Below are 144,179 nucleotides of genomic sequence, written 5' to 3' on the forward strand. Positions count from 1 at the left end.
AAAGTGCTTTGCATTGCAGTCCGAATCACGGAATGAGATTTATCACGGGATTCTTGATGCAGGGGCAATGATAGTAGGTCCACAAGGAATCTGCCCAGACGCTCAAAGAAATCAGTGCCTTCAATGAGCCTTGGGTGTTCATTTGGGGCTGGCAGCAGAAAGGGATGTGTATGAGGGGACTTGTGTTGACCTGCTGTAGTAGTAGATCGACTAATTTGGCGGGGGGTGGCTGCGACTGAGCAGTAAGTTTGGGTGTTAGTCAAAGGAATGTCCGCGTCCATATCCTGGCTGTTCATTCTATGGTGGACGGTTGCATGAGTAGTATGCTTAACAAGGCCAGTGCCTGGCTGGTCTCCTTGACCTCTCCACCTGCCTGTGTTTTCTTTGGCATAGTTTTGGGGGGGGGGGGTTGGCGCATTGATCTCTTCTGTTTTTGCTCCGCTCAATAGGTGGGTAGTTATTGGAATCTGCTATTCTGTGTTTCTGGGTGCTTGGAGGAACCTCCACATTTGGTGGAGCCACAGGTGCTGTTCTGCGTGGGCGTATAGGGCACTCCGAAAAGTTAGCTTTGTGAGGGCCTCCACAGTTGGCACAGGTGTGCACTCTGCTGCTGCAGCCTCGGTAACTGCGTGGTCCTGCATACAATAGGCATCACTCCCTGCTGGTACAACCTTCGGCAGCATGTCTATATCTCTGACATTTGTAGCACTGGAGTGGGGGAAACTCATATGGGCAGGATATAAAGCCATTTTTGTAGGATATAAAGCCAATTTTTATCCTCTTTGGGAGAATATCTGACTCAATGATGAGTCTCAATGAGGTTGATGGCACCTGCCTGGTACCTTCATGGTGCTTCAGGCGTTCAATATTTATAACTTTAAAGTTGCATTCATTCCTTAGTTGTCTTTGAATTTATTCTATTTCTACATCTGGGTCAATTGTGGAAACTACACCATATTGATATTTGCCTTGTGATGGTAATGCGCAGGTCACATTCCATGTTCTTATTTTTTCAAGTTGAGGAAGAAATTTATTTGGTCTTTATTAGTTCTTTCAAGTTCAATAGCAAGGAGTTGTCGTCGCATATTCACCCGTACATCAGATATGCCTATCTTATTGTAGGGTGAAGTTTCGAGTATCTTACAGAGTTTTGCAGGCGATGTCAGGATCTTGCGGTCTTCTACAGAGACTGGGCAGACCAATATCACACGGCTGTCAGGGTTCTGATGTGTAACAGTATGAAGTTCAGAAACTGGAAGAGGATCAGGCATGGCTAGAGATGGGAGCTGGGTTTCTTGTTCACATTGGCCTAAGTTCCATTGCGGTGCATTCTTCTTACTTCTAACAGGTTGTTGCTCCTCCAAAAAAGACCCCCTCCTCTTCTGGCCTACCGAAACACTTGCATATTCCATAGCTTCATGGGAGTTTCCAGGCATGTCATTTTCCATTGTAACACTAGTAAGACTAGGTTTTGTTTCCAGGAAATGCTGTAGCTGTGATGTAGTGAGATTTTCTATTGTTGAGTCAGCTCCGGGATCAATCAAGTCTGCGGCACTCGCGGTGCCTTCTTTTATTATATCCACTTTCCTACCACACACACAAGGTTAGATAAATGAGATTTTAAAGTGAGATGATTGCACAATCTAATTTGAATATCAATCTTGATTTATTTAAATGCCGGTTTCAAAGCAGGAGCTTTTATGATCAGCCACTCACTATCACAGTTCAAACGAGACTCCTGCTGAAGGTTAACGTTAACACAGTAAGAGCGGCTAGAACCTGCTGAAGCCGAATGCCCGAATACAAGAAGCAAGAGAGCGATGAGTCGGATGAGAGTTGGGAACTTGGGACTAGGGAGAAGCGGATGCTACTTCTTTCAGGGAACTAAGGCAAGGAATATAGAAGTTACGGTAGAAACCGACAACTTGCAGTACTTGTTACAGGTAGATGATACGTTTATTGTAATAACAGCCAGGAAGAGGAGCTCAAAGGAAACTTAACTCATTAGAAAAGCAAAAGTCCTCATCGTAGAAACAGCATCGCTTGTGAGAGAGCAGTAAAAGCAATAAGGTTGATATACTCAAGGTTAATTAGCGACACAATGAAACTATTTCATTGAAAACAAAACTGTTATTCGAGACTGAACCGACACTTATCCGCACCCGCCTGCGGACTCAACTACACGCTCAACTTAACCACTCGTAAGTCTTCCTCTACTGAGGGCGGGGCCCAAATGGGGGGCCCAAATGAGGGCGGATGAATGATAAACAGAGGCGGCGATCCATCGTGGCCTGGGACTGCTATGTCCCAAACAAATACTAAGGATACTGAACGGATTTGCCTGAAATTTGGAATGTGAGTAATTATTGATAATGTGCTACGGTAGAATTATTACAGATTTTTACATTAAATAGTTTTCAGTTATAACGATTAAACGCATTTTTTTAGCATTCTAACCACTCATAACTCGTTAAATACTCAACGGATTTCCTCAAATTTCAAAATATGTATATTTATCATGGATACGCTGCGGTGGCAATTATTACAGATTTTTACATCAATAAGTTTTCAATTAAAACGAATAAATGCATTTTTTAAGTAGCCTAACTACTCATAAGTCCTTCAATACTCAACGGATTCGCTCGAATTTTTAAATATGAGTAGTTATCATCAATATCCTGCGCTGAGAAATATTACAAATTTTTAAATTGATTAGTTTTTATTAATACGAAAAAACTTAATGGATATAACGTACCCAATGTGCTAACATCATGTGCTTCTTCGAAATTATTGCGTCCATGTTGAATTTTTCTCACTTAATTGAAAATTTTGCATATATGTTTAATTTTGACTGTTGCAGAACTAGCGCATTTACAGCAAAACTTATGATCCATATTGCAAGCAGATCCATTTAGTATTGAAGGAGATATGTCTGGGTGGGTTGCTTTAAAAATGCGTTAATACGTTTTAATTGAAAACGAACAAATGTGAATATCTGTAGTTATATTTTACCGAAAGGTATTGATAATTACTAATTATATTCCAAAAGTCAAGCAAATCCGTTGAGTATTGAAGAAGCTATGAGTGGTTAGGTTGCTTCAAAAATGCGTTTATTCGTTTTAATTGAAAACTTATCAATGTAAAAATTTTAGTAATTCCTACCGCAGTGTATTGATAGTAACTAATTACATTTTAAAATTCGAGCAAATCCGACCGGTATTGAAGAACTTATGAGTGGTTAAATTGAGCGGCGTGTAGTTAGGTTTTACGTTTGAGTCCGCAGGCGGGTCCGGAGAAGTGTCGATTAGGTTTATTCGAGGGAGACATCAGAAACCGATGGAGTTTGAACTTATCTGAAAGGTGCACAAGCTTAAATTTCCAAATCGCTAATTACAGTAAAGAGTAGAGATAGGATATGTGAGAAAATTAAACATAAATCATGGCAAATTTACGATGCAAGTCGCGAACGTAATTTAAATTGAAAAAGGCTGACACCTATATTAAGTGAAACCTGCTAAGAAACAAGAGATCACTCTTCAATTCAAGACACTTAGAAGATGAAAGAACGGCACTACCAAGTTTGTACCGTTACCGTAAATCCGTAATCTTACCTGCAGGCTACAGCAATAACTTTAAGAATACCTATCAGGGCTAACTTGCTGTGATCATTGGTTTCTCGTCGCATGAGATAAGACCTGCCGACGGGAGAAATAAGCTCGCCTTCAAAAACACGAAGCAAAGTATATTGAAGATGCAATTTCACGTGATTGCCACTCTAATGAGAGTGGCAATCACGTGATCAGACTTCTGCAGATGGAATCATAATGACATTGTTGAACAGTTCAACCATGCATGGAGTTCCGACTTCCGAGCAGAGTGGCAGTCAGGATTGCCAACATTCCTGAGTCCTGAGACTGACTACAACAATGTGAGGCTTTGAGCTGCATAAAAAAAACACAAAAATTGGACTATTTCGGTCACGGTTACGACTTAGTCCGCCGTATTCAGTTTTTTTTCATATGAAAGTAATCGACAAATGACTTATGAAATTATGAACCCAGATTGTTGTAAAATAAACCCAACTAATTGTTTATATTAGTAGGTCATTATATTACATTTAATCACCATCTTTTTTGTTCATACGCAGAGGAAGAAGGCATAACCAGGCAGGGCATAACCGCACGTCAAAAGACCTCTTGAGGTGTAGAGATTTTCAAGATACGTTAATTGTTGCACTTACGATCACCCTTATAAATGATTAATACCAGTGAAAGTCCCCCAAAACAGCCCCAGTATAAGTCCCAAGACAATTATTGTCCAAGTACCATAGTTGTCCCGCAAGTACCAGACTCAAGTCAACTGCACTGAAAAGTTGACCTGAGTTGACCAGGCCTAAGTACAATATTTACAGCCCTTCACAAAAATCGATGTCGCTACATCCTGGACGCACGGTGCCAGGGCTCTCATCGTAGGCACGAGCAATACTTTGTCTATCGATACATACTTAGCTCTTGAGTTGGTCATCCTGACTTAGTTTGCCCAGCAGATTGGCTTAACAGTGTAAAAAAGGTCAGGAATTGGACAATAAAACCAATTAATTTTCCTGAGTGATTGTGTTCCGTGAACTACATCGAACTACTACTATTCGGAAGGAAAATAGAAACTCCGGGACATAAAACATTTTCGATATATTGCAAAGCTCCAATAAATCTAAGACTCCAAATCACGCAAGTTCTTGCCAAATCCTTACCATGCAAGAATCCTTATTATCGCACGCACATTTCAGGAAACCTTAACTGCAATAAAACTTTAGATAGTCCGAAAATACGTAAAAAAGCTTAAATATGCATCTGTGCATCACCTCCTGAAATGATTTTTCTTTCAGTCAATAAACTACGAAGGGCGAATGACTTTTCGAGGACGACGTCCACACCACCAAAGCTTCACCGTATTCATCAATAACCAATTCATCATCACAAGCCAATTTATCACCACAAGAACATCACCAACATCAGTAAACCATGACCCTATCACAAACGCTTTAAACCCTCCATCCTTTACAGATGTCATAGCACCATAAACGTTTTACCATTTCTATCATTGAAGGATGTCATATCACCACAAACGTTTTACCATTTCCATCACTAAACAATGTCCTTTATACCATCGCAAGTCTGCGGCTCAGCTCAATGCGCCACGGACAACAAAACAAAGCCTGCGTCGGGTTACGCGTGCCTGCACCAAAGGACAATCAAACACGATACAAAAAGGAAATGAATAAAAATGAAACAGGAATTCCACTTGAACGAAAAAACAAAAAATCTTCATTAAGAAAAGTTCGGCTTCAACGTCGTGCGCAAACGAGTTCTAAACCAAACAGAGCTACTAACAACGCTACTAGATAAGAAGAGTAACTAAAACTAAATGGACGTGCTTCAAACAACGGTATTCCGATCATTAACTAAAGTTTAAAGGTTCAATTGAGATGAGACATTTCTCCATTCACACCTGTTCTTCGGATAAGATAGGATATAAAGAAATTAGATGACATATACCGCGACTCACGCCAATGCAATATTAATTTCAACTAACTTCATTATCTCTAGCGAGAACACTGAGACGTGCTAGTAATATTGGACAATCTAACTAAAACATATATGTTATCATGATGAGTGATGAATTATAGAAGATATAAAATTCGCGCTTATGTTCGTACTTTCATTTGAAGGTAAACAACTTTCTGAAGCCAATGTAGACATCTTCGATTGCATCTCCCTCTGCTCTCTAGTTGAAAAAGGTAACTAAGTAATTGGGTGAATCATCACCTCATCAAATGCAAGCTTCTCTGCATCACGTTTTAATGCGTAGGATTTGGCAATGCAAGCTCAAGGAAAAATACAGGAAATTTTCGCCATAAATAAACACGATTTATATTATCATAGGGTAACATGGGGCAACGGGACCACTGCGGGTCATGGGCCCATAGCGGGTTTCCCGCTAAGCATGCCAGATATTGGTCCGTGCGCTCTACAGCCGGTCGACAGTTTCACTGGGCTGTAGTGTGCGGTTCTCCGTTTTGCTAGGAATTTGCGTTGATAAGTTACTCTCAAAAACTGCTTTAGCCCAGATAAAAGTTTTTTGCTGCTAAATAAAACTGTTTTCGATTACTGTATAAGAAGCTTTTGAAATTACTGTTAATTATATTTTGAAAGTATTATTCAAAGGGATAATTTTGAGTTCAAGTTTAGACTATTAGCTTTTAAACTAAAATGTTGACACGATACAAATTGAAATGATACCTAGTGGGACAACGGGCCCACGCGTGTCACGTGGCAGAGCGCCTATGGTGGGCTCAATACCTCTCTGTGAAGTCTTCACAGAGGGGTTTTCTTCACAAATTACACCTCATATTGTATGCTTTTTTCATTTGCCGCCATTAGGCAGTAGGTTCTGGTTCCTAGTTATACGTATTTATGACCCCGTATCGAGTTATTGACTCATGCCTTGCCACAAGTTGATTTCAGTCAACACCAATGCGCCAAAAGTTGAAGAGTTTTCATAATGTTGGCTGAAATCACGATTAAGTACAAATTTCCTGCACATAATATCTATAATCTGGATTATGGATGAAACTTGAACTATGTTTTTTCTGATCAAGTAAATATAATTTTTCTAGTCAAGAATACATTTTTTCATGTCAAGGATGAATTTTTTATGGCAAGGATATATTTTTCAAGCCAAGAATATATTTTTGTCAAGTAATGGATATGAATTTTTAAGTTGTTAATAAATGAATGAATGCAATATTTTCTTATTAAATTTTTCTTATTTTTAAGTGTAAAGTTTTGTTTATCATTTAAAAAAAAATATGCGATTGTGGTAAAAGGACCAGGGGTGGGTTCCTTGCCCCATGCTCATGGGCCCATTGCCCAGATGTGGGCAATATAGGGAAACTGCAACTCATATGAGTTGCAGTTCCAGTCAGTTAAGCGCAAATCTTGAATTTCGAATGAATTTGCTGCTCTGAAGTTATTCAGAAATCATTGTCGTCAGCTTCCGTCCGTCTTGAGAGACGATGGGTAGCTATCGGTCCCACCTGCATCGCCGAGAGTGGCTGTACAGACCGATCCTGGAGTGACAATCCAATCCACAACCATCACAGGTGAAGGCAGATGGCTGTTGCAGTTACGTCGACCGTTGTTTCGCCGTCTGAACCTCATCTGAGAGTCGCCATCGCGGCGCTCGACCTCAGCGCAGGACACGGCCTGCCTACAGCAAGTCTCCAGCCCTGTCGTTCAGCTGTTTGGGTCTCCCACGAGGATGGATCGAGGCGGCTCCGTTTCAAATCCCTCATGCAGATGTCCTTGAGGCGTAGTTTTGGGCGTCCCGTTTTCCGTCGGCCAAAAGACCTCCCGTATCAGGTCTTTGGGTATGCGGCCCGCTACCACCCTCCTGACATGCCCCAGCTACTTGAGACGTCTCTCGCTGAGAACTGAGTGCCGACTTATCATATTTGATCGCTCTTGTACCACAGAACTGGGGACTCTGTCCTGCAACTAGATCTGCAGTATGCGCCGGAGACACCTCATGTGGAAGCCGTCGAGTTTCCTTTCGTGCCTCGCGTAAGTGGTCCATGTCTCGCAACCATACAGAAGAGTGCCTGGGACGCAAGCCTTGTAGACGCACAGCTTAGTCTTTACGGTGAGGCTCGAGTTGTTCCAAACACGCTGGGTTCTTTTGGCCAGGACTGTGACGGCCCTGGCCATTCTGCTGTTAATTTCGGAGTCGAGTGACAGTGAACTGGAGATACTGGACCAGAGATAGGTGAAGTTCTCGATGAACTTCAGGGTGTAACCATCCAGAATAATGCTCGGTGGGAGCCACAACGCTCTATGACAATACATTAGTCTTTACCAGGCTGATGGTCAGGCCAAACTCCTTGCAGGAATAAGGAAAGGGGGTGATAAGCTGCTGGAGTCCTCCCTCGGTATGCGATTCCAAGGCTGCTTCGTCGGCGAAGCGCATCCTCGCGGATTAGGACCCTGGTGACCTTGGTTTTTGCTCGAAGACGGGCTATATTGAAGAGCTTGCCATCGTGTCTAGTGTGTATGAAAACGCCCTCGTTACATTCCGCGAAGGCGTACCGAAGAAGCATAAAGGAGGATATACCAAAAAGCGTGGGCGCGAGCACGCAGCCCTGCTTCACTCCGCTGCTGACTGGAAAGGCTTCTGAGGTCACACCGTTGAAGCAAACCATGCCGTGCATGTTTTCGTGGAAGGACTTGACCATGGCGAGTAAGCGCGGTGGTCAGCCGATCTTCTGAAACAAGCGGAAAAGTCTGTCACGACTAACCAGGTCGAAAGCTTTCGTTAGGTCAGTAAAGGCGACGTGGAGAGGCATCTGCTGCGCACGGCACTTCTCCTGAGGCTGACGCAGGGAGAAAATCATGTCCATCGCCGATCAACTGGCCCTGAATCCACGTTGGTATTCTGGATAGACGCTAGCAGCGAGGAGGTGCAAGCGCGAGAGAGCGACCCGGACGAACACCTTGCCAACAAAGCTGAGGAGAGAGATTTCCCGGTAGTTGTTACAGTCACTTCTGTCTCTCTTATTCTTGTACAGAGTGACGATCTCCTCATCTCGCGTGTCCTGAGGGATGTAACCCTGCTCCCAACAGAGGCGAAGAAGATCGCGGAGTGGTTGGAGCAGAACTGGTTTGCCGCTTTTCATGATTTCCGGAGGAATTCTGTCGCTCCCAGGTGCTTTGCCGCAGGCGAGGCAGTCCAAGGCTTTATTGAGCTCTTTCACTGCAGGAAAGGTATAGCAAGCTTTCATTGCGTTGACACGGCAATTTTTAAGATTATCTGAATCAGTATCGAATCTCGTAACACAAGAGTTAGAATAGCAAAAATGGCTAGCCCAACTGTAGATGCCGCTGGTATTGCAAAAACGTCCTCCAGTCACTTGAGCACTATTAGCTTGCCACCATTTACCCCATCATCAGCAGCTCAATGGATAAAGCTGTGTAGTTACGCGTTCAACGCGTACTCCATAACTGATGTAGACCAGGGGCCATACTTTCAAAACTCGCTAAGTGAACGTAAGTACTTACGCTCTATTTTATTGTCTATGATTGGTGGAATTTGCTTGAAAGGCCGTCCATGATTGGCTGATGAACTTACGATCTCTTAACTTTTTTGAAAGTATGGGCTCAGAAATGTTATTTACTAATTTCAGCGCTCCCCCCTAACTCACAAGCAGAGCTGGGCAGCGCTACTTTGAAATGTAGCGGCCGCTACCGCTACATGCTCTAAATGTAGCAGGCGCTACCGCTACCGCTACACCCACTAGATTGTAGCGCGCGCTACCGCTACCGCTACAGTAAAATGTAGCGCCTCTACATTAGCCGCTACAATGGCCAAAATTATTTGAAATCTCTAAATATTTATTGTTCTGCTATTGGGATTTACTCATAAACATTTAGTGATAAAACATTTTCAAAACATATCACTGCACCTTTATTGCAATTAATCTAACCGAAATAGTACGGGTTCGATACAGTAAATAAAAGATATTTTTATGTTTTACCTTCCCTTCATGGATGTCTACTTTAATCTACCAATCTCAAAAATTATCCACATATACATATAAAAAATTAATCTTTTATTTGTATACATATATGGATAATTTTCGAAATTGGTAGATTAAAGTAGACATCCATGTAGGGAAGATGAAACATAAAAATAACTCTGTAAAAATAACTGTAAGCAAACTGAAGTTAGGTGGCTGATGTCCGTGATGTGGTCGTGGACATGTGGTGGCAGCTGGCACGGAACAAGAAGAAGTGGTAACTGGGAACAACTTAACAAGTAACAACTAACATGTTGACACTAGTAACAGGCTGAGGTTGACAACATTATACCGAAATTTTTCGTACAGTTTTATTCTGTAATTTATATTATGTATGTATCATGCTGGTTTTTAAATAATATTTAATACTATTAAGTAAAATCTAGAGGCTTTATCTATAAATGTAGCGGTAGCGCTGTAGCGGTAAAACCTCGTATCGCTACTTAAATATGTAGCGGGCGCTACCGCTACCGCTACAATTGCTTAAATGTAACGCCGCTACCGCTACCGCTTCTGAAAATGCAGCGGCCGCTTACATGTAGCGCGCTACTGCCCACCTCTGCCTACAAGCCGACCTACCTAACTTGATGGTAGATGAGCCTAACGTAGAAGGTAAATTTGAGATATTGCGAGACAATTTGATTAAATTAACGAATGTGCCGGAGAGCACGCGGATCAAGTCACTATTAAACCACACTCCGATGGCCGATAGAACTCCCTCCGAATATCTGCGTCATCTCCGCAATGTTGCAGGCACGTCGCAAGACAAAGATTCTCCCTTGCCTAGGTCAATATTCCTAGAGCGTTTACCAATATTCACCAGCTTGCTATTCAATTTGGCATAAATTGAATAGCAAGCTTTCAGGGCGTCAGCGCTGTCTTACGCATCCTAGCGTTGCTAAGCAGGGCAGAGGCGAGGCTATTCTAGATTATACAGGGTGTCCCAAAAAACGGTACTCAACTTTGAATGACTGTAACTCAAAAAGTAATAGAGTTATAAAAATTTGGAAGGTCAGGATTTGTTCCCTATGTTTTTTTGCATCTCTCCGCCAAAAAATCAGACAGATCGATGTAGCCATAAGCGTTTGATAGAACTTTCAGTGGCATGCGCTAAAATCATGCTTGCGCAAAGTTTTAGTAAGATCATTTTGCATAATCATTACGTTGTCTTGACATGTTTTCTTTTCGCTGTTTTTTTTTAATCTTTGGTGAGACAAAAAAGCAATCTTTGGTGAGAGGCAATCATGACAATCTTTGCTGAGAGACAATCATGGCAATCTTTGGTGAGACACAATGTACCGTTAGAAACCACTCTGACAATCATGGCAATCTTTGGTGAGAGACAATCATGGCAATCTTTGGTGAGAGACAATCATGGCAATCTTTGGTGAGAGACAATCATGGCAATCATTGGTGAGACACAATCATGGCAATCTTTGGTGAGAGACAATCATGGCAATCTTTGGTGAGAGACAATCATGGCAATCTTTGGTGAGAGACAATCATGACAATCATTGGTGAGACGGAATTTCAAAACCAGAGATTGCCTCTCACCAAAGGTTGTCATGATTGTGTCTCAACAAAGATTGCCATGATTGTGTCTCACCAAAGATTGTCATGATTGCCTCTCACCAAAGATTGTCATGATTGTGTCTCACCAAAGATTGCCATGATTGTGTCTCACCAAAGATTGTCATGATTGCCTCTCACCAAAGATTGTCATGATTGTGTCTCACCAAAGATTGTCATGCTTGTGTCTCACCAAAGATTGTTATGATTGCCTCTCACCAAAGATTGTCATGATTGTCTCACCAAAGATTGCCATGATTGGGTCTCACCAAAGATTGTCATGATTGTGTCTCACCAAAGATTGCCATGATTGCCTCTCACCAAAGATTGCCATGATTGTCTCTCACCAAAGATTGTCATGATTGCTTCTCACCAAAGAATGCCATGGTTGCTTCTCACCAAAGATTGCCATGATTGTGTCTCACCAAAGATTGTCATGATTGTCTCTCACCAAAGATTGTCATAATTGCCTCTCACCAAAGATTGCCATGTTTTTGTCTCACCAAAGATAAAAAAACAGCGAAAAGAAAACATGTCAAGACAACGTAATGATTATGCAAAATGATCTTACTAAAACTTTGCGCAAGCACGATTTTAGCGCATGTCACTGAAAGTTCTATCAAACGCTTATGGCTACATCGATCTGTCTGATTTTTGGCGGAGAGATGGAGAAAAACATAGGGAACAAATCTTGACCTTTCAAAATTTTTTAACTCTATTACTTTTCGAGTTACAGCCATTCAAAGTTGAGTATCGTTTTTTTGGGACACCATGTATACACAGCACCATTATAGCAGGCTCCTGCGTATCTACATTACTCCGAGAAAATCCATTTATTTACGGCGAATTATCAACTTGAAACAAAACTACTGAGTGGTGTGTTCACCTACTGATCATTATGAATTATTGTATCGCATACTAAATTATTCCTATCATTTGCAGTCACGAAATTACAACACAGTTGAATATCATGACATATATGCAAAGTAATTATTTACCGAACAAAATTAAAAAAAAAAACATTGTTTTCACCAGTAATTGAAGAATATTTCACATATATTTATTAAAATTTGTATCCCTAAAATGACACCATGAAAATGTGTTGCGAAGATGGCCACTAGTGTTGCACTAAATAAATAGAATTTATAGGTCATTGAATTATCATAGATAGAAATAACAACTCATGCAATTTTCAGTAATCTGAAATAGATTACTGGAGTGTGGACCATGTAATTAGTCTCCGTCTCTTTTTAGAGTTTTTTATATGAGTGAATAGTTTAGTTTATGCTGAAATATGATTCGATATACAAATTTTGACTGGAAAACTCAGCAGCATGTATACATTTTTAATCCAACATAACGAATATAGGATAATAAAAATTATCGTTCAAAAAATAACACGTTATTCGGAAGTTACATTGCTGGTTTGGTACTTGCAATTTAGTCGGGGCATTATCTGGGTCGAAAATCACCATAGAAAACACAGATCTGGCAGCAAGTAAATGCGGCAACTTTCGAACCTAGCAACAAGTGAAGGCGGCATTGCGTTCGAAGGTATTAATTTCTTACAAAATTATCTCTTAGGTTGTCTATTAAAATTACCGCATTGCCGCCTGGTGACAAAAGATTTTAAGGTAGGTGCGAGGCTGTGCCCTGTAACTATGTATACTGGAATAGTGAATCAGAATTTTTTGTTCATTTAAGTTATAACTAAATTTATAATTAAAACTATCTTTAATTATAAATTTACATATCCTAATTTATCTTATATGCCTTTAGTTACAATGATTCGCCCTCTGCTGATCACATCGCTTTCGCAAAGATGAAGTTATAAAGAATTTTGTCTCTACAGAATAACGGGGACTCTGGCACAGTCTGGTACACTATATACAGTTATATAGGCTGGCTTAATTTCGTCTAGAATTGTAGGGCAGAAATTGATGTGAGAACAAATATTCATGCAAGACCGCGCGTCATGAGGCATTGGCCGTTGCTGCCGCGCACATCGCACCTGCGCGATCGCTGAACTGCAGCTTGTCGGCTGCGGCCTGGTCACTTGCTCGCGGAATAATAATGGAATTATTCTATACGTTTTATTTGAAATTTTGACAGAGAAAAATTCTTTACTTCGAAACGAAAATGCTTGAGTATTGAAACTTTCTTCATGACTGAAAGCTAATATCCGATGATGGCGACTCGTAAATCAAATCTATTACTTGGAAGCTTAGCCGTTGCACCTTGTCGAAAATTTATCAACAATGAGCTCATATCGACTACTAGTCTCCTTGTAACTCTTTATGCGGATAAGCTGAATGGGTTCAACCACTTCCAACCATATAACTTCAACCTTGCTACGTAATTACGATTGCATTAACTTCCTACTCATTACTACTGAACAATCTCGTGAGATGACTAGTCCTAGCAGATAATTGTAGCCCAATCTGATTTATTTTATTCTCACCTCGACAGATTAATTACGTACCATGACATAGAATGAACGATTAGCAGGTCATTTGTACACGTACTAAGCAACTACACACTTTGAAATGGTAATAAAAAGTTATCAGTAAAAAGCCAACTCCAACATATAAGGTCTTCGAACCGCACGAATGCATTGTGGTTTGAGTGTATTGATTAATCTGTAGAAAGCTGAAAGCGAAGGAAAATAACTTCCAAATAAAATATTCCTTACCTACAATAAGTCCAGTCGCTGTTGAATTATCATGTTTTCGCAGCCTGAAACTGCTTTATTCCAGGCTGTGAACTACAACGCAATCGATAGTAAAGTTTGCAGCTTGCAAAAGATTCTTCCATCATGCGATATAAATTAAAATTGTTATAGAATTTGCGATTTAAGAAGACTAATGGTAATTGAACTTCGCCAAGGAAGGAAAACGCGAAGTAAATTCACCATATCATAATTGAAAGCTTTTCAAAGACAAGCTACATTTTCAGTTAAAAAAAAGTAGAGAAAGCGCCATATCGCGACAATCATAAAAAGTGGACGGTTAATGATTCGACTCGTGGAATTTTCCTTGCGATACGCTCGCCAACGTTCAACTTGAAACTTTGAAGATAAGGAACTTAATCGTGTATTACTTTCTTTAGTAGCTACAATTAAATTAATATCCCCATGTCTCATTTGTTAAGTATTCCACCTGCCAACAATCGGAAAACTCATCATGATATCAATCCATTTCATTCTCGCTTTTATTTAAAATAACGGTCAATTGTTTTAATTAAATTAATTAGTCTTGTCATTGTATCACGTCATTTTATACGGTTCCTACCTCACGTAAGTTTATTTAACTTGTATTCACTTGAATTTTATGTCTAAGTGTCGGAACTCCCACGCCAATACGAATTAATATAGGAACATAAAATAAAAAATGATTTTCATTTAAGACTGTACAAATAATTATCAAGAATTTTAGTTTCCGAAAATTTTGGGAACAGAATCGTGTTTTCGTGGCCTTCGATTCTCTTTTCTAGGAGATATTGGCGAGATAACAACTGCAGGCATTGATAATGATCGGAATATGATAATATGATGAGTTGTTTCTTCTTGTATCCAAGCAGCGATCTCAGCTTATCATCAATATCAGACCATTGACTCGACTGTAACTCCGATGCTTCAGTCGTGCATGAGGCGCAGGTAATGTCACCGCGCTTGTTTCATAAATATTTACGTGAAATAAACAGGCAATTTATATTGTGGTCTCGAACGTGGCTGATGACACCTTTGAGTATATAAATAATCTCGTAGATGATAACCGTGTTTGCAATTTGCTGTGTTAATATTCAATCACGAAACTCTGAAAAACCATAATATATTGTTTGAAAAACTTTAGATATATATGCGTTAGAATACTTATAATTAGAAAGTTGGTGACGAATTTTGGCTGAGTACAATCAAACCCGTTTTTGATGTTTGCCCGATCGTAGTCGATTCAGCGAATATCTCCACGTGAGCAAATTTTTCAGTGCAAAACATATCGAACTTCTTATGATTGAATGCTATAAATAATTTGTATTCATTGTGCGCAACTCTTTCGGGGAAGACTTGCCTTTCCCATATTTTAAACTCATGCTACATTTCACGCGGAAAATGTTTCGAAGGCCCGAACTGTCACAAAAAAATACTGAAGAAAAGCCGTCCGTATATCGAAGATTCACACTTAAAAATGTAACGTTCTCAATTCCACGAAGTTTCAGGATTATTAAGTGAAGAAAATATTTTGAAGTAAGATGAATTTATCGCATTACGAAGATTAATTCTTGCACGCTATTGAAATTGATCATTCAAAGTAACAAGACGTTATTTGAAAAAATATAACACTGTAATCAAATCATGCAAGCTGTGAAGTAAATAACTTACCCTCTTTGAATAACACACAGCTATCTAACATTTATCAAGTTTAAGAGTGCATTGTGAGCTTGAGTTGGCTACGAAGGTAAGAAGAGGTGTCCTCATAGTATCGATTCTTGTCGTCGTCAGATGTGGTTTTTCAGCTTATTGCTCTCCTTACCAACACAGTTTTTTAGTATTAATAAACAGTATCGGCGAACAACTGAAACGCCATTAAAAATCATTTTTATTATTACTAGGGAGTTTCCCGATTTAAATATCGAGATATTCTGCAATCAGCACAAATGTCAACTTCATTTCTTTGATCTCACGTACAACACATATTGCAAGGACGATGCGGCCATGAGTCGCGATAGTTTCCGTCACTTAATTGACTACCAAGGGTGCTGGAGGGAGGGGTCACTCTACCAAGGGTTACGTTCACTACCAAGGGTATATTAGAAATTTTGTTTAGTTTGTTCCATTTATTGGAAATTATGTTCCGTTTTACTGTAACGGAGACCTTAAAGATTAAGTTAGTTTAAGTATTGATTTCAATAGACATAAAGAAGCATCAAGGGCTCAACTTTGACTGGCTTATGTGATACGGAGGTGACTCAAATGGTGTTCTAGGCTACTGTATTGATCGCAGTGACCAGAGTGTGAATTGCATGCCACGTTACTATTTTGGTCTGACCCAACCCTTTCAGACGTCTCTGACGCATTAATTAAACTTGGCAGTATTGCCGGCTTTCGAGCCTTTAACTTTACGCCCTGTGGCGCTTTAACCCTTACTAATTTAGCGAAGTTGGGTCGGCCATTTCACTAATTTACTAATCATTGCACTGTCAAACACCTCTGAACCTCTAAACGGCTTTCTAGCCACTTCTAAATTGACCCCAGTGGTAATAAATTAGAAGGTTAGTCTCGAAATATTTAATCTTAATTTTGCATAAATTGATCAATATATCATGATCCTCATAATGATTAATAGCATATGATACAATAGCACTTGTTCCATCAATCTAATCTTGGTTCGTAACTGTTAATTTTACAGTATAACCTCCGGTATATTCTCGTACGTCGCATCTCTTATGTGAATGTTCTGCGATGTTAAGAATCGGCGACAGGCCTACGGCCTAATAACGCTGAAACCGCTATAATTATTATTATTATTATTATATCCTTGAGAAAGCGTTTCGGAGACAAGCTCCATCCTCAGTTAGAAAATTTAGAGAAAACGCCATACGCGACAATCATAAAAAAGTGGACGGTGAATTTTTCGACTCGTGGAATTTTCCTTGCGATACGCTCGCCAACGTTCAACTTAAGACTTTGAAGATAAGGAACTTAATCGTGTATTACTTTCTTTAGTAGCTACAATTAAATTAATATCCCCATGTCTCATTTGTTAAGTATTCCACCTGCCAACAATCGGAAAACTCATCATGATATCAATCCATTTCATTCTCGCTTTTATTTAAAATAACGGTCAATTGTTTTAATTAAATTAATTAGTCTTGTCATTGTATCACGTCATTTTATACGGTTCCTACCTCACGTAAGTTTATTTAACTTGTATTCACTTGAATTTTATGTCTAAGTGTCGGAACTCCCACGCCAATACGAATTAATATAGGAACATAAAATAATAAATGATTTTCATTTAGGGCTGTACAGATAATTATCAAGAGTTTTAGTTTCCGAAACTTTTGGGAACAGAATCGTGTTTCCGTGGCCTTCGGTTTTCTTTTACAGTAGATATTGGCAAGATAACAACTGCAGGCATTGATAATGATCGGAATATGATAATATGATTAGTTATATCTGCTTAGTATCCAACCAGCGTTCTCAACTTAACTTCAATATCAGACTATCGCCTTGACTGTAACTCCGATGCTTCAGTCGTGTATGAGACGTAGTTATAATGTCACCGCGCTTCTTTCCTAAATAATTGCCTGGAAGAAACAGGCAATTGATATTGTGGCTTCGAACGTGGCTGATGACACCTTTTTGTATATAAATCATCTCGTAGTTGATAATTGTGTTTGCAATTTGCATGCTGTGTTTAGACAATCACGAAAGTCTGAAGAACCATAAGATATTGTTTGAAAAATCTTTAGAAATATGTTACAAAACTTATAATTATTAGAAATTTTTTGACGAATTTTGACTGCGAACAATCGAGCCCGTTTTGTATGTTTTCCCGATCGTAGTCGATTAAGCGATTATCTCCATGTTAGCAAATTTCCAATGCAAACGTGACAAATTACTTATGATTAAATGCTATAAATGATTTGTATGCATTCTGTGTAACTCTTTCGAGGAATACTTGCCTTTTCAATATTTTAAAGTCGTTATGCTACATTTCACGCGAAAAAAATTTCACCGGTCCGAACTGTCACGAAAAAGAATACTGAAGATAAGCCGTCCGTATCGAAGATTCACACTTAAAAGCGTAACGTTCTCAATTCCAAGAAGTTTCAGGGTAATGGAGAGAAGAAAATAATTCGAAAGAAGATGAATTTCTCGCCTTATGATGATTACACACTATAATTGAAATAAATCATTCAAAGAAAAAAGACGATATTCGAAAAATATAATCTTTATTCATGTTCGAAAGACACACGCAGATCAAATGAACAACTCAAACAAAACAACCTCATTAAATAACATAGCTACGAAACATTATCAAGTTGCAGTAGTGTATTGTGAGCTAGAGTTGGCTACGAAGGTAAGAGGAGGTGTCCACATAGGGTCGAATCTTGTCGTCGTCAGAGGTGGTTTTCTGCTTTTTGCTCTCCCTATCAATACAGTTTTTAGTATTAATAAACAGTATCGACGAACCGCTGAAATACCATAAAAAATTATTTCTGTTATCACTAGGGAGTGTACCGATTTAAATATGGAGTCCGCAATCAGCACAATTATCAACTTTTTGTCTATGATCTCACGTACAACACATATTGCAAGGGCAATGCTGCAATGAGTCATGATAGTTTCCGTCACTCTATTCACAACCAAGGGTGTTGGAGGGAGAAGTCATTCTACCAAGGGTTACGTTCACTATCAAGGGTTACGTTCACTAGTACCAAGGGTGCTGGAGAGAGGGGTCACTCTACCAAGGGTTACGTTCACTAGTACCAAGGGTGCTGGAGAGAGGGGTCACTCTACCAAGGGTTACGTTCACTACCAAGGGTGCTGGAGGGAGGGGTCACTCTACCAAGGGTGCTGGAGATGTTTGATGGGTGCCTGTTTTTTGTTGATAGGGACCGCTGGCCATTTCGTTGAAATTGCGCTTCTTTTGTACCATGAAAATAAATCCAGTCACAAAGCGCTTGTGTACCGTACTGCAATTCACGTTTATATTTCGCACCGATTTATTGATCAAAAGTTATTCTAATCCATCCATAAATTGAGAACCAAGCTCAACTTATGAGTATTTGTTATGAATTCTATAAGGAATTAGAATATTTTATAACCATTTCATAATTATCATGCATGAAATAGGGCTGTGGGTTACAATTAACAGACTTTACATTGAATCGTTGCGAGTTGATCTGATGACGTCAGCTGGTGCGGGCGTCGGTATAAAATACGCTGTCATATTGTGACACGAGGTGTGGGTTGTGGTGAATTGTCTCAGAATTGAAGAATAATGATGAGCCAGGGGTGATGATGAATCAATAGTAATGACGAGTTAGTAGTTGATGATTTGCTAATGATAGTGATGAGTTCGTGATATAAAATGTTGTGTGCTCATCGAATTTTGCCATAATCTACACTCAGGGATCGCACAATTCTTGTTAGCAAGACGCGTGTCGTGTCACAATTCTTGTTAGCAAGACGCGTGTCGTGTATACACTCAGGAATTGCACAATTCTTGTTAGCAAGACGCGTGTCGTGTATACACTCAGGAACTGCACAATTCTTGTTAGCAAGACGCGTGTCGTGTCACAATTCTTGTTAGCAAGACGCGTGTCGTGTATACACTCAGGAATTGCACAATTCTTGTTAGCAAGACGCGTGTCGTGTATACACTCAGGAACTGCACAATTCTTGTTAGCAAGACGCGTGTCGTGTCACAATTCTTGTTAGCAAGACGCGTGTCGTGTATACACTCAGGAATTGCACAATTCTTGTTAGCAAGACGCGTGTCGTGTATACACTCAGGAACTGCACAATTCTTGTTAGCAAGACGCGTGTCGTGTCACAATTCTTGTTAGCAAGACGCGTGTCGTGTATACACTCAGGAATTGCACAATTCTTGTTAGCAAGACGCGTGTCGTGTATACACTCAGGAACTGCACAATTCTTGTTAGCAAGACGCGTGTCGTGTCACAATTCTTGTTAGCAAGACGCGTGTCGTGTATACACTCAGGAATTGCACAATTCTTGTTAGCAAGACGCGTGTCGTGTATACACTCAGGAACTGCACAATTCTTGTTAGCAAGACGCGTGTCGTGTCACAATTCTTGTTAGCAAGACGCGNCATCGGCCACCAGCTGGCGCTGCACCTGCACGGCGGCGTGAGTTACCCACGTGTTACCCAGACAGTCTAAACCCAATTCTCGGTACTGCAAGCCATTCTATTACATATCTTGCATCAATACTGCATTTAATTTAGACATTTTGTCCTCCCCGTAAACCCAATCACATTCTCGGTACTGCAAGCCATTCTATTACGTATCTTGCATCAATACTGCATTTAATTTAGACATTTCTGTCTTCCCCGGCTTATATTTATTTAACCATTAATGACCAAAATTAGCCTGAATTTATTCGTGCCCCGGGCAGGGCCTGCGGGTGTTTGCTCTCTGCCTGCGTGAGGGGGAGGGGGAGCCTCTATTTCCTTAAGGGTTTTGTTAAAATTTTCCGACGGGCAAGCAGGCGGCCTATAGACTATGGCTACGCAGAGGTCAAGTTTTTTTATGTGAAGTAGTACGTGTTTAACAAATCCGTCAGAGTTTCCAGATTCCGATCTCAATTCCACCGTGCTTCTTGCGAGGGAGTTCCTGGGTTGCTGCGTCTGCTGCCTCCTGGTGGTGAGAACTTGACATCCCGGGGGCTGGGGTGAGGTGATGGGGGCTGGGGTGCTGCGTCTGCTGCACCCTGGTGGTGAGACCTTGACATCCCGGGGGCTGGGGTGAGGTGGTGGGGGGCTGGGGTGCTGCGTCTGCTGCCCCCTGGTGGTGAGACCTTGACATCCCGGGGGCTGGGGTGAGGTGGTGGGGGCTGGGGTGAGGTGGTGGGGTATCATGGGGTAAAGTACCGGTGCCCGGGGGTTATGGTGACATGCTGGGCAAGCTGTAAATTTATGTTATATATAGATTCTGTGGGAGGCCAGATTTGGACCAATTAACGCCAATACCACCATTATTGACAAATATTAGTTATAAATTAAATATTATTGGCAAATATTAATTGCAAATTACATGTTATTTACAAATTATACTTGATTATCACTAATATTAGATTATGTTACTGAACTTTGAGCCAACGTCATTGTCGTGCCGTCACATCGACGTCAAAGAATATTCAATTATTGTTTCTTGCACTACGTTATTTTGCTCGTTTAGGACCTTGATATCAAATCGCGACGTCACGTTGAGAAAAGATATTGAAAAATACATGGATATTTTGGTAGTTTGTGCACTGCCACCGACACGTTCCAGTTTTATGGTTCCATTAATCATACGCTATTAACACTGGATTAAAGCAATTTACGAAGCTGTACAAGTATACATCTTCTTTCGAAACCAAGCGTACAATTGAATTGAAATTTTAACTTGAAGAACAAAGTTTCATCGTCATTCAATGGTGGAGTAATGATGTACGTTCAAAAATTAAATGGTTTTCAAATCCTAAAATTGGCATTTAGATCGAATGTAAATGTTGAATGGCTGGTGACTAATTGATCAAACTTGTATTAATCGACAACTGAAGTTATTTCAAAGTCGTTATAGCGATTTTGTTATCCTCGCAGAGATTGTCTAATCAATTTTGGTTAGTTAAAACTGCAATCTGAAGTCATATAGTAATTTGTTGTTTCATGTGATGCTGTTTCACTGTCAGATGACTGCTGGATATAACTATGATCGTGTCGAAGTAATTGAAGTAAAATAAGCAAACAAAAATATCTATGAAGTTTAGACACAAATCATAAACCAGACTTCCATGGCAGAGCCCGCTGGCAACAACGAGCAATGATAAGTGATGTATTATGCATAATTAATAATAATAACAATATCTCGTAATAGGCGACAAAAATTAATACGTAACCCAGAGGTGCTGTGGGGGTGGTTAATAACGCAACAACATACAATGATAAATGATGTATGATAACGTAACCAGTGGTGCTGTGGGGGGTGGTTAATAACGCAAGAACGTACAATGATAAATGATGTGTGATAACGTAACCAGAGGTGCTGTGGGGGGTGGTTAATAACGCAACAACGTACAATGATAAATGATGTATAATGCATAGTGAATAATAATAATAATATCTCGTAAAGGCGACAAATGATAACGTAACCCAGAGGTGCTGTGGGGGGTGGTTAATAACGCGGGCCTGGCGACGTTCGGTGACCTGGAGTGGCTCTCCCTGGACGACTACCGCCGCCTTTACGAGGTCAACGTCCTGGGCATCGTCGCAACCTCGCAGACGTTCCTGCCCCTCGTCAGGAAGGCTAGAGGTAGTCGTCATCAATTGGAATGTAGGAATATTTGTAGGTATGTTCGCAGGAATATTTGTAGGAATATTTATAGGGAAATTTGGAGTAATATTTGTAGGAATATTTGTAAGAATAAGTAGGAAGTCACGACAGCCCAGGTTCCTCGCTTCCACTTGCCATGTATACTCGATGTGGTCATAAGAACGATACGTAGATGACATCCGTCGGTGCAAGCGTGACAAATTAAACGTGCGCATTGGTTATGAAATGCACTGTTCCAGCTTTCGAATTAAATTGTGTCCACTTAATGTAATGCTTCTACATTAATAATGTTTTTTGTTTAATTATATGTTATTATATGTTAATTTTTTTCTAAAAAAGCATTTTTAAATTTGTGAATTCTGAAATTTGCACTTTGTATGTGGTTTGCATTTTCCAGTAGCAGAATTCACAGAAATTTAGTTCAAGTCTGTCAATATTTTGAAAATAGGGAATAATGTATAGAAAGTTTTGCACTCTCAATAATCAGCGTAATCCAATAACACATAATTACTACATATAGGCCATTCTTTATAATAAGAGATATCAAATCTGCGTAATCAATTACAGTATCATTACTTCAAGCAGGCTGGTCATATCACGAACAGAGTTATATAATCAGCGCATTTCATTACATAACGTAACTTCAGGCAGACTGGTCATATCATGGACAGAGTTATATTATCAGCGTATTCCATTACCATAACATTCCTTCCAGCAGGCTGGTCATATCACGGACAGAGTTATATTATCAGGGCATTCCATTACCATAACATTGCTTCATGCAGGCTGGTCATATCATGGACATAGTTATATTATCAGCGTATTCCATTACCATTGCATTACTTCATGCAGGCTGGTCATATCATGAACATAGTTATATTATCAGCTTAATAAATTACCATAACATCACTTCAAGCATGCCGGTCTTTCCATGAGAAGAGATGACCACAACTTGTCACCGGCCGGGCAGGTCGCGTTGTGAACATCTCAAGTCTGCTGGCCCGCTTCGCGGTGCCCATGCGGTCGCCCTACGTCGCCTCTAAGTATGCTGTCGAGGGCCTCAGCGACTGCATGAGGTTTGCAGTGAGCATTGATTTTAATTTAGGGAAATTGTTTATGCAGCTTGGTTCATTATTACATTCTAGGCAAGAGACTCTGCCTGAAGTAGGCCATTAATGTGGCATTACCTTAAATTTGGTTATCCAATTATTACAGCGTGGCCGTTAGAAGTGCAATACCATCCCAAATAAAAATTAAGGGTGGCGCATCGAAAATTATTGGCGGCGACGGTAGATTACAGGTGGCGGAACGGTGGGTCTTCCAAAAATTGACAATAAAAACCAATAAATCGAGAGGGTGGCGAGTATAGGTGGTAGTCATCGATGAATCATCGATAATTTATAGGATCTGAATCATCGATGAAGCATGGCAGGTAAATCTCTTGTAAGCCACCTCTAACTGTTTGCCCAAACTGCGCAGTGCACGAAGGAATTTGTCACTGTGATTTATTCAACGTAGAAAAGAGTTATTGGGTTGCGGTTTATTCGAGATCCAGACAAAACCATGAATTCGTTCCGCTTGCTTGGCTTGTAAAATTTTGATTCAAGTAAATTTAGCGAAAATATAGCGTGAGTTCGGTAGGTGCGAGTAAAACTGACAGACAGTTGAAGGGTATTCACATATTTTTCATGCCAAAGTGAAGCAACTGGGCATGCATCAGACTGCTTCTGATATAAATTGTCCGATGAAGAGTGGAAAATTTTGTTGCGATAATAAAATTTTCCAAAAGATGATGGTGAATCCAACTTTTCATGTTCACCTAATATATTGCGTAAATTTATTGCGAATTTTGAGTATGCGCCAACTTTATGTGCTTGAAATATTGCGAACAATTGAGACTAATTAATTGTATCATTAAGTATAAATAATATGGTTCAATTATGTGTGTTTCATAATACTTATATTACTCTCAAGTTGGCGCATTTATCTAAAGCCACGTTGACGTAGTCGACAGCGGCTCGGCATCTTAAAGCGCAGCGAGCAGGTATACGTGTACACCTTCATATCTGTTGGGTTGGAGCGCGTTGGCGTTGAGCTTCTTCCTCATTAAATCGTTTACACGTCCTACTTGAAATATGTGCTTTCCGAGCAATTTGCATGCCAAAGTAGTATCCTCTTTGCGCAGAGGGATACGAGTAAGAATTCGATTTTCTATCGCTGACTTCGAAAGTGAAATTTCCTTACTTTGGGGAAATTTTATTAAACAGTCAGATGATTATTTTTAGTTTACGTCCACATTTCTAATAAGTGGTGTCGGTGTCTTTCCTACGAAAATTATTAAACATTAGGCCAGAGAAAAATAGTGACACGACGTGACGAAAGTATTTCACGCCTAACATTTCAAAATCATTGAGTGATGATTCGCTAAAACACGCAAGAATATTTCTGGCGAAAATATTTCGAATCGACCCGCAGTTAAAATTAGTGTAATGAATTATGCAACTTCGATGCTTATCAAGCATTTTCCCGTAGCCCTTACTCTGAGCTGAAGCATCGTTCGTTTTGGATAAACGAAGTATCTTTCAGGGGCTGTTTTCTCGAGTCTATCAGCATGTTCATATGCAATGGCTAATGGAACCATCTAATCATCATGGTGGTAGCATTAACTTCTACCATTTGATGAAATTATATTTGCAATACTTATATTAAATATTTTAAAATTACTCAACTGTCATGTCCTGTCCGATGGCTCAACGGTAGAGGCTTGGCTTTGCGTGAAAGAGATCGGAGTTCGAATCCTGCAGGCAGGGACTCTTCCTCAAGTCGATTTCTCACGAGGTATTTGTATGGGACTCTGAAAATTTGTTCCTGCTTCATGTCTGACATTGCTACTAGTTCTGCCAGGGTGGATTTTCTTACGTAGTACTCAGAAAATGATCGTTTGAAGCAACATCGTAAATGCAAATGCATCGGATGTGTGATAACCATGCCTCTCGCTCTAGCTAAAGGAAAAATTGTTCGACTTCATTTTAAAGATGGCCATCGGTGGCTCATCGATGTGTCACCGGTGCCAATGGGCAGTTTTTGGCGGAAAAAGAGTTTTCCGGGTGGGGTGGCCATAGGCAGGTTATAGGTGGACACGCCATCGAGTCCGCGTTGGTGCGCCATCGGTGCTCTCCCTATAATTTCCACCTATAGTCACCAATAATCGTCGTCGTCGATGCTCCACCAATAATTTTTATCTGGGATACACCTCTCAGAATTAATCATTGAACATTTTACTACATCAACTAAAATGTTGATTCCAACAAATAACATACTGACAATTGAGTAATAAGTATGTCACTGTACCGAAGGTGAAAAAAACTCTGGATAAACATATAGAAGAAAATAGTCTAGGTACAACCGTCAACAAATGAATTCATGATTACTGTTCTTCTGATTAATCGCAGCTACCATGAATTAATATAGAAATACTAAAATATTCCACCTAGTCAAATATGTGTTGGATTGAGTCTGAGCGAATCGTCTAAACGACAGGTACGAGCTCCGGGACTGGGGGGTCAACGTGAGCATCATCGAGCCCGGCAACTACATTGCAGGTGCTCCAAATTTCCTTGTTAAATATTATAAGGACTTAAAATAAATTGTACCTGAAATAGGTGTGCTTATTCACAAGGAATATATGAGAGTTATTCCGCAAGATTTGTTCATCTGTACAACGGTGTACACCGAAGGTTTCTTCCAGGCTTGTGAGCTGTTGTTCAATAACCACGTTCCGTCACAGCACCCATTACCACGTTCCGTTACAGTGCCCATTATAGAATATGAATTAGTGTTCATCCCACATATAGCACCATGAACCATGCCATCATTTCTCATTCCCCAAACGGCAGAACGCTGCTTCATATTGCGCTGCTGACAACAGCAGAACGCTGCTTCATATTGCGCTGCTGACAACTACAGAACCCTGCTTCATGTTGCGGCCTGATGCTAGTAATACTCCCCTGCCCCCTCCACGCGCCGCAGGTACTAACATCTTCACGGCGGCGGGGGTGGACGCGACGGCAACGCGGCTGTGGGAGACGATGGGCGAGGAAGTGCGGGCGCTGTACGGCGAGTCTCTCTTCTGGCGCCGCGTGGCCGTCATGAAGAAATACGCCGACGCTGGGGTAAGAGCCCGCCACCCCAACCCAACTTAGGGTGTTGCCAGGTGGCTGATACACCATGAGTGTAGCGTCTTGTATAGGGGCATGGTTGCTAAGTGTATGGACCGAGGTATGGTTGCCGGAGAATGGTTGCCAAGTGTATGGTGGCCGACGTATTGTTGCTGTGGTATGCTTGTTAGACCTGCCTCAACACAGGAACGTTAATATGAAGCTTGGATTCTGGTGGTGGGAACTTGTGCCTGTTTGTTGTTTAATATTGAATCATTCGCTCAATAACTCTTAAATCGTTTAAGGCAATAACTTTTTTCTACCATAGACAATTTCGTACAAAATTCGGCGTTTCCAAGATATTGCGGCCAGCAGCGGTCGTGGCTGTACGGCTTGTTGTCGCACGAATTATATTGGCCCGGCTCATGTCCTACATATCAACTCTTGACGTCTTTTCCCACTCTCAACTCAACTCCATTTAATATTTTTAAATCATTTTCTCCTTTTCATTTGACCGTCTGTACACTCCTTCAGTCCAAAAGCACTTTATGTTCGATAGTCCTTTAGTTCAACTGTTCTTACTTTCCTCTTGCCTTTCTCGCTCTAGCTCTACCCCCTGCCACCATTCTTGTCCATCAGTTCCCCCTGCCCAAATGTCCCAGTCCTGTCCACCAGTTCCCATGTCTACCAGTCCCTCAGTTTGCCAGTCCTCCTTTTAAAAATATACACCGGCTCTCCCGTTCAGTATACACCGGCTCAACCGTTCAGTCATCAAGCCCTTTTGACATACATGTCCTTCATATATTTGTCATCCCTTTCCCAATCCTACTGTTTATTAGTCATCGCAGTCCCCAAGATTAGTTCTTAATTTCGACCAATCTACCCAGTCACGTCTGTCCACCAGTTAACTCTTCACAATTGCACTCCACGTGTCCGTCCGAAAACTTCTGTCCAACTACACTCATTACGTGTCAGCATTCTGCCCAACTGCACTTCATGCGCCCGTTCATTCTACTTTATCCAATCATTTCATCGGTGTTAATTCGTCATTCTCTGTCAACTGCCTCTATTTATCAACCCCCGTTTCCTGTATCTAACTGTACATGTACACTCTTCCTCCCTCAGAGCACGGACCTGACACCCGTCCTTCAAGCCTTCGCATCCGCTCTGCTGGATCGCTGGCCTCAGCCACGCTACCAACCCGCCGACCTCTACTTCAAGACGCGTTGTCTTGTGGCCACACACGGGCCAGAGTGGTTGTACGATGCCCTCTACATCAGCACTCCTAAGTAGCATGGCTCTATGGCGCCTCTATATCACTACTGTCAAATAGTATGGTTCGACGACATTCTACATCACATCACCATTGCCGAGTAGCATGGCTCTATGGCGCCCTCTACATTACCACTGTCAAATAGTATGGTTCTACGACATTCTACATCACATCGCACTGCCAAGTAGTATGACTCTAGGACACTTTCTACTCCACTAGTTCAATGTATTGCGGCTCTACAGCGCTCTCTGCACCATCTCTCTTAAGTTTGTGGCTTCACAACGCCCTCATCACCATTTTTTAAACCACTATGCAGCAACTAAACTGGGTTTTGAGTCCCCGACAGAGTTAAAAGTATGGATTTATACATTTCGTACGTACTGTGTCTAATCTTATTATTTGCTTGGCTCAGTAATTAAAATTTAAATATGTCAATAAAGTTTCATGTAATCTACGATATATTAGGTAGTCCCGACATTAGTAACGTATGAATTAAAATGCCCCATCATTAATTTCTCTCCCTAATTTAATTTTCTGAATTAACCTGCAATATCTGCGGCCATGAAATTCAGCGTAGCTTCAGTCAATTCCATGGTGCTGCTAGTGCTCAATCGGAGCGCAAATATACAAGATGTGTCTAAGGATACCAATTTTTTGAAGCTTCTTAACCGTCTACCGCCGTATGTTATTCTCCGGGAACATACCTTTCAACTTAAATGATTCGTGAACTATTGACTGTAGCAACCTGAAGACGTTTGTACTCAACAGAGAACATTTTAAAGTTATCGTACTTGGCAGTAAATCAGTGCAAATCATTTTGCTCTCACTAGCAACGTATCCTTTTTGGGAAGTAGGCTTGTGATAATATTGCTCCGGTTACTCATGTCAGACGGTAGAGGGTTAATTTAGAACCGGCTTGGGAAGCATTCGAACCTGTCTGTAGTAGCTTCTGTGGTATAACACACGAGTCCCAAATTACTAAGCCTGTTTTGAGTTGATAAAGTCTTAAGTAGATAAGAAGTACAAAATGTTACTCAAGATTCATTTATCGTTCCCACCTCAATTCCTTTTCCATAAACCTCGAGGTTGTGAGTGACAAGCATGGAAAATAAATCCACACATCTTTACGAAAATGGAGAGATATTATCATGGCAAATGAAACGTCAGTTTGACCGAAGACATCCGCTGGATTCTCTCAAGTGGCTGGCATCCAGGAGACAAATGCACCAGTCTTTTCTCTCTGCCTGTCTGTGTTACCATTAGTTACGTAAAGATGTCGTCTAAGTAAATTCATTTCATCAGGTTCTCTCTCATGTTTTACCTGTTATAAGCTGCTGTATGACCATGAATATGCGGAATTATTCCCTGTTCACACTAAAGAGAAACCATTTAAGAGACATGCAGACTACAGAACAAACTATTGAATACTTTGAAATCAGTTCATCAAAATTAGGAAAATCCACCTGCTCACAATGTTGCCTCGCACCAAAAAATAATGTTTAATCCAGTGAAAATCAGACGAACAGTTTTTAAACATTAGGTACCGGATAATATATAACTCCTGATGAGTAACCTTTTGGGGAAGTCTAACTGGAACCTTGACATAATTACTAAAATTAGTAGTTTCCAAGTTTGTACATATATTTTTGCGTAAAATTAAATGAAACGGATAAATAGAAATTTTAATGGCGATGAAATGTGTTTGTCCGATTTGATGAGACTCAATCATCATGCCAACTTCCGCTTTATTTTTGAATTGAACGTTTCCAAGTTGGAATTGACTTTCAAGTTGGACTTCAACGATTAAAAAACTGACGATTAATTTATATTCTGAACAGATTTCATAAGCTATTTGTTACAAAAGGTCTAATGGATACAATATGATTCTTAGTCAATAGACCTAGAAGGTAAGCAGATGGTTACCCTTTTAGCGGGCTCACATTTCGGGATAAGATAGTGTACACTGTACTTGGACTACACGGACAAAATATGCTCCTCGAAGCCAGAGATCTCTGCATTTTTACCATCGTTGCTTTGTTAATTCTACTTTTTTGTAACAACGACAACGAGGACCGTTTATCTCCTCAATTACTCATGGCGGTTCTACTGACAGGTGACGCTGACGAAACTATCGCAATGCATCCTATTTTCATCGGCTCAGCGTCCAAGATGATCAGGGTACAGCAGCAGGTCACAGAACTCGTCCAAAGACAACGCAATAGTTTAAGTACGCAGAAATATTCGAAGATTTGAATCATTCAATATCAACAGTATGACATGACCGTTTCGGTACGGAAGATCATAGTATTAACTGAAAATAAAATATTTATATATATGAGGTTCGGAACGTCGGTAACGTATCTCCTTTAGATCCAGCCGGCCTTCAAGGAAGACCCAGGTTTGCAGGCTGAAGGTTTAGCATCAGACTCGACTTTCTGTTTATCTTCGATCTTCTTTTCGGTGGCATCAATACCTTTTTCTTTAGCTTTCTTCTCACTCTTTACCGATTTACGTTCAATTAAGCCAATCACCAATGGGTCTTGATCGGGTTCCATTTCAACGCCATCGACGTTTGAGTGAATTTTCTTCGCAGACTTTGCTTCACTGCTTCGTGGGTGTGACTTGTTCCCTCGCGCAACTCTATCCCGAGATGGAGTGCTTTTTTCTACATGAAGGACAGATTGAGTCTGATTTTCGGTTACGAACTTCTCGGCACATCCATCATCAGGCTCGAACGCTGCGTTAGTTTGACCTCCTGTTGCACTTTCTTTGTCAGGATGGGAAGAAAGCGGAGGCTTACTCGTTTCATGTGCAGACGACATCGTTTTATCATTTCCTTCAAGAATGATGTTCGACTCTTCTGGCGACCGACTGGCCTCTAGGGCGTTAGTTTGACGATCATAAAAGCCTTGGGTCACTTTTCCGAGGTCAGCTAGACGCTGCAGCTTCCTCCAGCCTATAGCTTGACTGCGCAACTGGAAATGAATCGAAACGGCGAAAATAAGTGATATTGTGAGAAGCGAGGGATTGAAATAGAATGACAGAAGAAAACAAATGTTATCGTAAAAGTTACTTTGGGTCAGACAACCGTAAACGCACATCAAAGTTACCTTGCTTCATTTATATGGCATTTTCTCCATAGACCTACCGAAATCCTTTTTGCCAAGTTTAAACAATAGTAAATTCTATAATTAACTGGGACGAAGGTAGCACAAATTCTATTCTCACCTCGGGCTTCATCCTGGTTTTCGCTTCACACAAAACTGACGGATTGATCTCTCCCCCGAAGAAGACACCGCGTCGCTGGTAGAACTGGACCTGCGAGTCGGAAAAAAGTGAATAAACCTGATAGATCTGAGTAAGTTCAATTTACCTCTTTTAAACTTAACACAGAAAAGGAATGAACTATTTATATGCAACTAGAATGAGTACAATCAATTCCTAAGCACCTATCTTCTTCCCACTTCTTCCACAAGTCACCATCAAGAAGATGTCATACATTTTCACTCCTCATTTTTGCTCAACTCATTCTTCCTCATGGGTGAATGGTCCCTCTTCAATTTACTCTGACCATTGAGATGCATTTAAATTTCTTCAGGACTAATGACATAAACATTCAAGGCTTAACTCACAATGCTCCATGAGTGGGTGTCCCACTTACCCTGCTCCCCTACCGGCATAACTCACCCTGCTCCACGGAGTGTGCCGCCTCCTGTTCACCCTGAGGCTAAGGCGCCGTAGATGAGCAGAGCTGCTGCCGATGTGGTCGCGAGGCTGGCGACCCACTGCGGCGTTCCAGTCAATAGGAGTGTCTTTGTGAAGTGCCTGTTAACAAAGGCAAAATGAACGTTTCTACGCCTCGCATATTATACAGGGAAAAAATATTGTCTTCTCATAATGTCTGTTGACACAGGCAAAAGGTACGTAAATAAGCAGCAACTGTTGGTATGGACCGTGTTTAAAAAGTTCCCATCAGTAAGCAGAACCGGAGGTTCGTATGCAACATCTATTGGCTTCAGGAACAGGGGTCTTCCGGCTACTGGAAAACGCTTTCCACCCTCATTGTCAGCTGAATAAATGTCTTACAGTAATCGTAAAATGGCATACATAATTGAAGAAGTTTCTCAAAATGATAATAATAAGATTATCTAACCTTCAGGAAGATAATGGCCAGTCGCTGGATGGGGTCTTCCTCTGCCTTTTTGGCCACACTTAGACCGCCGTCCAGACCCTCCACGAGGCCGATGTTGAAGCCCTTCAGCAGCCGCCGCTCCCGCGCCTGCTGCTTACGACCGACGGCCGCTACCAGCCGAAAGCTTGTATTATAATAATGATAATAATTGACCTACTATCATGTGCAGACTCGCAGCCATCACTTTGATGCGATATTAATATTAATGGTGTCAACTAATTCATGAGTGAGTATCATGTACTAGAGATCTGCTCCGAGTGGGCTTTATTTCACGAATAATTATGAGGGCTCACAATCACCTCTATGACACGGTTATACAGTATACATGATGCTAACCATTACCACAACGATGCGCAAATGTTGGTAAAGGAATCCTGACAGTAAGCTCTCTAGGACGCCCACATTTTAAGCCCACTTTTAAGCATGAGATCCGTTCAAGACAAATGCATCTATTACCGCGCTTTTTAGCGCTACCAACTTCTTATATAAGCGCTACCTAGCATGGTAACATAGCCGATATTTGCAGAAATACTGAGGCTAAAACCCGCGGCTCGCTGCTCCAGTCTCGGTGACTTCGCTCCTTGGACCAAATCAAGTATAAACTCACTATCGTCCTTGTGGTGCGCAGTGCCGGTTTGCATGCCGTTGATTTTAAGGATGTTGAGTAGCTCGTACTTGAAGCTGTTGATGTCTTGCTTGATTTCGTTGACGTCGTCCTCCGTTATTTCGGATTCCTCGACTTTGCGTTGCTCGGTCGTCACGTAGCGTCTGACGAGGTTGCGCATCGTACGCTGTGTTTGGGGTGGTATGACGATGATTGTCGACATTCAAGGTTTTCGAGTTAAAAACTATTTTTCCGTAAACAATATTAAACTTATGGCTAAATATTCTTTATTCTTTCATTATATAAACTTGCAGTAAAAAGAACAGATGTCGTGTTCATCATTTCACATTGAATAGTTAAATTTATATTATGTTGGCGCTTATTCAGTAGCTGTTGAGATCGAGAGGAAGATTCAAATGTATATGCTTGCCCCATTGATGTGTATCGTATACCTTTATTTTCTGAGCTCGAACCAATTTTCAGTTGACCATATGAACAGACAGGAGAGTTTAAGTATGTTCGAATATCAAATTATTAATTACTGAAAAACAGAAAAATGTCTGAAAAACGATGATAACTTACTATTTAGTAATAATGATTATCAGGGCGAAAATCCACACAACATAAATCTAATCTAAATATTCAGACTTGCACTTCAGAAACATAATATGGCTAAAGTATACCAGAAGCGCAGGAAGACAAATGGGTCGAAATATAAATAATGAAGGCAATCTTATTCGCTCCGATAATATTTTATTTTGTACATTCTGTGTAAAAATGCGAATAAAAAGGGAAACTGTCTCAACGTCCTAAGTGGAGAATTTTTATTGGTGATGTAGATATTTGTTGCCTACCACTTGCTCCGAAGTATATTTGATGTCTGATATTCGTATTTAAATGCCATAAAAATTTGCTATGCTATGTAAAATGTTATGTAAATATTCCTTGAAAGATGTTTACTAGCGAATTTGTCTCTACTCATGGATTACTAATCTAAATAGAGAATAGGCGACATAAAAAGTGCTAGACACATTAAAGTTTTAGCTTACTTATGAAGCATGTGTAAATAAATCAATATAAATAGAACATGTTCATTTAAGTTGAGAATCACAAGATCTCATCATAACTCGTGTCAGTCGTCGACTAAAATGCAACCGAAAAACTGCTAAGTTTTGAGTGCTCAGTTTTTATGTTTATTTTGCTCAGGGCAAAAAAACGGTAAATTAGTATAGATAAATTACTGTGAACGATGCCCTGATATTCAGATATTAGTTGATAATGTCATTTTATATCTGGTACAGTCAGTAAATGGACGTGGGCGAAGGACTAACATGCACAATTGTCCATGCAGCTCCAAGTACATTCCCTCTCTCTCATTAGTCAAGCACGCACTAAAGCACTAAAACAGCGCACTACCACGTACCTGGTACTGGGAATCTTCATCTTCATCCTGACGTCGCTTGAAGCTCCTGCTGTGTGTGTGTGGGTGGGCCTTGCAAGAGATAAAGCACTAAAGCAGCGCACTACCACGTACCTGGTACTGGGAATCTTTATCTTCATCCTGACGGCGCTTGAAGCTCCTGCTGTGGGTGTGTGGGTGGACCTTGCAAGGGATAAAGCACTAATGCAGCGCACTACCACGTACCTGGTACTGGGAATCTTTATCTTCATCCTGATGGCGCTTGAAGCTCCTGCTGTGTGTGTGTGGGTGGACCTTACAAGAGAGGTGGCCCAGGCGAGGGATCAGGCAGAACGGAGACGGCAGCTCGTCGCCGTCCTCGAAGTATTCCATCCACAGCTTCGAGCGCGCGAACTTCCACTCCGTGTCGGAGCGTTCCTTTAGTTCAAATTTATTTATTTAATGAACATAATCAGATGCAGTAATGTTTTCCTTTTGATGACTTATATTATTTAAGTGTTGTGAGATTAAACAATAACATGCAGAGCGTGCTGGGATTATGCGAAGAAAGGCATCCGCTGCTTGGAGCCAGTACAGCCACTTAGCCAATTCAAGTTTGTAAGTAGTTAAACATATTGTTTTGAGGCATTCAGCATTATTATTTCACTAATATATCTATGGGCGTAGATTGGCAGTACTTTATTCGCTATTTTCTAATTTTTTAATTGATTCTGAAGGCGCGCATTAAGTAAATTAACTAAGAGATCTCAAGTTTTGAACGCTGCCGAGGTTAAACCACCAAATTTTTAATTCTACGCATATTCCTGATTTTAGAATTGCGGCTCTCGAATGGCATCGGACGCTGGATGCACCGCCATTAATTATACAAATCTTTCACCTGAAGCCTCAATTGCGGCATAGAAGTATACATACCGATCCGATAAATTACATGAAAAAATCATACTCGTCCTCACAGTTATACTCGAGTAGGAGTTGGACATCATGGCGATGAGGAGGTTAAGCAGGACGATGATGTTGATGGCACTGTAGGAGCCGAACATCAGGAGCGACCAGAACCTCGTGAAGGATTTGGTGCCCGTCAACTCAAAGTTGTAGAGGTCAACGAGTCCAAACGATGCCCAGAAGAGTGACTGAGACGTCTCAAATAAACTAGAATGAAATTAAAGATAATGTCAAGTTTGGAAAAATAATAGCTAGCATTAATTGGAATTGGAAATAAGAACAAGTTAATGTTCATGGAGCTTACTGAGTGAGATGAACAAAGATATTCATGGCCTGAGCATTTTATCCTGTGTTTACATGATCGCAAGCCTATATAGCTCGGCAGAACCTACTTTGTGCATGTGTGTGAGTGGCCAGAATGGGGATAAATACAATAAAATGAAAGTAGGAGACGAAAAAGCACAAATAACAACTATCATTTCAATAAATTTAGGATTCATCATATATTTATTATATTGATAATGATTTTCATGGGCCAGCTTTGGATTTAAAATTTCTTTGGATGCCTTCATGACTTTTAAGACTCTTTTAGTTATTAAAGTTTTCTGCATCTAACTTTTATTTTAATTTAAGGTTGTCCAAGAAAAAAAGATGCATACACGTTATGCCGCAATAAGAACCAATAAGATTATGAGTGAAAATCCCCCACTATTGAACAATGAAAATAAGTGTGGCTGTGAAGCGCTCATCATAGTCGTTAGCAGGGTGCCTTATTGTTTCTGGTCTCGCATCACCCGAAAAATTTTGCTAGTGATCGTGCACGCCCAATATATTTTACCCTGAAAGCTTGAGCACAGAACTGAAGATGTAGGTGACATTGCCTATAGCCCATTTCATCCTCATGTTCGTCGTCCGTTTCCTTAAATGATCGACAAAACGCCCTGAGTTCGTGACCGGATGGACCGTATTAAATGTCATATTGTCTAACGTCTCCTCTGTAATATTAACTCGAGTTATAGAACTCGTGCATAAATCATTCACGGATGATACCTGAAAATACTTAGAGTTCCTGCGCACACATTCTTTTCCTGTCGTGACCTCTGATATATATATAAGTTACTATACCCAATACAATAACTTACTTGGAAAACCTGCGCCACACCGAGCAAGACATGTCACTGTCGGGGTTCATAAGACCCCCTGGCAGTGAGTAGCATCTCTGCTTATCAAGATCAGCGTAGTACCACAGCAGGTTATTGAGTCCTGTAGATATGAAAAACTTATTTGTTGGGTTTGTGTGCACTTTAATGCACGCAGTACATTTAAATCATTGCTCATATAATCACGTAATACTGTCCAATATATTGTTTGTTTTAGCAGATACTGATCTTAATAAGAGTGAACAACGACATATCGTGCACTCTCAAGTCCTTCGTAACGAATAGTTTCAACAATATGATTAGGACTAACATCTTGACTATAAAAAATTAACACAATAGAGAAGGCTTGATTGCCGGTAATGAGTACGTTTATCATTCAAACAATTATAAAGCAAAAGAAAAAACTGGCGTGGAAACAAATTTTGCCTTACCGCATCCGTAAGCAAAAAGGACGAGCGTGTAGATGAAGAAAAATTTGATGATGTCGAAAACCATGCGACCCAGTGATATTTGCAACGGTCCAAGGTGGGGGTTAACGCTGAACGTGTGCACGAGTTTCAGAAAACTTGAAACAAAATTGTGAGAAAGATTACCGTTTTATATTACGTGAATCAAAATGATTTAGTTTTTCAGAATGCGAATACTTTCCTTGCACACTAGGAAACAAATTTCGGAAATAATTTAGTAATTTAGTCCGATATCACGGTGTGGAAAAATGTGAAGATTCATAAAAATTGTAATATTCCGACTTTCGCTATTCAGACTTTCACGGCTCCTACAAACCGAAAAGCAAAGAAATTTTTTTCTATCTAAATTTGTTCATTAAAATTCATTAAAACTTGTTCATATAACAATGATAGTGTACATATATAATATTTTTTATATGGTCGATTTCGAGCCACCATCCTGATTACGACCAGAATTTTCACAACAAGTTGTATGTTTCAAAACCCGCCGCTACTTCAATTTTAGAGATCTTGTGCACTCGGCCATCCCGAGCACTCGTCATCGGCTCTGTATTGAACAACAAATGAAACCACCCAAATCTTTCCATCCTGACCTCAGAAGTCGCGGATTCATGTTCATCAAATTGAACGGGCCAATCCCTGCAAACACATGATTTACACCCAAGTGACCCAGCAACTTGATGGATGATCATTAGAAATTAATTTATCTAATCTGATCAAAAATACAAGGTAAGGGATACAAGGTAAGACAAGGTAAGAAGAGGTTAAATCCATGTGCGCTAACCGTTGTCACTTCTATTTCAATCTAAAGGCCCTGAAGTGTTATGTCGGCAAACAAAGGTTAACTTTTTCTAAGATAGAAGAATATGATGAATTAGATTAAAAAAATCACGAGGGATTAGTTTCATTGCATGTATCTAAGCGAATAACAAAGAACAATGTTAACAAATGATGAGTCACCTGAAGACATTAGCCGCCCCAAACATGCCCTCTGATAGAAGTAGAGGGTCGAAGGGATGCCACAGCTCCCTCGGGTAGTAAGGGTTCAAACCAACGGCTAGCTCTTTCTGGGTCAGCAGCCAGGCTGTCATTCTGTTACATTTATTATTTGTAAGAAAATTTTATTAATATTCAACTATGAGGATAAATAAAAAATACATCTGGGGTGGATCAGGGATGAAGCGATGCATCAAAATAGTTCCGAACCAGAGGTCTCCACGATGGGCTTCCCGCAATTTTGTCAATAAAAATAAGCCATCTGTCGGGGGTTTATGACGAACTGCACTTGTTTAGACTGACATGCATGGAATTATGCAAAATCACTTAAATATTTTGTGTCACTTGGAGACTTGTCATTGTTTGCCCCGGACCTAGAATTTTTTTTATTGTGAAAACTTTTGCTGGATTGACACTTAAATCTGTGGCTGATAAGTTCTCTAGTAAAGTGTAATGCATAATTTATAATTAATATAGAAAATAAACTAACAATACGAAAATAAATCTAAAAATGCATAATTGATAACACATAAGTGGAAATCTACTACATGTTCCTAATCAGAGGATAATGGAGCAAATTTATTAATTAGGTTTGGGGATATTATTGGAGAAACAATGTTGCATCAATAACCAATTCATCTGTACCTCAAAAGGATCCAATTTACGAAGAAGAAGTTGGTGATGTAATCAATAATATTCCAGAGATCCTTGAGGTAGTCCACGATTCCTGCCTGCCACAAGGACTTTATTTCGGCCCAAATGAACCCAACGATGTAGACGAAGAGCAGCAACTCAACGTAGGACGGTAAGGCTCCTCTGGCTTCTTTTTGTTGACGCTTCAGACGCTCGATCATGCCAGGAGTTCCCAACATCTCGATGACCAGAGCCTCGACTTGCAGGGAGACAACCACCAGCAGAACTGACGACAATAAAATTATAATGATGAGTATACAAATGTCACCCTATATGTACATAGGTGACTAGAGCTTCTACATAGTTGCAGCGAGATCACTGCCATCAGCACTGAAGATGCAATAAATATCTAATGTCGAGGGTAACATTTAGCATCGTTGACGCTCCGAGTATAGAGCTTCAAAAACAGACTAAATGAAGCTATGCAGGAGCATATGTTCAGTCTTAAAATGCCTAACAAATTACGGACCAGGCAATAAGTGCAGCAGCTTTCTCAATCAACCGTCAGTTATGGAAAGATCGGGTTCCAAAGGCCGGATCCCTTGTGAATCAAGTCACGAAAAGTTCAAGAATCGGCAACAGGCCATGGACCTATTTCTTCAATACCGACACATCTATTCCATTCTATATGTTACCCTCGTCATAATATATAGTTATTGCGGGCGGTATCATACAACTGTTACCCTATATGTCCATGGGTGACCCGAGCATCTATGGTTACGGAGAGTTAATGATGCTTTACTTTCTTTAGAATTCCACGTTTGATTTATACTAAAGAAGTGGTTCTCAATTTGGTTAGCTTGTCCTGGTCCTGCGATTTAGATGGATGTCGTATTGTTGGAGTTATTGCAGAATGCACAATGGAGTTATTGTGAAGAGGTTTTAGTTTGTTGTAACACCCACTACAAAATAACGTTATGATTCTTCAGTAACAAAATAATAAATTCATTATATTTATAGCACATATAACTAAGGCCTGTAGATGTTATTAGTCACACTAGTCATGCGAGGTGAATGGCGAAGCGCCACATAGAGGATCCCGAGACGGAAATTTTATCAAGCTAAGTATGAAAAGTTTAAACTTACGCAAGAAGAAACAATAAGAAGAGGAGTGCACGATGAACTTGATGATGGGTTGTTTCATTGCCTTGCCATGCTTAGAATTTGGTAGGAACAGAAAGCAGAAGCAGTAGAGTGGGAACATCGACGCCACCTGCAAGACGTCGACCATCTGCCGAAAGTTGCTACGTCGTTTGAAGTTGGGCAGCCCGTCGTACCAGACAGACGCCAGCAGCTGCTGAACGTTGGCGTGTGCCACGAACTGTGCCACAGCGAAACAATCTTAGAACCAATTTAATTACAATGTTAGAACTAATTTAATTCCAGTGTTAGAACCAATTTAATTTCAATGCTAGAACAAATTTTATTTGTGTTATTTAATTCGGCATAATAGGAAAATATTTCGTGGGAACGATAACTATAACAGGTTTAATTTATCCTGCCAAAACCAGGCAAAATTTAATAGTTTAAGGAAGACGGAAACGTTCATGAGAAGCAGATAAGCGTTTTAGTAATTTTACGTATTAGAGGAATAAATAGAAAAGGAATGTGTAAAACCGATATATTAAATGTAGCTTAGTATAGAGGTTTAAATCATTGGTTCAAAAAAAAAAATCAGAAACATCCAATGTTTTTCATCTACATTAGTAATTTTTTAATAAGGAGAAGCATGATATGCTTATACATGGAAGCATACATTAAAATAAAACAAATAAAAAAACTTTTAAAAACCACGTTTTCTCAACGGACAAAAAAGAAAAACATTTACTCTTACATAACATTACATAACATTTTACTTAACTTTAATTTTATGTAAGAGTAAATGTTTTTCATTTTTGTCCGTTGAGAAAACGGGATTTGTACGTTGAGAAAACAAATAAAAGTTTTTTTATTTGTTTTATTTCATTATTTTTAGTTTTGTAAAAACCAGAGAAACGTGTTTTTTTAATATTTTTTATATTTATTTATTTTCTACTCTTTAGTTAGCAATTTTAGCAATACAAATCAATTTACGGGTTGGCAAGTATGGATGTTCGAGAAAAAACTCAATTCCAAACCGTGAATTTTTAGTGTTTTTTTAATTTTTAAAAATTAAAAAAAAAATTTAAATATTATTTCTGATGATCAAATCTTGAATTGTTAGGCAACATAAGCATGCATGCCAAATTTCAACCTACTAGGATGTTTAGCAGTGCTTTAAATTAAAGTTTGCATTTTTGATGACAGACGGACACGAAACGAAGTCAAGAAAAACGTGGTAACATACCATCTTAATGTATCACACAAACTATATTACACATGGCCTAACCATCTTCTGGTTCCTAGCCACTGCCTCCCTGAGGCACGTGAGGTGCATGTGCTGGCCCTGCTCGTAGGCGTCGCCCTCAGGGTCGTAGTTAAGCACGAGCTCCAGCTCGAGCGACGTGCGCGTGTTGTCCACCAGCGCCGTCGCGAATGTCTGCACCTGTTCGTCCAGACTCTGTCGGGGGAACACTTCTTAGGAACAAAGGAAATATTACTTAATATTGTTCAGGTTTGCAACAAAACTAGGGTGTGTTGTCCACCAGCGCCGTGGCGAATGTCTGCACCTGTTCGTCGAGACTCTGTCGGGGCGACAAAAATGGAATAAATATATTTGAGACTCTTCATTCAATTTTGAAAAGGAATGAACAGAAGTGAGCGTTAAACGTACCAGACAAAACTTGAATTTTCAGAATAGTAGAGTTGTCATGGCTGTACAATACTTTATAGTCACTAATTTATTTGTAAAATAAAAGATAAAAACTGACCAGGTACTCCTGGGAGAATTCATTCTCCATGTAGGCGAGTTTGTTGAGTTCCTCGGACAGCGCAAAGGAAGTCGCCAGAGGATCTTTACTCGACAGGCAAATGAGCGATGGCGAGCTGAGGGCGCGGTAGGCGTTGATGCGGGACAGAGAATGCCTGTACAAATAATTCAGGATTTATTTTTCCTGCTTTTACTTATTGTCATCATATCTCTTATTTTCTTACAAATGGCTTTTTGCAAGTATAAATGCAATAAACACAGCAGACTGTTCTACTGTAAGCAAAGTCAATCTTTAATTAATTAATTTAATTAATCTGCAGTTGCAGATAAAATTAATGATGCGATAAACACAGCAGATTGTTCTGCAGAGTTATTATTGGGTGAAAATTATTATTCTATTAGAAACCGACCATTGATATCATAACAATTTTCATAACATTGGAAGCGAGGCAGAAAAAGCAAATTCGTATTAGGTGCTGACAGGAGCACTCGACACCTATCACCTGAGTGAGTCGTCGGCGATGGACATTAGGCTCCCGCGACACACATCACCTGAGCGAGTCGTCGGCGCTGGACATTGGGCTCCCGCAACACACACATCACCTGAGCGAGTCGTCGGCGCTGGACATTAGGCTCCCGCAACACACATCACCTGAGCGAGTCGTCGGCGCTGGACATTAGGCTCCCGCAACACACATCACCTGAGCGAGTCGTCTGCGCTGGACATAAGGCTCCCGCAACACACTCATCACCAGAGCGAGTCATCTGCGCTGGACATTATGCTCCCGCAACACATCACCTGAGCAAGTCGTCTGCGCTGGACATTAGGCTCCCGCAACACACATCACCTGAGCGAGTCGTCTGCGGTGGACATAAGGCTCCCGCATCACACTCATCACCTGAGCGAGTCGTCTGCGCTGGACATTAGGCTCCCGCAACACACACATCACCTAAGCGAGTCGTCGACGCTGGACATTGGGCTCCCGCAACACACACATCACCTGAGCGAGTCGTCGGCGCTGGACATTAGGCTCCCGCAACACACTTCACCTGAGCGAGTCGTCGGCGCTGGACATTAGGCTCTCGCAACACACATCACATGAGCGAGTCGTAGACACAAGACATTCGTCACAGGCACACTTGACATCGTGGGGCGTGGGTAAGGCGGCCCCGCGATCTAGGAGCAGGCGCAGGATCTCGTAATTATCCTTGTGCGCGGCCAGGATTAGAGGCGTGATGTCGGACGTGAAGGCCGCCTTCACGCCAGCCGTCTTCTGCCATGACTTTGGGAATTGGAAAGCACAAACAATAATTATATCCATTAAATCAGTGATCAATTGCCTATTGAAGAAACCCGGCATCAATAAATGATAAATTAAATAATACTCAAGCTAATTTTGATAGCAAATTTTTGTTTTTTTCAACTAAACCTAGTAACACATCCTATTATTCCGAATGAAGTACTGACGAATAGTAAACATAAATGCAAACCGCAGTTTCATTTCACGTAAATCTTTTAAACCTTGTTTATTACAGAGTTATTATAGTTACATAAGTTAGCCAAAGAAAGTGATCGCAGTTTCCGACGAGTTGGAGTCTCCCATGGTAAGGTAATGCACTCACGTAAAGTTCATCAGGCTTGTGGATGGACTCCTCGTGCTGCAACAACACCTCCACGCCCTCCACGTACTCCTCTGCGATGGCGTGCAGCAGAGAGTCCTGTGTACGGGATTCCACAGAAAAAAATTACGAAAATTCATCATATATTTTTTTAAACTTTTTGGTGTCTAGTTCAATCATCAGTTCGAAAATTCGGTGAAACGTGGTAAAGGTAACGGTAAAAAGACTCCGAAACGTGTATTATAGCGATATAATAAATTATCGAGGAAGTTTACTCTCTTTTAAGTTTTTGGCGAATTAGCGGTTCCAGCAATTAAGTGACATTGATGCTTAAAAAATTACCAAAAAATTTGCAAGTAGAAAACGATTAATGTAATAACATTTCAATAGTTATATTAGAAAAGAGAATAAAGGTAAGCAGAATAGTTGATAGGTAAAGGTTACTGAGTGCAAGCAGTATGAGGTGGAATGTGACCATAGAAACGACACAAAAATTGGAAATAAAGCTGCACATAAAGTAAGCTGTCTTCGTAATTTTTTAAGCGTTGATGTTAATGCAATCACTGCCATATGTTTAGGCAGTGCATGAATTTAACGTTAAGTTAATTAGAAGGCGATCGATCATTTCAAGAGACATTCAATCCAACATGTCGTGAGATAAATGTTATATCGTGTTTAGAAGTGGAGTGATTAGCAAGTAACAAAGTGTATTGCGATCACTTTCTTACAAGGATGTTTATTGTCGAGAAAAAGTGAATCTTTTCTGTTCAGAAGAGTTGATGGAGTCATGAAATGCGAACCCTCGAGTCAGACGCCCATGCAGTCATGTCTGTTCTCTTGGCTTACGATCGCATTAAATGCTCTGAGTAAGTCGTAAACTTTGATTCGGTGGGTATGTTTGTGGCTAAGATAATTTTGCACTCGGCATGCCAATCGCAAACCCTGCAGACGGTTCGAAAAATCGCCGTAAAACAGTTTTAATGGCATTTCAATGGCCGCCCGGCAACTGAAAAAATATTATGTTGCAATTTTTTCAATTCAACACTAGAAACGCTTACCAAATTATAAGAAAACGGCGAAAGTGTTTATTTTTACCAAGCGGCTGGCCAATAGAATGCCGTTGAGACCGTTTTTCACGGTTATTTCGAACAGTTCATACGTACCGTGGGCTCGATTTTCTCTGCCAGGAGAGTGTTGATCATGTCGAGGTTCTCGTTCTCCACGGCGATGACGAGAGCCGTGCGGCCGAGAGGGTCAACGCAGTTCATGTTGAAGCTCTTCTCTTTGCGTTGGTTCTCCTTGTGGCCCTTCTTCAGGATGCTGCGCGTATACAGTATTTCCTTCATAAAATAATTATCCCTCGGTTCTTCATGCTATGAATTAACGTATGGAGGTCTCAATGTTACTTCAAACAGCAAACGCCTCCCTAAGGATGCAACGAATGTTGAGAAATTGTTAATCCAAGTGACCGAAAACTAAGGCATATAGTGGTTTCTGAGCACAAAATTGTAGATTATTCAAACTTTCATATATATTGAATGCACGTTTAAAATTACATTATGCTACCGGCTAGACAAGTCCTTAAAAATAAAATTATCTAGTATTGTATTTATCAGTATTCGGGCAAGATGCGATTGCGGTTATTGAAGTTGTGAGATAACTATTGCTTTAGCCCGCCGCGTTACTAGGATAATTATGTACCTTTTATTATAGACATATTGACTTATTGAGTTGGAAAGGCTCAATGACAGCGGACAAATTTACCCTCGGAAGGGCTCAGAGATCTTGTCTAGTTCATTCGGTCTTTTCATAAAATCGATGTTTAATAGTTGATTCTTTATCTCGGGTTAGGAATCCTACATTATGTAGCAACATCTAGTTGAAAAATCTTATAACACAAGTTGACCCATCACTGGGCTCATCGCTGGACTGCAATTACATCCCGTTCTTCACAAATCTCTTCTCCTGTTATTTAACACTGTTTAACAGAACAGAAGAGTTTAACAGAAGCCACGTCGCCACGCTCAACATAAAGCATGTAACGCTTCTCCTCTGGGCTTTTCTCCTGTTATTTAACTCACTGTTTAACAGAAGCCACGTCACCACGCTCAACATAAAGCATATAACGCTTCTCCGCTGGGCTTTTCTCCTGTTATTTAACTCACTGTTTAACAGAAGCCACGTCACCACGCTCAACATAAAGCATGTAACGCTTCTCCTCGGGGGTGAGGATGGTCTCCAGCTCCGCGTCGTTGAGCTCGTCCAAGTCTTTCTTGATGCGCGACACTTCTGCTGCATCTTCACCGATGGATTCCTCGGCGGCCATGTTGGCGCTCTACTTCCACCTTGGTAACTGACGTGAGTAAATATGCTAGCTATTCGTCCTGAGTTTCTCTACTTGCCTTCATCGGTTTTGTATTTTATCCATAGAATATAACAGTTCTTCTGAAAGAAAAAGCGGGGTGATGGACTATGGTAAACGATCAGCAGGCAATACTGACATGTAATATTGACATTCGACAATGATTCCCTAAAAATTATTGGGCGATAATTTAGGAGGAAAATAAACTACTGAAAAAAGTGAAAGTTCTGAAAATTGTTTGAATGAATTATGAGCAAAAAATGTTACTTCAGGAAGATCAATTAAATGGAGTGAGTTGTTTATTAAGGAAACAATGGTGGAAGGTCTAATAATTTAACTGATATAGAATGAAAAACAAAAAAGATGAAAAATCAAGAAAAATGTTAAGAAAAATGTTAAGAAAAATGCCTCTGAAGTTGATTATGACTGATCGAAAGACAGCTCGTTGTATTGTTTTATTTTTTCTATATTAATTAATCGAGACTTGGTCATTCATTTATTGAAATTCAGGTTTTCTAATTACCAGATCTTTTTCGGAGAAAGGACATAAAATTGTTACGTACCGGCTATCAGTTTAAAAGCTATAACGTGGAAATAAGTTCAATTACCTTCAAGTCCATTACTATTAACTATTACTAGTCTATTATTTAACTATTACCATTGAATCTACCATGATGTCGATGAGTCGACAACTGTGTTCTAAAGAAGTCCTAATAGTCTATGCATTCAGTGGTTGGGTTTATTTATAATAAGCGGTCATTTTCCGTCACTTGCAACTTTCGTATTATTCAGGTTGTATTTATGCTTAATATCGCTTCAGAATGTTTTCGAATGGCCTTGCACAGATAATTGCATCAATAAGAAGCCACTAACCCCACCCTACTAGTCACTATTGACCCTAACACTAGTGCGTTGGCAACGCTAAACTACAACCCCTTCCTCTCGTCGGCCGCAGCAGCAGTTGTAGGTCTTCCCTTCAAGCCGCAGACGTTCATATATAGACGTGTTAAGCCTTTAGCGGCATGCTGGAGAATATGTATTATTTCCTTTAGCATCAATGACTTATGGATACATATAACTGGAATAAATGGAAAGTTTGTATTATTGGTGCAAATACTTTCATAATTATTCTGCTTAAATCGCTAGTTCATAAAGAATTTAAAATAAAAAAAGTGGGCTGAGAGCGGGTAAGAATTTAAGCCTTGCTTTGCGTCGCTGTCATATACGAGTCGGCCTTGCGATTTATACTGCGAATGAAGCATCACTTCATCACTTATTAAATGAATGATGAAGCGGTGAAAGCATCACAGAAAATCAGTAATAGAAAAGGTGAATATTATATCTAAATTAATTAACACACATAAGCTTAGCAAGGTTGGCTTCGAGTGTGCTAACGCACTTGTGAGACAAGACAAAATCCTTCTATATATGAAATCTGTATAGTACGTTAATAGTATGTCGGGATTAAAGGAGGTCGGGTAGGAGATTGATGCATTTAAATAAAACCGAATTAGTATGGAAAGATAGGGCAAAAACGCTAACAATATAGAGCTTTTATTTCTTCAGCAGAATCTTTGAATACGTGATAAACTGAGGTCTTTAGTTAATAAACAAACGAAGCCTTGTAATGCAAGAGGGCGATCATATGAAGGAGACGCTTGTACTCCTACATGAGAGCAGTCATGTTATGCAGGCCAGCAGTCATGTTATGCAGGCCAGCAGTCATGTTATGCAGGCCAGCAGTCATGTTATGCAGGCCAGCAGTCATGTTATGCAGGAGGGCAGTCATGCACAGGCGAGGCTCTGTCGTCGTGTAGACATGATGCATACATGGCATGGCTAAAAATATGCAAGCGTTATGAAAGAACTTCTGTAAGTCGTAATATTCAGTGCTTCACGCGCACCCATAGCTGAAGGTCTAGGGGGATTTAACTGTATAATGGAAATTTGAGCTAATACATAGACTTTATTTTATGCAGTCGAGGGATTGGTGATTTACCAGCTCAGTACTTCAAACTGAATTTGTATGGCGCAGCAAGTGATGAGTGTATTGTGTATCAAAAGCAAACAGGTTTACCGAGTAAAAGAGATATACAGTAAAATATAAAGAACTAAATTGTAAAGATTAATGCCTTTTATTGCATCGTTATTATCGTGAGACCTTCAAATCAGTAATATAATTATCCTGGTAACTCAGGAATGTGATTTTCACAATTAATTTTAATTGCTACGCGTGCGTTCATTTGTTCACTGCTCTTGGGAACTGATGAGTTTTGTGCGAGGTGTTCCGTTCGTCCTTTGTACATACAGTATACGTAGGGATTTAGAACCACTTTAATATATTTCCTAATGGATTTCAAAATAGAACATGATATCTCATTTAAAAAGTGGTGCAATTGATGCCCTTTAAAAAATAATGGTTTAAAATGCAACAAAATAAATGAGTCTGTTAAGGCCAGTCGTTCTGTGCCGCGCGGTTTGCTGATGAAACAGACTAATTAATAGATCTCCTGATAAAACAGTTGTTTAATGATGGCACGTAATCTCTAATTAACACATCACGTATAGAACAAACAACGTATCGTCATGCGCGTATTGTCGTATAATTAATATAATAATAATAATAATAATGATAATAATAATAATAATAATAATAATAATAATAATAATAATAATAATATTGTTGTAAGCTTATAATATTGTAAGCTACAGGCGCAGCTTATTGTCCGTGAGATGACGCTCGCATTTACGATATCGTAGCTTTGGTTTGAAGTAAATAAAAATAAATAATACAGCACTGAAATTGGCCAACATTTGGCGAATGGTTTCGTACGAAATTGTTCGTATGATTTTTTTACGATCATCAATTTATTTTAGAATGAAACAGCTATTTTCACGGAGTTACTTCAACAATACTTATACTTAATGCCCATTCGTTGTTGTAAGCAATATCAGCTGGAATAGCCCGTGTACATTTCCAGTATCAGATTTCGAATAAAAACACGAATAAACTATGACAAATTTGTAACAGGATAGCAAGTTTGTCCGATGTGGCTTGGGTCCGCTAATCCCAGCAATTTTAGAATACCTTCATTTAAAATTCCGGCATCTTGATTCCTGTTAATAATAATCAATTTAATGTATACTATGAAAGATAGACTCGTTCAAAACAACATCTTACATCGAATTCCCATTTTACTCTCGTTTAGAAATTGCATAAAAAATGCGTTTAAAAAAGCTGCGATCCAACTTTAAAAATTTAAATTTCAATTTTATAACCCATTCCTCCCAGTTTCGCAATAAATTACTAATCTCTCGCTAAAAATTAATTTCCAGAATGTGGTAATAGTATAACTATAACACGATGAGTACCGTGGATTCGCGTTCGTATGGCCTCTATGTATTTTCAGTACTAGGATTCAAAAACACAAATTTCAAAAAAAAAAAATTATAATAGACCAGAAGTATAGTCTGACGATGCCCGGGCTTGAATATTCCTGCAATTTTAGAATCCTCTAATGTCAAATCCCGTCATTAAAGTAATATTCCTAGAAACCACTCCAATCCCACAGTTTGAATAGTTAATTAGAACTCCTTTTAACTCTCTTTTCAAGCCTATCGAAAAAGCCATTTTGCGTCTTTTAAATTAAATTAAAATTTACCCACTGCAAACTCAAATTTTACTTCTTTGATGCGATTCTTTCTTCCCTTACCTCCATTCATTTCCTGTTCTTTCATTTAAGAATGAAGTTCCATTTTCTGGTCATCTACCGGCATTATAAGTATCGTGGACATGCACCCGAACAGCCCCCATACATTTGTGGTGCGGTCTTCAAACACGTATACAAACCCACCCACAAAGTTCGACATGAATATGCGATTACAGATAATTATATTTATCATGCTAACCTATTGACGATTCTCCACTGCAGTTCATGAAAGTCTTTAAGGGAACGTTCCGACAAACTGTTCTTAAACATGAAACATACAACTGAAAACCTGGCAGCTCTAGGCTTCCTGCTCATGTTCACGTCAGGAGCATTGGGTAAGTATACATAGAACAATGCATGTTCTTTCCCTCCAAGACATTGGGCACTAATTCATGCTTAACTGTAACTGGTAAAATAAGGCTTTTTATGCGCAATCTCATTAATTATGATAATAATTTACAATTTTCCGGTAAGCAATATGATCGGAAATTATATATTTGGAAAAATGTTGACGAAAGATGGGATGTTGTTCATCTCCGGACTCGATCTTAAGGATTTTTTCAATTTCTCAGTAGTGACTTATGAACATTCCTAATCGGCCGCTCGGCGTTGACCGGAACAATTTTTTGTCGCCTGCGATGCATTTTTTCCAACTGAGCACCAACCAGTGATGCTGTATAACATTAAATGCACAAAAATTAACCAAATGACTCTTTACAAAACATCACAACACAGGCGTGCGGACATTGGCAGTTTGTTCCGTCGAGTCATGCGTGCCGCTGACCGAGTGTCTGCCGCTGTGGTGCTTGCTGCGCTCCAACGCCCCCCACAGGCGAGCCAACGTCACACGCGCGATCTGCGGTTTCTCCGGCCCCCGAGCTAAGGTATGTACGTTCTTACCATCTTATGTTCATACTTCAACTAGTTTTTTAACTCGAAGTGATATGCAAGCACATAGGTAAATCTATAGTCTCTGTTATCTCAATCACGGGCTCTGGATTGTGCATGCATACAACTTTTTAATGTTCTCGTTAAAGTTGGTGAGCTATCGGCCGCTACTATTAAATTCCTTCACCCAACGCCAGGTTTGCTGCCCGGCAAACCCAGACGCAGAAGTGTCATCTCGTCTGAACACGACGAAGGAAAGGACGAGACTCCGGCGTGAGATGTGCGAGCAACGTAGTAGTTCTCAGTCATCCCTTCTACCTGATTCGTGTGGACAACCTTCGTCAAACGAACGTATTGTGCGCGGCACGAGCGCGGGGTTGGGGCAATACCCCTGGATGGTGGCTATACATTATAAGCGTGAGTCGCTGATATGTAGCGAAGCACTAATAAGGGGAAATGAGTCAACTAATAATAATTAGAGTCAGTATATACGTTAATATACGAGTTGTCCTTGTAGATAACTCTTGATGTTGGTCACTTATTATTCGTGAGTACAGAACATAATAATTAACGGTGTAAGTGATAGACAGTGTGCGCCTGACAGAGCGACTTGGGTATACCAGACTAGACGACTGACAGAGGTAGTAGGCATACTAGACGGAATTTTATTATAACTTCAGAACACAGAAGATTGGGATTTCTGCAATCGAATCCTGTGCTTTTTGGTGAAGTCTTGAGCTATTGTGGCTACTAATCGCGACATATGATTACCAACGGCTACGAATCACCGGCGGTAATCTAACTTGAGAGCGAAACAGTAATCTAACACTTGAAGGGGATTCAGTCAAAAGTTCTAGATCAAAGAATCTCGTGAATGATGCCACCCAAACCTAGATGCTTCCTTACAGATATTGGAAGAAAATCGACTAAAATATAACAAATGGGCAAAAAATAGACATGTCTAAGTAATTAATTGTTCTTGCTTGCAGATCAAATCAAGGGAGTCAGGAAGTTTCTATGCGGTGGGTCCCTCATCAGCCGGCGCTACATTTTGACTGCTGCACACTGCGTCGTGCAAAGTCATCTACGCGACTGGGAAATGTGAGTACTGTGATCTAGGCACTGTGATGGACAGTGTACTCCTTGTGTGCTACGCGGTACTTCATGCCTGATTTTCTCGCACTACACGAGCTAACATGCACACACTAGGCACAGTCAGCTATCACTCCACCACAACTGTGCACAAAAAGTACGCAAGACTGTCACAAGAATTTGTTAACGTTAACTAACGAATTTTCTCCGTGTTTCACCCACTAAGGACGCACGTAGTTTTGGGGGACTGGAGGCTGAGTACAGACCCTGACTGCATCGATAACATATGCGTTGATGAACGCCTTACTCTTTTGGCTGAAGAAATCGTCGTGCATCCGAGGTTTGGGAATAACTCTGTCCTAGATCACGACATCGCGCTCATCAGACTGCAGCGAGACGTAAATTTTACAAGTAAGTTTCATCTATATTATTAATATATTAATACGTTTACAATACCACGATTATAGCAGCAGTGAAAGATCCAAGTTGAAAACGAGTCGAGGAGCACAAAATAGATGCCCAACTTCTAGACTTAACTGAATAAAGTTAATTAAATTTCATATACCTCTTAAATTTATAATTTGTTTATTTATCTAGCGATCAATGATAGATATATGTGTTACTTTCTTGTGAGTTTGTGTGCGTGCAGTTATCGGAGACCTGGCGCCGTGTATGTTAAGGAGATATTCGGATGCTTAATTAGCCACCTGTCGTGACGAAAATTACAGAAGCCCCACATTTTAATATTGAGGCGGCCCCACATTTTAATATATATGGCGGACAGAGGAAACTTTAAAAAGGGGGGAAGAGTTATTCGAACTGAAAATTTAAGTGTTACTTCTAATTTGGTCTCTGCAAATGTTCTTAAAAAATGCAAAGTAAAGTTAAAGTGGGAATTCCCTACTAAGTCCGGGTTACAATGGGCCTTTTACTAGCTGTTATTACACTAAATGAAAACCAATAAGTAAATTACACTATATAAATAATTAAAGAGCGTTTCCTCCGAATTTTCTGCACGAGTAAGAATAAAGATTGAAATTCCATTGCATTTGTGGCCGCAATGAGCCTGTTTTGCACTGCATAATTTCTCGAAACTTGGTTCCATGACCAAAAATTGTATACTTCGAACTCAACAACTGTTAGGGGTAACAACTGTTAGGGGTTCAGGGTAATTATCAAAAATTACCTCACAAGACGGAAAGTTGTCGAACTTCCGAGCGAATTCCTGCTTGACAGGATTTGGCAGTTTGCCGAACAATAGGACAGAAAGCATAACGTTACCGCTTCCCTGCAACAAGTCACAGTCCCACTTCTTAAGATCACTAACAGTGCTTCTAATTTCATTAATATAAATCTTAGTCCCCAAATAATCTGGATGATATTTAGGTGAAAGGTCAAAAAGTTTCTGAATCAAGTCATTAACGAGGGCTTTGCGATCAATAAACTCGCGTTCAAGCATCTGCAGCGCCACAGCGTAATTTTCATTGTTAATAGAGAGGTGATCAATAATTTTGAGGGCGTACCCTTTCAAATAAGTCTTGAGGTAAGTTAACTTAGATGCATCAGAAAGAGAGTGGCGGCAATCAATTACGTTATTGAACTGTTGGATAAAGCTTGAATAGTCAAGGCTTGAAGAGCCCTCTCCTGAAAAAGTGGCACATTGAAGAGCTGGCAATCTAACCTGTTCAACTTTAGTAACTACACGATGACCATCGTGAGGTGCAGTCTCTTCATGCTTAGAAAGGTTCTTACTTACATCAATCAGGTAATTCAACTGTTCTTGAAGAGTATCAACAGAAGGTTCAGAAATATCATTAATTTTGCCATCTAAAGTGTCAATTTCACGAAGATAATCCTTGATTTGCGCAACAAGAATGGTTTTAGTTTCATAGTCAACAGAGGCAACCACCAACTTCTTAAGAGCCAGAGTAATCTTACCCTTGTAAGCAGCGCGCTTCCTCACGTACGAGGCGCTGGTCTCCTGCTCAGGAGCGGGGCCGCTGTCGGACATTCCAACCTGCGACATTCTCAGGGAAACTCGACACAAACTGAACAAATTGAATAACGGGAGAAGATATTATAAGTTAAAGATTTTAAGAATAAATTATGTTAGGCTTAATACAAAAGACAATTCACACGAACGATTTTATTTCGAAAACGTCGCCGCTCGAAGCAGTTTGGCGCCGGTCACAGACGACATTCTCATAGGAAACAACAGCTTGAGCTTTAGAAACTTCTGTCCCAACGGACGAAAACGAAGCCCAACATAACTGTGAAAGAAATGAACGAAACAGTAGAACGCAAGTTATGTAACGGTGATTAATATTCGAATAAAGGTTTCATCAATGGCGCAATGGTAAAAAGAATTCTTCAAATAGAATCAAACACACCTTAATAAACAGGTAAATGAATAAATATAGATGAGATTCCCCAGTGTAGCAGAAGTCGTACCGGCCCCTCGGGAGTTGCAGTTATTCTAAAAAATAGAATGCTACAGCTTTAAATCCAGTAAATATGAAATTTTATAATTAGACCTCAATCATTTCTCAATATTACATTTATATCAATCCCTAAACCCACCTTAAAATCTTTGGCGTCAAGCTGAAATTTTAAGAGGCATTTTAAGTGGCCATGTAAAGGGAAATTCATTAGTAGTAGGAGAAAGGCAGACTCCGACGCAAACGCAAGTACAGTAACAGTAAAGATTAAGGAAGAACTTCGCCCTTCCTCTCAGTTAAGGAATATTTATTTAATAGTTTAATCGTGATAAGAAATTCAAAAGCCACAGGCCAATAGACTAATTTAAGTTGAAGGCAAAGCCCAAGCGCGTTCGGAGTCTAACCTTCTAAACAAAGAAGTTCGAACATGCAGTTAAAGGCAAAAAATAAACATAACGAAAACTAAGAGTGATCACTCAAACGAAAAATAAGATTTTAGCAAGGCATGGCTTAATAAATCATGAACTCCTGACGGAGCAACAATGCCGTGGTCGTCACCGCCTCAAGTTCTCATCTTAACTATTTACAGATCCCTTCCTATCTAAGACTAAGAAAAAGAATCGTCAACTTGGACGATTCAAGAAATACGGAAATTTCTAACAACTGAGCTACACCTGCTTTAAACCTGCATTGAATGCAACCGTTAATTCCAAGCACTCGTGATCGCTTTAAACTCTAAATTCGTTACCAATAACCATGTAATTAAACACATGGTTTCACATGCTCATTGCGCGCTGGCGACAATTTTTTTGTCGCCAACGCGCAATGACACTCGTTTGAACCTCAGCGTTGCTTATAACAGTTTAGTTATGTTTGCGAGCTTCCTCCAGTGTTTAACATCTCACGCAGTTATAAATAGTATATTGCAGTTATGTTTTTCCACTCCGTTTGTTTTAGTCCTTAACCTCATAGGCTTTCGATATGACGTCAGCACATCGACCGGACGGTGAGACGAACTCTTCACTGATGGCCAGCTTAGTGGCCGCAGCGTTGGCCGATTTGTGGACTTCATTATTTTATTATTTAATTATTTTTATATATAGTATGAATAGATTTTATTTATATGTTTATATTACCCTTTTTATTAATTATTTTTTTAAATTACATAAATATATTACATTATATATATAATGATATATTTACAATATATTATTTCTTGTTTATTATTCTATTTATTTATGAGGAGTGATGTGATGCGAATCGATGCTGGCCAGACTTTCTCCTCACAACTCCATACTACAACAACTTATATATTAAGGTGCCCATGATGGAAATGCAGAATTTCATAAGCACACGTTAGAAATGCGTAACTTGATATGAACAAATTGTAGACGTAGAACAAATGATGGACGTTCAAACGAACGTCAAGCGACGTGCGTTACCAGAGCGCGGGACGAGGGCCCCGCCCATCACTGCGTTATAATCAGCCTGCTAAATGAAAAAAAAAAATAATTTTAACTGATTTAGAAAATATAAAATCCTTGCTGTAATTGAATGCGAATTTTTCGAAAGTTGTCCTTGTATAATGAAATTAAATCAAATAGGTAATTAACCATAATTAAAAAATACTGAAGATATGTTTTATATGAGAAAAAGTACGAGTAGCAGTAAAAATTACGAAATGTTACGATAATGTCAGTTACGTTTTGTCGCTCTAAATAAATATTTTATTGTCAGTGTTCATCTGAATAAAGATTCATCCCGCTTCAACTCTGCATAAGAAAGTATTTAAGTTTTCATGAATTGATATAATTTTAATCTGTTTTAAAATCTGTAAAGAAAATTTTATCTCGGAACAAGAACTTATCTTAATTGATAACTTTGTCAGACACTGAAAAAATATATCGTGGTATATCACGCTTTACTATAATAAGGATTGTTTTAAAAGTGTTTATATTTCGGGATATACATATATGATATTTTTCAAATTTTTTCATAAAATTATTGAACTTTTTCTGACCTTATTTTTCATCCCTCCTCTGAAGGGACAGCGCAGATCACTAGCGCAGTGCAGCAAGCCGACCTCGCTGCATTTTGCAAATCAGGTGTTAAAGACATTGATGAGCTTGATATGCGCCAATTTTAATGGAATATTTTCGAGAACTTGTGCATGTGATTCATGATACATGTGAAATTTAGACTGCGAACTAATTTCCATGACCCATGCAGAATGCTTAATCACATTCAATCAATTCAAAGCTTCAAAAATTGTAGTCTCGAATAAATTCAAAAGAGATATAACTGATTCAAATTGCATCAGAAACCAATTCAAAATAAATAAAATTTTGATCCCATTTTTCATCTTTACATTCTTAGTTGTTTTCAGCGTGTAAAATATTTCAGACCGAAGTCGTGAAGAAAGCGACAATCGCTCCCAGACGAGCCTGGCAGATCGATATTAGCTTTGCTATTAGCAGCCAAGACCTGACCACTCATGTACCTAGTTGTGCCGGACGTGCGTTGCTAATGAGGAATTATTTATCAGTCTTGCTAATTGTAATTGATGCTCAGAAATTAATGCTACTACTAAATAATCATTGCCTCGAAATACTTTGAACCTTAGTTTTTTTTGTGTGCGTGTCTACGTCACATTATTGAATGTGTTCCCTCAGTCGGAGAAGAGAGATAAAAAATACTGAAAGTATTTCATAAGCTGCTTATTTGATTTTTGTACTGATGACGTGTATATCACTTTGTAAACCTTTAACATGTTTATACGGGATTGTTAAGTCCAATAAATCTGGTTCATAGATTCTGATCAACAGATTTCGTCATTTAAGGCAACGTAAAGCTTCTGATTCTGTTGATTTAATAAATTTAGTTTACACCAAAAGATCAATTATCAGTTACAAATTTACTGGTAGCAAACGAGATGCATGCATAACAATGCGGCATACTACAAATTATTTTGCTTACACAAAAACTCGTATGGTTTACACAGAACTGATCGGCAACGTGGTAGAAGTAATTATTGGACTGCACATATGACAGTGCCGCATAGTCAATGCCTTCTTCATAGTACATTACATTCGGTTCCAAATAGCCCCAGCACAGCGAAGGTTTAGCTTTTCCAATGGTTTAGCCCCCAAACCATTTCCATGTCGTGATGTACGAAGCATGATTGAGACCATTCCAATTATTTTTAATAGAGGCAGAAAAATTAGTTTGCTTTTTAAGGGAATATAAAACAATACTGTCACGCACCACACAAGAATGTGTTTCATGGACGGGGTCGAAGGCGTCGTCTTGGCGACCAGCCGCTGCAGCGCCTGAGCCGAGCGTCACGATCGAGACTTGGCACGCGTGGAAAATTGACTACCCTCATCACCACTACCCTCACTCCCACTACCCTCACTCCCACTACCCTCACTCCCACTACCCTCACTCCCACTACCCNGACATATATTCAAGCTGAAAATAACACGAGTATAAAGACATAAGTGAAGTTATGCGTAGAACTGAGAATTTGATACTCCGTGCCACATGATAATTGCGAGTCAAACTTCTACAAGGTCGAAGTTCATTCTAATGTCAACTGAACTGTGGAGATATTTGTAGGGATTATCTTGAAGATGGTAGTATTGTATCGTATAGCAGGCTGTTGCGTGTGTCCTACTGACTTACAGTATGATTAATATGCATGCGTCTTACTGACTGATGATTAATAAGTAAACGAAATTTAGCAGCTTGAGTCTCGCACTTAAGCCGCCAATGCATCACCTCGTAAATAATGCAAGTCATGCCGCACATTCTGTGGTGATGCGGAGAAATTAACGGGATCAGGGAAATGTCGCCATGACTGGAAATTCTGGTTATGAAACGATGATTGTTAATGCTTGTCAGGAATCTCGATTCCATTGCAACGATGACTTAACGTAAATAAACCCTATTTATTCACTGATACAGGGGAAACCAGCGATCAGCCTTCTGCAAGCGTTAATTATACATAACTTCATTCAATTTTTAATGCTAGAGTTTGGGGTATCGTATATCAGCGGTCTAATTTTTGCTTCTTACTGTTTGCTAAGAATAGCTGGTATGCAAGCAACTCGGATAATTTCAAGTAATTGCGCCAGAATAAATATAGTTATTGGTCAGCTGCTGGCAAAAGGGGCGCATTGTGTCATTTCAAGTCATTGGCTTCAAATTTGCTTACACAGGAACTTGTAGGCTGTGGCACAAGGTGCATCGGCCAGATGATACAAGTAACTCACTCCAGGCTCAAAATGTATTCCCCCACAACTGGGCGCTGGGTTATTCGGGTCATTTTGCCCCCAGTATGGTGATGGGTGAGTGGTTGGGATGGTCCCGCCTCCGAGCCATTGCCAAGTGGAGTCCGTAGCACGGATCAGGCCAATCCAGAACCGCAAGCGCGAGGCTGAGAAAATAACACTTGATTACTCAGATTATACTTTTTAATCAAGAACCGTAGTGATACATACTTCCATTCGAGTCGTACAATTAACACGTCTTTCATACACATTTAATTCACCGACGGTTTTTTTGTTCGACTGGCTCAGTCGGATAATGGGTTTCAATGATGTCCAGCTATACTACACACAATGGAGACTTGTAAGCTCAAACTTATGACAAATTATGTAGCTTTAATTATAGAATATTTAAAACTAACTGATCTGACCCAATACTCTCCCTAAGTCATGTATATAATGATATGCGCACATACACCATTTGAAACCATCTGCGTTCAGTAAATGATAATATTGAGGATTTGCCAGATAAACTAGAGGCATTCACAATTTGATAACATTCAAAGTTGCTTTTAACAGTTTTTGAAAAATATAAGCGCACTGATAGCAATTATGCTCAAGCCTTCTAAATGGAATATTTAAAAGTAATAATATGTTTTGTAATAGGTTTTGTAATTTAGTTTTAGGACGCGAGGATTCTCACAAATGTTGCGAGCATATGGAATAGAATAGAAGTGTCGGCACTGAAGAAATAGGCCCATGGCCTGTTGCCGATTCTTGTTCATAGAATATAATAGAAGTGTCGGCACTGAAGAAATAGGCCCATGGCCTGTTGCCGATTCTTGAACTTTTCGTGACTTGATTCACAAGGGATCCGGCCTTTGGAACCCCATCTTTCCATAGCTGACGATTGATTGAGATAGCTGTTGGACTTATTTGCCTGATAAGTCATATATGCTTGAGTCAGTTGAGAGGTTAAATATCATAATGTTAGCTGGAATGATTTTATAACGTGCTGTCAGCTGCCCATGATTTTGCGACTCCACAATTATTTTCGACAATCAGGCTATAAACGAAAAATAGAGCAATTTACTAACATTCCCACTGTCCATTCCGGGCTTACGATCGTTATTCAAGAGGTAATCGCGCATGAAGTAGAATTAGATCGAAAATAAGCAGTGGAGAGGTAAAAGTCGACGGCACCCGTTCACTCATATTTTACGACTCTATAGGAACAATCCTCATCGTGAGACAAGTAGTTCTAATAAATAAGCCTGATCATGAGTACAGATCTGTTTTATCAAGTCCGAGACTTGCCATTTTTTATGGCGTGGAGCTGAATGATTCCAGAATTTTACTCTACAACTTACTAGAGAAATTCCTCAGGAGGTATTCCCGCATGGCGTTGAAGTCGATGAGGAAGTTGGCGGTGAAGAGTTGGGAGTCGAAGGGACAGGACGCGGCGGCGGCGGTGAAGTTCAGTGCGACGGTGGAGACGTAAATGCAGCCCACGTTGTCCACGAGCGTGAAGCCAGGCAGGCATCCCAGGCCTCGTTCCCAAATATAAATTATGTTGAAAATTACTACATAATTTCAAGTTTAATACGTATGTGCTATAAACCAGTGTATGGATTGAATTGAAAATCGTTTTTTGGCCAATTTAAATCTGAAAATATACATGTGTAAGTATCTGCAAGTAATGATGAGTCTACAATAAATACATGCGGAATCTTGTATTGTTAGAACTAAAAAAATTGACGATTTGAACTCAAAGAAAATAAATACATTATTGATAAAACAATTCTACAGATATATGATTTGTTATTTGATAGTTAAGTCTATCACTGTCTATGTAAAGATAGATTTAATTTTAGAAATCGAGGCAGTGCGCTTTCAAGTGCTTAACACACATCACGAAAAAATTCAGAAAAACAGGGATTGAGTAAATAGTGAGATTGACAATTTTAACCTAAGTTTATGTTCTTGTGCAAAATGAAAAATGAAGCTAAAATAAATTTTTTTAAGTTACAATTTACATGTTCGAGGTTATAATTTTTGAATATATTTTTATGGAACTACATTTACGTTTGTAGAAAACCCTGCTGTCGAGAGCAGGGACCGTAAGTCCGGTGGTGACATCAGCGAAGGTTTTGTCAGTGAAGGAGCAGTGGAAGTGGCGTGGTGGCTGACGCCTGATGGCCACCGCGACGCATCCGTCCCCGCACAGCGCGCGACACTCGCCTGGGAAGGTAAATACTTTTACACTATTCTTCCCTTCAATTTTTGTTCATGAGAAGTTGCCATATGTACCAAAACTACGTGTAATTTCAGGGTGTTTTCTACGAAAATTATATGATATTTGATGTTCCATTGTGTGTTTAAAGTTAACACGCCGTGCTTTTCTTAGCTCGACAACTGCTATTAATTTCAACTTCGCATATTTCATCAATTAACGGTCAATGGGAATGTGATTAGAAGTTTTTACTTATAGGTCTCACAATTTATCATAGCCCGATGCTTCACACTATAAAAGAAAACGAATACGAAAACAAACGAATACCAAAGTAAAACGAATACGAAAATAAATCGAATACGGAAACAAAACCAACACGAAAATAAAAGTAGTATGAAAAAAAACGACTAATGTTTTATTCTATATATAAATATCAAATAATTAAACTCACACGGACGCTGCACGAGCGCGCTGCTCGAGATCGCAGTTGTGGCAATTTCCGCGCCCATGAAAGTCCTGAACGTATAAGCTGAGCCCTCCTCGATGCTGCAGCAGACGCACAGCAGCGCCCCGAGCGCCGCAAGCAGCCGCAAGTTCATTTTGGATAGATCAATTAACCTGCAAAAAGAAAGTTAGATTCATATACAAGCACAGGTCACTTCGGTGTCTCGTAACATTTTGGTAAATGTTTTGGAGACAACTTTAACCTTCATGATCAATTATTATTATGAGTGTTGGAGGCAGAATGACTGGCAATGCTACATTTTGTTTGCAATATTTAATTATTTTATGAAATTTCTTAAGTTCATCATTATTATTACAAGGAAATAATCTTTGAGAAGCGAATGAATTGGTATTCCGCTCTCAGACGTTTTGGGAACTCATTCTTATATTTTATTCGCTGATAAGGTAGCTGATACTTCCTTTCTCGGACGTCAACAGCTCACTGACGTGGTGCATAAGAGCATTGCATGCATGAACACAATATACTCGTATTTGATGTACATGTTCCTGTGTTTGATATGGATGAACTTTATCGAAAACTTTCTAGTTTAATTATAGTTTGGTCACTGGGAGTAAAGAGTCATTGTTGCATATCAGATGAGAGCTTTTTGCCATTGGCAACAGCCCTGAATTCACGATCAGCTGATGATTGATTGCAATATAATTCAAGATATGTAATTGTACAACCTTAATGTAATATTTTAAAACATTGCTTCGAGGTTACTTATTCTTGAAGCTGATTCGAAATAATCAAACTAAAAAATAATTCAGCTACAAACGGCTGATCTTTACTCTATTTTGGCAAAAAATGATACACTCGCGTGCAATCTACCAAATGAATAAACTTAATTATTGCATGTTTTCGTTTATAATAGAAGAACTTGAGTAGACAATCTAAAGTAGACAATCTAAAAAGTAAAGAACGATTCTCAAGTAGTTACTACTATTGGTTAAGGGTAATACAAAGCAAAGATTGATGGTAATTATATGAACGTATTGATGGTAGACACACGAATTGAACATCGAAATAAGGGTCGGGTCTAGTAAGAATGTGTGGGTATTTAAATTAATAGATCCGGATTCATCTGAATAAAGAGGCAATATCATAGTAAATAGCGTAATTCCTGGACAGGGACCAAATTTCCATGACCCATGCAGAATGCTTCATTACATTCAATCAATTCAAGGCTTCAGAATATTGCTCTCTAATAAATTCAAAAAAGATATAACTGATTCAAATTACATCAGAAAATAATTCAAAATGAATACATTTTTTTATTACATTCTTCGTCTTTACAGGCACATGTTCTTTTCAGTTTTTAAAATATTTCAGTCCGAAGTCGTGAAGAAAGCGACAATCGCTCCCAGACGAGTCTGAAAGATCGATATTAGCTTTGCTATTAGCAGCCAAGACCTGACCACTCATGTACCTCAAGTTGCGCCAGACGTGCGTTGTTAATGAGGAATTATTGACCTTGCTAATTGTAATTGATGCTCAGAAATTAATGCTACTACTAAATAATCATTGCCTCGTAATACTTTGAATCTTATTTTTTTTGTGTGCGTGTCTACGTCACATTATTGAATGTGTTCCTTCAGTCGGAGAAGAGAGATAAAAAATAACGGAAGTATTTATTAAGCTGCTTATTTGATTTTTGTACTGATGACATTTATATCACTTTATAAACATTTAACATGTTTATGCGGGAATTTTAAGTCCAATAAATCTGATTCATTGATCCTGAACTACAGATTTCCTCATTTAAAGCATCGTAAAGCGTTTGATTCTGTTGATTTATTGAATTTTTAGTTTACACCAAAAAATTATCAGTTACAAATTTACTGGTTGCAAACGAGATGCATGCAAAACAATGCGGAATACTACAAATTATTTTGCTTACACAAAACTCGTATGGTTTACACAGGACTGATCGGCCACGTGGTAGAAGTAATTATTGGATTGCACATATGCCAGTGCCGCATAGTCAGTGCCTTCTTCATAGTACATTACATTCGGTTCCAAATAGCCCCAGCACAGCGAAGGTTTAGCCGTTTCAATGGTTTTGCCCCCAAACAATTTCCATGTCGTGTTGTACGCAGCATGATTATTATTTATTATTATTATTATAATTATTATTATCTCCAATTATTTTTAATGGAGTCAGGAAAATTAGTTTGCTTTTTAATTGAATATAAAACCATACTGTCACGCACCACACAAGAATGTTTCATGGACAGGGTCGAAGGCGTCGTCTTGGAGACCAGCCGCTGCAGGCGCCTGAGCCGAGCACAATTGAGACTTGGCTCGTGTGGAAAATTGAACCAAACATGAACATGAAACACAGTCACCAACCTTACTCTCACAATACTGACTATAACTATCATCATTACCTTCACTATCATCACTACCCTCACCATCACTACGCTCACCATCACTGCGCTCACCTTCATCAATATTACCCTCACTACCATGACCCTCACTCCCACTACCCTCACTCCCACTACCCTCACTCCCACTACCCTCACTCCCACTACCCTCACTCCCACTACCCTCACTCCCAAAACCCTCACTCCCACTACCCTGAACTCAACGATCGTCAGCAATTTTCGCTCCTGTATGACCCGGAACTGTTCAATATTTTAATGCATCGTAGTTGATTTTCGAACACGTTCATTTGAAAGACTTGTAGATAATTTGTTTGCGGTTTGCAATGCTGGCAGGAAGCGCCTCTATTAGACCCTGAAGTGATCTATGCATAAGTTAGGTAGAAATAAAACATATCAGATACACTTGCGGTTGCCGTTATATTTCATATTATTTCAATCCACATACTAGTGCTTAAAAATGTGCAGTTACTTCAACTCAATTTCATTTTTAGATAGTAATCGGAAAAAAAATTTCCAAATAATAGGTTAACTTTATAACATCATCAATCGTCTGCAAGAATATCCATAGAAATTGAGAACTTCAAATTTTACTGTGCAAGTGACGCCAGTTGAGTTGGCTACGTCTTATATTTACTAGTTCATCTCTTTGATGAATGCGTCCAGAGCGCTTGCAGTATAGTAAAGAAAAAATATTCCCGAAAAGGTTTAGTATTTCTTGAGATATAGTTTGTGCTGCAGTGCAGTTTCACACACAAATGTTGCCGCAACTTTTCTCCTTAAAGAATGGAAAGAAACCGTGCCAGAAAACTAGAAGCATTTTTCTTTCAAGCACTAATATGTCAATGTAAAGGCTTATATAAATTAATATAATGACCAAAGTTCGTTCCCAATTTTGTTGTCGTTCATAGAAATCTTCAATTATTCGTCGAAGCGAAATAAGGTTGGCTTTGCACTAATATCCCACACATTGACAATACAACTTTGAGATAAATAATATTTGTACCAGACGTTCAAGACACAGAGAGGTTACCTGGATCCATAACGTTATTTGTAGCATACGTGGAGAGTCATTATTATTATAACTATATTTCATCATTTAGTGGTAGTTGTTATGACTGTCATCCAATATGATGCTATTGGCGTCTAATATTCTCATTACAATTGAATCACGGGAGCGAAAGACTGGCCTGCGAACGTTTAGAAACTTTTAGAAAATTGGAACGTTTAGAAACAATTTTAATGTTATATCTGTTATACCACATAATAGTAAAATTTAAATTGATGTCAAAATCAAAGAGTGTCATAAATACCATTATACTGGCTATATATATCAATCGCCTATAATAATATAAAGAAGTAATATATGAGCAATACACACTGACATATATTCGAGCTGAAAATTTTCTTGTTCGAAAATAAGACAAGTAGAGAGGCAAAAGTGAAGTCAGGCAGGGAACTGAGAATTTAATACTCGAAAGATACTCGAAATACTAATACTAATAATACTCGAAATTTAATACTCGAAAAATACTTAAACTTCTGCAAGATCGAAATTCAATCTAATGTCAACTGAACTTTGAAGACATTTGTAGGAATTAACTTGAAGATTGCAACGCATCGCAGACCAATGCGTGCGTCCTTGTGACTTATGATTAATAAGTAAACGAAATTTAGCAGCTTGAGTCTCGCTCAGCTCTCACTTAAGCCGCCAATGCATCACCTCGTAAATATTGTAAGTCATGCCCAAAATTTTTTGGCTGCGAAGTAATTAACGGGATCAGGGAAATGTCGCCATGACTGGAAATTCTGGTTACGAAACAATGATTGGGAATGCGTGACAGGAATACCGATTCCATTGCAACGATGATTTGCTATAAATAAAACGTACTTATTCACTGATATAGGAGAAACAGCGATCAGCCTTCTGCAAGAGTTACCCATAAATTTATTCTATTTTTAATGCGTGAGGTTGGGTATCGTATCAGTGGTGCAATTTTTGGTTCTTACTGTTTGCTAAGAATAGCTGGTATGCAAGCGACTCTGATAATTTCAAGGTATTGCGCCAGAATAAACACAGTTATTGGTTAGCTGCTGGCAAAAGGGGCGCATTGTGTCATTTCAAGCCATTGGCTTCAAATCTGCTTACACAGAAACTTGCAGGCTGCGGCACAAGGTGCATCGGCCAGATGATAAAAGTAACTCAATCCAGGATTAAGATACATTCTCCCACAATTAGGCACTGTAGCTAATCCATTTGGGTCATATTGACCCCAGTATGGCGATGGGTGAGTGGTTGCGACGGTTCCGCCTCCGAGCCATTGCCAAGTGGAGTCCGTAGCATGGATCAGGCCAATCCAAAACTGCGTTGGCGAGGCTGAGAAAATAACACATGAATACTAAGATTTTCTTTTTAATCAAGAACTGTAGTGATATGTGTCTTCATTCGAGTCGTACAATTAATACGTTTTTCATGTACATCGAATTCGCCGACGGTTTAGTTCTGTTCAACAGGCTCAGTCGGGTAATGGATTATAATGATGTGTGTATACAAATCATTCATATTATGATATGTGCATATACATCATTGTAAAGTTGTAAACCATCTGCGTTCTGGAAATTGGTATTTTGAAGATTTGATGGATGAAATAAAGGCTTTCACAATTTGATAACATTGAAAATTTTTAAAATATTTTTTGAAAAATGTGAGCGCACTGATGGCAATTATGCTCAAGCCTTCTAAACGAAATATTTAAAAGCAAAAAATAATAGGTTTTGTAATTTAGTTCTAGGATGCGAGAATTCTCACAGAAGTTGCTAGAATCCAAGGCATAGGCTTGAGTAATTTGAGCGGTTAAATATCATTGTTAGCTGGACTGATTTTAAAACCTGCTGCCAGCTGCCGATGAATTTACGACTCCACAATTATTTTCGAAAATCAGGCTATAAACTGAAAAGGGTAAAATTTACTGGCATTCTCACTGTCCATTCCGGACTTACGGTCGGTATTCACGAGGTAATCGTGCATGACGTGGAATTAAATCGAAAATGAGGAGTGAAGAGGTAAAAGTCGACGGCACCCGGTCACTCATATATGACGACTCTAGGAACAATGCTCATCGTGACACAGGTAGTTCAAATAAATAAGCCTGATCATGAGTACAGATCTGTTTTATCACGTCCGAGACGTACCATTTTTTATCGCGTGGAGTTGGATGATTCCTGAATTTTACCCTACAACTTACTAGAGAAATTCCTCAAGAGGTATTCCCGCATGGCGTTGAAGTCGATGAGGAAGTTGGCGGTGAAGAGTTGGGAGTCGAAGGGACAGGACGCGGCGGCGGCGGTGAAGTTCAGTGCGACGGTGGAGACGTAAATGCAGCCCACGTTGTCCACGAGCGTGAAGCCAGGCAGGCATACCGGGCCTCGTTCCCAAATATAAATTATGTTAAAAATTACTACATAGTTTTCATTTTTTTATGCGTCTGTGCTATAAACCAGTACATGGATAGAATTAAAATTCGTTTTTTGGCCAATTTAAATCTGAAAATATACATAAGTAAAAATCTGTAAGTAGTAATGAGTTTTCAATAAATAAATGAGGAATCTTGTATTGTTAGAACTAAAAAATCTGAAGATTTGAACTCAAAGGTAATAAATATATTATTAATAAACAATTCTACAGTCATGTGATTTATTGGGTAATATTTAAATGTGTGTAGAGATTGATTAATATCAGAACTTGAGTGCAGTGCGCTTTTCAGGGCTTAACACACATCACGAAATATTCAGATAAGCAGGGACTGACTAAATAGTGGAATTGGCAAATTTCAACCTAAATTTATGCTCATGTGCAAATTGAATGAAATGACGTGAGAAGAATTTTTTTGAAGTTACAATTTACATGTTCGAGTTTATAATTTTGTAATATATTTATATGGAACTACATTTACGTTTGTAGAAAACCCTGCTGTCGAGCGCAGGGACCGTAAGTCCGGTGGTGACATCAGCGAAGGTTTTGTCAGTGAAGGAGCAGTGGAAGTGGCGTGGTGGCTGACGCCTGATGGCCACCGCGACGCATCCGTCCCCGCACAGCGCGCGACACTCGCCTGGAGAAGGAAATACTTTTACACAATTCTTCCTCCAACTTTTGTTCATGAGAATTTACCATATGTATCAAAATTACGCATGATTTCAGTGCGTTTTCTTTGAAAATTAAATACTGTTTGATGTTTAAATGCGTGATTTACCACGCCGTGTTTCCCTTAGTTCGACAACTGCCATCAATTTTGACTACACGCTTTTCATCAATTATACGGTCAATGGGAAGTGATTAGAAGTTTTTACTTATTGATCTCACAATTTATCATAGGCCGATGTTTCACACTATAAAATAAACGAATACGAAAACAAAGCGAATAATTTTTCATGCTATGTATATAACATCTAATTAAACTCACAAGGACGCTGCACGACCGCGCTGCCCGAGATCGCAGTTGCGGCAATTTCCGCGCCCATGAAAGTCCTGAACGTATAAGCTGAGCCCTCCTCGATGCTGCAGCAGACGCACAGCAGCGCCCCGAGCGCCCCAAGCAACCGCAAGCCCATCTTTCTGGGCTTGATTTTCCTGCGAAAACTGCGTAAAGACTTGAAATTTGTGTAAAGTGATATTTTTATTTGTCTATTTTCCTGCATTCATAATTTCATTTTATGAAGAATCTTCAAAGGCTTGGACAGCCTAGATCTGTAATCTAAGAGTCTATAATTTTCTAGAAAAAATGCTTGTTTCACATTAAGAGTGTGCAGTATACAATCAGTATTTCGAAATTTCCAGGAGTTCTGTTTATTTCGCACTTCTATTTGTCCCTTGGTACAGAAAACAAGAGCAGCTTACTAACATAGTTTGCTAGTCCCACGCGTGTTGAGAAGTACAGCATCCGATTTGTACTGACTTCATGTCGCGACTGGGAATGCTTTCCAAGAGTCACAAGGCCCGCACAAGGCCTTGCGGCAGTGTTCACAAATTACAGAGCATATCTTCACTAGCAAATTGGCGTATAATTATAATCCAATCGATCGCTACAGACAAACATCCATGAAGCAAAAATGACGTTCGTTCATTTCAATTATGACTAGTATATTCTCCATTATATTCTCGTCGTCACAGTACATGATCTGGCTATCAGAGTCACTGCATGGTGGTTGAGGCAACCATTATCAAGTATATATATCAAATGTTATATATATTATATATATCAAATATATTTCATAGATTATATTATATATGTACTGTGTATATATATAGATTATTATATTATCATGACGCCTGCGTACGGATGAGGGCACGAAGATCAGGTCAACACTTGCATGGAATGGTTTGCAATTTGCGAGCATCAAATTTATGTCAAGCGTAAATCCGCATAGAAATGCCTGTATTTTCCAGGTGATTTATTATAGTTTCATTGAAATTTGGTGGATGGGATAATGTAGCTCGATAATCCCAGTATATATATGAACTTCATCCAAAAAATGAAAACGACATCATCTAGTTTACGTCTCTTTCAAGTATTCTGAATGGTTCAATTTCGAGTGATTCTGAATGGTTCAATTTCAATAGATATGAAAATACTTACGACTCTCCTCACCCTTACTCCCAATATACCCTTACTTCACTACCCTTACTCTCACCACCCTTACCCCCAATGTACATTTACTTCACTACCCTTAATCTCACTATACTAAATCTCACTACCCTTACTCTCACTACCCTTACTCTCACTGTCCTTATTCTCACTACCCTTACTCTCACTACCCTTACTTTCATTGCCCTTATTCTCACTACCCATACTCTCACTACCCTTACTCTCACTTCCCTTACTCTCACTACCCTTACTCTCACTACCCTTACTCTCATTGCCCTTACTCTCACTACCCTTACTCTCACTACCCTTACTCTCACTGTCCTTACTCTCACTACCCTTACTCTCACTACCCTTACTCTCACTACCCTTACTCTCATTACCCTTACTCTCACTACCCTTACTCTCATTACCCTTACTCTCACTACCCTTACTCTCACTGTCCTTACTCTCACTACCCTTACTCTCACTACCCTTACTCTCACTACCCTTACTCTCACTACCCTTACTCTCGCTACCCTTATTCTCACTACCCTTATTCTCACTACCCATACTCTCACTACCCTTACTCTCACTACCCTTACTCTCACTACCCTTACTCCCACTACCCTTACTCTCACTACCCTTATTCTCACTACCCTTACTCTCACTACCCTTACTCTCACTACCCTTTCTCTCACTACCCTTATTCTCACTACCCTTACTCTCACTACCCTTACTCTCACTACCCTTATTCTGACTACCCTTACTCTCACTACCCATACTCTCACTACCCTTACTCTCACTACCCTTACTATCACTACCCTTATTCTCACTACCCTTACTCTCACTACCCTTACTCTCACTACCCTTACTCTCACTACCCTTACTCTCACTACCCTTACTCTCACTACCCTTACTCTTACTACCCTTACTCTCAGTGCCCTTACTCTCACTACCCTTACTCTCACTACCCTTACTCTCACTACCCTTACTCTCACTACCCTTACTCTCACTACCCGTATTCTCACTACCCTTACTCCCACTACCCTTACTCTCACTACCCTTATTCTCACTACCCTTACTCTCACTACCCTTATTCTCACTACCCTTACTCCCACTACCCTTACTCTCACTTCCCTTTCTCTCACTACCCTTATTCTCACTACCCTTACTCTCACTACCCTTACTCTCACTACCCTTTCTCTCACTACCCTTATTCTCACTACCCTTACTCTCACTACCCTTACTCTCACTACCCTTATTCTCACTACCCTTACTCTCACTACCCTTACTCTCACTACCCTTACTCTCACTACCCTTACTCTCAGTACCCTCTTACTCTCAGTACCCTTACTCTCACTACCCTTACTCCCACTACCCTTACTCTCACTACCCACTACCCAAGAATCTTGTTATGTCTCGAAATTCTAATAACTGGAAAATGACTGAGAACGGTCAATTCTGCATGGAATACCAAATATTGTTGTATAGTTTCAGTAGCAAGGCTTAGGAGTAATAACCCAGCAGGCATATGACGTTTAAACAACGTTGATCATTGGTTGATTTCTTGTTGAAATGTTGACCAACCAGAAATAAAAGTCAAATCAACGTCGAAATTTAACCAACACTTGAAGAGACGTAAAAAAACTTATTTAAACGTTGAGAGAACGTCGATATTGGTACGTTGAATGTTGATCTATTTTAAATTTTTGAACGTTGACTCAATGTTAAGTGCAGAATCAAAATTAAAAGTCAAATAAACGTCGAACTGACTAACACTGGAAGAGACGTAAAACAACCTTATTTCAAAGTTGAAAAAATGTCTATATTGGTGCGTTGATTGTTGATCTATTTTTAAGCGTTGAATCAAGGTTGATTTCAGGTTGAAATACTGAACAACCAAATGAAATGTAAAATAAACGTCGACATGTGACCAACACTAAAAAGACTTTAAATGACCATATTTCAATGTTGAAAAACGTCTATATAAGTGCGTTTAATGTTTAGTTATTTACTGACATGAAACTAATGCTATCACACCAACATTGAATGATATACATATATATACGTGTACGATTAATGACCAGAGAATGCATTACAATTTTGACGGAGTTAAACAATTATTTAGCTTATTGTTATTTCCTATGCACGCGAGCTACCGTAGTCAAGGTGGCTATGCGTCGCGCGGTCTGCAGCGATACCGGGTTCAAATCCTGCTTCGATCGAATTGTTAATCCAGTGGAGAATTAAAGGAAAGAGAATAGATAGGGTTGCAAATAGTAAGCTTATATCTAATTAGATGCAACTCACTGTAATAATATGTTCATGTAATGTAACTTAATGTAACTGTCACGATAAAACGTCGATAATGAATTCCAGTTGCAACGGTGCATTTTACGTCAGTTCGACGTTTCAAGAATAAAGTTGCTGTACTTTTCATTCTAAACCTTTTATCGTCGCGATCCCAACGCGTAAAAAGTTGGTTCTTCAACAACTATTCAACCAGAGAATTTGATGTTGCAGCAACGTCGTTTTAGCAACATTGATTCGACGTTGCATTTGTAACGCCAGTACAACGTTTCGTGAATGACGTTGCTTCAATTTTTATTCTAAGCCTTTTTACCACGCGATCCCAACGTCGTAATAGGTAGTTGTTTCAGCGTCGATTCGACCAGCAAGAATGCGAATGTCTGCTGAGAAAAACTCAACGCAGTATAGCCCTTTTAAGGAGAATTAAACTGAGTCTCTGAATCGAGTTTTTTGTCGTTTTTAGCTCATTTTCTCATTTATGGAAAAAAGGCGCTATTGTGCTCGCCATGTCCGTCCGTCCGTGACTTCACGTTTTCGTCGATGAGAAAATGCGCTCTCTGTCACTCACTGCAGTGAGTACTGAGTTATATTTTTTATCAGTTTCAGTTATTTTATTACATTGCTGTGTCGCAATTAAATAAGATAAAACGAGAAAATAACGTTTAACTTCTTTGATCAAGTCTGATTGAGTGATGGGCGTCTAGGCACCTGATATGCAGTGCAGCTGTAGCTTGTCACTTAGCGTAGCACTACCATCGACCGTGTGCTTCGATCGCGTACGACTTGTTAAAAGACGACTAAGACGTACGACTTGTTAAAAATTCAATTGACTTGCTAAAAATTCAACACTATCATACTAGTTAAACAGAAAGTTGTGCGTGGCCCGTGGCATGTTAACACTGCATGACAACTCCGCCTGATAACCTGGCAAGTTAAAGAGGCAGGTTAACGCCGAGTTCCTAGAGAATAAACATTTTTCAACTGCGGCCATTAGGTCGATATATGTTATAATACATAACCTCGAGACGCACGCCTTTCTGATAAATTGCGACGATATGTTCTCATCATTGAAGTAAATGAAATTTAACGCTATGCACGATGCCTAGTTCCGAACAAATAGATGAGATGTAGCACACATCCATAATTGAACACGTGCTTTATTTTAAATTCATTAACTCTCGCTTTAATTTAGCCAGAGTTTCTGAATATCCGTGCCCCCGTCTCACTGAAATTATTTGTCTGTGACATATTTTTTAAAATTTATTTCTGGCGTATTTATCGCGTATTTATGTCTCGCTTAATTAAAAATTCATGTCTGATAATTTTAGACACTGAAAACCCTGAGAATTGCTGATACAAACTAGGTCTGAATGTTCTGGAAAGTAAAAATAAATATTATTTATGTAGTCGATTCAAAATGTAAATTCTGAACTCTATGACGTACTTTCCATGTTCTTCAATTTTATTACATGCGTCTTTTAGGCACAAACTGAAACACCAATCGAACACGCAGTCTTGCTTTGCATTCAAATCGATTGTGTATTGAGAAATAACGCTTAAAAGCACGTCATATTCGAAAGATAAATGTGTAGATTTCATAAGATCTCATATTTCGATAACCAGTAGTAAATGGAATGAAATTTTGACCGATATGAGCGGTTATGGTGTCTTTCTACAAATATTTCATCAATTACAATATTTACCATTTTAAACAATGAAGTTTGACTGTTGCTCTATGTCTGCAATAATTGCAATAATGTGAGAGCCGACTCTTGGAGAACATATTGTCGGGCATTAAAATTGAGAGATTTATAAACAATGGACATTTTCTTCAACTCTAAATAAGTATTTATATAATCCGATTTCCTAAATCGCACATGAACTTCGAATTGAAAAACAAAGAAAATTTTATGTTAAAAATTTATTTAAACAATTACAATGTAAATTTAGTGAATTTACAAGGTTCAATAAAAAATTACAATAGAATTACGATGAATGTCAATAGCAGGGCATTTCAGTAAATGAAACTCATCCTCATATAATAGCGTGGGAAAATAATTAACAAACAGACAACGTGTCAATAAAAATAAAATCTAAGACAGTCCAACTATACTACACACAATGGAGACTGGGAAGCTCAAACTTGTGACAAATTATGCTGCTCAAACTTATAGAATATTTGAAACTAACTGATCTGACAAAAGGCATTAGCTGTCAATTGGCATGGTCACGTCTCTTTCAATACAATGCTTAGACTTAATCGGAGGCAAAAACGAGAGGGCTCAATTAATAAGATTATTGAGATATAACAACGTCTATCTTTTCATATGTTTCCATGCCACATTTTATTAATTGTCTCAGTCGATCTTTCTTTACAAGACTTGCTCTGTCGAGCTAAACCTGCTAATTAAGTGAACACGGTCTGCAGCCCTCGGTGCGACGCTTATGATAATTATCGTCCGTCGTTAGCTTTCGAGAAAATGTAATAAAATCCAATGTACATATGCTAGAGTATAAAGAAAAAAAATTCTAATAAAAAATTTCTGATATATTATTAGAATATCAAAGATTTGATCGTATGTGGATAACTTGCAAATACCATTTGGAGATACCGAATTGGTCGAGTTATATGACGCAGATGCATTCGTCTGTTATGACACCAGCTTCACTGCAGTATGACTAATGATTGTACATAACCGGATCATCTTCATACTTTCAATTTTATTCAGAAAATCCTAACGCAACTCTTCCTAACGCAATTTTATTTATTGAAGATCCTAACGCAACTCTTCCTAACGCAATTTTATTTATTGAAGATCCTAACGCAACTCTTCCGTAATTTAATCAGTTTCCCCTCAAATCATTCAACCGCGCCTCCCGGGGCACGGAAGACGCTTCCGACGGGCTCTGTCGCTACAATCAGTTCCTGACCTTCCTAAATATAATAATATTTCAAACTGCTCAATACAATGAATTCTTCCACCATAGAATATGTATATTTTAATTTTCGTGATGCATTCATGAAACAACTTAATAATTCCACAGTTGATACATATGTTTCTTTCAGGGCGACGGGCGAACTTTAGGTGCAATCTTCATCGGTAATAATTTGTCATACAATACATAAAGTGGCATTATTATTAGAAATATTATTCTAGCTTTCATTAGCGGTATGGTTTAATACTGGCATTGGCAAGAAACAAAACTGCTTGTTTGATTTTTTGTTTCGCCACTTCTTAAAATTTATCAAAAATTTGCCACAATTCGATAATTTACTACTATATTAAAAAATTTTTAATTCAGGTGAGTCAATTGGCCACACATGCGCACAGTTATTCTGCTTACAAATGCATATCAACTGATTTGCACTCGATGAATCGCCACCGCAGTGGAGCTCGGTAACTGTATTCGAGATTATGACTCAATTGTGCGCAATCCGAGTTTTTGTTGGGCTCAGTTTTCCCCTCTGAGTACAGGAGTCGGCTGGACGAGGTTCTCGTCATGAGGTTTCATTTATGACTCAACAACAATCCCATCACTTGCGGTCAACAGACCAACTCGATCAACTTTGCTGCAGACTATGTTTGGTCTCTATTTTCATAGATTATGGACAAACTTATCATATTTAACTTTTGTTTAGAGACGCGATTTAACCAATTGTGTTACGTAAGAAAAATTCTGGTGTTTCTGAGTTGTATGAATCAATAAATAGTTTGATATCATAACAGATATAACAGATGACCGTCAAACCAGTTACATTTATTATTAGCCTTGCTGCCAAGTCTTACATGCGCGACAGATTCAAACCCCCGACTTTCAGCCACTAATCATATGCTACAGCAACACGACTGAACAATTATTGGGCACTGTCAGTATAGGTCAAGTGATACAATCTTTATTTTGGACCTGCCACTGAGAATGAATTAAGCTTAGGATCCCAGATGGAATCACCAGAAAGAGACGTCAATATTGTTGTCTAAACTTATGTATAATAATCGAAATGAATGATAAACGTGATATTTTATTAGTAAATTTTATTCATTTGAGGCTCACATTTTAGAATTACTTCTTATATTTTCTGTTTACAGAAAAATTAGCTTGCATTGTAATGATGCAAATTTCTGAAGCAGATGCACGCTTCAGATGCGAAACTGCATATAAATGAAGATCGTTTAGCTTAATTGGAACATTTAACTGAGAGTCGTTTGGTTAAGACATTAAGACTTTTATTTAATATTGAAAATTGAAGCAAATTTTCACAATTATAATTTAATCAGGCGAGTAAATGACGAGAAGCGATATCGAATATAAGATTCAAATTAAATTTTAGAAATTTCTTATCTATTCATCTTTATTAACTACTCAACTCTGGGATAAAAGCAGCAAACGATATTAGAAAAATTTTAATTTCAAAATAATTATTTAACCTTATCAATTCAGTGGTTTTGAGAAAGTACAAAGTGATTTAATTCGATTCTGAATTAAGAGATGTCATTCGTCATCAACTGACTAAAAATGCAAGTTTATATTGAGGAAGCACATAATAAAATTTTCATTGTCACGACAAAAATATCCAGAATTTCCTTCTTTATCATTATTTGGACGTTCTCGCTGCAGGAGTTACCACAAAGAATATCCCCCAGGATGCGCAAGTGAGAAGAAGGGAACACCTATTCAACCAAGGACGCAAGAAGTTCCTCCAGTTACCTATGGCAAAATAGTATCAAACATCGCAAGTAGCAGTAAAAAAAGGAGCAGAGTAAATACTTATACTGGTCCATTTCTCGTCTGTGATTACCGGATTTAGCCTGAGAAGATGTCATTGAGTGACTGACAGAGTATCGAACTCGTAATTATTTTCAGCAGTACGGCCTAGCTAGAGTTTCGTGACAGCGAGTACGTAAATATATTATATTATATTATTACAACCGAATCATACAGATCCTGACAAATCAAAGCATAGCGACTGAATTTCATGCGGTAAATGCATGACATTACACTTTTACGAACATAGAGCACTGTGAATAAATTGTATTTTCAACAACTTGGCTACCAAGATATGGGAGAAGAGTTCCTAATAATGTCAATACCTCAGGCCTGATCCGATCAAATGTAAATGAGTAGCCGAAAATAAATTCAGGCACACAAGCTGTTCGTAGATCGTTAATTCGTAGTAGCGTTAATTATTTCGCATTGAACGTCTTCTAGGAAGGCGTTCCAAACAAAATCGATTGTATTTTTTCTTCTTCTATTTGTTTTTTAATGGGAGCTTTTACTGTAGCCCCAGGGCACGAAATTATAGCTTGTGTAGCACACCTGTCCAAAAACAACAAGACACGGCAGAGAAAGCGCGGTAACATTTCATAATATCATAATTTTTGGAATAATGGTATTTGTCACTTCTTATGAGACAAATTGATGCTGAAGTTGACCGTTTCAGAACTCCATGCTCCTCCTGGAACGGAGTATTGTCAGCTTCCGAGTTAATTAACATAACATAACATAACATAGTGATGTCGGCGCTAAAGAGTAGGCCTGATGTGGCCTGTTGCCGAATCTTGAACTTTTCGTGACTTGTTTATAGAATATCTAAAATCTTGTCATTTGACCGGATATTTTCAAGACCGACGATAGTTTGAAATAGCTACTAGACTTACACCGGGTTCGATATGGTGCTCGGCATTTCAAATCTGAACATATATTTTTCCAAAGCTTTATCTAGTCTGTTCTTGAACGCGTTCATACTCGGAGCGCCAACGATGTAATCAGGTAGGCTGTTCCACTTGTCGGTGATTCGAAGCGAGAAGAAATGTTGTCGCGTGGACAAGTTGCAGCGCAGTTTTTAAACTGAGGCTTGGAACGTCGATAACTGAGGCTTGGAAACTTTATAATCTTTAATCTTTCTTCATATTACTTGCCCTTAAAGCCTGGAATTATCCTTGTTGCGCGTCTTTGAGCATTCTCTAAAAAATTTTTGTTCTTTACAAATCTCGGTGACCACACAACGTTTCCAAACTCTACATTCGGACGCACGAAAGCAACAAACAACTGCTTCATCGCTTCCGCATCTAGGTACTCGTAAGAGCGTCTAGCTGAAGAAGTTTGTTGGATGTGTTAGCTTGCGTTTCAACATGCTTAGAAAATTTCAGCTCCTTGTCGACATAAACTCCGAGATCTTTTCCACACCAGACTTTTCAATCATTACTCTCTCGTTGTAACCATGTCTTCTCATACTCAGGGCTGGGCAGCGCTACTTTGAAATGTAGAGGCCGCTACCGCTACATGCTCTAAATGTAGCGGGCGCTACCGCTACCGCTACAATTGCTTAAATGTAGCGCCGCTGCCGCTACCGCTACATGTAGCGCGCTACTGCCTACTTCTGGTAACAACTAACATGTTGACACTAGTAACAGGCTGAGGTTGACAACATTACAGCGAAATCTTTCGTACAGTTTTATTCTGTAATTTATATTATGTATGTATCATGCTGGTTTTTAAATAATATTTGATACTATTAAGTAAAATCTAAAGGCTTTATATATAAATGTAGCGGTGGCGCTGTAGCGGCAAAACCTCGTATCGCTACTTAAATATGTAGCCTGTGAACTGAAGCCCTGTGAATATATCACAGGGCTGATATTATATATATTTATAATATCAGCCCTGTGAACTAAACACTGTATTATAAACTGCAATTGCGCTTTATTTGACGCATCCTTCACTGTATTATAAACTTTTGTATCGTCGGCATACATGGAGCACACGGAATACATGGAACACTACTTCTGGCAGATCATTTATAAAAGCAACTAACAAAATAGGCCCAAGAACGCTTCCTTGTGGCACGCCACTGCGCCCAGTCTGAAACGGTCTGAAGCCCAGTCTGAAACGGTTCCGTTAATACTGACACGTTGTCGTCTACCTACTAAAAAGTCTCTGATCCATTGGATGTTTGTTTCGAATAGTTGATTGATTGACGAATTTATTCGATTGCGGCGAATAATTGATCGTTTGCAGGAGGAGAATAGTCGCTCGTATTTATATGGCGAATAATTGATCATGTGCACGTGGCGAATAAGCGATCGCTTGCACGTGGCGAATAATTAATCGTATATGTATGGCGAATAACTAATCGTGCGCACGTGGCGAATAGGTGATCGCTTGCATGTGGCGAATAAGCGATCGCTTGCATGTGGCGAATAAGCGATCGCTTGCTCGTGGCGAATAATTGATCGTATGTGTATGACGAATAATTAATCGTGTGCATGTGGCGAACAAGTAATCGGTCGCATGTGGCGAATAAGTGATCGTTTTCTTGTGACGAAAAAAATTACCTCCTTGATTGATCTAACATGCATGTGACTGATCGTTTGCATCTGGTAAAGCATGTATGTGAGGCTCCGCTAATTTTTCTTTGTGATGAACTTCCAACTGGCGGTTTTTTATTGGACCATGTTTGAAAAATAATTTTCTTTAAACTTTTAATTTTATAATCACACTTATGAGCCGCATCAGTGGGAGCAAAATATAATCCTTCAAAGCTTAATAATGACAACTAATTTAAAGCTAGAGTGATTTCATTGATTAATCTCGATGAAGAAAGGAGAGCGATCTCTTGAAAATTATATGAGAATCAATTTCACGTTAATGCATTTTACTTCAATACATTGGTTATTGTATTTTACTTTAATAACCAATGTATGTTACTTCAATACATTGGTTTTTCTTTCAGTCAGCGTCAGTGGTAAAGTCAACTTCGGCCAAAAATTTAGAGTCCCCGTCATTTGGTGAGCCAGAAAATAAAGCTTTTGGCGGCACGGTCCCTACCGCGGCATCGTGGGGACCGTAGTTAAAATGACATAACTTGGCCGTAACGCTGCATCTTTGACATAACTTGGCCGTAACGCTGCATCTTTGATATAACTTGGCCGTAACGCTGCATCTTTGACATAACTTGGCCGTAACGCTGCATCTTTGACATAACTTGGCCGTAACGCTGCATCTTTGATATAACTTGGCAGTAACGCTGCATCTTTGACATAACTTGGCCGTAACCCTGCATCTTTGACATAACTTGGCCGTAACCCTGCATCTTTGACATAACTTGGCCGTAACGCTGCATCTTTGATATAACTTGGCCGTAACGCTGCATCTTTGTCATAACTTGGCCGTAACGCTGCATCTTTGATATAACTTGGCCGTAACGCTGCATCTTTGACATAAATTGGCCGTAACGCTGCATCTTTGATATAAGATGATGCCTAGAAAAAGTAGCCTCAGACTTCAGCGTAGCAATTGAGACGCTCAGCGGAAAACAATTAGTAACCGAGCATGGGCAGAATATTTAGAAGGGAACATTTGAAAAAAAAACGTACGCAATTGGATTCTAATGACAATGGAAGGAACTCTTCAGTAACAGACATAGAGACGCTATATGTGCTTCATTGGATGTCGGGCGGATACAGGAGTTATTTTTATTTGGCTTAGCTTCTGCGAAGAACAGGTTACCGGGAAGTAACGGCTACATTTTAAAATAGGGTTTTTGTCCGCGGGCCCAATGACACGTGGACGATAAAAAATTCAAGACATATTCCAGGTCAAAATATAGATTTACAAACTAAGAGACATTCCATCGTCGCTAATGTCCACTTGAATTAATACGAATAAGAGAAGATATTCAATGACCAATGACACGATCATATAGTAGAGAGGAGGCTGGCTCCCGACTACAGTGCAGACACCTCCGAAAACAGTCCTGCATGTAAATCATTGTCCTCGGTCGCGGTTTAAAAGTGCGGCGACTAGAAAACTGGAACGCGGTGCGTACCACGAGCGGCCAATAGTTGGCTTGCTACAACAGGAAAAAGTCTGAACAAGAAAAATATTGGGTGAAAGTCGGATGCAAATAAATTCGTTGCTCTACTTGCATCTGGTGCTATCATGTCGAAAACAATTCTGAAATTTGCGTGGCTGTTTAATAAATAAATTGACCCCACAACTGAGACTTGCAATCAAGACACCGCGAGCGGTGTCTTGATTGCGGTGGGGCGCTCAGGAACAATCCCCTTAGGAGCGTAGCATCTTAGAGAGACGAAGGAATAAGATGGCAACAAAGCAGGGGCAAATGAACAACAAAAACAAAGACAGAGTAGAAGGAACAGCAACAGAAACTAAAAAGCTAAGGTGAAGAGCAAACAAAGACAAAGAAGGTCGCTTGCACGAGTGCCCTCCTCAAAAAGGACGAGTTTAAAAGGACGTACGACGCTACAAACTGCTGTGGGGCAATCACGAGCTATGTCCACTTGAGCGCGAAATGCCAGAGAACGTGACCAGAAAATTATGTTTCTACGATACTGGTGTCAATACACTAAGTTTCAGCATGGTAAGGACAATAAACTTGGATTCGTCAGATAACTTTTGTAATTACACTTTCGACTGCCAGCTTCAAGCTGAGCCACCAACTACCTAGGACAAACTTGACCACGCGTGACCCTATCCCGGTGCAACCTTAAACGTTAATCACCACAACCAAATTACCAGTGCATGGCATCCTGGGCATACTGCTGTTAAATTGCGTTGAACGAGTTACTGCTTATTCAGGAATGAAGCATTACTGGCAGATGAAAATTACATTTTGAAAATAAAAACTAAGTCAGAGTGCAAAAGGTTAAACTATTAAATTATTCTAATTAAGACAAATTTGTTTCGTATCTGAAAAAAATAATGTAAAATGATGGTAAAAACTTGATGGGATTCACTCCCATCATCGCAGTATCTCGTTATACAATCACGTCAAACACAGCCAAAATATAATTGAATTCACACAATTGTAAGATCCTACGATGTGAAACCTGAACGTCGATGGCAAAAATAATCCTCAAAGCGAACCAGCATTCAACTATCAAAGTCAGGATTGAAAGCCCTAAAAAACCTATAAACAATTGTTCGTGCCTTACACGTTAGATGCTTCGGAGTGCAGTGGTGCTGCACATCTATTCCTATTAAATGCAAGTTACCTGAACAAACAATTATCTTGACATTACCAACTGTCCTTCATAACAGGAAAAATCTAAAACGTACCACACGATTGTTGAAGAGCCAGAATAATGTAAAATTTAAATGCGCATAGCGTACGGCTCAAGCTCGCGTTATTCAGAGATATTTTAATGAGCGCTGTGAGAAAAAGTATTGAGCATAACAATCATTGCTGCTACCAATCATTGAAACTCACGCCACACCGTGTTGAAAATCACACCAGTGCATATATACGTATTTATTCATATATTCATCTGACAGCCTCTGTTTATCGTTAAACTCTAGTAAACAAATTAACGCAAAATGTGGTTACAGATGGAATGGTGCGCAATATGGATCGTTTTCATCGTCTCCCATGTCTATTGTTATCAAATCACAAATGCATTTGACTCAAAAAGTAGGTATGTTTAGTAGCAATGCGTTGATGCTCAAGTTTCCTGCTGAAGATAGGCCATGAAGTGCAAGATAAAGTAAACAAAATAGCCGCTTGCCCTGGGCTTAGGGTCAGAAACTTCCTTCGTTGACATATAGCGTCCATGATGAAGAATAGCCTATTATTCAATACTTAATTTCACACGGTACACTTTTTAAGCGCAGTGACAATTTTAGACGTATTCAGGTAGTAATGATTGTAGAATTTATCATAATGGAACTAAACTACATAAATAAATAACAATCAACACTCGGATATCTGAAGGTGAGTACAGACTTCGAACTTAGGTTACATCACATAAATGGAGAAGGAAACAACAAAGACAATAAATAACAATAATAAATAATGAGGATTAAAGAATCAGAATATGCCAGCACACAGGTTATGAGCTAAACAGGCGATGATTCAACGCGATAAAAATCCCACACTATAAATAAAACAAACCAAACTACTTATTCTACCTCAAGAAACGTAAGAACATTAATACGGCCATCAATTGAAACCAAGTAAATAATATAACAAATCCCAAATTTCAGACATTGCTGCTAAGTAACATCACAGAAAATAATAATATCGTTACAAATTTAGGACGCCTATTTAGAATTATTTATCTTTCACATAAAAGTTACAAATAAAACAAAAAAGGAAATGGTCAATATTACGTATCAGGAACAGCAGAGCGTGCAAGACTTGAAAGGGCACATGGCTTCCACTTCTACGGCTTTGGCGCGTAGCTACGAGTGTTGGCTACTGACGTTCTTGATCAAACTATAACAGTGATGAACTTCAGACGACCAACTGACATCGTGCAAGATCTAGATGAGAATTTGATTATAATGATTATCCTCATCGCGCATGATTACGATTACTGTACACCAATTCTCATCTCATGAGAACTTAGTGAATTTTGACTATCTTTTTTCTGTGGGCAAAAATGGCAGGAAAATAATTTAATAATCATTGAGATGCATTTAAGAAAAACGAGCATGAAGTTCCGGGTGCACAGGAGCATTTCGGTCTCAAGAAGTTATGGCGCCAACGTTAGGCAAGATGAACGCTTCTCAAGTTGCGTACACACAAGCTCAGTAGCTGGCCAGTGATCACAAAATTATCATGGAACGAAAATTATATTTATGAGAATAATTGCTGAACTATCGAAAAAAAACATTGAAAAACAGAAAGATAAATGGATGACTAGCGTAGTATAACAACAAGAAATATAACAGAAGGAAATACTATCGAAAAACAACACAGAAAACGCAAGCTCGCCTGTTAAGGTGAACAGTCTCGTCCGACTTAAATGAAGATATGTCATGGCTTAACACATAACTTCTTTGGCTTAAGAGTAGGAATGTTTTCACTACGCACTCTGCTGAGTAACTTAACAAAACAATGAGCTACATGAATGAATAGACCGACATTGGAATAAATCTACGAAAACATTAGAAACGATAATACTCTAAACAATGATAATCACGTACACAATACTGGACTATTAAACACCCAGTTTCCTATCATGTAATTAGAGGATGTGAAAAATTGAGACTAAGACGCAAAGCTGAATTGAAAGGAAATATTGTTTTGATCCTCAAAGGAACTTTTGATCCTCGTTAAGAAACTGTTTTGGATGTTGAAGAACAATACAAATTCAAGCATTGTTAATTCATGAGCAAAAAAAAAATTGAGTAATAGCTCGAGATTTATGGTCTTGTTCAACTCTAAGTTAAAAAAAGTAAACTCTAAAACAGTTATATTCAATTTAGACATAATTTATTGTGAGTTGGCATTGCTTCGACTGGATAATGTGATAGAATTTGTTTCCGGTATCAGTACTTATTAGCCCTCCCCGCATGGTGGGAAGTGACTGCCCATGCCCTTAAGCCATTTAACATCTGCACAAACGCTTTATTCAACTCATGTTAACTTGTTTAAATGAAACAATAGTATTATTCATATACCTATGAGTATCGTCAATAATGCAATTTCTGTAACGTAAATATTAATTAAAAATTGACCTTGTATTCACTTCGAAATAACGTAATTAATAACAAATTCGTTGGAGAAATTACATTTCTTCTAGTAAACAGCCCTTACATTTGAAAAAACAGACGATCTGTTAAGTGCCTTAAATTTGCTCTTTAATTACGACAGCTTTCAAGCTGCGAACCAGTCGAGATAAAATACAATTTGAAATCTTAATTAAACTGAACGTAATAAAAACGCAAAGCAATATCAAAGCTAAAAGTTGCTTATATGCCGAGTCTGATCAGTTGACTTGGTCATAAACTAGACTCCAGTAACGTACTAACGTGTGCTAGGCTAACATCAACACGAAATCATAGAAGTCGTGAGTATGAAATGTCTTCCTCAGCAGCAACTTTGCTTGGAAATAAACACCGTGCAGCCGTGACTATGAGTAATTACTGGGAGAACAAATTCATTATAGTGAAATTATCACAAGTGCATCATTTTTGAATCCATCATCACACAATAAAACATAAGCAACTCATTGCTGAGTCTCCATCACAAATTACTCAATTCCTCGGGAGCCAAAACGGTAACACGAAGGAGGGACAAGTCAACCGCTACAGAAAGTAAAAGACTTCGTCGGACTTCTAACGAGCAAAGGCACGCGCCAAAACACCATTGAGTAGCATCGATCAATAAATAATTCTATTCTAGCTTTGAAAACAACCTTAGCCTAAAAAAAATAATTCACGTAAAAAAGGCAAACTAATCGCAATATAAATAAAATAGCAGGAATATAACAATTGTCATTTGAAAAAAATAGTAATTTTCCAATTGTTTTTATTCATGTAAGTCTCATGAAGTCGGTGGGTAAACCTCAGTTCAAGCAACAGTAAAGAGTTAGCGCTGAACGACTCGTGGCAGAGCAACCCTCCTCAGAGTTATGCTCAGTAAACACAACGTCGAACCAATGCCATAAAATAATAACGTTTTGTCGCGTCTTCGGCATTTGACAATATCAAAACTCATCACACAAATAAGAAAAAAGTACACATACATTAAATATTATAGGTCCAATGTCAACAGGATTAGTCAGTAACTGATGACCATGTCTCGTGTCAGGAGACATGGAAAATGAGGTCTTACAAGAGGCGAAATTTCAATTACCTGTTTCATCTAAAGGCAAGAATAGCTGCGCATCAGAGCAAAAATTTATATTTTGGATAAATGAGCACATAGTTGAATTGATATTAGTATTTAAAAAATGGTCAATTATTTCCGTTAAAATAAAATTGTATCCAAAGCTCAATAAAGTTATTCCAGACACACCAAACTTGAACAATCTAAGTCAATTGGTCTCCTAAAAAGTTCCATTAACATCGCAGAACTCACGCTTGACCAGTGACTAGCGTGAGCATTTTCATTCCTTGCAAAATTCTCCTCCAATTTTACTCCTAAATTGACATTGAAGAAGGCAGTTGGAAAAACACTTACATATTAGGATTTCCACGCGTTCACAGTACCATGTTATATAGGAGCATGAAATTATTTCTTAACAACATCGTCACACAGATAAATAACTAGGTTAACATAACCGCCTGCAAAAGAATAAATAGTACCTTTAGCCGTTCGGCAACGATTATAACTGTAGTGTTCTAGAACCAGTTCCCGATCTGAAGCGCTGTTAGTGTTGATTGCAATTGCTAATAATATTTAATTTACAGACTATGAATCGGCTCGAACATTTTATGCTCTCACCTTGTTTAGATCTTGATTACCTTCCATTGAATACATATTTATATTCTGCAAGTAGACACAGGAAAAAGTTTCCAGACATCACTAACACAGAGAAGATCAGGCACACGCGCGACGAGAACAATTGTAAAGCACGTCTACTTTATCCATGATGTGCGGATGCTAGCATTGCTCGTGCTTGTTGACAGCGTCTGTTTTCTGAAAGCTAAGGCTGCAGTAATGCTTGTAGCGCAGACGAGCATCTCTGAGCACGTGATGAACGTCGTGTTTACGCATGAGCTTGTCGAAGTGCATCGCCAGATCGTTGTGGTCCAACTGCTGCGAGATGATGGTGTCGCGGTGCTGTAGGAGGATCGAAACGCACACGATCATCAGGAATGGGTTACCTCCACCGAACTCATGAGGAGGGGGCAAGGAACCCCCATTGAGGCCCACACCCCCAACCCCGACTGCCCAACCACCACTGAGATCGTTCATGACCGAGGACTTCCCACTGACGGGTGACGTGTGACTAGGAGAAGGTTTAGCAGGAACCAGACGAGCTCCTGCACCCGTGTCTTCCTTAAGGAGTTTGGCGACGTCGCCGTCAGTGTGGCTGTTCGGGATGACAGATCGTGCAGGCCTCAGTGACACGGTGGGTGCGTTGACGGGACTTGACGCCACAGGATTTTCCCAGACCTCGACACAAAGCTCCTCCTCAGCCGCGACCGCGTCCGAATCTAGAAAATTTGCGAAGGCAGCGTCGCTCTCAGAGAAACAACGACGGGAGCACTCGACAGCGCACAAGACGCTGCTCGATGAAGAGCCACCGAGAGAACAGTAATCACCAACAGCGTCCTGTAATGATGAACCGTCGCTAGGCACACGATGCGCGCAATCCGAACCATTTGAACCCGTGGATAAACAAGACGCCGGCGCTCTGATACCTTCAATTTTTGATGTTGCATCAGGCACTTCTGGAGTTTGGAAAGTCGAAAAGGTTTTGTTAGACTTGACGTTAGGTTTACTTGCCCCATCGTTTTGTATTTTCATTTTAGTACTATTAGAGTGAGCTGGCGAAGAGGAAGAATCTACGTTTGGACTGGCGATGGAATTATCACAAGAAGTGAGCTTTGAAACAATAGGGTCATTTGTAGTCCCAACAGTATATTCCAGGTGGTGAGGAATGAGTTCATTAGAGGTAGGTTTGCTGGGACTTGGGTAGCTAAGTTGAGCATCATGATTTGTTTTCAAGGGAGAAGCGTTTTCACTGATACCAGAGCTTCTGCTGGGCGAGTCTTGTTCGCTGCGAGACGATTTTTTGGAACTGCGTCCAAGTTCCATGAATTCTTTGAGATTTTTTATTTTTCTGGTGGGCGTTACGTTAGCTTCGATATACCCGAGGGCATCACCTGCAGAGCCGCTCTTCACATCACCAGCAGCGCTGCTCTTCACACTGGTGAAGACGTCGTCACTGACACCCGCGGTGGTGAGCTTGACGCCTGCCTCGGTGGACACGCCATCGCTGGCGTCAGCAGCACCGTTCATGAAAGGCTTGAGTGGCTGAGATGCAGCGCGTGTCAGCTGCACGCTGCGAGACGAGCTACGACGTGTCAGCAGAGCTGCCTCTGAGCTGCGCTGACGACGTAAGGCGCAGACGGCGCTGTAGTTGCTGACGCGCTTTCCATTGCGCAGTTGTGACAGCAGACGCGCAGACGCGAGGGCTGGCAACGGAGAACTGGTGGCGAGAGCGGCCGCGTTCTTGGCGGCGCGCACCAGAGCCTCGGGATCGAACGGAACCTGCGAACGCGATTAAAATAATAGTCTTTGTGGGTTGTTATCAACGTATTCCATTACAGGCCATCGCAAAAAGCGCCGGTAACTACTGTATCAACAAATTGGCAAAATCAGCACACACATTTTTAGTAAAATGACGCAAGCGGAAATACAAGGAAAAAATTGACCCTGATTTTTTGTCGTAAAATTTCAACACAGAAAACGACTAACAACCAAATAGTCCAAAATTAATGTCAGGCGGCAGAAAAGTCAGCACTCAGGAGAAACAACTTGTTCATATACGAACGAAGGAAAATCTTATAACGTAAATTGCAGGACGATCAAACAGGTATATACCTCAGCAAGAGGCAGGGTGTGTGAGGGGGGCCTGGGCGGTAGGGAGGACCACAGCACCTCCAGCATGAGCTGCGCGTCGTCGAACGCAAACTCGCGCTTCAGCTCCAGCAGCAGCCAGCGATAGCAGAACAGCAGGTCGTCCGCCTGCCGCGCCCATCATAAGTCACGGGGCTTATTTTGATGAACTTCACAACTCTCTTTAAGGCGAGTACCTATCTTACTAACTCATGATTTAGAGCCCCACACACCTTGTGACTCTAATCGCTGTCTTTACAGAGCCTACTTTATGCAATATGTTTATAGATAGTAACATTGACCACTTTACTTATAGAGAATGCCTGCATCACTCTCTTTGTACAGCATACCATACCATACCACATATATATATATATATATATACTCTATATATACCCACTCTCTTGGTGGAGCATACTTGACCACACTCTTTCTAGCAAACGAAAAGCTTATAGAGGGAAAGATAAACCAAACTATCTAGAAATATATCCACTCACTTTTCTAGCCAGAAGCTGAACATCCAAGCACTCAATTGAATGGCGTTTCCAAAGACCCTGCGTGACTCGCCTGGTGTTCCTGAAGGTAGAGATAGAAGTCAGGGTCATAGAAGACGAGCGCCTCAGTGAGGTGCTGGAACTTGAGGCTCATAGCGGCGCCGTCCACGTGGAAGTTTGCGCTGAGTCTCGCCATGAGGGCGCAGAAGCAGACGTACGCGTGCGCCTCGTCGCGCTGCGTGAACAGCAGCGGTGACGCCAGGTCACTCATGCCCTGGCAGTACCCCACCCCAGGGTGGTTCAGAGAGTACCTGTGGGTATAGAACACTGCAGTGTACTCAAGTACTCAAGTACAAAAACAGCAGCGGTGACGCTAGGTCACTCATGCCCTGGCAGTACCCCACCCCAGGGTGGTTCAGAGAGTACCTGTGGGCATAGAACGTTGCAGTGTACTCAAGTAGAAACGGACTATCTCATGTATGGTCAATATTAAGTATAAGCATTGGTTTTTAAAAATCTTTTTGGATATTTATTTATTTTCTACTTTTTAATTAGCAATTTTAGCAATTCAAATCATTTTCCAGGGTGTGCAAGTGTGGATGTTGGAGAAAAAACTCAATTCCAAACCATGAATTTTTAGTGCTTTTTTTTATTTAATTTTTTTTTTCTAAAAAAATTTTTTAAATTATTATTTCTGATGGTCAAATCTTGAATTGTTAGGCAGCATAAGCACGCATGCCATATTTCAAGTTTCTAGGATGTTCAGAAGAGCTCTAAATTAAGGTCTGAATTTTCGATGACAGACAGACACGAAACGAAGTCAAGAAAAACGTGGTAAAAAGACGCACGTGGTCAGGATGTTATAATCAAGTCTGCATGACGCACGTGGTGGGGACGTTATAATCAAGTCTGCATGACGCACGTGGTCAGGATGTTATAATCAAGTCTGCATGACGCACGTGGTCAGGATGTTATAATCAAGTCTGCATGACGCACGTGGTCAGGATGTTATAATCAAGTCTGCATGACGCACGTGGTCAGGATGTTATAATCAAGTCTGCATGACGCACGTGGTCAGGATGTTATAATCAAGTCTGCATGACGCACGTGGTCANATCATCATAAACTAGTGAACATGACTGACATGAGATCATCATAAACTAGTGAACATGACTGACATGAGATCATCATAAACTAATGAACATGACTGACATGAGATCATCATAAACTAATGAACATGACTGACATGAGATCATTATAGATGTTGTCGTATTCTACTACATATCATGTCATATGCGACCAGAGTATTCCCGTTGAAATAAAAAATATAATTAGCTCAGTACTCACTGCAGTGAGTGACAGAGAGCGCATTTTCTCATCGACGAATACGTGAAGTCACGGACGGACAGACGGACGGACGGACATGCCGAGCACAATAGTGCATTTATTCCGTAAATGAGAAAATACGCTAAAAAGTGGGAACACATAATTAAATTACTGAATATTACAGACCTCCGCTGGCTGGTCTCCACAATTCAAACTAAAGTATACTATTTATTTTTGGTGCTACTGAAGGGATTTGGTATTTATTTTTAGTGGTATTAATTTTTTGATCACCTTTTTCCGTTGGTAGCTTTCTGCGAGACCAGAAAGACTCGATTCATTTAAACATCCAAAATGCTATTGAAATATTTCATTGCATTATTGATCAAATATTTGAACCAAATTCTAAAGAACCATTTTCACATTCTTAAAAAACACAATATCCATACATTACTAATCAAGACTATCATATATTTTGAATAGCATTTTAATATGTGACCATTTGTGCCGTTAACAATAAAATAAAATGGGGAATTAATACTCAAAAATAATGTTGGCTCAACAAACAAACATGAGACAAGTTTGGATGACCCACCAGGGCTACGTAGCAGACAAAATCAAAATATTTCCCATACGTAAGCACTAAACTTAAACATGCACCCAGAGAAATGAGCGAGACTGTCCAAATTGAAATACACTTTAAGCCCCTGCAAGGGTCATCCTGACACACTTTTGTCTGGCAAAGGGCGTATCGGTGCTACGTCTGCTCTCAAGTTACGCTGTAGCTAAAATTTGCATTACTTTTTCCGAAACTTCTCTTTAACTTTAAACACTTCTCTTTAGCTTTAATATTCAAAAATAATATGAGAAATTCATTGTACATCTGTAAGATTAGAGACACTGGATTCTTTAGAAGTGTCTTTAAAAAGTAATTTTTAAATATATATTATGTTTCATACATTGACCCACTTATTTGAGAAAGTGTATGACCTGCTCTGAGTGCTTGACATGGTGCCGCCAACGCTGTAGCTACAATTAGCATCACTGTTTCATACATTGACCCATTTATTTGAGAGAGTGTATGACCTGCTCGGAGTGCTTGACGTGGTGCTGCCAACGCTGTAGATATAATTAGCATCACTGTTTCATACATTGACCCATTTATTTGAGGGAGTGTATGACCTGCTCGGAGTGCTTGACGTGGTGCTGCCAACGCTGCCTGAGGCTGTGGTACTCAGCGGTCTTGGTCTTCATGTACTCCAGGCGCTCCTTGCCCGGCAGACCAGCGGGGTACACGTCCAGCAGGTGCTTCCACACCACCTTCCTGCCATCACAGTGAAGCTATTAGCTAAATTTGTTCACAATTATCATTATTATTATAGTTACAATTGTTTACAGTTATTATTATTACAGTTAAATTTGTTTACAGTTATTATTATTACAGTTAAATTTGTTTACAGTTATTATTATTACAGTTAGGTACAGTTGTTCACAATTATTATTATTATTATTATAGTTACAAATGTTTACAGCTATTATTATTACAGTTACAGTTGTTCACAATTATTATTATTATTAAAGTTACAATTGTTTGCAGCTATTATTATTATTACAGTTACAGTTGTTTACAGTTATTATTATTACAGTTACTACTACAGTTGTTCACAATTATTATTATTATTACAGTTACAGTTGCTTACAGTTATTATTATTATTACAATCATATATTCATTGCTGTAGTGCAAGTTTCCAAGTGACGCTGCTATTAGAATGCAACAACGGTTCATTCTTGGCATCTCCTCTGGAGAAATGATACTTATTTGTTCTATTTTGCTTATCCAACTAACTGTGGAGTGTGGGACACTAAACATGGGCCTATATGAAGCAGCATGAAGCCCCATTGTCATTAATACCAAAATAGTTACACAAATACTTGTAAAACAGATCCACTGCAACAGGAAGAAAATGGAAAATTTTCAAAGAAATTATTGAAATGTATATTAAATTTTTTTCCAAATTACGTTTCTACATTTTTCTCGCTGGCGCATGTTTCCATGGACAGGTAAAATGTCATAAACACATTAGGAATAATAGGGCAAGTATAGCTACTGTATGTATCCAGCATTGTGCATGATGTAGGTTAGCTACTCAACAGTTTCAGACCACATGTACATCCTCGTGGCTGAAGGTTCCTCCTACCACAGCCCCATCAGCAACTCACCCAACTGAAGTTCCCCCACCACAGCCCCAGCAGCAACTCACCTAAGTGAAGTTCCCCCACCACAGCGCCAGCAGCAACTCACCTAAGTGAAGTCCCCCCACCACAGCGCCAGCAGCAACTCACCTAAGTGAAGTCCCCCCACCACAGCCCCAGCAGCAACTCACCTAAGTGAAGGCTCCAAGCCTGCCATGTAGATGGTCTTCCTGAGTTCGTTGACTTTAATGAGGACGCCGACGTTGTCGAGGAAAGACTGGAACTTGACGTCGTCCATGGGCGCCATGACAGCAACGTCCTTCTGAGTGCTCTCAAGGGGCTGCCGCGCATCCCCTGCAGGCGGGAGCAGGTCGTCGGGCCAATTCAGGGCCCTCTGCATGAGCCCCAGTGTCTTTTCCATCTGAAGATGAAAGTCTTAATTCTAACCAGGGCTCATAATTTGATTGTGGACACAAAAATGAAAATGTTGAATAATATCAGGACCATGTTGAATGACCAGATATAATGTTCACAAATTATTTCAATTTAAAGTTGAAAACCTATTTAAATTTTGCAAAAATTTACTTATCCAGCATTAGGTATTATATGGCAATATTATCCAGACAGCGTGGAAACTTCCTTTGTATAAAATAAAGTTTGAAAGCAGTTTCTCTTCATTCCCAAACTGCTTCTCAAAACTTCAATCATGTAGGTTGGTGGAGCAGTTATTAGTCATGAGAATCAATGTAAGAGGCATCGAGACATTGCACACCTTCTCTCTGAATATGCCAGGCAATTTAGTGGAATAGTTGTTGGCAGCAGCAGCAGTAAGGTGTGGCAGTCGAGGCACAATATCCAGACCCTCCCAGCTGCCAGTGCTGCTAAAGCTGCCACTGCGGCCTGCCTCCACCTTCACTAGCAGGTGAGGTTCACAGGGCCTGAAAAGTTTGAATTAATTTTTAATGCATCACGCTGTTAAAGCATAAACGCCAAATGAGCTATATTTTAGCTTGAAAAATGAGATATCTGCTTTTTAATTTTGATAATTCACTTTAGATGGTTTTTGGAAATATAAAATATAAACATCGCTACAGACACAAAATTTACTAATTCAAGTAACCCCATTGAGGTAAAAGCTTGGAATTGGCAACTATATTTGCAAGTTTATTGTGTACTTGTTTGAGATATCAAGGACTGAATGGATTACAAAATCACAAAAAAATGTAAATAAACAATAGGAAGTAAAACTTGTTGATTTTATTTATTATATACAAATATTAACTGCATATTTCTTGGAGTTTTACATACTAAATTTTCCAAGTTACATAATGTGTTCAAAAATTTCTCTTCACCTTGAAAAAGCCAACTCCAGGTCAAAGTCAGAGACAAGAGGAAGCCATAAAGCCTCCGGTAGACGCTCATCTCGAGACAGGTAGCTAATTTCAAACTCTCTGTAATGCACAAGAATAAGTTTAGACACATGGAGAAGCATATAACTTAGAGGCAATATCATTGGCTTTCCTAATAACCACTATATAAAATGAAAGATTTTAATAAGAAATAGAAAAATTTTTTGCTAATTCATATAAAAAATAATTTTAAACCTACAAGATTCTGATATACTTATAAACTTTTTTCATTAACTTTATAAGTGAAGATTTGTTCCACAAGATGACTAGGTGATTAAGGGAAGATTAGTTGATAAACCCAATATCTCTTGATAGAAATATAGAATAAAACAGGCCTTACCTAGAAGATAATTTGAATGCTCTGACAACCAAGTTCTGCAGCACAGAGAGAGTGGTAAGCTGGGGGTCCACAGAGAACTTGCAGCACTGAGATATCCCATCTAAATTACAGTGCTGCACATTGTAGGACACGTTATTTTACATACTTATACAGTTAATCAAGACTGGTTCATTTCAGATGCAGTGCACTCAAATAACATATTCATATATGATTTAGGGAAATAAATGAATATTACGGTATTTCTACATACAAACAAGTAGAATTGAAACAACAGCTGGAAGCTTGAAATAATCAGTGTAAATGTTTGGTGACAAAAATCTAAATAAAATAAGCGATAGATTAAGTAATTCACTGTTATTTTTTATAGATTACGTCACATTCAAAGTACCTACTTCAGAACTCACATCAATTCACTCACCCGTATAACTTTTATCCTCACAGCATCAGCTGGTGGCAAGGGAGAAGCCATGCTTCTACATCAAATTACTGGCAGAATTTACTGATTATTTGGGGAAAAACAACACAAATTTGGTACAATGACAGTAGGATAGGAATTGGTGAATTGACAAAGTTTGTGCCATTTATAATCATTTTAGCCCTTTGGTATCATTAAACATCCTTCAGACAGCAGGGTCTGTCTTGATCAACAACTGTTGGAGAGTATTACCGATCATATATAAACATTATTGTTGTTGAATGTGTTATAAAATAAAAGAAATTTAATTTAATTATCTCTACAAAAGAGTTCATGATAGTTAACATAAGGTGCAACTAGAGTAGTGCTGTCAAATGGAGTAATAAGAGACAGGCGGGGTAAATCGGGAGTCATTCCACATTTCGTAGAAATGTTGTAGCAGCTAAACCATTCAAAATATTTCAAAACTAAATATAGTGGCATAAAATTCAACATTTTTACTATCTATGTAGCAAAAAGCAAGTTCAGAAATCATACATTTATTAACTTAAAAAAATCTCTGAAAAAAGTGTGAAAATGAGATGTTGGAAAAGTACCTCCGCTAAGGTCTATAGCAAAAAAATATTGGCCGTATCAAAAAATTTCAATTACAGAAAAGTTGCACACAGGTGTTGGGACATTGGCTTACAAACATGATTGACAGAATTTGCATATCTCATTAAAATAATGGCAGCCATTTCTGCATGATGGGCTAATAAGGGACACCCCCTTGGGATAATAAGGGACACCTCCTTGGGGTAATAAGGGACATCCCTAAAAATGCATTCACAGTAGAACCTCAGTTAGCAAAGGCTTACACAAAATTTTGATTACAAACAAAAATTTTTGATTAGGGTAAACGCGGTATATTCAGACATCGTGGGTAAATCCGACACCTCTCTAGTTTTTCCTTTATATTAAGCTTTGTTTTAGTTCCATGCGTTTGTTGATGGTTGAAATAGTGACGTCATACATTTGCGCATCAAACTACTGCCAAAACACTAGGTCTGGGCCATCTAACAGGAAAATGTTGAGATCCAAAGAGAGACGGTATATGCCACCCAATGAGATCATCGAAAAATGTGTCAAAGTTGACAGTTGACCTTGCTCTACCAAATAGAGATAAACTGTTTGTGTAGAAAGAATATTATGGTTCGAGACTTTTAAATACGTCTGTGAATATATTAGGAATCCTTCAAGTATACGGTACTTGTATTTGCTGATTTCAAGTGGTAAATAAATTAATAGATGATTAAGTTGAGAAACAGATTTAGACACATAAAAACTAATTCTGACACAACTTGAATTGGACACACACAGCTCGTTCCAAGCTGTGTGCAAAAATTAAAATTTTCTTAATTAAAAGCTTAATAACTTAATTAAAAGCCTAATTAAGTAGTGCTCAATATTCAATAGTGTTCTAATTCAAAGCCGTGTCGTATTCCAATACAGCTCACACAGCGATCGGAATTCGAACACGTGGATATCGGAATTACGTATCAGTACAATTTGAAGCGCGGTTGGAATACGTCTCACCACGAGCCAAATACCTATAGTCACACACAGTGTCGGAATATAAGGATTTGGTAGGTTTGCATTCTAAAGGCTTTTAAATAAATATGGCAACATTTTGTGACGTTTCATCGTTGCTGGCGCGTAGTGCGGTGTTTTGAGAGGCATGTAAAGCAAACAGAACTCGAGTAACGCATACGGTTATTTTTTTATAGTTTTTCATTTCTTGATGCGTCCTTAATGTGTCGGAATATACCTCGTTTACCCTACATTTACCTTGCTCAGTGAAAAAAATTTCACTTAAAGAAAAATTAATGCATCATTGGTCATCACAAAATTGTGCATAGAATGTCATAGATAGAATTGTGCACCAGGCAACATACAATGAAAAGTAATTAACCTAAACTATGATTGGTATTTCTCCAAAAAATATGATACCTTATGCCGCATTTAGTCACACACAGTGTTGGAATTCAGCAATTTTGTAGATTTGAATTCTAAAGGCTTTTAAATAAATATGGCAACAGTTTGTGATGTTTCATCATTGCTGGCGCATAGTGTGGTGTTTTGAGTGACGTAAACCAATCAGAACTCGAGTTGCCCATACAGTGATCTATTTATAGCCATTTATTTCTTGCTACATCCTTAAGGGGACCAGCTACCCTAAAATTTTCACTTCTGGCGTTTTCCGGTTTTTGTGCTCATCTCTAAAGCTTACTTTTCTACACATTCAACGGTACCAGAATCATCCCTGTACGTCAAAAAATGATTTTGTGACAGCTTCCCAAAGAAGGGCAGTTTTTAGGCCTTTTAACAAATGTCTATGGGATTTAATTACAGGGCTGGACAAACTAAAAAGGAACGCCTGACGTAAAGCGGCCAATCATGACATTATCCGGTGCTTATACTCATCTTAAAGCTTACTTTCAGACAATTCTATTGGTAGCAGAATCATCTCTCTACCTCCATTTTTACGTTCACCACGCCCCATGGAACAGGGGGTGGTGGGGGGCGGCCTTCACTAATTGCTAAGGCAATAAATAGGAGGCGTGACTACATATACTGTGGGATGCAATGCAATCTTTCAGTGCCTATCATGACAGCAAGGTGGAAGGTGTGCAGCCACTCGCTCTACACCTTCCTCACTTACTTTTAAGGCTTAGTTTCGGTATGTTGGCTACATTACGACTCTTTTAAGTCATTTTACATGCTGCCCGCCAGTTTTTTGGGCGCCGAGAAAACCTACGATTAGCACACTGCAAACCTATCTCCTCCTATAGTTTTCAAGCTACAGCAATGAGACACATATCATTCGATTTGTAAATAAAATATCTATCAACCTAGCCATCGCTTTTTTTTTAATTTGTGCATGGTTCATCTTATATATGGGGGAGAAGGGGGGGAGGGGGTGAAAAAAGTGAAAAAATGGGAAAAACACACATAAAAAAAACTATGGGGAAAATGAAAAAAAGGGATGGCAGAGTTGATAGGTATGGTCTTTACGAATCTAATGATATGTGTCTCGATATTGTAGGACGATATTTGTGGGAGGAGATAGATTTTTTATAGTACCCGTTATTTGTCCGTTTTCTATGAAAATCACCTTTTCTATCAATTTTTTGAAAAATTCATAGAAGTGAAATGTTATTATTTTTACATTTTACGTATGTATGTGAAGTTTCATAATGATCAGATAATAACTGTAGGAGTTATAGGCTACCTCGGTTTTAGGGTAGCCGGTCCCCTTAACACGTTGACTACAATTGCTTCATCTTGTACTGTTATTTCATTTTTAGTGCTGTTTTTAAACAGTTTTGCCAGATGGTCATTTTTTCCGGAAAAATTCCGTGATTTAGTTTTTCTCAATTGCATTGGCTGGCTAAAATTTATGATAAGGGTACTTCCTAATTAAATTTTAAATACTGCAATAAGAAAATGAATGGAATTTTTATAGCAGAACTGCAGAAGCTACAGATAAACTAGGATATATTGAGTTATCAGCCTTTTTTTGGGCCTTTTTTGTTCTCGGGTTTGGCCAATTTTAGGCAACCTTAATTATGTATCACTACGTCACGGTCCTGGCGAATTACATTTCGTGGTACGCATGTGTACCACTTCGTAGTCATTAGTCAACATGTTAAGGTGTCGGAATATGGTGTGTTTACCCTACACACTAACATAGTAGTGTGACAATCTGGCAAAGCAGAGACTTTCTTACACTCTTCTTCAAGACTCAAGCTCATTTTTGGGTCCTATTACTCTACACATGTATAAATATGTAGACTACTAGACTAGTGAAGTACCGTAAAATGGGGTAACTTTGACAACTTTTTTTTCAAATATATAAGACTCTGTAGAGTCTGAAACATAAAGAAAAAAACATTAATAGGTGTATCAAACATAAAATATGTTATATAGGTACCTATGGTAATTTCAACTTAATTTCCAAGCCGGTCAATGTTACCCCGTCACGGCTGCCATTAGGTGGTCAAAGTTAACCCATTGGGGGGCAGCGCCCCCCATTTGCAAACTATGACACTTTTCTAAAATTTGTCTTTTGCATATGTATATAACTAGAAGAGTTTTACTACAATGCATCAAAACCTGGAGTTATTTTACCAAGAAATAAAAAATTGGAGGGAGTACTCCGACAGGCTTTAAATAATAGCTCTTTTTCGTGGGTCACATTTTTAACTTTTTAACCTATTAGATATGCAAACTTTTTAACTCTTTCTATTGTGTTACGTAGCCTCAGTATTAGGCCTTTGATGGCCATTGACAAAATTTTTCTATGTCGAATTGTTTTTGAGTTTTGGGCGTTTTTGTTAAAAAAACGAAAAGTGGTCAAAGTTACCCCGCCGGTCAAAGTAACCCCATTTTAGGGTAAAATGGGGTAACTTAGACCACTTTTTTATTTCAAAACAATGCCATTTTTTTACTAGACAAGTTACACTTGAATTGAAACATGCAAAATACAGGTAGCTTTACTCACCATAAATTGCTGGCTCCTGCCTCTCATAGTTTTGATGTAATTTCAAAATAAGTGATAGTCTTTGTTACCCCAGCTCCTGGGGTTTCTTTGACCGGGTGGTAAAATCAATTTTATTTTTTGGTAAAATAACTCCAGGTTGTGGTGCATTGTAGTAGAACTCTTCTAGTTAAATATGCAAAAGACAGATTTTAGGAAAGTGTAATAGTTTGCAAATGGGGGGCACCGCCCCCCAATGGGCGAAATGTGACCACCTAATGGCAGCCATGACGGGGTAACATTGACCGGTTTGGAAATTAAGTTAAAATTACCATATATAAGACTCTGTAGAGGCTGAAACATAAAGAAAAAAACATTAATAGGTGTATCAAATATAAAATATGTTATATAGGTACCTACGGTAATCTTAACTTAATTTCCAAGCTGGTCAATGTTACCCCATCATGGCTGCCATCAGGTGGTCAAAGTTCTCCATTGGGGGGTGGCGCCCCCCATTTGCAAACTATGACACTTTCCTAAAATTTGTCTTTTGCATATGTAACTAGAAGAGTTCTACTACAATGCATCAAAACCTGGAGTTATTTTACCAGAAAATAAAAAAATTGGAGGGGGTACTCCGACAGACTTTAAATAATAGCTCTTTTTCGTGGGTCACATTATTAATTTTTTAACCTATTAGATATGCAAACTTTTTAAATCTCTCTATTGTGTTACGTAGCCTCAGTATTAGGCCTTTGATGGCTATTGGCAAAATTTTTCTATGTCAAATCGTTTTTGAGTTTTGGGGGTTTTTGTTAAAAAAATGAAAAGTGGTCAAAGTTACCCCGCCGGTCAAAGTAACCTCATTTTACGGTACTGATCCTTGTGGGACTCCTGATGTTACTGAGTGCTGTGTGGACAAAGTATTCTGTACTCTTACTTGAATACGCCTGTGTTGTAGGAAGCCACAGATGAATGTCAGCATTCTGCCCTTCACTTGCAGGTTTTCAAGTTTTTGGAGCAATCCAGAATGCCATACTGAGTCAAAAGCTCGAGTGAAATCCAGAAAAACAGCGATGGTTGGGTTGTCCAGTATGAGACCATATCTGATAGCCGAGTCCAGGCGAGTAAGGGGTCTAGTGTGGAGTGTCGAGTTCGGAAGCCGCTTTGATTTGGGTCAATGTGTGATGCACGCTCAAGATAGGATCGGAGGCGATGGCTTACCATTTTTTCAAATAATTTGCAAAGGCTATTTGTGAGTGCTATAGGGCGGTATGAGGATGGGTTTGTAGGTGATTTGTTGGGCTTTAGGAAGGGAAGGATGTGAGCCAAGTGCCATTGATGGGGGACTCCTTTTGCCCAGATGTAGTTGTAGAAAGCTAGTAAACGTGTTTGTTGCAGGCGTGGTAGGTGCGTCAAGAATGAGGGTGGTATGGTGTCAGGGCCTGGTGCTGATGAGCGTGTAGCGTTTATTGCTCTCATTAGGTCTGCTTCAGTGAAGTCGCTGTTATACCAAGAGGTGAGGTTTAGTGTCGAGGGCATATTTTGGGTTTTCTGGAGTTTTGTGATTTGGGGGATTGGGCTGTGTGGTCCAGTAATTTCTCTAGCCAGTGCATTTGCTACCTCTACTGGGTTTGTAAGGAGTCTATTCCCAACATCTAGGATGATGGCTGTTTGCGGGGGTGCTGCTCTGAGTCAACGAATTTTATTCCAGATTTTGGTTGTAGTTGATCTATAGGTCAATGATTGTACAAATTTTGTCCAGCTGTTTTGTTTAGCCTGAAGAACTGTGCATCGGAACATTGCAGCTGCACGCTTGTAGTTTATCCACAAGTCAATGGTACCTAGCTTCCGTCTGTATAGTTCTAGGGCCTTTCTTTTGGCTCTGAGTGTAGCAGTGCACTCTGGAGTCCACCAACAGTGGGTTTGCTTTTGTTTCCTGGGTTTAGTAGAGATGGGGATTGCCAGTGCACCTGCTGTCAGCAAGCGGCTCTCCACTGCACTGCATGCCTCGGAAGGGGAAAGGAATGTTTGTGGGAGGTCTACATGTATTTGGAAGGCAGCCCAATCAGCTTTGTTTAGAATCCATCTGGGCCTGGAGGGATGGGGTATGTTTATGCTATTAATGGTTATTTTGAGGGGGAAGTGGTCACTGTGGTATGGATCAGGAGCTGGTTCCCATGTTAAGGAGGGAGCCAGAGTAGGTTTAGTTATGGTGAGGTCAATGTGTGAGTGTACCTGTTGGGCTTATGTGTGTGGGTGCTCCTATGTTTGCCAGTATGAGGTTATTTTTGTGAAGCCACTCTGCTCTGAGCCGGCCTTGCTGGTCTGAGTAGGAAGATCCCCAGGATTTGTGGTGGGCATTTGCATCGATGCAGATGATGAAAGGTGTAGTGAGCAATTGGAGTATGTCTGTCAGTTTGGTGAGGAGAGTTTTGTTGTCTGTATAAGGGGGGAGGTATAGTGAGCAAATTGCAAGTTTGAAGGAAGGGAGGTATATGCATGTGGCGCAGGCTTCAGTGTGTGTGGGCAGTGTTATGGTTTGTTGTTGGGATACCATTAAGGGGACCGACCAGGCTAAAATTTTCAATTTTGGCGTTTTTCGGTTTTTGTGCTCATCTGAAAGCTGCAATTCTGCTCTTTCCAATGGTACCACTGCCATCGCTGTACGCCAATATTTACGTTAATGACGTCTCCTTTAAAGGGAAGCGGGTGGGAGAGTTCTTTAAGAAATTAGATATAAATTAATTAGCTGCTGAAATCTTTGAATATAGTTTCTACTTGAGTTGTGCTGCAGTTACATGCTTAGTCTCATCTTAAAGCTGACATTCTGAGCTTTCCAACGATACTACTGCCATCTATATACGGCAATATTGACGCAGATGGCCCGCCTTTATTTGGGGGCGGGGGGTGGAGTTCCTTAAGTAAATAGACGAGAGATAATTACAGCGGCAAGACTACATATCTGGGTGCATCTGGCATCTGAGCTCAGTTACCCTCCTAGCTTTGAACGGAGAGGTGCGCTACAAGTTGCTGCTTGCATCCTTGAGTGGACTAAGCTACAGAAGCCTGTAATTTGGTATCCATGCTACATTGAGTGCCTATCCAAGGCGCGCGAGACTTTGTCGCGCCGTCCTGAAAAGTTCAACTTACTGTCACGGAAAACCTATCTCCTCCTACAGTTTTCAAGCTACAGCAATGAGACATATACCATTCGATTCGTAAAGACCAGGCCTATCGACTCTAACATCACTTTTTTGAATTTCGGTCTGGTTCGTTTTTTATATGGGGAAGAAGGGGGGGGAGGGTGAAAAATGTAAAAAATGGGAAAAAACGTCATAAAAAAAAAAACTAGGTGGAAAATGAAAAAAGTGATGTTAGAGTCGATAGATATGGTCTTTACGAATCGAATGATACGTGTCTCGATGTTGTAGGATGATATTTGTGGGAGGAGATAGATTTTCTGAAGTACCCCTTTTTAGCAGTTTTCTATGAATTTCAAGTTTTCTATCAATTCTTTTGAAAAATTCATAGGAGCAAAATGTTTTTTATTTTACATTTTACATATGTATGTGGAGTTTCATGACAATCGGATAATAACTGTAGAAGTTTTCCGTATGCCCGGTCGGTCCCCTTAAAGGCATGGATGGATGTTCCACCCCCTCCAAGCAGTCAGTCTGTTCTGGTAACTGGCGGGCAGCGTGCAAGTGTAAGTGGGTATGTGGGTGGCACATTTGTTTCCTGCATGCAGAGGATATCTGGTGTGTGGTTGTCTAGTGCTGTTTGGATATATGGGATGTTTGATCTAAAACTGCGGATATTCCATTGTAGGAGTGTGAGAGTCATTGCGAATGTGTTAGAGAGGTGAGGCCTAATTCTGTGAGCAGTGAGGTGATAGTTGATTCAATTTGTAATTTTGATCCTAGTTCAATAAAGCATTCTACTTTGGCACTTAAAGAGGTTGCAAGTAGAAGTTTCAGTATTAATGGGAGCAAAGATAGGAACCAAGCTGGAGGGGCTTGTGTTGCTGGAAGAGTTTGCAGGGGGGTTTGTGCATGATCATGATGAATTCTGATGTGTTGTTTTTGAGGCCCTATTTGTGGTGGTGACAGAGGTGGTAATGGGGGCAGAGAGGGTTCATGTTCTTCCATGTCATCCAGCTCCTGCTGTGTCATAGGAGAGTGGTCTGGGCTGCTACTTTGAACTTTCTAGAGGTGGAAGTTGTCTATCTGGAAACCAGTAGTTGGAATTTTGGGTTGTACAAGTGGTGCTCTGTTGAGAGTTTTTTGGTTGTTTCTGTGACTGTGTAGAGGTAGTGTTTTTACTCATCAGGGGATTGCTATTCTTCTTTTGTGGATAGGTTAGGGGAGGGAAGGTGGCTAGAGAGCAGAGTGTTGGTGGTTGTGTCTGAGGCAAGGAGGTCTGTCTGGTTGCATGGGTTTGTAGTCTTCTGTTGCTAGAGTTGTCATTGCCATTGGTTTGCTGAGTTGGCATAGAGAGTTTCTTCCTGGCTTCTGGGTAGGAGACTTGGTGGTTTACAGAGTAATGGCAAATTTCTACTTCTTGAAGGTATATAGGGCAACTTTTATCTAAGGCATCATCATTCCCTTTACAGTTCACACATCGTGGGGGCTCTTGGCAGGTTAGTCCACTATGTCTGTTTGTCCCACAATGGCTGCAGTGTTGGGGACTACGACAGTAGGTTGAAGAGTAACCCCACCTGCAGCACTTGTAGCATTGGATGGGATTTGGATAATATGGATCCACTTTATAGCTGCTATATCCAATCCGAATGTTTTCAGGTCGTAGTTTGTCTAAAAAGGTCAGCACGAACGTAGTGGCAAACCAGAGCTTTTTTGGAATCAGTTCATTTTTAATTTCCTCAATAACTCAAGATTTAAACCAATTTCTTAAGTATGATAATGCTGGTATCCATGATACTTTATTGGTCTACTTATAAGACTCAAAAATGAACTTGAGGGACAGAGGGAGAGTCTAAAAAACTCTCTGCTTTGTCACTATGAGTACTAATAATGGCATATGGGACTTTGCTGGGTCACGGAAGAGTTTTCTAACAGCTATGACTCCTGAGGGTCTTAGAAGTTCCAAATTCCAATAAATCTTCAATTTTTTCTTCTTGAAGTTCTGGTGCATAGATTTTTCCAAGAGTAGTTTGCGAGTTCAGCGCTATTGAGATTTGGATAGGGAGCTGTCTATCTTGGGATATGGCAAGAAGTTTTACTGCAAGTAGTGTATTCACTTGTTCTAATGTGTGGCAAGTGATATAAAGCCCTCCTGATTCCTGAATGAGTGGTTGCTTGTGCTAGGCTTTGGTCCTTGTCTTCCTGCTCTAGTAGCTCTACCATTGATTCTATTTTTGCTTGCAATGATGGTAAAGTTAATAATGGAGTTGGTACTTCTTTTTGACTTGAAGCATTATTATTTGAGTTTGCTGGATATAAACTTGCTGTTTCAATAGCTTCTGGCTGTGGGCAGGGTTTTTTGTGAGGTGGTTTTTCAATTTTTCATTTGTGTTCATATCACCAGCAGTTAGGTCAGATTTTGATGAGCTGGTGCTTGATGACAAAACTCCTTCAGGATTTGAGTCTATAGATGTGAGACTCTCAAATTCTCAATGCTGAAGGCTATTTGATCATATTTTGTCTGGCTTTTCAGTTAACAGATTACCAGATTTTGTCCAGAGTTGTTTTACTGTTATTTTCAGTGCATTCAGATTTCTTTGCTTGGTGGTGGCATTTTTGCTTTGGTACTTGCTTTTCTTCCTGGTCTTTTGGAAGATTTGAGGCTGTTTTTACTGGGGCTGACAAAGAATGAGCATTTAGCTTGTCAACTTTTCCCTTGGGCATCCTTGAAAGTTGAAGTTGAAGTAGGCTACCTTGTCTTGTCGGTTGGCTGTCTGGAGGTTTTGATCCCAGACTTGGATGTTTCTTAGTTTTGATCATGATCAATTTTCTGCTTTAAGATTTTTAATTATTTTTCAAAGAGATTTGACTTTGAGAAGACTAGATTATCTAGAATGATCTGCAGTGCAGATATCACTTGGCGCTTTGGGATAACACACAGCACATCTTCACACTTTCACGGTCAAATCGAAACTCCCGACTGACATTACTAATCGTCTATGAAAACTTATCCTCCACAGCTGAGAGCTGACAGCTGATAATTACGGCGTCTATAAAGTATAAAGTGCCTCAACGGCAACGTTTGCCTGTTGTGGTTATTATTTGTTATGCCGGCGCCGTCAATTTCAGTAGAACTTAATGCAATGCGAGCTCGTGTAGAAACTGATTTTAGAAAATTAACTCGAACGTAATAATTTTTTTATTGCTTTATGTGGTAAGAATCGCTTTTTGAGGGCATTGTATCTAAACTATCCAACGTGTCTGGGGTGTTTTTTTTACTAGATTTAAATGAGACTAAGGTATAGAAAATATTCCGTACGTTCTGAAAAGGTATGCGTCAGGAAATGACATTCATGAATATTTGAGAAACATTGATTTAAGGTCAACCAGGCAGGCACGCAGGTCAACCACTCTGTTAAGAGTATTATTCGCTCTCAAGGCGAATGTGTCATGCTAGCCAGGCAGGCACTCTTTGTAGCCGGGTTAGCGATAGAATACATATTCAAGTACTGGTTGCATCAAGACTCAGACCTAATGGTTGAAGACAGGCAACGTGTCCTTTGAGCAGATGTGATCGTGTTCCTTCATTTCGCTAAATTAGCCCCGCCCGGAGTTTCTCCCTTGGAACCTTTAGGCATATCGTTGAGGTCAGATTTTTGAAATGAGCGGCCAAAAACTGGTGACAAGAAAATCGATAGAGATTCAGAAACGTAGGTATAAACTACAGAAAATCATTCATTTGCCTGAAAGTTTTTAAGGCATCATTCACAGACAGAGATCCTCAAATATGTTCACGATAGTCACCCACATTTATATGCCCTTATTTTCTAAATCGCAATCAAAAACTGGACTCAGAAAATATTTTTACCACCAACTTTTATATATGTTTAGACAATTTTCTTTCAAATCAACGGTTACGTAAATTAACAATGATAACACTTGGTAACGGCAGGTAATGCAAGGTAACGGGAGATTAGGTTAGGCTAAGCATTACATGCTTATCTACCAAAAAATTATTGATACATGAGTTAATATTGATATTAATATTGATACTTAAGTTACCCATACATGCATTTTAAAGATGATTTTCAACAACATATCCATCAAAAAGTTCTCATAGTCCATTTTCATCCAAAAATGTTACTCTAAAAATAAAATTTATATTCTTTTTTTTTCAGTAAAATAGAAGTTGTATGACCAATTATATATATAGAATTATTTTGACTTGAATTTTCACTAAACTATGAAACATATTCATGTGCCGTAGAAAATTTTGTGTGTTGTATATTCAATAAAAAATCCTTGTATGTGTCTATATTTGAAGCCTGATAGGCTAGATTATTAATGACTAAGAAAGTACGATATCGGGCATAGTACGCGACATTGCTTTGCAAATCCCCCTTGCGCCCAGGTCGTGTCCAAACAATAATTATTTACTTTTGAATTTCTCAATCGCCGAAGTTTCGTACGTGTGTTGACGAATGCTGGCTGCATCGTACCAAGCAATGTAAACGATCGCTTATGTTATTTATTAATAATGTACTTCAAGAGAGTAACGCTCAGAGCTGGGCAGCGCTACTTTGAAATGTAGCGGCCGCTACCGCTACATGCTCTAAATTTAGCGGACGCTACCGCTACAATTGTAGCGCCGCTACCGCTACTGAAAATGTAGCGGCCGCTACATGCAGCGCGCTACTGCCTACCTCTGGTAACAACTAACATAATGACACTAGTAACAGGCTGAAGTTGACAACATTATACCGAAACCTTTCGTACAGTTTTATTCTGTAATTTATATTATGTATGTATCATGCTGGTTTTTAAATAATATTTAATACTATTAAGTAAAATCCAAAGGCTTTATCTATAAATGTAGCGGTAGCGCTGTAGTGGCAAAAACTCGTATCGCTACTTAAATATGTAGCGGGCGCTACCGCTACCGCTAGAATTGCTTAAATGTAGCGCCACTCCCGCTACCGCTACTGAAAACGTAGCGACCGCAACTAGCGGCCGCTACATGTAGCGCACTACTGCCCACCTCTGGTAACGCTACACCTTTATTATACAGTATACACTAATGTGCACATAGATTTTTTGAAATCTTCATAACAATTTTTTCCTTTAACTTGTAGGTTGGAAGTATCTACTGCTTGTTCATTGCCCCATCATCAATGAAATAAAGTGATATTTGCCTTCATCATCAAAAATCATAATAGACGCTGGCTGACTTTTCTCTCCATTTCATAGCGACCAATTATGAAAAAACGCCTTAAAATAATATATGTATTTATGAAAGCCAATTTTCGAGTCATATAATATTTTGTTCAAGTTGCTCAAGTCATATAATATTTTGTTCATGTCTCTCGAGTCATGCATATAATACTTACTTGAATCATAACATAGTGATGTCGGCGCTGGAGTGTAGGCCTGATGTGGCCTGTCGCCGATTCTTTTCCTTTTCGTGCCTTGTTCATAGATCTAAACTCGTGTCATTTGCCCGGATCTTTTCATGACTGGCGATAGTTTGAAGTAGCTACTAGACTTCCACCGGGTTCGATAAGGAGCTAGGCATTTCAAATCTGAACATATATTTTTCCATAGCTTTATCTAGTCTGTTCTTGAACGCGTTCATACTTGGAGCGCCAAGTGAGCAAGTCATATAATATTTTGTTCATGTCTTTCGAGTCATATAATACCTACTTGAATCATGTGAGCAAGTCATATAATATTTTGTTCATGTCGTTCGAGTCATATAATATTTTGTTCATGTCGTTCGAGTCATATAATACCTACTTGAATCATGTCGCGCAAGTCATATAGTATTTGAATCATTTCAGGACACAGAGACTGTCAGGGTCAGAGAAGAGTGGCTGGCGGGCCTACACTGAAAAGAAGAGCAAGAAGCCTGGCCCCATGCCTGGCCCCATTGCCAAGTCCCAAATCCTGGTGACGTGAAGCCCTGGGACGATGAGACCGACATGAAGGTACTCAAGAAATGCGTCCACTGCATCCAACTGGACGGGCTGGTGTGGGGCGCAAGTAAGTGGTGTGGTGTGTGGCGCAAGTAAGTGGTGTGGTGTGTGGCGCAAGTAAGTGGTGTGGTGTGAGGCGCAAGTAAGTGGTGTGGTGTGGGGCGCAAGTAAGTGGTGTGGTATGTGGCACAAGTAAGTGGTGTGGTGTGGTGTGGGGCGCAAGTAAGTGGTGTGGTGCGGGGCGCAAGTAAGTGGTGTGGTGCGTGGCGCAAGTAAGTGGTGGGGTTTGTGGCGTACAGGATGTATTAGTTCTAGTGCCAGTGAGTGGTGTAATGATAATATTGTATCGATGATCACCAGACAAAATACATAATTTCAGCAATACTATGCATGACATTAATAGCTAATACCATACTATGATATAGGTAGCATCTAATAAATCATATAATATATAATAACAGCTCAATAAACAATACAACATATAAAAACAGCCCATATAATATTATAATAGGGAAGTAATACACTTGTTTTGTTGTGTAGGTGAGCTCAAGTCCCTGGCGTCCGGCATCAACAAGCTGTCCTTCCTGAGCACAGTCGTCGACAAGATCTCCGTTGACCTCACCGAGAAAATACAAGAATTTCAGGACTACGTCCAGAGTGTTGATATTGCCGCCTTTAATAAGGTCTAGGGTCTGCTTACCTCGCCTCTAAGGTCTAGGGTCAGCTTACCTCGCCTCAATAAGGTCTAGGGTCTGCTTACCTCGCCTCAATAAGGTCTAGGGTCTGCTTACCTCGCCTCAATAAGGTCTAGGGTCAGCTTACCTCGCCTCAATAAGGTCTAGGGTCAGCTTACCTCGCCTCAATAAGGTCTAGGGTCAGCTTACCTCGCCTTAATAAGGTCTAGGGTCTGCTTACCTCGCCTCAATAAGGTCTAGGGTTTGCTTACCTCGCCTCAATATGTTCTAAATAAAATATAAAAAATAAAACGTACGGTGTACAAACCTCGGATTTCCTTGACAGATCTATGCATTTGGCTATAGAAAATATTCCGTACGTTCTAGAAAAAGGTATGCGTCAGGGAATGACCTTCGTGAAAATTTGTGAAACATTGATTTAAGCCTTAAGGTAACAAGCATCGCAACCGCGAATATTTATATGACGCCGTGAACTACTTCAGTGCGTTTCATTGAGATGCGCACTGCAGGTGCACTTCTCAGATGAGCACTCTGAGCATCTTCATTTATCTAATTTGCTGTATACAAATAACAAGATATTAGAATAGAATAGTAAACAAGTGTAAACACTGGAGAACAAAGTGTATACTCCACGGCAGGCATGCGGGTCAACCCCTTTGTAAAGAGTATTATTCGCTCTCAAGGAGGATGTGTCATGCTAGCCAGGCAGGCACTCTTTGTAGCCGGGTTAGCGATAGAATACATGTCCAGGTACTGGATACATCAAGACTCAGACGTTAACCTAATGGTTGAAGACAGGCAACGTGTCCTTTGGAGTAGATGTGACCGTGTTCCTTCATTTCGCTAAATTCACGCCACCCGAAGTTTCTCCCTTGGAACCGTTAGGCATATCGTTGAGGTCAGATTTTTGAGTTGAGCGGCCAAAAACTGGTGACAAGGAAATCAGTAAAGATTTAGAAACGTAGGCATAAACTACAGAAATTCATTCATTTGCCTGAGAGTTTTTTAAGGTGTAGCGACCAGGTATATATATTTCCTTCAGTTACCCCCGTAACTCATTTTCGAGGAACGTTGCTAGCCTAGTGAATTTTAGCAGAGTTACCCATTAACTCTGACTCAACATTATTATCCATGTTATTGCCTTGAGCATCATTATCAATTAGTAACTGCAGTTGATTTTCTGTTAAATATTATTTGGCTACATATTAATATTATTAGCACCGACCTAGGATATTACAACTTCATGTAACTCCAGTTGTCATAATCATTTGCATATCTGTAATACCGTTCTTAATCTGGCCTCTCGACCTTGACCCATATTAGGAGAATTACTTCTGTGTTTCATTCCACAATTCGAAACAGAATTGTAAGACGCTAGCGCAGTCTGGTCTCTGACTTACACGCCTTAGCGGACGCCCTATGGTTCGGCTAAGCCTTAGCCGAACCATAGGGCGTTTGGTACAACCAAACGTTTGGCACGAGTCATAGACCTTAAGGACTCAGTACCGCGCCGCTAGCATTCCCACGTCTTACAAAGGCATCATTCAAAGACAGGGATCCTCCAATATGTTTCACGATAGTCACCCACATATGTGTGCCTTATTTTCTAAATCGCGATCAAAAACTACACTCAGAAAATAATTTCACCACCAACTTTCATATATGTTTAGACAGTTTTCTTTCAAATCAACGGTTACGTGAGGTAACAATGGTAACGGCAGATAATGCAAGGTAACGGGAGATTAGGTTATGCTAAGCATTACGTGGTATAGTAATAAAGGACTTCCCACCACTACTATATAATTCCTACAACCGAGTATAGATACTTTAGTTACCCATACATAAATTTTAAAGACGATTTTCAACAACATAACCACTAAAAAATTTTCATATTCCATTTTCATCCAAAAATGTCACTCCAAAATAAAAATGATGTCTTTTTTTACCTGTATAATAGGAGCTTCATGACCAATTATATCTTTAAAATTATTTTGACTTGAATTTCCATTAAACTATCTAACATATTCATGTGCCGTAGAAAATTCTATGATTTTTTGTGCGGCATGAGATAAAAAGATGTGCCTATTTTTAGAGCCGAAAGGCCAGCTTATTAATGACTAAGAGAGTAGTATCTCGGGGTTAGTACGCGACATTGCTTTGCAAATCCCACTTGCGCCCAGTGGTGACGAAACAATAATTATTTACTTATGAATTTCTCAATCGCCGAAGTATTGTACGTGTGGGCGAATGCTGGCTGCATCGTCATCGTGTCAACCAATGTGAGCGATCGCTTATGTTATTTATTAATAATGTACTTCAAGAAAGTAACGCTACACCGTTATTATACACTAATCTGCACATAGATTGTATGACAATAAGTCACAATATCTTAATAAATTTTTTTTTCATTAACTTGTATGTTGGAATTTTTTGTTGCTTGTTCATTGCCCCATCATCAATGAAATATAGTGATATTTGCCTTCATCATCAAAAATCAGAATGGACGCTGGCTGATTTTTCTCTCCATTTCATAGCCACCAATTATGCAAAACCGCCTTAAAAATATTATATGTATTCATTAAAGCCAATTTTCGATATCTTCTTGACTTGAGGACAAATTTTGCAGATGATTTTCTCAACATAGGAGTATGAGTTGATATTTACGTCATGCCATAGTCGGGCATAACAACAGACTTACTAAGGCATGGTCACCTATTGCATAAATTACGCTTGGGTACAATATTTACAGTTTTATCTTGTGTATCGAACACGCATATCAATACGGTCACGAGATTTTATTACATATTTCTCCCTCAATAGTAATAAAGGACTAGATTTTATTTAAAAAAATAAGCTGGCAAATTTAACTTAACCTAGGCAACTTTTTTTCGCTTTAACATGAAACTTTTACGTTTTTCATCCATCATTTAAAGAGCTTAATTTTCAAAATGATCAATCTTCTCTCAGTTTTTATGCACGTCTCGGAAAAATTTCCGGCCGGGTTCGAGACGTAAATTTTTCCAAGTAAATTTACAAAAATTCGATTAAAATGTTTTATGTTTTCTGGACGTTTCAGAGCAATCCCTATCGATTAGTTCGATCGAAAAATGCACTTTTTTCCGACCCTCATTTGCTGCTGCGACGAAATTTGCTGCTGTGACAACTTTATATGTAAAATTAAAAGTTTTCTTGGCGTTTCAAATGATTTGCAGCCTTTTATTTGTGTGAACGTGGTCCGGCGGACCGGTCAGGGTCCGGGTTTTAGTCAATACAGTGAGTAAAGTAGTTCAGAGCCTCAGACTTCTGAAGTTCTGACTCAGGCCGGAGCTGCGGTGGACAACGGATGTGCGACGGGAGCGCAGCCGTGCACCACCAATTTTGTGCACCAATAAGCGCTGAATCGAACGCCTTGGATCTCTCCGGACTCCGGATATCCACCAATCAGCCGTGCACCACTCAGCTTTGTCCTCCCCTCCGGCCTTGACCACCACGGGCACCACCTGCCGTGCACCACCACTCACCAGGCCGCGGATCGAATCTGACTTCCGGGCATCGTTAAATTACGTAATTTTGCGTTCACTGCATCTGAGGTTAGGTTTCAGATAGCATAGTTCTGTTCTAAAATTTATCGTCCTTCGACAAGTTGCCGTTCGACCGAGGGCTGGTTCGACCCACGGCCTAGTTACGGACGGCTTGAAGTGTTGAAGGCTACGTTCCGGAAGGCAGGAATGATGAATCATGATGGTCCATTATATCCAGGGCAGTTGTGGTCTTCGGCAGGCGACCCGCGACGGGTTGGCGCTTGCAGTGACTGTAAAGGTGCTTGTAGCTACACGGGGATAGTGCAGACGGCTAGTAAATCTGGCTAGTGTCGGTCGCTTGGTGACTATCCAGCTAGTAAGCCTGTACACACGAGGAGAGTATAAGGTGCCGCTATCTTCTCGTTCGCCCCCGCCAGCGAGTCGTTGGAAGCCGTCGAGTGAGGTCTGTGAAGATGGATAGTGTGATCACCTTCAACAACTCGAGTCTGTACGTCTTTTTTATACTCCTCATTCTAGCCCTTAAAAATACAGCATCGGGAACAACTAAACCCTGACTAATAAGGTCTTCTTTCCGTTTCAAAATACTCTTTTTTCTCTTCATTTTGTTGGAGTAACCATCATGGAAAACGTTATACTTAAATTCATATTTTTGGAATATTTAAAAGAATAATTGAATATCGTCTGGAATCCACTTAGAAACATTATCGTTCAAACAAGCCATGATTCACGTGACCCAAGATACTTCACAGGAGCGGCACAAATGCTCTCACCATGGCTGCATCAGCGCTACTAGCCACTTCTCCAGAGTCCAGACTCCAGCCAAGATATCAACACATCGTTGTCTCTCTCGGCTGCGCCTCGGGCACTTGCCGGCGCATGCCTCTGAAGCGGCTGAACCTCTATACACGAGGCTAGTAGCGTGGACAGTTCAAGCGCCGGATGAACTAGCGGCTAGATGGGCTAGTACTATCCCTGTGTACAGGCACCTTAAGGCTGAAGCTATAGTGGCAGTGGAGAGTTTTTAGACTCTCCCTCAAGTTCATTTTGAGTCCTGGCAGTGAGGTGGCTGAGGCCCGCCTGAGTGAGTGCTGACTGCTGTCAGTGCTGTGACCGTTTGTGTCGAACTCTGCATTTCAAGTTCTAAAAATTTTCATTGATCAAGTAATAAGGATCAGAACTTTTTATTTGTTATTACTATATTTTATATAGTATATATATAATTTGTTATTACTATATTCAGTGTACTTTCTGTTGCTCTGCTTTGCCAAAGATTCAAGAAGGTTTCTTTGAGAAAATTATCACCAAAGGTTCGAGAAGGTTGCTTTGAAAAAATCATTGCCAAAGGTTCGAGAAAGTCGCTTGAGAAAGTTTAGTTCAATGGCCAAGACAAGTTTAGTTTAAATGGCCAAATGTCTACAAGCGCTTCAGCTATCAATCTTTTTCGCAACGTTAATAAAGGCTTAACAAGTTAACATTACAATTACAAACAAGGTGAAAAGTCTCCAAATCCTGAATTCCTGAGTGAATCGAGTGACTGCTGTCAGTGCTGTGACCGTTTGTGTCGAACTCTGCATTTCAACTTCTAAAAATTTTCATTGCTCAAGTAATAAGGAACAGAACTTTTCATTTGTTATTACTATATTTTATATAGTATTTATATAATTTGTTATTAATATTCCATCACTAACGCATTTAGTTTTAATCAAGCAAGGTAGAAAACAATAAATACTACAGTATCCGTCCCGCCTTATCCACTCTGACAGAACACAAGCGTACCCGCCCGGTCCGCGCTACGAGAGACTGAATTATTTATCGAATCTAAAGCAGTCCGGTTCGAGCTGCGGTCGACGACGGTCGTAAGTAAGTTCCTTAGCCTACATCTTTAATTTCAATTTTGAAACTCGTGATAACTGTGTTCTTGAACTCTAAGAATTAATCAATAGCGCGACATTGTTAACTTCGAGGATGTCGCGCCATAAGAGGCGGAAGGAGAGTAGCCTGTCTTCAGATGAAGGCAGCAACTCTCCTTCTTTGCCTGAACTAGTTGAGACTGTTGAATCGCCTTTGCCAGTAGAAGATAAATCAAAAGATCTTGTTTGTGTCCCAGAAACACCTGACTCACCATCATTAGTTCCACCTTTGGCAATTCCTGACTCGGCTTTGGGGAGATCAGTTGCTGCTGATGGAGGGACTGGCCTTTCCACAGTTCCCCGGAACCTAGTCCGGAAAAGTCCTATTTTTGTCTGAAATATCGCGGCTCTAATATCATATAATTTCAGTAGGTATGAAATCTCGCGGCTCTAATATCATATAATTTCAGTAGGTATGAAATCTCGCGGCTCGAATGTCATAAATTTTTGTTTGATTAAAAAATCGCGGTTTGCACTTCGCAAACATGTCATTTCATAAAATTTTCAACTTCCGCAATGGCGCAATCCGCATTGCTTTACCGTTTCAGCCAAAAATATCTTGCAGAAAAAACATAAACATCGTAATGTAAACAAATAAACAAAACGTTTGTTGAAGATCGCGCATAGTTGCGGTCATGGTGGCAGGGTCAGACTGTATATTANAGTCGTTTTGGGATCAGCTCTTTACTTAGTCTCTAGTGTACAGCTTGTTGTGCCTGTCTTTTGTAGAGATTGTTTGCTGCTCACCTCAATATTACTCTTAATTTTTGATCCTTCAGATACATGCCCACAGGAGTTTTGTTTGTTGTGAGGTAGCAACTCACTCTCACATATTGATAAGACCATTTTGGTCGGAAGAAGCTCCAGGCTGTGCCGCCCAGGCTGGACCTTCGGTAGAGCCTACAGACTCATGTGAGGCTGAGTGCAGGGCATGTCAGTGAACACTAACCCGGGATGAAATATGAACATATATTCAAACCTCATTCATTTAAATGCAGCATTTGCCCTTTCCAGTAGCAATATTCTCTTAGTAACTCTGCACTCTGAAGTGTCTTATCTCTGAATTTTTGCCCACAGTTACGCAACCCCCGTAAATCACCGTCCTGTCGAGGATCTACCTTGGACGCGTCTCCAGAGCCCCTTCAACTACAAATAGAAGAAGAAGAAGAATCTAAAGCAAATCGAATTCCAATATGAAGCAAGTTGTTGCTCTTGCCCTCTGTTATCGAGGCTTTCCAGAGCATTGTGAGTGGAGCCTTCAGTGCTCCAACACACTTCTTCAACAGCACTGCCGGAATTCCGTCGGGTCCTGGTGCTGAAAACGTCGCCAATTCTTTGATACTTATTTTCATGTCTTCCAGTCCAAACTCAATGTTCTCCAACTCTCTACCGCCTGGCAGCTCCTGGAGAACTTCAATTTCATTCTCCTCCCTTGAGTAGCGGGGGAGCCAGGGGTTACTGAACGCTGATCCAAACTGAGATCCCAGTAACTCACACATGCCCTGGTCATCTCCAACAATGACTTCGTTATCCTAAAGCGGGCCTACTGGCGTCTTTATTTTAGCCTTGGTCTGAGCATATTTAAAAAATATACTTGGGGTTCTCTTTGATGACCTTAACCACTCGCTCTTCCGTGGCTTGTTCTTCCATCCTGTGCGAGACCTGCAGCCTGAGTTCAATTTTCTTGTGCAAATTTACTAGCCTCTGTCTTCTCGTATCACCAGTGGATTCAGCTATTTGTTTATTTAATCGCTCGCGTTTTCTCAAAAGGATTTGTCTGTCTCTCGGAATGCTGCGGACTTTAGGCCCTGTTTTTCTTGGTGTATGACGCACACATACCTGTGCTAGTTTCTCACACAGTTTTGTGTAGATTTCCTCAGCATTCATCTTGTGAAACTCTGCTCTCTAATCGATTTCATCAATTTCATTACGAATTGCCTCCCAATCCGTTCTTTGATTGTGAAAGTTGAGTCCTGCCAGTCCCTCTTGGGGTATAGACCTGGGCAGGGTTTCAATTCCAATTGTCGTTTCCACCATCACTAATCGATGGTCAGACAGTGAGGTATCTTTAACCCGGACGTCAACCACCATTCTTTCATTATTAGTGAAGAAGAGATCAAGAATATTGTGTTCTCTTGTCGGCGACCATACCTGCTGACTGAGCAAGTGTTCCGCAGCAAACTTCACAAGTTGGGCTTCTTGACTTGTGTCGCAGTCATCGACCTCTAAGCCGCCAGGGCATGTCCAACGGATTTGTGGGAGATTGAAGTCCCCACCAATTATCAGGCTGGGGGCTGGGTCACCCAGTTCAGCCACACTGGTCTCTATTTCCTTAAGGGTTTTGTTGAAATTTTCCAGCGGACAAGCAGGCGGTCTATAGACTATGGCTACGCACAGAGCATATTTTTTTATGTGAAGTACCGTAGCACGTATTCAACAAAGCCGTCAGAGTTTCCGGATTTCGATCTCAATTCTACAGTGCTTCTTGCGAGGGAGTTCCTAAGGTAGACAATTACTCCACCCTTCTTTCTCCCTTCTTTTCAGTCCGCACGGTAGTGTTGGAATCCTTCCATTGTAATTTCTGCATCGAGGATATCTTTTCTTAGGTGCGACTCCATTAGTGCAATCATAAAGATCCCACCCTCGTCGGCCATCTCACGCAGCACGCCAATCTTGTGACGTGCTCTCAGTGGGAAGAGCCCCTCAATGTTGGCCAGCAGAATGCCAGACTCTTCCCTTATTGGTGCGCTTACCTGTGTCTCCGCCACTCTGCCTGGCACCCCTGACCCAGCAGCTCCTGCATCTGGAGTTGAATTGTTTCCAGCTGATGCCTCATTTCTAAAAGAGTGCCGTAGGTAATCTCTGGCTCCCCGCGTGCGTCCCTGTCCCACACACTTGGGCCACTCCCTGGAGTAGCTCGGTAATCCCTCATTCTCCAAGAACTAACCTCCTCACCGCTCCTTCTACTAGTGTTTCCCACAACCTTATCACTTCCCTGTCTTCCCTGTGATGGTGGGGACTGTGAGGGTGAGGGAGTGTGCTGGCGTCCAGCAGGAGCCCTTCGTTTTGGGGGTGAATCATTGTTGCCTCCTCTTCTGCTGGCTTCCTCCATTCACTTCCACGATTTTATGTGAAGAAACCTGCAGTTTTCACTCGTGCAATCTTCTTTCTGCTTGATACTCCAGCACAACTTAGGGTGATGGAACGCGCAGTCTCTTCCTTTTTTGTACCCTCGTGGGTGCCCGCTTCCGTAGGTACAGAATTTATAGCACAGTATAGGATGTGAAAATCTGCAACCAACGCCCTTTTTCCCGTGTTCACATTTCTTTTGCAGGTACTTCCAGCAAACACCTTTCTTTACGGGTGGTCTACTTGAGGGTGCATCTGCAACTTGGGTGAATGGTAAGGGTGGTAAGGTAAGGGTGACCAAAGCTAGCTCTCACTTAACTCTGCAACAGTAAGTCCCAATGACCATCCATCTCTTCCAGAACTGTCTTTGCCAAGCCAAACTGCCAAAGCTCTTTAACAATTCAACCTAGTCTGCCTCTTCTTCCAAGCTCCAATAGCCAACCTGCCTGCTCATCTGCTACTGAATCTTCAGAGCCTGTTCCTATTTTAAATCATTCTGCAACAAACATTAATCATTCCAACTTTGAGGGATTTGAGAGCTCATGCCTCAATCAGCCCTATGATGATGATTTGGACTCAGACTCAGTCATTACTGCAGGTCAAAGAAATAATGCTGACATTTATGTATAGTGTATACTCTATGTCAATGCATAATCCTATAATTCTTGTTGAACCAGTTCTGCAGCATGACAGTGGAGATACTCAACATGATGTGACGAGATTTCTTTCAAATGACCTGGCTCTTAGCAAAGCCTTGGCTAATTCTCTATTTGGGAAGACTGGCATTGCAAGCATGTCAAAGAATCGGCTCAAAATTTACTAGTCATTGCCATGAAATCTTCAGATAATATCTCATCCCTTTTAGAAATAGAGAGCCTGGGGCCGTGGAAGGTCAAATGTAGACTTCCAGCAAACCAAACAACTTCTGTAGGAGTTATTGGTCCCTTTGGCAAAGGAGTCATCAACGAAGAACTTTCACAAGCCCTGGCCTCTGAAGGATATCAGGGAGCCAATGCTGAAAGAATTTTCAAAGGTTGAGAGCCCATCATGACCTCTATGTTCAAGGTTACTTTTCAAAGCAGCACCTTGCCTTCACATGCGAGTATTCAATAGCAACGTTTTGATGTACACATATTTGTTGGCAAGCCCTGGCAATGTTTTGGGTGCCAGAGATTTGGCCACAGTGCTCCAACATATAATAGCCCTTCCCATTGTGTAGCATGTGTAGCTGTGTAGGTGGCAAGTCAAGGATTGTACACATACAGGAGTACCAAGGTGCTGCAACTGCGGTGATGCTCACATGGCCAACTATGGTGGTTGCCCAAAAATGAAGCAGGCCAGCGCTGTGGAAATAACCAGAACGGTGAAGAGGAGCATATGTATTGCTCCTCTTGCTTAATGATTATTTTTTACTTTTCATTCCTGGCACTTTGGTTTGGTGTATTGATTACTTGGAGTTACCTACTCCTAGAGACCACTAGAAAATTGGACTATGTCTTATTATTCTGGGCCCAAAGTATCTAGGAACAGCAAACGGCTCAATAATTTCAAGTCAGTATTCAAATAAAATTTTGCTTCATAGGTGGAATGTCTTTATCTTCTTTCTTGATGGCCAGGAGTTGGTTTAGTGATCTTAGGCTCTCATCAAGAAGACTGTAGCTCCACACCAACCGCTCCTAAACGTCAAATAAATGCGTTCATAAGAACTAGCCTTCTAGGAATATTGACATCAGGAAGATGTTTAAAACTGTTTTGCCACACACAAAGTCATGAATGCATTAGTTTCAGAAGTAAAGTTATTCAATGGTGGACACAACATGGTTCAAGTAAGAAAAATGAAAATTGTGCTATAAAAGGACAGGATTAACATGAGAACCAGTGTAAACCATCCATCATTCTTTATAAACAGGCATGAATGACTGGAAAAATATTTCTTAAGAGCTCAGTAATAACAAATAGTAGCATGGTGTAATTTTAATGAGATGAAATGAACTGTACTCACTAAAATGGGGCATCAGGATGGGATTAGCAAGCAGCAGTGTAGATTGAATCATGCATTAAGGCATCTTAAGCAGGCTTTTGAAGGTGAGAAAATAATCAGGTGCAACCAGTGAATTTTCAATTCAGCAATCAGGGGTGCAGGCTAACCAAAAGTGCATTACATATGGACTTGCAAGATTTATGTCTCATTAACTTGTACTCTGCTTAAAAATAACACCAAGAGGAACAAGATTAACAAGATGCACATGACACTTGAAAGATAATGAAATAGGTAAAACATGACATACATTAAGGTACCTACCTACAATTGTAAATGAATGATTCTACTGTATAATATAGCTAATATTCTGTGGTCCTCTTCAACATTGTGCAGGATATTTTGGTGGAATCATCAAAGTATTGGGGATTGCGGAAGTTGAAATTTTATGAAATGCCATGATTGTGGAGTGCAAATTGCGATTTTTTTCAATCGAACGAAAATACATGACAGTAAAGCAGCAAGATTTCATACCTACTGAAATTATATGATGTTAGAGCCACGATATTTCAGAAAAAAATAGGACTTTTACAGCCCTGCTTATGCTCAGTGCCTCAGCCTCCAGATGTCCAATTTTCCAGTCCAAACTAAAATTTACCGGAGGCCAGACGCCAGAGTTTGATTGATGCTTCTAATTGCTTAAGTTTAGGCATGCTGCTACTGTCAGTGGTAGGCAGAAGCCAGGGTGCAGAGGGTGCAAACTGCATTGCCAATATATGCATTTGTAGCCCATTTTCAAGATTTGTTGCTGGGTAATTTTAATAAGAAAATGCTGCCAACCGTTTTGATAGTATATCCCTTACTCTCCATGCACTGCAACACCTATAACTTGGCAGCTATCTGGCAGCCATATGCGTGGCACCATCTATTGAGAGAGTGGCAAAGTAGAGTGAGGCTCAACACAATTCTGCCACCTGGACTGCCAAGAGATGGCAATGTGCTCATATCAACAAAGCTATCATGAACCCTACGTCCTAGCAACCATTGCTTAGTTCTAGAATTATTATTGTTCTCATTATTCACTGCATCCGCCACTTGCAGTCTTTCAGATTTTCAACTATTTTCTAAATAGTTGGCCAAAGACTGACAAATATCTAGAATGCAATAATTTCAATACAAATGTGTTGGCAAGAACTTTTAAAGGCATAAATTAAGCTGCTATTTTTCAATCAGTGCGCTGCTCAGATTAAGAGATATATTTTAATAAAGATTAAGAATATGATGAATACATTACTAAAACATATAAATATTTACTTATTACTTATAGTTATATCTAACATAATATATATAATTATATTCTATCAAATGGGTAATAAGGGACAGGCAGGGTAATAAGGAACAGTCCTCTAACATTTTGTAGAAATGTTGTAGCAGCTAAACTAATTGAAATATTGCAAAACAAAAAATAGTGGCATGAAGTTCAACATTTTTCCTATCTATGTAGCGTAAAGCAAGTTGGGAAATCATATACGGTATATACTACCTTTAAAAAATCCTTGAAAAAAGTGTGAAAAATGAGATTTTGGAAAAGTACCTACCTCTGCTAAGGTCTGTAGCAAAAAAAGATTTTGGAAAAGTACCTATGCTAAGGTCTGCAGCAAAAAAAAAAAAAACATTCACCGTATTAACAAATTTTACTTGCATAAAACTTGCTGCTGTCATGGGTTATGGTGTTGGTTAAATGTTGGTTAAAAATGTGGGGTGTTGGTTAAAAATGTGATTGACAGAATTAGCATATCTCATTCAAGGAAAAAATGGCAGCCATTTCCGCATGATGGAGTAATGAGGAACACCTCCCCGGGGTAATAAGGGACACCCCTAAAAACGCATTCAAAGTAGAACCTTGGTTAGCAAAGGCTCCAGTTAACAAAAAAATCAATTAAAAACAAAGAATTTTGATTAGATTTACTTTGCTCAGTGTAAAAATTTCACTTGACAAAAAATTAGTGCATCATCAGTCATCACCAAACTGCAGAGAATGTCCTAGATAGAATTGTTCACTGGGCAACATAGAATGAAAAGTAATTAACCTAAACTATGATTTTTTTCTCAAAAAATATGATGGTTGTCACTAAAATATTCCTTTGTGTTTCAGGTATGTTCTTTTTATCTTTTTTTTTTTTTTGTTATAGTGAATTCACTAGACTCAATTAAGATGGTTTGAAATTACAAGCCATCCTGTAAGCTTACCTACAGAAGAAATACTTCATGGCTGTTGATATGAAGCTTGCAGTGGACTGTGGACATGGTCGTTGTAAATGCTCAATGGCATGTCCATGGATTAGGTAATATCACATCAATAATACGGTAATGTATGGATGAAGTAATATCATATAAATAAAGGAAAAACAAGTAAAAATTACAGAAAATGCATTTATTCTACATCTGCATCATCTACAAAGGATGAGGAAGACTTCAGAGTACTTTTAGTAATGGACAAGCACACTCTGCATGCTTCAAACGTTTTAAAACTGAGTTTTATATCAAGTGTCCCTTATTACCCCATTCCGGGGTTAGTTCAGGAGGCTTTTATTTTGCGTCTGGCATCTTGCCAATAGCATATGGAATTTTTTCAAAGATGCCATACAATAGCCCTTGCAAATAACTTTAAAATGAGCTCAAACTCGTTTATGAAATGTTTCATTGTAAGAAGTTATCAAGGAAAAACGCTCAAAACCATCCCTTATTACCATGTTTGAGGGTTTTATATGATATTTTATATATTTACCATGTGACTATTTGTATCACAAGAAGGTTATAGCTAAAATTAGTCAACGAGTCAACCTACTTTATAATATCATTCACTAAGATACAGGAAACAAAATAATATTTGAATATTGAATTGATTCATAATTTTTTGCTAACTTATGGGTTTCAAGCTTGAAACCTGTGTTCAACAGTTCATTTTTTTATGCAACAATTGCAATATTTTTTTAATGGATAGATCTGTTACACTGTCTGCAAAATATCACTGATGCGATGCTGACTGTTTTTTTTTCAGCTCTGCCAAGCAGAAGACAAATGAATGACCTTTCTTTGGTGCCCATGGCTTCAAAGCCTCTCATCGTCTTGCCATCTTTTGCTATCTTGACCTCAATAGAACTCACACGTGGCCAGAAGGTAATAATTCATCAAACTTTCTATTTAATATTCATCTGGTAAGTCTGCCTGAGGAAAGCTTGATTTTTCTAATTTTTATCCAAAAAACAACAAGATCTTGAATGCCCCACACATGGTTACAGATTTTCATGTCTGCTTAAAGTCTACTCCTAATTTGTGCAATCTGTCATAAAAAAATTAAAGTGCAATGGTCAAATGACAGGTAAATCAACAGATCAGATGGCACAACCTATTACTGCACCAATGAAATTGTAGGTATAAATCTGTTTATTGTATATTATTTGTGACTGAGAGGCTTCAATGAAGTATTTTAGTTTATTTTCTTAGCTCAGCAGGCAGTGAGTGAATGGTTAACTCTTATGATAGGTAGGTATGCTGTATATATTTTTGGAGTTTTGAAATTTCAATCTTCAATTGCAAAATTGAATACATGGAGATCCTTCTCAAAAGGCCAATTTTTTTTCCTATTATTTTATGTTATCAAATGATCTTGTGCTTTGACTGATGAATTTCTATGAATGCCATTTTATTAGTTCAGTTGATATACATAATAAAAAATATCTATTCATTGTAGTATTGCTAGAAAATTAGCAATAAAATTCAACATAAAATCAAATTAATTCTCTGACATTTTCTTGCCTGTTGTAACTCTGGTATCAATGCTACGTACAGCACAAGGCATTTTTCAGGGCACTCACGAAGGATGATTTAATTATCATTAAACTGTCATTTGCTGAGACTTAAGTCATCAGTCATCAAAATCTCTCCTATTCAGTCACTATTTTTAGTAAAATTGGTACAATGTGATAGTGTTGAATGAAGTTCTTGATTAATTTAAGCAGAGGTTTGTTTTAATGATTAATTCATGCAACTGGTTTTTTAACAAATTATACCGCACCCACAGTAATATTTCAAAAGTTAACATGTTTAAATTGTGAATGAATTGTCCAATTCCTTACCTGCTATAATAACATTTGACTTTATTTACCATTTTACTTTCTCTCTCTAAATCAATAGATTTCATGAAAATTACTGCCAAACTAATAAACATTTCTTGACATAATTTACCAGATCAAAGTCTTTCATTATACCAATTATATCAATATATCTTTTAAAAATGACTGCCAAATTAATGAACAGTTTTGATGTATATTTTCTTCTCAATTTGTCATCTTTACAATATATTTCATTTAAATTATTGCTAAATTAACAAGCAGTTTACATTTTTCCAATCTAGTATATCAAGCAATCATAAATTTGAAAAAAAAATTAAAGTGTGAAACCCCTCCATGTCAAGAATTAGCTCACCTATATGGCAAAATTTTAGCTGCAAGTGAACTTGAAAGTTTGGGCCTCTAATTGTTAACCTTTTACCTGGGAGCTGTGACTCCTTAAAAAATAACACATCAAAATTTTTGACAGGTAGTTGTAGCCTGCACCTGCGCAGGAGTGGTCGCTGTGGGCATTGCAGCTCGCTACCTCAGAAGAAGACGGAAAATCTGTCCTACCAAATCCTCCTTGCTACGCCATGACAGTAGCAGGGCTGCTCGCCGACATAAACCTCTCACCATCCTCAGCCCCTCTGGAGGTATTGGCACCTTGATGCTTGTATACTGTAGTACTGGTACTCATCCCCTGTATTCTGAGTTATGTGTGCACTTTTTTTTATTGCACTGTGCACTGGAGCCTGTGGGATTTTTTTTAAGCTCTTGTAATTGAAATCATAGCAGGTTGCATGATTTCTGTTTGTTATCTGCAAATATATGTTTTTCTTTCATTCAATCATGATGTTATGTAATAACAGAGTATAAATAATAATTTATATAAATAATAGTTAATCGAGATTATTTGTCCATAGAGGTCCACTCCCTTGGTGCGGGTTCAAGTTCCTCGCCTGGATGGAACCGCAGCACAGCACGGCAGAGCGGCAGTAGCGTGTGTGGGGACAGCATCACTTCATCTGGCCATCACAGCCTCAGGCCCGACACCACGCCTCAGCAACTGGGTGCTCTTGGTTAGACTCACTTCGTCCATTTAAGATTCTTCTCGCCATAGGACACAAAATATAAGCTACTTGTATAGTTTCTTTTACTAAAAAGTTCATTACGTACCTTATAATTTCTTGCTCAACTACTTGGGGTCAGATCTGACAGTATCAAACCCCAAGTAATAGAGTAATGCCTAGTTTAGTTATTATTTAGTTTCAAATTGACTAATATACTGTTTAACTGAGCACATATTGTTTACAGGCATGGAGGCACTAAACACAGCCCTAGGATGCTTCGAAGACGCACTCGATGGTTACTCACGCTCCTCACACAACCACACCCTCGCCCTCACAACACATGATGAGGCTGAGTTCATACAGAGTCTGCAGGCTGTCATAGACGATGCATATAGTCTGCAGGACCGCTGTGAACATCTCTTCCTTCACGAGGTAATATTAACGCTCATGCTTAGAACGTTCTATTGCATTATTGCTGTCTCTTGCTGTAGTATTGGTACAATTGTGGTATTAAGGTTCGTTTGGGGGCTGTGCAAATTGTGTTTAATTACGTAATTATATTGTAATTCATTCATCTTATAGATAAGTTGACTGTGTTTAATTAGAGGAGTGTAGTCTTGCAAATTGAAGCTCAATAAGAACCGTAACATTAAAAATTCTGGACATTATTTTCTCAAAAAAAAAAAAAAAAAAAATACTAGGCTGAGAAACATTAAAAACCTTCTAGTTATTGGACCTCAATGGTCCTTGCTGCTGACATTGATCAGTGGATAAGATCTGAGCTTACGCACATGAATGAAAGTGTACTGCTGAATAAAAATTAACTATTGTTAACTCAATTTTGAATAATTCAGCAATTGCATTTGTTTCTGTCCAACAAGAAATCAAATCAAATTCAACTAGAATTCAAGGCTGGACTTGTGTCCTTTGTCTCTTCCCCAGCACTCTGTGCTGTTCCGGTGCCCCAGCAGCCCCGACCGCGACGCTTCACACGCCTCAGGCGGCGGCCACTCAGGGGCGCGGCGGACGCTGACGTCGGCGTCGTCCATGGAGAGCTTCGTGTCTGCCCAGGGCGACGTGAGTGCCGCTGATGGTGCAATGAGCACTGGCGAGCTTCACGTCCTCCAAAGATGACAAATGAGGACATATTGAGCTTATTTTCTAGAAACGTTTCCTGGACTGCTGTTTCATCTCATCTTCAGTTACATTTTATCTTACATGACCCCCTCAAGAGGGACTTCTGACGCGTGTCTGTGCTCGTCAGAAGTTCTATGGGATTTTGCTCTCCTAGGACTAGGAGGATTGTTCCTTAGCGCCTCACAGCCGAGCTCGCGGTGTCTGAATGCAGGTCTCAGTTGTGGGGTTACGTTATTATGTAGGTAGGATTCCTTACTTTCCTTTCTCTGTCTCTCTCGTGCGGGCGGCCGACGTCCCGTGTAAGCGACCTCTTGTTCGAGTGTCTTAGTTTCTATTTCTTTTCACCTGTCCCTCTTGTCACTTTGTCTCTTTGGTATGCTACCGCTGCTTCTCTCGAGCCAGCTTCAGCGGGCTGCACAATTGAGACCCTCCGCCCCTTGTGGGTGATGATTAATTTGAGATTTTGAATAATTGAGACCTTCCGCCTTGCTGGCGATGTTATATTTTGACCTCCGGTGCGAAATAGCTTGATAGCTGAAGCACTAGCAAACCTTTCTACTACTACAAGTACTACTACATCTACTTATCTTACATGAACAAAAACTACATGATAATTATATAATATAGGTATTAAATGATTTAAAAATAATTATATTTTAGACCTGTGATATTCATATAGACATAAATCCCAATTTATTTGGTAATAATTACGGTGCTATTGCATTGAATACTCGATATACTGACCGTGCGCTGCAGATCGCAGACCTGCGGGACCTGGATGACTTTGATGAGTCGCAGTTCCCCCTGTACCTCGTGGCCGTCAGACTCAACGAATCCGTGGGCATCCCATTCAGGTGCGTCTGCACTTCATACATTGACGTCTTATTATTCTCCTAGTTTACATGTTTCCAAGTAGGTACTGTTTCTGTAAAACCTGGTTTTTATTTGCTTAGCTTTGTTAGAATTGTAGATGTAGCTGTCCCAGGCCACGCTGGTGCGTTGCCTTAGCATTCTGCCGCCTCCCGCCCTCGGTAGGCAGGTGGCCGCTCACTGACAAGGCCCTAGAGGTCCATTTGATGCACGATGCTGTTTGTAGCTTTTTAATTAATACGGAAGTGGAGCTGAAAAGGTCTATTAGGTATTTTGCATAAGACCACGTTCTAGTAATGGTTAGAAGGTCTCGAGTGAACTCCGTTCTCTCTGCTCCATCAGTACAGCATTAAACGGTCTCAGTCTCCTTTATGTGAAGTTTAGCTTGACTGCCTCCAATTGTTTCTCTGGACCCACCTCGACAGCAGTACTCAAAGAAAGGGATCACAGAGCTCTTGAGGGTGTGTTTATTGGCCTTTATTCGGACAAGATGTAGTATCGCATAGATCGCCTGCCTTTTGCAGATAAGGTTGCTGTTTTCTAACCAAACGTGACCTCGGTGTCCATTTGAACTCTGATGACAGAAACATTTTTTTGCATAGAAAATTTGGCATGGCATGAATCCAAGCCAACAGTTCTCCTCCGACCCTCCAGTAGTTTATATAATTTTTCTGAAGAGCTCTGCATTGTCCAATTTATTCAAAGGTTTTTGCCGTCTTACTAAGCTTGTTTGGTGGCGCAGGGAGCTGAGGACGGAGGAGGTGCAGTGCGCTAGCGACGCAGAGTACGTGTGTAAGGTACACTGCATCAGGCTGGCGTCGCAGCTCCTCTTCAGCAAGCAGGAGAACAAGGACTGGTTCATCGAGTCTGGCCGCCACATCATCGCTGATCTCATGATCAAGGCAGGCAAGGTAATTCTGAAGACAACTGTTGCTTCAAGATACAGACTCGCCTTGCAAAATAAATTTCACCAATCATCTTATTCGGATTTATTTCAGTTTTTATCTATTTCAAGGAAGTTTATTTGAGGGTTTATTTTTGGAATGTTGATGAAGAATGCAAAAAACAGCAAATCCGCAATTTTTTAGTGACATTGCGTATCTAGTGTTCTATTGCCAACGTAACGTCCTTGTCACTGTGTTAGATCCTTTGTGCTGTGATCGATTGTGAAGGTAGTTATTCCTTGTGTTGTGTTACAAGACGTCATGTTGCCGTGACAGTCGTGGTATTCTTGAACCTGAAGTTAGTTATTCCTTCTGTCGTAGCAATAACGCCGTGATAATGCAGGACCCCAAAGAAGCGGTGATGGCGTACGACGCGATGCTCGAGTACCTCGACTCTTGCGACTGGGGGCTACTGGAGGAGGAGTTGCGAGGTCGAGGCGTCGTGGCGATCACCTTTTACGACGTGGTGCTAGACTTCATTCTTCTCGACGCCTTCGAGGACCTGGACAAGCCTCCCTCCTCCGTCACCGCCGTCGTGCAGAACAGGTGGCTCTCCAACAGCTTCAAGGAGTCCGTGAGTCGTCCAAGTGCAGCGATCGTTTATTGCTCATTAATCAATCAAGTTGAATTCACTTGGAACCACTAGACTGGTTCACGTGATTCCGCTAGACTGGCTCCACTGTTTCTCGTGATACCACTAGACTGGTTCCACTGGTTCACGTGATACCACTAGACTGGCTACACTGGTTTTCGTGATACCACTAGACTGGCTTCACTGGTTCAGGTGATACCACTAGACTGGTTCCACTAGTTCACGGAAAACCGCTAACCTGGTTGTAAAAGTTCACATGGAACTAGACTGGTTTTATTGTTTTGCGTATGCGTAGTATGTCGTCTTTTTTCAAGGAATGTCTTAAGGGGAATTGGCTTGATTTGTCGTGTAAGAAGTTTTCTTGACGTCTGCTGGAGTATGAGTCATACTGTGTTGATTGTCTAGCGTTCTTCTACTGTGGTCACTGTACATAACTTGTTAGATGAGACTCAAATATGACGCTAGTCGTTATTTGGTAATTGATGATATGACGGTAAATATTAAGAGTAGGACTTTGCATTTACGTGATACAATTTTTGTCTTGAATGCATGCTTTGTGTGCAGTCCATGATGAAATTTATAGCTGAATGGTCCATATTGCAAGCATCTTTTGGCTTGTGTGGCCAATACTGAAAACATCATATGACTGTGTGGTCCATACTGAAAACATCTTATGGTTGTGTGGTCCATGCAGAAAGAATTTTACGCTGTGTGGTCCTTGCTGAAAGCATCTTATGACTTTGTGATTTGTACTAAATGAATTTCATATAGGTATGCCACCACAGGCGCTGTCCACAGCAGTATGGTCCATACTTAAGGCGAAGCGGCGCATGCTGAAACACCAGGACGGCTTCATCGCTCACTTCTACGACATCACGGAACACATTTCGCCCGTGCTGGCGCTGGGCTTCCTCGGACCTGATGAAGAACTCAAGCAGGTCTGCACCTACTTCAAGGTGGGTCTCCTGCTGCAGGAGAGTGGCAGTCTGTACCTACTTCAAGGTGGGTCTCCTGCTGTAGTAGAGTGGCAGTCTGCTCCTACTTCAAGGTGGGCCTCCTGCTGTAGGAGGGTGGCAGTCTGCACCTACTTCAAGGTGGGTCTCCTGTTGTAGGAGGGTGGCAGTCTGCACCTACTTCAAGGTGGGCATCCGGATGGAAGGTGGCAGCGTGGTTAGAGATCCCTCCTAGGTTGACAATTTTATTCCTGAGTGCCTGGGTGATGAATCATTGAAAGTGTGAATGAAAACGGCAATAATATCCTACTATTCATCAAAACCTTTAGTCTGCATATCCAAACTGTTACAGATGAGGCTTCATAAGAAGGAGTTAGCTATTTTGTAGGAGAAAGCATTGCTGGCCCTTGTTTTCCATACAAAATTTGTTCCGTGTTCAAGTTCTGGATCTTACAGTCCCAGGCCACACTGGTACGCTTCCTTACCGAATGAATTGTTAAGCAAATGGATTGTTGAGTTTGCAAGGTATTGATTTATTCGTTACATTCAACGAAAAAAGATTTATTCTTTTATGTACTGGAAATAGCTGTGTAAAAATTGCTTCTTATACATAAAAAACTTGTGTCAAACACTTAGACCTTCTAAACACTTCTTATTTTGAATTCAATGCATCAGCATGGGAGAATTGTTCAACGCGTTGATAACATTTAACCGGTAAAACTTCTAACGTTATAATACCTCATGAAATATCTTTGGCATGTTAACATGATAATACCTAATGATACATTATCTCAGTCACCTTAACATAACATATGTTGTGCAGGAGCAGATCATGTCGCTGCTGTACGACATGTTCAGTTTCACCAGCGCCCGCTACACATCTGTGGAGGAACTGGCCTGCGACCTGCTGCGCATGACGCATGAACGCTTCACGCTCATCAGCAAACACATGGCGCTCACATGAGCGTATGCCGTGCTTCCTCTAGTCACTTCGTCCTGTTGTTAACTTTCATTATTTCACATGGAAGTTACCAAGTAGAATATGATACTTAAGTTATACTCGACCATGATACTCAACTTCTACTCGAAATTTGTTCATACCTGTACATCTTGGTTAGTGGGAGTGATGGACGTATTCCTAAGCCTATCATCAGAGTAGCAAGCAGTTGCCATCATAATTTAAATTTTCTTCTCAACGAGTAATGATTTAGAACATAATAGTCATGTTAAAGCGTAATCAAAGTTACTATTAAGGGATGCTTGCATTTGGAGTGCTACAGGCTGGGCCTGTAGCTGTTTTAATGATGGACTCTCATATCACACAAAATAGTTTTATCAATGCCGATAGCCAAGCATAAGGATTAGCTTCCTTATCATTGTGTTTTATACCAGAGTTGTGGATGATTAGTTCGTGTTGTCAGCTAACTTCAGCCATGGCTGTGGTGCGAGCTCAAGTGTTTACAAATACTTATATTTATTGTGCAGCTACTTTTGTCGAGCGCAAATGGAGAATAATGTTCACAAAAATGTGTGGCAATTTTTACTCAGAACATGAGTGCGTCGCTATACAATTTAAATGCCAAAGTTCCTCATTCAGGGATTGCATAATCTAAGTCGACGTAGGTATCAAACCGGAATTTAAGCATTGATTCCGGATTAGCATGAGGGTTCTATCCGCTCGTGAAAATCTTTATAAACGAGATCAGCAATATAGTGATATTTCTCATTACCATCTCTAATAATTTTCTACTCTCGTTTATGTTACAATGAGAGCCGGTAATTTGCCTTACAGTTTCTCTAAATCTAAGTGAAGACAACCGCAGCTAAAGCTAAATGATGTGCACATTTGTGTAAACGTCGAAACTAAAATTGTCTTCTGAGATTCTTGCGACAATTGGTATATAAATGACATTGACTTTTAAGGTGACAAATTGTCTTTAAGGTCGTTCCGAATGGAAAATTTTGTGACCAACTAAAAATTTTTTGCAAAAGTCTTTCATTATAGTTTTTAGCGTGCGGCCCGATCGATGTCTCCACTGAGCGTAACTGCATGTGGTGTTTTTTAGCTTGCATTTTTTGATTAATTCCTAAATTAGAGCCCTGATACCTGAGGTAGGAGCTGATTCATATGTTGAGATTTGATTACAAATGAGCGGACACAAATAGCTTGGCGCTCCAGCGTGGCCTGGGACTGCTACTACGTCCTAAATAAACACCAAGGTTGCACATCATCACGTCACTGCCATCGCTGCCTGTGCTCTTGGCCGCGGTAACATTAGTGAACCGGAAGAATTTATATAATAGGAATTTATGCCATCCCACTAAGTGAAATTCTCATTGAATCAATACAATGATTCAATGAGAAAGTGTAATTTTTTTGTGTTCCTGCATTGAACAAAGCAAAACTTGCTTCTAATATCAACGTACTTTTAAATTATTCACTGCCCAAAATTAATGCTTATTTTGATCTCAGTGTAACCTTAATCTGAAGGTCAGTGTTGACTTTATGTACACCATTTATTATTTTTAAATGTACTCGAGAAATGAGCGTTGTGATCTTATTATAATTGTATTCATGAAATGGATTCGTGGTGACTCATGGTGGAGCTTCATTTCCATGATTGCTTCCATTGAACGCAACATTATTTTGCATATGAACCACATTTTGTTGCATTTGCTACTTGGTGTTGTGTCGATGTCTGCGCTTGAGCTTTAGTTGCAGAATAAGGAACTGTGATACTCGTGTGTTCTCAGGCTTGTGATGCATTCCTGTGTACTTTTTGGGAGGCTTTGCCGTGACGTAAACGATTGTGTTTTATCAGTGAAATACGTGTATTCTTTAATTGAGTGTCGAGAATTTAAAGCGATCTGAACAATACAAACATTTATGATAGAAAACACTTTCAATAGGTACCTCTTCTCTTCATTCTCTATTATTTTGACCGTGGTAAATTATCACTCTAGTTTCATGGTCGTCCACGAATTATTCTTATCCTGAGTTAATTTTATCATGTTCCTTTATAATTGTTTCTGTTGCTTCCCGTCTTTCGGAGGATCTTCTTATTTTTATACTTCACTGAAATTTACATCAGGGCTTGCCACCAACTCCTGCACTCATACTTGGAAACCATAATGTAGGCAGGGCAGTTGTGTATGCAGCCTAAGGCAAGTCAGGTGTTTGAAGCTTGGAAAGACTAGACGTTTCTTCACGCACTTCTGGGAGCCACGCTTATGGTTGATTGATACGTATGCTTTGAAGATGCTACCTCGTACGTATTTCAAGGATGTGACTTTTATTTGTTGTTCCCTCATCGAAGGATATCGTGTAAATAGATTGTTGAATACATCGTCTATTGTTTTTGTCCACCTTAATTTGTACGTTGAGATTGGGATTATAATGCCCGCAGTCGTTTCTATACACTATAGTATAGAGTATAGCTGCCGGTGCGCTTGAGGTAGATCGGAATTAACTCAATGAGCTAAATTATAAAGAGTGTAAATTCAATGCAATGGCTGATCTCGCGCTGAACGCTTCATATAAATAGTTTTGAATTAACCATGTTCGGAATTGATGACCCGTAATCAAAAGCTCTATTTGAAACTTTGTAGGATGTTGCCGTTGAAATTAACGCGAGTTAGGTAGTGAATTATTGCGTGGCGACACACCAGCAAACGTGAATTTCCACGTGAAATAACTTTTTTATGTCACTCGAGTCCGACGTACTGAATTACTTGAGTACATGCATAGCCCAATAACGAAAAAAAAAACTTTCTAAATGAAAGCCCTTTATGTGAAAATAAAGATATTTTTAATAAAGGGGTGGCCCAGTGGTTAAAGTTCAGAGTACCAGGATTGGCGCAGAGAGGCGCGGGTTCGATCCCAGATCTGTGCGCGTTTCTGGTCAGAATCGGCAAGGAGGCCGGGCGGTTAAGCACAGCAGAATTGTAGCAGTGCGTTGCGAGTTCGAGACCTCATAAACATAATGCTGAGAATGTTCTGCGATGTTAAGAATCGGCGACAGGCCTACGATCTAATAAACGCTGAAAACGCTATTATTATTATTAAAGGCGTAACCATATCTTCTATAAAATTGCATAGAACGTGGCTGATGCACCGCAACTCAGACTTATAAGCAAAAAAAAAAAAAATCCGCGGAGTGACCTCCCAGCTCTTCACGCAGGCACCTTTGTTGGGCTCGGCCGTCCAATTACAAGCCACTCATTGGGCGGGTAATTTGCCGCGGAATTCGTTCACGTCCGCAATTGCGGATTAATCGGAGCTGATGATACGGAATTTTCAGGGAAGCTTGACGCTCTTTTGTTATCAGTGAAACAGGAATTGCAATCGAGAAACATTTTTATTATTGCATGTGCAGCAAATATTCTGAAGTTTTTGTTTTTCTTTAATCGAGAGGATGACTTTCATTAAGCTTCGTGTTCGTATCAGGACAGAATCGAGGTGAGAGGGCTGCACGTGGAGGCCAGAAATAAAACGACAATTGAGGAGATTTTGTTTACAGATATGAAGGTAAAACGTTACGTACATTATGTTTGTCGATATGACGGTAAAAAGTTACATATATTATGTTTGTCGATATGACAGTAAAAATTTAGTAGATTGCGTATGTGGAAACGCATAACTGGCAAAGTGGGCAGGGTGGCCCAGTGGTTACAGTTCAGAGTACCAAGATTGGCGCAGAGAGGCGCGGGTTCGATCCCAGCTCTGTGCGCCAGTTTCTGGTCAGAAGCGGCAAGGAGTCCGGGCGGTTAAGCACAGCAGAATTGTAGCAGTGAGTTGCGTGTTCGAGACCGCAAAATGCTGTGAATGTTCTGTGATGTTAAGAATCGGCGACAGGCCTACGGCCTACTAAAAGCTGAAACCGCTATTATTATTATTATTATTATAAACGAAGGTTATACGTGGGAGAACAGAGTTCGTTTATCGGCTTACAAAACCCATTTAATATTAAGTTTAGTTATACATAGTTTACTAAGCAATTATTACGTTAAAAAAGAAATAGTAAGCAGGTTTGGCAATAGCTAAAATAATTTTATTCTCATTTTCATACAGTATGAAAGGCTAAAAGGCTTTCAACATTGTGCAAAAATCTTAAGGATTCTTTAAGGTTAAGTTGACTTACGAAATCACGCAGAAAATGCCAAGCATTGAAAATGTTATACATGGATTCCAGTTGAAAAAAGACCAAATTATGGTTTTATCTGAATTTTGTGAATCGAAAACGGTTTTACGACTCAGAAATTATTGAAAAAATTAACTAAACGATGCCCACGTTTAGAGTCCAGACGACCCGAGAAATTTGCCGCTGATTTTTTTTTTTGCATGACTACGAACCTTGGCTACTCCACTGGAACCATTACAGTTTTCTTCATCCTGAAGTAAGCTCAACGTGGATTTTCAGTCAAGAGTTTTGATTGATGCTCTCAACAAATTGGGCAAGTTTTGTGCGCCAAGTGGCAGCCCTCTGACGGATCTCCATAACTTGGTTGTTTTTTTTCGATATTCGATGCAACATCAAAACACGTCGGGGGCTCTCAGGTAGGTTTTTTTCGAACGTCAAAATGAAATTTGATTGAGCGAAACATAATTTAAATACCAGGGTTAATTGATGCAAATTTTGACCTATTGATTGTGCATTATACATCCAAAGTAATTGAAATTCTAGCATAACTGGCAAATTGGTGGGATTCCTTCTTTATTTATTTAAGTCACACTTTTGGGCACGCAGAATATCTTCCTGTGAATTCCTCTTTAGTTTTCCCAGATCAGCATGACACTAGGGAACAAGTGCTGCAGCAAGATCAGCATGACAATAGGGAACAAGTGCTGCAGCAAGATCAGCATGACAATAGGGAACAAGTGCCGCTGCAAGATCAGCATGACACTAGGGAACAAGTGCCGCTGCAAGATCAGCATGACACTAGGGAACAAGTGCTGCTGCAAGATCAGCATGACACTAGGGAACAAGTGTAGCAGCAAGATCAGCATGGTAATGAGAGAGCAGCTGTCGCGGCATTCTGAGACGCGTCAGATCACAATTTGCCTCCACCATCTCTACAAATTTGCTTTGGGTTGATCGCATTCATGACTTTAATCGAAGGCTATTGCTTGTTTTGTATTTGTTAACTGAATACTATTTATCAAAATTCAATTTAGCGTCGTTAATTATCTGTGTTGTCATACATGTTCTGTGCTGTCATTGTTTTGAAAAGGCTATCCATAATTTTCTTCTAGCTTTCCCTATGGGAATGAATATTCTTGACCATATGTCCTGAACGCATCGGAAACTACAAAATATTAAGCTCTAAATCACGGCTCATTGAATATTTCTATCTACTAGTGTAGTGTAACTTTGAATGGCTCTTAAGACAAATCTTTGGAAGATTTTGTCGGAGTGATTTCGCACTAAAAGTAAAGATTTGATATAATTTATGTAGCCGTTTAATTAGAGAACTTTCTCATATCAGCTTCGCATGAAGACGTACAGGCCGTTAAACTTCACTGTAACTCCGACATGGCAACTTAAAAACGAACAAGTTGCCCTTCGTTAAGCGGGTATAATTGCATTTAGATAAGTGGCTTCTGGCATCGGCAATCTGCAAAATTAATTCCATTGCAGTCGCTTAGAACCTTGCAGTTCTGGGCACCGGCAAGTCGTTGCCAACTTTGCCGCTGCCAAATCTGTTCTTTGCTTTCAGCCTCGCAGTCTCACAAGCTGCGAGCCGCAACACTTCAGCCGCTTTATGGCCTCAGCCACTACATGGCCTCAGCCACAACATGGCCATCAGCCACCTCATGGCCTTCAGCCACAACATGGCCTTCAGCCGCAACATTGCCCTCAGCCACTACATGGCCTCAGCCACAACATGGCCTTCAGCCGCAATATTGCCCTCAGCCACAACATGGCCTTCAGCCGCAACATTGCCCTCAGCCACTACATGGCCTCAGCCACGACATTGCCCTCAGCCACAACATGGCCTCAGCCACAACATGGCCTTCAGCCGCAACATTGCCCTCAGTCACTACATGGCCTTCAGCCACAACATGGCCTTCAGCCACAACATTGCCCTCAGCCACCACATGCCGTCAGCCACAACATTGCCTTCAGCCACAACATTGTCCTCAGCCACCACATGGCCTTCAGCCGCAATATGGCCTTCGGCCACAACATTGCCCTCAGCCACTACATGGCATCAACCGCAACATGACATTTAGCCACAACATTGCCTTCAGCCACAACATTGCCCTCAGCCACAACATGGCCTTCAGCCACAACATTGCCCTCAGCCACTACATGGCATCAACCGCAACATGACATTTAGCCACCACATGGCCTTCAGCCGCAACATTGCCTTCAGCCACAACATTGCCCTCAGCCACAACATGGCCTTCAGCCACAACATTGCCCTCAGCCTTTGCTCCACTCGCTCAAGACAATCATGCAAGCTCTATATAGTTACGATAAAATTCAACGTGTGTTGCAATATATGAATGTATAATTGTACAGTCAGAGATTGTTTGCATGGAAGTTGGTTTAGGCAAAGAATAAATCATTTGACGTAGGCGTCCAAATAAATCAGGCACCGTGAGTGGTTCCTTTTGCGTGCAGTTAAATCAAGTAATCGATATTTTGTAAAGCGAATACCGTATTGTTTCAGTCCTATAATCTAATTTATACAATTTGCTGAATACTCTTTTCGTTATGAATTTAAAATAAAAATGAGAGAAACTCAATGCGCGAGATTATATTAAACCACCGTCGATGAATACTTGCTTAATAATTGAAAATATTCGGCAGATTGTCTGAAATATCATTAAAATTTTTATGTCGATCTTCAGGCCAAATAATGCACGCATGAAGTCAACTTGCTGATCAGCAAACATTTCAGCAAAAACTGTTGGGTCGCGATTCTTGCTCCAATAGCGGGAGATAAATAAATATATTCTTCGATTCTGTCGGACGCAAATAAATCAGAGACCGCGTGGAAAACAATAACAGAGCCTGAACTTTGTATAAACAGCTGGATCCAGGAAGCGTTTAAAAGAAAATACTTGGCTCCTGAGCTTGTGTTCCAGCTCAACTTGCACCATTACAAAGTTGAAAGCATCCGGCACAAAACCTAACACACTTCGCACGTCTCTTATATAGTGTCTGGAAATTTGGACTCACGTCTGAATTAGGTTAGAGCTGAGCACTGGGTAAAGTAAGACAGACAGCAGAGAAAGTCTCATGTTTGTTCACATATAGAGTTTGTGCTGAGTTACTGAAATATTGAGCGCAAACTCCGCAGACTTTTTACCTGTTATACTTCGGCTTACAGCAATTTTTTCTGGTTTGAGCGCGGAAGTGTGACAGTAGCTTGATTGTCTATAAAGGAATTCATACGTAACAAGGGGATTTTCAGCTGATAAACTTTGATTTTTCCGATAAATGAGAATTCTTCGAATTTCATTGCATCTACTAATGTTTATTCTAATTAATATGTGAGTAATATTATATGCTCATTTTATTATTACACTAGGACCAGCTATCAATTTTCATTCAGGTGATTGCTTTAAAGGAAATTGAAAAAAAAACACAAATATCAGACTTTTATTTTATTCTGTGATGCTTGTTTCTTATCATAAGAAAATTCGAACATCAAAAGTTTAGAAAATAGGTATTAATAGTAATACACAATCGTGACTGACGGACATCTTAAACTTACGCTAGTAAAAATTTAGTCATAAAAGATTTAAATGATAGCTGCGTGAAAAGGCGAAGGTAGCTGCGTGAGAAACCTATTCTAAACATTGCCCCCTAACTGCAGTGGCTGAGGGCACGAAACTTTGAAAAAGTTTTGATTGAAGTTCTCATTTATTGATAATTTTCAAAACCACGATGAACAATATTTAGCTACGTAAAATAAGTAGAAAAATTAGTGAATATTTGCACGCGGACGGGACATATGTCTAAAGTTCGCATTAAATTGTTATCACATAATTTAGAAGTGCGCATGCGTAATTTTTAAATTAGCAAGCGAAACACAAAAAAAATTCCCTGTTATAAAATATTGATCACATTCGAGCAGGAAAAAACATCTACGTAAATACATGAATCAGATAAAATTCCTGACTGCACTCATAAATTTAATCATTGAAATTTGTTATTGCGAAATTATAAGAGCATTCATTACCGATAGAAATTTGTTTATTGAGTATTCATCAGGAAGAGCAGGGGTTCTAAGTTTATAATACGCATTTTAATGTAAAAATCAAACAATGAAAAGAAATAATTCGCATGGCGAAATACAAATTTTTCCCGTTTGAGATATGAATAGTGAGATGACTTTCACGGTAATTTTAATTTTTTTTTTAATTTCACACTATACATTTTCTTACATTAGTTTTAATCTACTCACGATGGTAAATTTCTCTTTTGGAAATCATTCCTTATCATTCAAATTTTTAAATTTTAATATCTAATTCAGGTTCGAATATTTTTTATTGCTGCGGTTCTCTGTACTTAGAAGAAGAGAGATGCTCAGAATTTTGCTGACATGTACGTCGTCTGTTGGACAGCAGATAGGAATGCGTAAATCTCCTCTTAATGAATGTCTATGATCACGATGAAATTTAATTTATGATTTTGAATTAATATGGATGTATTAATGTAAATAATATATACAATAATCCCATTAATTATTAAGTTATTTATCGCATGTCACAGAAATATATAAAACTACAGAGCACTATTCAATTCGTTCACTCAAAATTCTTCTGGAAACATATACACCATGAAATAAGATTAGATATTTTGAAATAGTTTTTTATTCCATATGAATTGAATTTGAGTATAAAATTAGTGATTCCAACGTTTGATAATTCACCAATCTCACTATACACCACAGTCATGGCAATAAGACTCGTGTTTACAACCTGTGTCGTGCATGTAAGGCCCAGTGTTTACAGTTCAGTTTGAGCTACAGTTACAGCACAGTAACTGTACTACAACTACACTACTGTAACTGTTTCGCAATGGCAGTAAAATACAGTGCAGTTTGATATTTTGTGTGCTACTGCTCGCGCAAACATTTAGATGAGCAAAGATATATAAAAACAGATCTGCAGAAAGCTTATCATTCAGTGGCTAAACCCGCACCGCATACCAAATGTTTTAGAATGAATTGTTTGGATTAAATGTATTCACGGGACGAATTTTTCATGAAGTTTTGAGTGTGCATAAACAAAAATTATCCTACCGCAGAAGTTCATAACTTCTAAGCTACGTAAATGCGGAACTTAGGTCGGCCAGTCGTTAAGTGCTTCCAGGACTGATAAACCGCAGCAGCATCGCGCCTCGGGATATTCATTCCTTGTGAGTAATTTTTATTGAGAAACTCAGGATTGGTCAAGATTTTGTCAAGTTTATCACTTCTAAAAATATAATTTGAGCAATTGTAAGTATGTTCTATCTCATTTAATGATCTATTTACTATCTCACTTCGCGAGTTAATAAATAGATGGTAAAATTGTTTGTGCCCTCCACTTCATACCCTCCACTTGTATTATTATTTTTTAAAATGAGTCCTTAGAAGCGACTTACAACACATTTTAATACTCCTTTATCGTTAAATTTCCTATTGCTTCTCATTATTGGACTCCATTTACTCATTAATGTTCAAAGGCACGCTTTACCACCTCGTGAGAAACTCGGCCATGACGGCCGTAACTTCTACCGGCCATACTTAATTGGTAATCTCGCTGAAAGCTTCTCAGTGTATAATTCTGCTTCTCTCAGCTTCTTCAGACTCAGTATCCAGGACGCTGCTTCCCGCTGTTTAAGCCGCTGTACATCCGAGGCCGTGCAATGAGGATCCAGAGAATTTTACCCTTTCAGATGCCTCGATAGGCTGCGCTAAAACAGAATGGCATTTGGAGCCGCTCGATTGCTATGGCAATGTAGCCACTGGAGCGGCAAAGGCATTTCCTAAAAGCGGACTGGTCAGGCAGGGAAGTTTCGAGCGCTACGAGCCCGAGTCCGTGTAAAGAAATAAGTGGCGTAATGCGGACCATGTTTATAGAAAGGCATTGTAGAATCCAATTTTGTGGCTTGGGCATTTGAGGGTATATTGAGTATAAGGAAATGCTCGTAAAGGTATTCGTAATGAAAACTGATTACTTTTTTAATGGTTTCTGAAATTGATGGAATGAGCCATTAAGATCTAACATAACAAAATAAGATCTTTGTTTCCAAAAATTAGTTTTGTAAAACGCAGCCACTAACAGCTTTTCAAGCTGTATACGGTCCATGATAGCGCGGCTCCTGCATGCTATAGAATTGGCAGTAAACGCTTCAAAGGTTTTGTTCTTCCTTAAATGTCTAAATCGTACATGCACACTAGAAGCATTCTTTAAATAAAAAGCTTATGTGGTTATTGGGCATTGAAGCACCCACCACAAGTAGTTCTTTCACAAGTAGTTGTTCCACGAGTAGTTTTTCCACGAGTAGTTCTTCCAAAAGTAGTTCTTCCACAAGTAGTTCTTCCACAAGTAGTTCTTCGACTCGCGCTTTGAATTGACTTCACTTCTCAATTTCAAGATTTAAAATAATTTGAAAAGTAGACTTCTAAGATAACATGCGTAAAATAGATCAAATGAATGCGTTACTTAGCTCTTTAAAACAATTCTGCTTCCTATTATTTTCTGAAAGGCTACACTGAAAATTGAATTCTCAAAATTTCTAAAATATTCCAACCATTTTCAAAATAAAACGAATACACAGAAACACTATGCTTATATTTTCTATTTTCCTACCAATATAAGGTTAATGCTCTTGCTTAATACAACAATATCATAAATACAATCATATCATAATGTCAATACCATACAGATAAAGAGAAGCATCGCAATCCTCAAATGTAATAAACCTCTGCATATTTTACTTGAACATAATACCTCATTTAATGAAGAATTAGTTGCATGCTATGGTTTCTCGCGGCAAGACAGCTTAGCATTGGAGACGCACAAGTCCTTCGTATTTGCGAGCTCCGGGAAACTAATTTCTTCGATGCCCAAGCCCAATAGCAATCTGAGCTCATCTTTGAGCAACCATGAATTGCTAATGCCATCCGTCGCTGCAGCTCGACAGCGCCCTTCACAATCTGATGGGATTTGAATAGCTCAGGAGCTTCAACGATGAAGCAGGGCAGCGCTGCCGGGAGCGCATTGGCTGACATTACCTAGGCATAGATTAGCTATACATTCTCTATGAATAGATTATATGAATAAGGAGAACAGCATTCAGTTGAAGCAATTTTTAATTACGAAAACTCTAACGAGTCAGTCATCACATATGTTTTGAGAATATGTATTGAATCAGAAAATTCCGCGTTATTGAAGATTACAATTCTACCATTTCTGATAGGTTCCAGATAATTATTTACATGATATTGATTCTTCATCCCCTCTAACAAAAGTTTATCATTGTATATTTCTTAACACGCTGACTCCGATTGCTTCATCTTGTACTATTATTTCATTTTTTGTACTGTTCTCAAACAGGGTTGCCAGAAGGTCATTTTTTTCCGGACAAATTCCGTGATTTAGTTTTTCTCAATTGCGTTAGCCGGCTAAAATATATGATTGGGGTACTTCTTAATTAAATTTTTAAATACTGCAAAAAGAAAATAAATGGAATTTTTATAGCGGAACCTACAAATAAACTAGTATATATTGAGTTATCGGCCTTTCTTGGCCTTTTCTGTTCGTGGATTTGGCCGATTTTAGGCAACCTGAATTATGTACCACTACGTCCTGGAGAAATACATTTCGTGGTACGCATATGCATGATTGAATTAATTCAATATTGATATGCATTAATTCAACCATGCGCAAATGAACCACTTCGGAGTCAACGTGTAAACTTAACCAAATTCTTTTTCTTCACTTGTGTAACCGAAAAAACCACCGTGAAGTTGAAATAGTTATGAGTAGCGTGCCAACTTCGCAGAAGATTTTCGCTGTGAGTTCAACACAAGGGTTAAAGAGTAACGCTTTGGTTCGGCTCCAAATACCCTTGCGTTGAAGAGGAAAAATAAACTCGAGGGAAACTTTCAGTAGTATACTGATGATCTCAAAGTGGTATACGAGATTCTTCGTACAAGGGTACACAATTTATTCATTCAAGGTACCGACAGTTCAAAAGCTCCAGGAGACCGAATTACAACTTCTGAGGTACAAGCGTCGACAAATCAGTAAATCATGGATCAAGCCACAATTTACGAATAAAATATAGAGACAAGTCTAAACGTGGCCGGGGCTAGTAGACGACGAGTGACGCTTAGCAGACGATTATAACTTAAAGCTATGACTAAATAATATCACATTAAATGAGGTTCCATGCTTCCGTCACGAGATAAAAAAAACGTCTACGCATTACTAAGCCAGGCAAAAGTTATATCCTTTGAGTTAAATCAGAAGCAAAACAATGTTCATAATAAGTAAGTCACAAAACTTGTGTGCCTTTACACAAGCATGTAGAATGTTTAAATCTGCGTTTAAGTGGCAAGTACTTTGAAACAAAATTCAGGGTGAACCAAAATTAACTGAACCCTTTTAATTTGTTAATAAATAAAAAACTAAGAACGTTATGAAGTTGAAACTTATTTAGGATACAATAACTAACTAGGATACAATATTACATACAATATTTTAACTAATACATATTATTAATACATAATAAATATTTTAACTAATACAATAATAAAATATTGTAATAGGATACAATATTTTAACTAGGATACAATATTTTAACTAGGATACAATATTACCATAAAAATGTTCTTCTTTTGAATAAAACAAGTTTAAACTTCATAACGTTGTTAGTTTTTTATTTATTAACAAATTAAAAGGGTCAGTTAATTCTGGTTCACCCTGTACTAGATGAAACTAGAATATAATAATTGTAGCCGCAGCTTCATCGCATAGCGCGTAGCATTTGTTTAGTAGTTGATTAGTACCCACTGCGCTACTTGTAGGCGCTATTCTTTGTTTCGTCGCCAGCCGGTAAAGTGTGGTGTTCAGAAAGTCATCGTCAAGTTAATCGTTAGATGCATTTATTCCTGTTAATACCACATGTTAATTATGAATTTATACATTTCAGACCAATGCAAAATAATTTCAACCGTCAATTGTAGTCATGCTGAGGGTAGTCACATTAAGTGTAGCCAATCGTAACTTGTAACCTGGTTGTTGATGAAGTAAAGTTCGTCATTTGAAAATATTCACTGTTCCCTTCCGCGACTGCAAAGCATGGCTACTTGTATGAATTACACACTAAGGTCAGAAAACGTGAAGACCATTGATGAAATGGTATGTAACCAAATTAGGCTGGGATTCAGCGGTTACAATAATAATAATCTAGTATAGAATACTAGATTATTATAGCCAACATATATTTAATCATTTTGAGCAGGGAGAAGAATAAAAAGTTGGGAAGGTATTCTTGCCAGTATTAGCCTTACTGGTTTATGAATGTAATAGAGCGTATCATGAAATATATTATTCGTCTCTCCCTAACTTCATAACATAATATTATTCGCGTATAGATAAACTTGAACTATCAAGATCGTAACATAGCCTACATGCGAATTGCAGGGAAAATTAATATTACTTTTGATACAAACGTGGACTATCTGCTTCAATATAATTACGGGAATAATTCATCTTTCTGAGCTCTTAAGATGTATTTTTTACCACCCGAAACTTGCGTGATGAAATTTTTAATTGAGCTTTTTGGCGCACACGCTGCCGAAGTTAATACGTGGCTACCACTTCATAAAAGTCTTATGTAATCGTATAGTTCGGTAGTACACTGCCTTTTGAGGATAAAAACAAGACACAGTAATTTCCTGACGGTGAACCCATGAACTTAATTACACTGTGTACATATGACTTCGGCTTCCACATTCCACATTCGGCTTCCACTAATTGACTGACTCCTATCGAAATATTCTCCTAATGACAGACACGTCCTTCTCCAAAAAACAATTTGTTCAGTTCCTAAGTCTGACTAACAATTGAAAAAATACTTTAAGAAACATAAAGAAAATAAAAGATGAAATTAGAAAATTTCAGAATAACAAATACAAATACAGATTCGAATAAAGGAATAATTATAATACGATATGCCGATCATATGAGGTCAACGATTGAAATGCATGTGAAAATAATGATAAAAAACATGAGTATTAACAGTCCGACCAAGTATGCGTGACTGATATTAACAATTTTTAAATATTAGGATTTTAGAAGACAAATTTATTTTCATAAATTTTTCGCGTGTGAAAATAGTCACTTCAATCCTGCAAATTGGTCAGATAAACTCGGGCAAGCTCAACTGAGGCGACGAATTTGGTTCGTTGCTAATTACCCCTTTGATGACTAATGATTTCAAAAGAAATATGAAGCTGCAAAATAAGCAAAGACCTTGAAAATAGGTTCATAATTTACTTAAGCCAAATTTAACAAGTGAAATCTTTAGTCTACATGCGCTCCAGCATATTGCCAGGCAAAATGATATTAGTGCGTGCCAATTATTATCAATTTGCTCCTGAAATAAAAGTGATTTTTGAGACTGTAATTTGCTCACGAGAGATAAAAGCTTGCGATAAATTTTTCGCCCTAAATATTTCCAATCCTGTTAAAAAATCAACGATGAGCTTCCGTATCATTAATTAGGATTTGGAGCTACTCGAATTTCTTAAAATTAAACCTTTTATAACGAAATGTTGAAGGATCATCGATGTTCTATGTCTGTCTTTTTTATACATATGTTCATAGTACATAAAATCTTACAATGAATCACAATGACAGCGGTACTCTAGCAACAAAAAGCTCCTCCTGATTAGTCCTGAAGCCTATTGAATTGAATTTTAATTTTTAGTATCGTTTTAATTTAACCGTTATCGTATGATTTAATTTTTATTTGATCCTGCAATCAAGGTTTGTATCATTTTAATTTGAAGAACAATTTATTTTGAAAGGCTAGCTTTACTTTAGTAGGATGATACGCATAATTGGTAGCTTATTTGTCGAGTTTGCTTTATTCGTCCAAAATTGTTTAAGAAATCTCAGTGATTATAAAAACATCTTTATGACTGTTTTGCATTATTTAAGATTGACATTATTTTTAAGACGGCATTTTTTAATTGTTAGGTTACAGAGCATTATTCATTTAAAACTTTGATGGTTATAGTTTGGACTTGGAAGGGATTAGGTGGAAAACGCACAATGATAAATATTTGCCGCAGTGGTCAATAACAGAATAAATTTAACCAATTGCTGCTGAAAAAATGTAAGACGAAAAAAAGTATTGATTCTACCAAGCGTTTTCTTTTGTTATGTAAATCATAATAGAAAGTGAGCTCAAGCTAGAATATTGAGCTCGCTCTTCCTGAATAGTAATATGCCTCTAGACGAAGACAGTCAAAAATATCAATGCAGTCGTCGTTCTTTCCATGCAACGCCGTCGGGAGCCGCGGAGAGACGCCTGAACTGATTTAATTTGCAGCTTGTAAAGAGAATTTAGGAAACATTTCTGCGAGCCTGGCACGGACATTGTGTGTAGTTTGGGGTGAGCCGCGCTAGTGGTGCCGTGGTAAGCTATTTA

At 39.5% G+C, this 144,179-nt stretch overlaps 9 protein-coding genes across 13 annotated transcripts; 4 read left to right on the forward strand and 5 right to left on the reverse strand.

Moving 5' to 3' along the window:
- Positions 1-8,911: 8,911 nt before the first annotated feature.
- On the forward strand, positions 8,912-29,132 carry LOC108667113 (D-beta-hydroxybutyrate dehydrogenase, mitochondrial). The gene is made up of 7 exons (XM_018154098.2): positions 8,912-8,939; positions 20,672-20,740; positions 22,088-22,243; positions 23,235-23,340; positions 25,805-25,866; positions 26,294-26,436; positions 27,547-29,132. Exons 1-7 carry the CDS (start codon positions 8,912-8,914, stop codon positions 27,712-27,714), a joined length of 732 nt encoding a protein of 243 aa, XP_018009587.1. The 3' UTR covers positions 27,715-29,132.
- Positions 28,735-45,066, reverse strand: LOC108667124 (transient receptor potential protein). The gene is made up of 19 exons (XM_018154110.2): positions 44,802-45,066; positions 43,800-43,956; positions 42,640-42,735; positions 42,067-42,299; positions 41,018-41,171; positions 40,537-40,707; positions 39,255-39,489; positions 38,121-38,394; positions 37,440-37,571; positions 36,444-36,577; positions 35,995-36,115; positions 34,864-35,059; positions 34,205-34,327; positions 34,025-34,093; positions 32,494-32,677; positions 31,848-31,996; positions 31,382-31,519; positions 30,923-31,012; positions 28,735-30,669 (listed from the first exon to the last, which is right to left on the reverse strand). The coding sequence occupies exons 1-19, from the start codon at positions 44,960-44,962 to the stop codon at positions 30,061-30,063; spliced, it is 3,426 nt and encodes a 1,141-aa protein (XP_018009599.1). The 5' UTR covers positions 44,963-45,066; the 3' UTR covers positions 28,735-30,060.
- A 3,278-nt stretch (positions 45,067-48,344) lies between these two features.
- LOC108667115 (phenoloxidase-activating factor 1-like) lies at positions 48,345-51,387 on the forward strand. The gene is made up of 6 exons (XM_018154099.2): positions 48,345-49,043; positions 49,444-49,592; positions 49,794-50,013; positions 50,586-50,697; positions 50,915-51,099; positions 51,338-51,387. The coding sequence occupies exons 1-6, from the start codon at positions 48,977-48,979 to the stop codon at positions 51,385-51,387; spliced, it is 783 nt and encodes a 260-aa protein (XP_018009588.1). The 5' UTR covers positions 48,345-48,976.
- Positions 51,388-51,817: 430 nt separating this feature from the next.
- On the reverse strand, positions 51,818-53,106 carry LOC108667116. The gene is made up of 2 exons (XM_018154100.2): positions 53,079-53,106; positions 51,818-52,736 (listed from the first exon to the last, which is right to left on the reverse strand). Exon 2 carries the CDS (start codon positions 52,712-52,714, stop codon positions 51,818-51,820), a length of 897 nt encoding a protein of 298 aa, XP_018009589.2. The 5' UTR covers positions 52,715-52,736; positions 53,079-53,106.
- A 3,485-nt stretch (positions 53,107-56,591) lies between these two features.
- On the reverse strand, positions 56,592-60,247 carry LOC108667117. The gene is made up of 4 exons (XM_018154101.2): positions 60,079-60,247; positions 59,480-59,635; positions 58,765-58,944; positions 56,592-57,564 (listed from the first exon to the last, which is right to left on the reverse strand). The coding sequence occupies exons 1-4, from the start codon at positions 60,224-60,226 to the stop codon at positions 57,329-57,331; spliced, it is 720 nt and encodes a 239-aa protein (XP_018009590.2). The 5' UTR covers positions 60,227-60,247; the 3' UTR covers positions 56,592-57,328.
- A 4,188-nt stretch (positions 60,248-64,435) lies between these two features.
- Positions 64,436-67,124, reverse strand: LOC125178178. Its single transcript, XM_047881336.1, has 5 exons — positions 66,977-67,124; positions 66,470-66,625; positions 65,762-65,941; positions 64,789-64,893; positions 64,436-64,443 (listed from the first exon to the last, which is right to left on the reverse strand). The coding sequence occupies exons 1-5, from the start codon at positions 67,122-67,124 to the stop codon at positions 64,436-64,438; spliced, it is 597 nt and encodes a 198-aa protein (XP_047737292.1).
- Positions 67,125-81,174: 14,050 nt separating this feature from the next.
- LOC108667118 (TBC1 domain family member 25) lies at positions 81,175-93,186 on the reverse strand. Its single transcript, XM_018154104.2, has 10 exons — positions 92,944-93,186; positions 92,526-92,638; positions 92,129-92,227; positions 91,549-91,714; positions 90,968-91,197; positions 89,765-89,906; positions 88,877-88,896; positions 87,333-87,570; positions 86,751-86,894; positions 81,175-86,417 (listed from the first exon to the last, which is right to left on the reverse strand). The coding sequence occupies exons 1-10, from the start codon at positions 92,992-92,994 to the stop codon at positions 84,801-84,803; spliced, it is 2,820 nt and encodes a 939-aa protein (XP_018009593.1). The 5' UTR covers positions 92,995-93,186; the 3' UTR covers positions 81,175-84,800.
- Positions 93,187-102,130: 8,944 nt separating this feature from the next.
- Positions 102,131-107,274, forward strand: LOC108667119 (elongation factor 1-beta'-like). Its single transcript, XM_018154105.2, is given in 5 exon segments — positions 102,131-102,157; positions 106,440-106,475; positions 106,477-106,546; positions 106,549-106,641; positions 107,115-107,274. Coding segments are annotated over 5 exon segments (375 nt in total). The 3' UTR covers positions 107,264-107,274.
- Positions 107,275-112,619: 5,345 nt separating this feature from the next.
- On the forward strand, positions 112,620-130,856 carry LOC108667123 (mitoguardin). Of its 5 annotated transcripts, none has more exons than XM_047881333.1 (11): positions 112,620-112,671; positions 120,890-121,008; positions 122,431-122,596; positions 122,867-123,022; positions 123,258-123,445; positions 123,956-124,090; positions 124,907-125,004; positions 125,763-125,931; positions 126,308-126,538; positions 127,342-127,512; positions 128,333-130,856. In XM_047881333.1, exons 2-11 carry the CDS (start codon positions 120,910-120,912, stop codon positions 128,471-128,473), a joined length of 1,554 nt encoding a protein of 517 aa, XP_047737289.1. In that variant the 5' UTR covers positions 112,620-112,671; positions 120,890-120,909; the 3' UTR covers positions 128,474-130,856. The 5 variants fall into 5 exon arrangements, with proteins under 5 accessions (XP_047737289.1, XP_018009598.1, XP_047737291.1 ...); XM_018154109.2 differs by having other exon boundaries at positions 112,654-112,667; XM_047881335.1 differs by lacking the exon at positions 112,620-112,671 and adding an exon at positions 117,497-117,676.
- Positions 130,857-144,179: the final 13,323 nt, after the last annotated feature.

Source organism: Hyalella azteca, unplaced genomic scaffold (genome assembly GCF_000764305.2).
Source record: "Hyalella azteca isolate HAZT.00-mixed unplaced genomic scaffold, Hazt_2.0.2 contig7647, whole genome shotgun sequence".
NCBI lineage: Eukaryota > Metazoa > Arthropoda > Malacostraca > Amphipoda > Hyalellidae > Hyalella > Hyalella azteca.

Bases quoted from the DNA above. Each gene is read 5' to 3' on its own strand.
- LOC108667113 (XM_018154098.2), top strand. From the start codon at position 8,912: ATGGCTAGCCCAACTGTAGATGCCGCTG. The intron at 20,741-22,087 runs GTGAGACCTTGA...AACGTAACCCAG, and splicing joins GCGTCTGCTGCCCCCTGGTG to AGGTGCTGTGGGGGGTGGTT. The intron at 22,244-23,234 runs GTAGTCGTCATC...CCGGCCGGGCAG, and splicing joins CCTCGTCAGGAAGGCTAGAG to GTCGCGTTGTGAACATCTCA.
- LOC108667124 (XM_018154110.2), bottom strand. From the start codon at position 44,962: ATGGCCGCCGAGGAATCCATCGGTGAAGATGCAGCAGAAGTGTCGCGC. The intron at 38,395-39,254 runs GTAAGTTTAAAC...TATTGTCGTCAG, and splicing joins TTCTTATTGTTTCTTCTTGC to TTCTGCTGGTGGTTGTCTCC. The intron at 35,060-35,994 runs GTAAGTTATTGT...ATTTCATTCTAG, and splicing joins GTGTGGCGCAGGTTTTCCAA to TTTATTTGAGACGTCTCAGT.
- LOC108667115 (XM_018154099.2), top strand. From the start codon at position 48,977: ATGAAACATACAACTGAAAACCTGGCAGCTCTAGGCTTCCTGCTCATG. The intron at 49,044-49,443 runs GTAAGTATACAT...ATCACAACACAG, and splicing joins GTTCACGTCAGGAGCATTGG to GCGTGCGGACATTGGCAGTT. The intron at 50,698-50,914 runs GTGAGTACTGTG...TCACCCACTAAG, and splicing joins CATCTACGCGACTGGGAAAT to GACGCACGTAGTTTTGGGGG.
- LOC108667116 (XM_018154100.2), bottom strand. From the start codon at position 52,714: ATGTCGCAGGTTGGAATGTCCGACAGCGGCCCCGCTCCTGAGCAGGAG.
- LOC108667117 (XM_018154101.2), bottom strand. From the start codon at position 60,226: ATGAACTTGCGGCTGCTTGCGGCGCTCGGGGCGCTGCTGTGCGTCTGC. The intron at 58,945-59,479 runs GTAAATGTAGTT...TTTGGGAACGAG, and splicing joins CAGCAGGGTTTTCTACAAAC to GCCTGGGATGCCTGCCTGGC. The intron at 57,565-58,764 runs GTAAGTTGTAGA...TTATTTTCTCAG, and splicing joins CCTCCTGAGGAATTTCTCTA to CCTCGCGCTTGCGGTTCTGG.
- LOC125178178 (XM_047881336.1), bottom strand. From the start codon at position 67,124: ATGGGCTTGCGGTTGCTTGGGGCGCTCGGGGCGCTGCTGTGCGTCTGC. The intron at 66,626-66,976 runs GTGAGTTTAATT...TTCCTTCTCCAG, and splicing joins CGCGGTCGTGCAGCGTCCTT to GCGAGTGTCGCGCGCTGTGC. The intron at 64,894-65,761 runs GTAAGTTGTAGG...TTATTTTCTCAG, and splicing joins CCTCTTGAGGAATTTCTCTA to CCTCGCCAACGCAGTTTTGG.
- LOC108667118 (XM_018154104.2), bottom strand. From the start codon at position 92,994: ATGGCTTCTCCCTTGCCACCAGCTGATGCTGTGAGGATAAAAGTTATA. The intron at 92,639-92,943 runs GTGAGTGAATTG...TACAATGTGCAG, and splicing joins TGAGGATAAAAGTTATACGG to CACTGTAATTTAGATGGGAT. The intron at 92,228-92,525 runs GTAAGGCCTGTT...TGTGCATTACAG, and splicing joins GCATTCAAATTATCTTCTAG to AGAGTTTGAAATTAGCTACC.
- LOC108667123 (XM_047881332.1), top strand. From the start codon at position 117,857: ATGGGGCATCAGGATGGGATTAGCAAGCAGCAGTGTAGATTGAATCAT. The intron at 123,023-123,257 runs GTTAGACTCACT...TATTGTTTACAG, and splicing joins TCAGCAACTGGGTGCTCTTG to GCATGGAGGCACTAAACACA. The intron at 124,091-124,906 runs GTGAGTGCCGCT...CGTGCGCTGCAG, and splicing joins TCGTGTCTGCCCAGGGCGAC to ATCGCAGACCTGCGGGACCT.